General features: G+C 45.1%; 5 protein-coding genes and 3 pseudogenes across 16 annotated transcripts in view; all 8 read right to left on the bottom strand.

The window, feature by feature from the left end:
• Positions 1-15786: 15786 nt before the first annotated feature.
• On the bottom strand, positions 15787-22963 carry LOC134729427 (leucine-rich repeat-containing protein 37A-like; annotated as a pseudogene).
• Positions 15787-24974, bottom strand: LOC100990840 (leucine-rich repeat-containing protein 37A2-like; annotated as a pseudogene). The gene has a single exon (XR_008954984.2). The product of XR_008954984.2 is annotated as a leucine-rich repeat-containing protein 37A2-like (transcript).
• On the bottom strand, positions 15787-29511 carry LOC117976505 (leucine-rich repeat-containing protein 37B-like; annotated as a pseudogene).
• RDM1 (RAD52 motif containing 1) lies at positions 15787-42327 on the bottom strand. 6 transcript variants are annotated; one of them, XM_003817971.5, is made up of 7 exons: positions 42179-42327; positions 41623-41802; positions 37064-37186; positions 36150-36318; positions 34120-34218; positions 31751-31836; positions 15787-30008 (listed from the first exon to the last, which is right to left on the bottom strand). In XM_003817971.5, the coding sequence occupies exons 1-7, from the start codon at positions 42272-42274 to the stop codon at positions 29907-29909; spliced, it is 855 nt and encodes a 284-aa protein (XP_003818019.4). In that variant the 5' UTR covers positions 42275-42327; the 3' UTR covers positions 15787-29906. The 6 variants fall into 6 exon arrangements, 4 of the variants coding, with proteins under 4 accessions (XP_003818019.4, XP_003818020.4, XP_008969505.1 ...); XM_003817972.6 differs by lacking the exon at positions 34120-34218 and having other exon boundaries at positions 29642-30008; XM_008971257.6 differs by lacking the exons at positions 15787-30008; positions 31751-31836 and adding an exon at positions 32605-32888.
• Positions 42328-46084: 3757 nt separating this feature from the next.
• On the bottom strand, positions 46085-55270 carry LYZL6 (lysozyme like 6). 3 transcript variants are annotated; one of them, XM_003817969.5, is made up of 5 exons: positions 55111-55270; positions 50782-51122; positions 49322-49480; positions 48319-48397; positions 46085-46432 (listed from the first exon to the last, which is right to left on the bottom strand). In XM_003817969.5, the coding sequence occupies exons 2-5, from the start codon at positions 50918-50920 to the stop codon at positions 46363-46365; spliced, it is 447 nt and encodes a 148-aa protein (XP_003818017.1). In that variant the 5' UTR covers positions 50921-51122; positions 55111-55270; the 3' UTR covers positions 46085-46362. The 3 variants fall into 3 exon arrangements, with proteins under 3 accessions (XP_003818017.1, XP_003818018.1, XP_054958020.1); XM_003817970.6 differs by having other exon boundaries at positions 50782-51008; positions 55111-55257; XM_055102045.3 differs by having other exon boundaries at positions 46088-46432; positions 50782-54208; positions 55111-55257.
• A 30929-nt stretch (positions 55271-86199) lies between these two features.
• CCL16 (C-C motif chemokine ligand 16) lies at positions 86200-93006 on the bottom strand. Its single transcript, XM_003817968.5, has 3 exons — positions 92931-93006; positions 89744-89864; positions 86200-89332 (listed from the first exon to the last, which is right to left on the bottom strand). Exons 1-3 carry the CDS (start codon positions 93004-93006, stop codon positions 89167-89169), a joined length of 363 nt encoding a protein of 120 aa, XP_003818016.1. The 3' UTR covers positions 86200-89166.
• A 1859-nt stretch (positions 93007-94865) lies between these two features.
• The window catches only part of CCL14 (C-C motif chemokine ligand 14), an 18066-nt gene continuing 1450 nt past the window's right edge, over positions 94866-111481 (bottom strand). The window contains exons 2-7 of one of the 2 annotated variants that reach the window (XM_063599123.1): positions 110454-110513; positions 109868-109979; positions 109309-109448; positions 98151-98284; positions 95916-96030; positions 94866-95466 (exon numbers count right to left, since the gene is read on the bottom strand). In XM_063599123.1, coding sequence (XP_063455193.1) covers positions 95379-95466; positions 95916-96030; positions 98151-98229 — 282 coding nt within the window. In that variant the 5' untranslated portion in view covers positions 98230-98284; positions 109309-109448; positions 109868-109979; positions 110454-110513 and the 3' untranslated portion in view covers positions 94866-95378. Of the gene's footprint in view, positions 95467-95915; positions 96031-98150; positions 98315-109308; positions 109449-109867; positions 109980-110453; positions 110514-111481 lie in introns of those variants that run through there. The other variant, XM_003817965.7, reaches the window with a different exon arrangement.
• CCL15 (C-C motif chemokine ligand 15) overlaps positions 108120-111481 on the bottom strand; it is a 4944-nt gene continuing 1582 nt past the window's right edge. The window contains exons 2-5 of one of the 3 annotated variants that reach the window (XM_055102043.1): positions 110454-110513; positions 109868-109979; positions 109309-109448; positions 108120-108574 (exon numbers count right to left, since the gene is read on the bottom strand). In XM_055102043.1, coding sequence (XP_054958018.1) covers positions 109355-109448; positions 109868-109979; positions 110454-110513 — 266 coding nt within the window. In that variant the 3' untranslated portion in view covers positions 108120-108574; positions 109309-109354. Of the gene's footprint in view, positions 108575-109303; positions 109449-109867; positions 109980-110453; positions 110514-111481 lie in introns of those variants that run through there. The other 2 variants (XM_008971254.6, XM_063599122.1) reach the window with 2 other exon arrangements.

Genomic DNA, 111481 nt, shown 5'->3' with positions numbered 1-111481 from the left:
CACTCTGTCTCAAGAAAAAAAAAAAAAAAGCCTGATGAGGATGTGAGGGTGATCTGGCTGCAACATCTGTCACCCTATTGATCACCAGGGTTGGTTCTGTTACCGACCATAGTTTCTTGCGTTCTCCATGCAATAGAAATTGACATGAGGCCGAAAGACTTTTCCCAGACAAGACTTCATTGGAGCTTTTGCCTGGACATAAGGGAGGCAGCACAAGAGAGAATTCCCTGACTGACTCTGTGCAAAGAGCCGGTAGGGCTTTTTAATTAGGCAAAGCATGAGAATTGACATCAGGGGTGGGGTATGCAGGCTGGGCTGGGCAAAGCATGTGAGGGGTAGGGTATGCAGGTTAGCACTATTTGGTTGTAATGGTTACCTTGAGTAATGGGCTACCTGGTGGTCTAGCTGGGGCAACAAGTCTGTAAATCAGTTGTTCAGCATTCCTTCCTGAGGTGGAATACTCCACAACCTTGGTTTGATACTTGGATTTCCTAAGGCCAGTTCCTGGAATTTGTTAAGTAAAAGACATGGTTGAACATGGTGTCAGTGAGATGGTGGTGTGGGGTTTGTGATCAGTGGGAATTCATGAAAGAAAGTTCAGTGCTGGCGAGCTGCAGCCAAGCCCCACTCCCAGTCTGTCTCAATTTGGCTGATCTAGCTGGCTAGGCCCGTGTCCCCTTCTCTCTTTACCGTTCCATGTGCGTCCCTCCTAAAGCTGCGCACTTGGTTTAACCACCCAATGGGTTCTTCTTGCCCGCTGCCCAGATACAGCAAGTTTATCAAGACACAGGAATTGCAATAGAGAAAGAGTTTGATACAAGTAGAGCCAGCTAAACAGGAGACAGGGGTTTTATTATTACTCAAATCAGCCTCCCTGAAAATTTGGAGGCTAGGGTTTTTTAAAGGTAGTTTGGCGGGCAGGGGGCTCGGGAAGCGGGAATGCTGATTGGTTGGGTCGGGGATGAAATCATAAGGAGTTGAAGCTATCCTCTTGCACTGAGTTGGTTCCTGGGTGGGGGCCAGAAGACCAGATGAGCCAGTTTACTGGTCTGGGTGGTGCCAGCTGATCCATCGGAAGGCAGGGTCTGAAAAATACCTCAAACACCCATCTTAGGTTTTACAATAATAATATTATCTACAGGAGCAATTGGGGAGGTTCATGATCTCGAGACCTTTGGCTGCATGACTCCTGAGCCGTCATTTCTAATCTTGTGGCCAATGTGTTAGTTTTACAAAGGCTTTCTGGTCCCCAGGCAAGGAGTGGGTTGGTCTCAGGGAGGGGCTGTTATCATCTTTGTTTCAAAGTTAAACTACAAACTAAATTCCTCCCAAAGTTAGTGCTCCCTATGCCCAGGAATGAACAAGGGCAGCTGGGAGGTTAGAAGCAAGATGGAGTCAATTAGGTCAGATTTCTTTCACTGTCATAATTTTCTCACTGCTATAATTTTTGCAAAGGTAGTTTCAGAAGAGGACAACCTTCCCCAATACAGGAGGACTGTTCTTTGGTCAAGGGTATACGAGTAGCTGCGCTCCCCTGCTAGAACCTCCAAACAAGCTCTCAAGGTCCATTTGTAGGAGAATGTAGGGTAGTCAAACTTCCAAGACTCCAGACACATCCAAATGAGGTGTTGCATGCGGCAGTGTGCCTTTCTTAAAAATAATAATAATAATAATCTCATGAAAGCTGTGAACACTTCCACCAATCTGTAGAGACCTACACAGACAGACACATGTAATTTTGCATGTAAGGAGTTCATAGACCCTGCAGGCTCACTGATGGGCCTCTTGATCCACAGGGCTTGTTCCTATCAGTTTTCACGCCTCTGGCACCCCTTTTCCTAGCATAATCCTCTAAAGCCAGGCCCATATCCCCTCCAGCCTAGTGTAGCCCCTCTCCTCCCCTCCCTTCCTGGCACAGTCTTTTTTTTTTTTTTTCCCCCATCATTCACTCTTTTCCAAAGCTAAGCTGGCTGCTAGCCAAGGCTCACATTGTGATGTTAGGAAACCAAATGCAGGCAGAGAAAATGAAACCTTACTCCATCTGGATTCCAAAGCTTTTATCTGACATGCAGTTCCTCTCCTGACTTCAGACTGTGGGCAGCAGCTCTGGCTGTTCCAGTGCTCTTAAAAACATGCCCAAAGCAGGGACATTCCCCCCATCCTCTAGAAATCTGGGATCCCAAGAGAAGCCTGAGGCAAAGTCATTTCCTCCTGATGAAACTTAATTTTCCCCATCTGCAAATTGGAGGTTACTTCCTGGTTGTTTCTCTCCTTCTTTGCCCCTGTTCACAAGTCTAAATATTCCCCACCTGAGACTGGAAGCTATCTCACTCTTTGTTTCTAAAGGACCCTGCATGGGGTAGGTGCTTCATTGGTGCTGGTTGGAGGATCTGCCAGAGGCAATAGGGTGCAAGCCAAGACCTCGTAGCAGGCTCAGGGGATTTCCCAGGAGGAGGCAGAATTTGAACCCAAGACTCTACAACATCCTGGCCTCGATTTTTGGTCCAGCTCTGGTTGGTTCTTTCTGTGTTATTCTGTTCTGCTCCTCAATTCCTCTCCCCTCCCCTCCCCCTCCTCTCCCCACCCCTTCCCCCACCCCCCCCTCCCCTCTTCTGTCACCTTGCACTGTGCACTTTAATGCACATTGCACTATGTCAGGGTACTAACTTTGACAACTGCTCTCATAATTCCAACCACATTCAGGCTGAGGGTTGCAGCTTGGCTCCCCCTCACTCTTCTCACCTTCACCACACAGGACATTGGCTGTGCACAGCCACTTGTTTATTGCAGCTGGAGACCACATGCGGTGTGTTTGTTGATCAGAGCAGCGCTCACCTGCCTCTGGTTACTGGAGGAGCCTGTCACAAGATATCTTGGGGGTGGGGTGACCATGGGAACAAGGCCCATGGAGAAGCATCAGTTCTTCCAAAATGGCTGGGTGCCAGATGACTTCAGACTGTCCTTCTCCTGATACCTTGGGGTCTGTTTTTGTTGTTGTTGTTTTCCTCTGCATGTTGGTGGCTGGTGGCTTCCCCTCTATTGGTGTATACCCCCTCATGAAGTACTCTTCAAGAACTCTTATTGCTGGAGCACTGCTGTCCCCTGCACACCCCACCCCTGCCCTTGGCCCCACTGCCTCCAGGCCCCAGGAGAAAGCCTGGTAAAGCAGGACAAACTTGGGGTTGAAATCAGATAGCACATACTTTCTGTATGTCGTTTTTTGTTTGATTTTTCTTTAGAGATGTTGCCCAGGTGGGAATGCAGTAGCTGATCATTGCTTACTGTAACCTCAAACTCTTGTGCTCAAGCAATCCTCCTGCCTTGGCCTGCTGTGTAGCTGGGACTACAGGTGCATGCCACCATGCCTAGCTATTTTTTTAAAAAAATGTTTTCTATTGAATGTGGCTTTTGTGGCAGAATTTTTTTTTTTTCCCTAAAGAGGGGATCTCACTATGTTGCCTAGGCTGGTCTCAAACTCCTAGCCTCAAGTGATCCTCTCACTTTGGCCTCCCAAGGTGCTGGGATTACAGGTGTGAGCCACCACATCCAACCCTTTCTGTATGACTTTTTTTTTTTTTTTGAGATGGAGTCTCACTCTGTTGCCCAGGCTGGAGTGCAGTGGCACGATCTTGGCTTACTGCAACCTCCGCCTCCCAGATTCAAGTGATTTCTGGCTAATTTTTGTATTTTTAGTCGAGACGGCATTTCACCTTGTTGGCCAGGCTGGTCTTGAACTCCTGACCTCAAGTGATCCGCCCGCCTTGGCCTCCCAAAGTGCTAGGATTACAGGCGTGAGCCACCATGCCTGGCACTTTTCCGTATGTCTTTGAACAAATTATTAACTATTTTTCACCTTGGTTTGCTTTCTGGAAATGGGGCTGAGAATACCTAACTCCTAGGATACGTCAAAGGATTAAATGAGGCAATCAGTAAATTGCCCAACACCATTTCTGGCACAAAGTAGATACTTGGAAAACAATTCCTTCCCTTTCTTTCCCCAAATGTCAAGGTGCCAGCATTTCTTCCCTCAATGGCTTCCCTCCCAGTAGAGATGTTCATCTCACCGAGAGTTAGGAGGCATGGCGGTGGGGGAGGGGAAGTTGGGGATTTTCTGTGAGCTGTCAGGCACTGTGCTAGACACTACACATTATTTCACTTATTAGGAAGAAATACATAGAAAATGGTGATGACTCAGACCTGCCCTGAGCTCTCCTGCCCTCAATGCAGTGGGCTACAGACACTCAGCCCCATGCTCTGTCCTTCACTGGATTTCTGTCTCTCAGAGCCTGGCCACGGAGGGGGATGTGATCCTTCTCCCTTCTGGCTGTCCTTGCAGGCTAGCCCACATACCACTTTTCAAAGAGTTTCACAGAGAGGCTTAGGAAGGAAGCCTTAGAAAGGAAGTGACAAAGTTTCAGAATCTTACAGGATTCTGTAGTTGTAGTCTGGATCTGCTCTTTTTTAGCTTGTCCTGGGAAGCCCCTTGGCTTCTTGCCTATTACTTCCGTTCTCAGGGACGGGGGTCCCAGTCCCCTGCTTCCCCACTATGCTGCTTGCCCTGCTTTCTAGTGTTCAGGTTAGAATATTAGGGCCCTTAGAAACTTCCTAGGCATTCATTGCATTTTTGAGGCTCTCCAGCTTGCATGAAAAAGTCCCCTTGGGGAATTTCCTCAAATTAGGGTTTGGAAATTCTGCACCGTAGTCATTCCTTCTAGTGTCAGCTTTGGGTGGTGAAAAGAGCAAGGAATGGGAATTAAGAGACCTAAGCTCTAGTCCCATTGCAGCTCCAAACCCACTTGTTACATTTTGGCAAACCACTTGCCCTTTGTAGGCCTAAGTTTCCTCATCTGTGAAATGAGGGTCTGACAATGTTATTTATTTCCCTCTTAGTTAAAAGATACAAAAGTAAAGGATTTCTAGTATACTAGAGTGAGATTTGGGGGTAAGTGTCCTGTTTGCTCCTAAAATCAGTTCACATTACTTCTCCTATGGGTAAGGCTGAGGGAGTAACATACCTTCTTTCCCTCTTATCCATCAAAGGCCTAGGACTCACTTTACCATTTAGCTCATGAACTTCTGTGAGCAGCACTGTCCTCCTCCGCTTACCCACTCATTCCTACCTTTTCACACATCCTTTCACTCCATCCTGTCCAGCACGCGTCTATTCATTCACCTATTCCTTCATATCTGCATCTTGTGTCTGTTAAAATTCTTTGTATTCATGGCCAGGCACAGTGGCTCATGCCTGTTATCCCAGGACTTTTGGAGGCTGAGGTGAGAGGATCGCTTCAGAAGTTCAAAACCGGCCTGGGCAACATAGGGAGACCCTGTCTCTACAAAAAATTTAAAAATTAACTGGGTATGGTGGCACACACCTGTGGTCCCAGCTACTTGGGAGGCTGAGGTAGAAGGATCACTTGGACCTGGGAGATTGAAGCTGCAGTGAGCCATGATCACACCACTGCACCCCAGCCTGGATGACAGAGTGAGACCCTGTCTCAGGAAAAAAAAAAAAACAAAAAAACAAAAACACACACACACACATTATTTGTTCATAAGTGGAGAAAACTTTTGTGGACTGGGAGTGTGGAAAAAACAGTCAACATGCATTTCTCCTGTTCTCTTACACCATAATAATACAGAAGACTTCTGTGACAAAATATCTAGGGGTTTCTTCCCACACACCAAGTAAGCAATTAGTTCTGCAGTGGACACAGCCGGGTGTCCACCAGTTAATTCAACTGTGACACCATCTACCTGGAAATAGCCTCAGAAACCACAGGTTGAGGAATCAGTTCCACAGAACTGCTCCCTCCTTCCCACCAGTCACGAGTCTGGGCTTCCAGAATGTCTGACCAGCTGGCTTCAAGTTGGGGTTACCATGACCCACCCTCTTCGGGGTTGATTAATTTGCTGGAGGAGCTCACAGAACTCATGGAAGCACTTACTTACATTTAAAAAGGATGCAAATAAATAGGCAGATGGAAAGACACACAAGGCAAGATCTGGAGGAGCTTCCGTTCCTGTGGAGTTGGGGTGCACCACTCGCCCAGCGCGTGGATGAGTTCTCCTTCACTGTCCTGTCAGCCTCCATGCGTTCAGCTATCCGGAAGCTCTCTGAACCTTGTCTTCTTGGGCCTTTTATACACTCATTGGATAAGCATGACTAAAGCATGGACAACCATGTCGAAATGTGATTGGGCAAAAAGGGTATGATTTAATACTAACAGACCGAGGGTGGACTCCATCAGGGCCTGTCTGCTCAGATTCTTTTCGGCCTTTCTGTGCAGCATTCCTTCCTCCAGGGTATGGGGCAGGGCCCTCTCTGGAATGAGGGTCTTATGACCTACAATTAGATTAGAACCCTGCCTTGGGCAGGCGAAAGGAGGGCAGGAGAGGTCAGAGAGAGAGAAATTCTGCTTCCTGAGGCCTGTTTCTAAGGCCTAAAGTGTCCCAACATTATAACAGATGACTGTAAAAGGGCTATGGGAGTTACAAGCCAGGAACTGTGGATGAAAACTTATATACACGTAATTATATATATATATATATATACACACACACAATTATATCACACTAACTTAATCAGGAAAGTAATGTATTGGGGGTAATGTTGAGTAGCTCATAGAATGGGTAGGATATTGGAGAACTTGGCTTGGAAAAATGACAAGTGAGAAACCAGAAACACTCTGCGTGTGTGGGCAGCAGGAACTACTTGGCAGTGCCATCAGGGTGCCACTGTTGATATAGATGTATTCCAGTTAATTTTCCTATCCTCGTCTCACTCTACTAAGGATTCACAGTCCTAGGAGAGGGAGTATGACCAGCTAATCTTGTGTCATTTGCTTGCTTCTTGGCTGGGAGAAGTTAGCGTCCCTGATATGTCATACTGCTGAGACTGTATACCCTGGAAGGAAGAAGTAATTGCATAAAAAGATGTCAAGGTGATTTTGAAGGGGTAATGGATGCTAGTAGAAAAATAAAAGCAGAACAAGTAAACAAGTGAACCAATGCTCAACTCACCAGTCACCCACCCACCCACTCATCCATCCATTCATCTGTTCACCTATTCATTCATCCTGTCATCCATATATCATCCATTCTCTCAGCCAATCAAGCAACACAATTTTATTGAGTACCCATCGTGTTCCAGAGGCCATGCCAGCACTTAGATACAGTAAAAGGACACCACTCAGAAACATCCCAAGAGTATCCTCACAAAGGACGCAGCTATGAAGCTGAAAGATACAGAGAAAGGAATGCATATACGTCCATGTACTGGAGGGTTCAAAACAACATTGCTAGGGACATGGTGACTAATTCTGGATGTGGGCAGATAAGAGCTGGTTTTTATGAACATCTCATACTGCCAGGAGACTGCTTAACATGGGGCAGAAATGGGACCAGGATTAAGCACCAGAAAACCTGGGTCGGCCTCTGGTCTCTGCTTCTCTAGAAAAGGCATATTTCCTTTTCCTTATCTGCTCAACAAGAAGAATGAATATAAGAATCCGTGTTTTGTCTAATTCAGAGAACTGTGGAGGTGAAATGAGTTAATGGATGTGAAGGCATTTTCCGATACGAAGAAAGATAATTATTTCACCACGGTGACTTCTGTTTCCTGAGTGGCTGGTAGCTCTGTGGCTAATGTGCTTTGACTTCTTTCACGCCCTCGCTGCCCACTATCTGGTGGTAACTGTGCAGGGGTCTGTTGTGTTTCAGTTCCTTAGGCTGGTCGATGAATGTCCAGGGTCATCACTGCTACCTGCCTCAGAGAAGTGGACGCTTAAGGTCCTGTGGGCCCCAAGGAAGCTGGAAATAGTAGCTGTGTGAGTGTGTATGTGTGGGACTGGGGCTGGTTTCTTGTATGTGGGAATGAAATAACCAGGGGAAGTTCTGAACCATGTGGTAGGCTCAACTACTTTCAGCCCACAATAGGAAGGAGCTCCAACTTGTAGCCAAGCCAACACAGGAGACCACAGCTTGAGGTCAGAGGGTGAAGCATATACTGTCTAGAGGAATTAGCCCTGAACCTACAGCGTTCCAGGCCACAACCCTGAGTGAGGCAAGTCGGCTCTCTGAGCCCCAGTTTTCTCATCTGTGAAACGGGTGGCTTGCCTGTAGGAAACAGGTTGTTGGTGGTGCTGGCTCATCTTCTTCACTGGTCCTAGGATGAATTTCTGGGCCAGGCATGGGCCTGCCTGTTTACTTCTCAGCTAGTCTCTTCCAGCTTTTTCCTCATCTAAAAAGCACTCCCGGCAGGGCACGGTGGCTCACCCCTGTAATCCCAGCACTTTGGGAGGTCAAGGCGGGTGGATCACTTGAGGCCAGGAGTTCCAGACCAGCCTGGCCAACATGGCGAAATCCCGTCTCTACTAAAAATACAAAAAATTAGCTGCGCATGGTGGTGCGTGCCTGTAATCCCAACTACTTGGGAGGCTGAGGCAGGAGAATCACTTGAACCCAGGAAGCGGAGGTTGCAGTGAGCCAAGATGGTGCCACTGCACTTCAGCCTGGGCAACAGAGCAAGACTCCACCTCAAAAAAAAAAAGCACTCCCTTGACTGCCTTTTATTATTATCACTATTATTTTATATTATTATTATTATTATTACTATTTTGAGACAGAATTTCACTCTTGTTTCCCAGTCTGGAGTGCAATGACTCGATCTCGGCTCACTGCAGCCTCCACCTCCTGGGTTCAAGCCATTCTCCTGCCTCAGCCTCCCAACTAGCTGGGATTACAGGCCATGTGCCACCACACCCGGCTAATTTTTTCTATTTTTAGTAGAGACAGGGTTTCGCCATGTTGGCCAGGCTGGTCTTGAACTCTTGAGCTGAGGTGATTTGCCCACCTCTGCCTCCCAAAGTGTTGAGAGTACAGGCATGAGCTACTGCGCCCGGCTGTGCCTTTTATTATTGATGGGCTATCCATTGCTACATCCTCTATAAAGTTTGAAAAAATTTAAAAGTACATACTGTATTTAATAAGCACTAGTATTCCTACTTCTAGGAATTTATCTTACAGATGTAGCCACATATGTACAACTTGATCTATACAAAATATTCATGGTTTGTAATAGTGAAGATTGAAGTTTATCAACAAAGGACTAATGAAATAATTCTGGCACTTCCATATAACAGAATGCCAGGCTGCTACTAAAAAGAATGAGGAGGCCGGGCGTGGTGGCTCACGCCTGTAATCCCAGCACTTTGGGAGGCCGAGGTGGGCAGATCACGAGGTCAAGAGATCCATCCTGGCCAACAATGGTGAAACCCTGTCTCTACTAAAAATACAAAAATTAGTTGGGCGTGGTGGCGCGTGCCTGTAATCCCAGCTACTCAGGAGGCTGAGGCAGGAGAATCGCTTGAACCCAGGAGGTGGAGGTTGCAGTGAGGCGATATCGCGCCACTGCACTCCATGCACTCCAGCCTGGGTGACAGAGTGAGACTCAGTCTCAAAAAAAAAAAAAAAAAAAAAGGGCAGTCTTCATACTTGCAGAAATGAATAATCCCTAAGACACACTAGATGAAAGAAACAAGGAGGATAGAATGGCTTACATAGTATGCTACAATGTATGTGTGTTTAAAAAGAAGAGAGAGACTCATCTATGTTTGTAAATGCTTTTGGAGGCTGCATAAGAAATTGGCAACAATTCCCTTCCTGTTAGGAAGGGTAATGGGAGAGAGGCCTGGAGGACAGCGGTAGGAGGGAGACCTTCTTTTCCTTGTATACCACTTTGTATCTTTAGAATTTTGTATCATGTGCATATTTGATCTATTTCTAATAAGTCATGTGGTAGGGGGTTACCCAGGTATTGGAGGGAGAATTCCCATGGAGCTTCAGTCCGTCTTAGAGCTTCTTTTACCCCCTCAGGCCAGTAAGAGATTCAGGCTCTCTCAGCAGAGGTTGAGGTGCATGACTCACCCAGTGGCTCATTCCTGCCCCAGCCCCCTCACCCAACCCATCACCCCACCCTTTACCGCATCAGGGAAGTGGGCTTTTAGAATCATATTTTGACACCAAAAACAACCATACGTGCCCTCCCCCAAAAGAAGAAGAGTGATATTTCATCATCTCCCGGGAAGGAGTGGTAGACATTATCTCCTCTGATGGAGGGTATTTCATAGTGGAAACAGGATAGTCTTTGGAGTTGTACAAACTTTGGTTCAAATTCCAGCCTCTGCTGCTTATGCTGTAAAAGCTCAATAAACTGCTGTGCTCTTGCTGGACTGTTTCCTCATCTATAAAATGGGCTGACTTTCTACTGAGCCCACGTGACTGGTAAAGACCAGATAAGGTCATTGCATATGATGCCTGGCACATACTAGGTGCTCAGTAAATGGAAGTAGTTGTGCTCACAGTCACTGAGATCAGCTCAGCCTACTGGAGCCCTTTATCACAAAGGAAGGAGGAAACAGTAGTGGTTGGAATTGGACTCAGTTCAGCAAACACTGATGCCCTCTCTGGGCTTGGCCCCTTGCCCAGTAGAGGTAGAAAGGCACAGTGCCTCCTTGCCAGGGATGCACGTTGATCAGAACAGTCCGGGAGAGCCTCAAGTTTGCAGCTGCCTCTCTATAGTTCTGAGGTCTAGAGACAGTGTGGTCAGCCCAAAGGGGGCTGTTTCCAGGGCAGACTCAGCATTGGTGTTTGCAGTGGGGACTCTCTTGTCAGGGAACAGGCTGAGTTGGGAGTGAGAATCCTGGAGGTTGCTTCGTGAAGATGGTGTGTTGGACCAGTAGGGACCTTAGGAACAAGCTTCCCCAGCGTCGAGGGCTCCTGTCTCCTGGCTTGTCCCCTCCACAGAGGCCCCTGCAGTACAATGGCCTTTCCTGCCACTTGGGAATTGATTTTGAAGATGGGGTTTGCCTGTCAGCTGCAGACACATATCTCTTTTCTCCCCTGATGGGCAGTGGCGGAGAGCATGGGCATTTAGAGGAAGCAGACCTGGGTCTGGGTTCTTGCTTGGCTGTTGATTCACTCAGTGGCCACGCTCCCTAACTTTGCTAAGCCTCAGTTTCTTTGTGAAATGGGTATAATAATATTACCTACTGCTTCATGTGAGGATTCAAAAAAATACCCCATTACAAAAATGTTTGTAGGCATTACACAACTATTTTAGCAAAGCTGCCTAACATTGAGCTGGCTGATCTAAAACGAGGGCAAAATTCTTCTTAGGGAGGGAATTAGGATTAGGGGGAAAAATACCTTAATGGGCATGTGTGATTATAAAAAGGGAAATCCCTCCATTCCATCCCGCCCCTACCTCATATTGCCTAGAGAGGGCTAACTCTGTGTAAGAAACAGGATTGGAAGTCATTCATGGTCAGTGTGAGATGGGGTAAGGATATGCGGTGGTGAGGGAGAAGAGGGGAGATGTGCAGGGATCTAGAACACAGTGGGCCAGATCCTGGGAATAAAATCAGGCCAGGGAGAGATTAATTTATTCTGTCAGGGAATGGCCAGTGGTTTTTTAAGGCAGGGATTTTTATGGCTGGTATCCAAATTCAAGTTCTCACCTGAATTATTCTGTGCTACATTCAATACCTATCTTGTGTGCAAATCTCCAGTAAACATGTTACAACCAATAGCCTTACATCGTGGTTGTTTTGGGGGAATGAAGAAATGAGGGCCCTGACCCTCGTGGGGTGAAGCAGCATGTGAAGAAATGGAGAATTCCGTGGAAGCTGGGAATCAGAGGAAGAGGTGCCATGATGTAACAGGAGCCTTCAGTTCTTGGGGATGTAGATGGGGTGAGTCTTGACTACTTGCAGTATCTGAGATGGAGAATGGGAATGACTTTTTGGATATTCTGGTGAGGTTCCGGATGCCCACATAGCAGAGGCTGCCAAATGGGCAGTTTAAAAATGATAGAGGACATGCTGAGGCTCAGATCAGTGAGAATTGGGTGGGGCCCAGGCAGCAAGTGGCTGTGGGTTCTGGCCTCAGCAAGAGAACAGACCACAGGGTCCGCCAGCTGTGGCACTGGAGCATCAAGAGGGTCCCGGGGCAAGGTGAGATGAGCCATATGTCAACACGTCAGCTGCAGTCAGCAGAATGAGAACCATGCCCCACCCCCAACCAGGACCATGACGCCCTGCATCCTGAAGCCACCTTGGGAGGTAAGAAACAGTCCTGACAAGGAGTTTGAACTTCACATTGGCCATGAATATTTACCTGAAGTGAAACTGCTTCATTTCAGAGGAGCCCATTTTCCTTAATTACCCTTGTTTAAATGTTTCTTCCACCATTGGTGAGAGTGGGTGCTCCAGTGTGAGCTCAGTTACTGAAAAATAGACAGCAACTCTTTTCTGCACGTCCAAGTTGTAACATGTACATTTTTGACACTGCTACATGATTAATATGAAGAACTACCCCCAGGGTCACATAAACACACAGTCCTCCAGCCATAAAACTTCCCTCTCATGTTGCAGACACACAGGCTGCTTTCTAGCCCCATCGCTGCAGACACTCTAACCACCCGTTTGTCTCGTCAAAATCCTTTCAGTGCTTCTGAAAACAGGAGAGAACCACTGACAGCTCACACCCTCACTTTTCTGTCCTGCAGCTGCTTTTTGATTGCTCCAACCCCTTAAGAAGGCTTAATTTCCCTGCAGGGACCAGCCAGGATATGCTCAGAAAGTAGGACATGGAATTGTTTTGTTAAAAAAAAAAAAAAGTAGAAAAAAGAAAAGAAATGGAAAACATAGAGACAGTCTGAGTCACAGTGAGGCAGGGCGTGACCTAGACATACTGGGTATCAGGGTGGCTGGATTTTCTCTTTACTGTTCCATAGAACGTGGCCTTTCCCGTTCTGAAAAGTAAAAGATAATATTAGCTAATGTGTCCCTCGAGCCTTGTTGGGAAGATTAAAGAATTGAACGGTGTTTGGCACATTGTAAACTTTCTCTCTCATCGTCTATACTTTTGCTCTTTCTTTTTCTTTCTCCATCTCTTCCACTTTCTCCATCAGTGACAAGTTGAATGATAGTACCATTAAAAATCCCCGCTGTGGCCGGGTGTGGTGGCTCACGCCTGTAATCCCGGCACTTTGGGAGGCCGAGGCGGGTGGATTTCCTGAGGTCAGGAGTTTGAGACCAACCTGGCCAACATGGTGAGATCACTTCTCTACTAAAAATATAAAAGTTAGCTGGGCATGGTGGTGGGCACCTGTAATCCCAGCTACTTGGGAGGCTGAGACAGAAGAATCGCTTGAACCTGGGAGGCGGAGGTTGCAGTGAGCCGAGATCATGCCACTGCACTCCAGCCTGGGAGACAAAGCGAGACGCCGTCTCAAAAAAAAAAAAAAAAAATCCCCCTATGAGGAAATAGGAACTTTCCAGTTGGGAGGCGGGGCACATGGAAATAGGAGTTGTCATAACCCCACATTTTGGGCAGCCATGCCAAAAAGCAGTGTGGACTTTCTGCCTCCTTCATCTCCTGTTCTTTACAAATCAGCTCCACCACTTACTAGCTGCCTAATTCTGGGCAGCTGATTGACGTTTCCAAGGCTGTTTTCTTATCGGAGATATGAGGATGATGCTATACACTACACAATGTGGCTATGATTAGGAATTGGCCTAAAATATGTAACATGGTACTTGGCAGATACTCCATAAATGTGGCTGTTTAAGCTAAAATGATGAAGCTCAATGGGTCAGGCTAACAATCTAGGAGTTGACTTTTCTTTCTTTCCCACCTTTCTTAGGTTGTCTCCTCCAGAAGCTGAACCTGAGAAAGGATTTGAGTGCTAAGTATTTTTTTTCTCTTTCTTGAGACAGAGTCTCACTGTTACCTAGGCTGGAGTGCAGTGGTGTGATCTCAGCTCACTGTAGAGGTGTGATCTCAGCTCACTGTAACCTCTGTCTCCTGGGTTCAAGCAATTCTCGTGCCTCAGCCTTCTGAGTAGCTGGGATTATAGGCATGCACAACCATGCCCGGCTAATTTTTGTATGTTTAGTAGAGACGGGATTTCACCATGTTGGCCAGGCTGGTCTCGAACTCCCAGCCTCAGGTTATCCACCTGCCTCAGCCTCCCAAAGTGCTGGGATTACAGGCGTGAGCCACTGTGCCCGGCTGAGTGTAAGTAGTTTACTGAGAGGTGATCTCAGGAAGCTCCAGAAGGGAAATAGGGAAATGAAGTATACCTTATCTTATTTTAGCCTCAGATCAACCCTCTCTGGATATTGTTATTATTCTTTATATTCTATAGATGAATTAAGTGGTGGTTTTAAACATGTCCACAATTCTATGATATTTGTACCACCAAGTGGTGGAAAGTAGGTCCTCTGTTCTTGGATCTTTGCAACATTCTCAATAAATGGATCAGAATGATTCTCAACGCTAGATTAGAAAATGTTGCCCAGATGCTTGCTATTCTTTTTGAAATATTGGCTCAGGAAGCCTTTGAAGTGTAGCTACCCTGAGACTGCCATGCTGGAGAGACCATGTGGAGAGAGACAGAGAGAGAGAGAGAATTAATGTCTGACTGTAACTACCTGAGAGACCCCACACCAGAACCTCCCAGCCAACCCTTTCCTGCATTCCTAATCCACAAAAATTGTAAGAGATAAGAAATGGTTATTGTTTTAAGCTTAAAGTTCTGGGGTGATTTTTCTGTACAGAAGTTGATTACTGGAACATGATCTTGATGGGGTATGGAGCATGCTACCCCAAAATGTGGCACCTTGGCCTACTGATTATTTTAAGCTGAAAGAAACTGAGAAAACTACAGAAACAGGGAGGTCACTCTCTGACCTCCTCCCACCTTTCTCCCTTGAAGCAGGCTGTAAAAGAATTCTGATCTACCTCCTCTGAAAATAGGTCATAAGATCCTCATTCCAGAGAGGTCCTCCCCAACCCTGGAGGCCAAGAAGAATCTGAGCAAACAGGCCTTGATAAGTCTTCTCCTCCCTCAGTTTATTACCATTAGAATATACCCTTTTGTCTTCTAATCATACTTCTGCATGACTGTACATAAAAGTAGTTTTTCTTTAGTATTTGGATTTTCATTTCTGAAGTCTCTTGTTTTATGTAAAACTTACCATAAATAAATTTGTATGCTTTCTCTTGTTAATCTGTCTTGTTATAGGGGCCTCAGCCATGAAACTCGCGATGGGTGAGAAAAAGATATTATATTTCCTCCCCTACAATTTGTGCCCAGATTTTTCTGACTGCAGAGATCTCCTTCAATAACTCCTTATTTATTTATTTATTTATTTATTTATTATTTTTATGTTTTGTGGCAGGGCCTTGCTTGTACCCCCGGCTGGAGTACAGTGGTGCAATCACAGCTCACTGTAGCCTCAACCTCCTGGGCCCGAGTGGTCTTCCCACCTCAACTTCCTGAGTAGTTGGGACTACAGGCATGCGACACCATACCCAGCTAATTTTTGTATTTTTTATAGACACAGGGTTTCGTCATGTTGCCCAGACTGGTCTCAAACTCCTGGGCTCAAGCTGTCTGCCCACCTCAGCCTCCCAAAGTACTGGGATTACAGGTGTGAGCCACCACACCTGGCCAATAACTCCTTATTTCATAAAAACTAAAATGCAGACTCCTTTGTATGGCATTCAAGTGTTGACAATTTGGCCCCAGACTACTTTTCAACCCAAACCCCAGCCATCCCAGCCTGCGACTTCATTGTGAAACGATAGAGGGGACCAAAAAAGCATGAGCTTTGAAGAGAGTGTGGTATTGTAGAGGAGAAAAAGTAGTTATCTTTTCCTCACCCATTGTTTCATGGATGACAGACACCCTTATAACAAAAGACAGATTAACAAGAATAAAGCATAACAAATTTATTTAATTTTAAAAATCAAAGTCTTGCATGACACTGGAACCTTCAGAAATGACACAAATACCCAGGGGAAAACTGCTGTTTTTTTATGCTTAGGTTTGATGAAGAATGGGCTGTAAACCAAAAATAAAATTTGAAGCCCTTCAGCCATCTGAATGGGCACCTCCTCTCGGCCAAGGGCATTCTAAAGTTAACCTGAAAAACTAGTTCAGGTCATGATCGGAAGGGGGGAGTCAGACACACCTTGTTACCATTAACGTCAAAAAGATCTTAAGACTGATAGAACAGACTCTTGAAGTCTGATAAGAAATATTTAAAATCTACTCTCTCTGAAGCCTGATACCTGGAGGCTTCATCTGCATGATAACAGCTTGGTCTCCACAACCCCTTATGGTAACCTAGACATTCCTTTCTAATGATTCCAGGTTTTTAGGTAATAACTCAACCAATTGCCAATCAGAAAATCTTTGAATCCACCTATCTGGCCCTCCATCAAAAAAAAAAAAAAAAGTCTTCAGTTATTCAAATAGTTGTTTTCCCATATGTATTGTGCCACTTTTCTCTCCTGCTTTCAAAATTTTCTCTTTTTTTGCTTTCAGCAGTTTGACTTTGATATGCCTAAGTATAGGTTTCTCTGGATCAATCCTATATGGGGTTTGCTGACCTTGAATTTGTAAATTCAAGCCTTTCAGAAAATTTGGGAAGTTTTCTGTAATTATTTCTTTATATTTTTCCCACTTCATTCTCTTTCCTCGGCTTCTTCACTTCAAGTGTCCGTATGTCGATGAAAAGAGTTGAACTGTAAAATATTTGAAGATATTTATTCTGAGCCAAATATGAGTGACCATGGCCCATGACACAGCCCTCAGGAAGTCCTGAGAACATGTGTCCAGGGTGGTCAGGGCGTAGCTTCGTTTTACACATTTTAGAGAGGCATGAGACATCAATCACATACATTTAAGAAATACATTGGTTTGGTTCAGAAAGGTGGAACAACTCAAGGTGGAGTTGGGGGCTTTCAGGCTATAGGTGAATTTAAACATTTTCTGGTTGACAATTAAGGTTGAGTTTGTCTCAAGACCTGGGATAGATAGAAAGGGAATGTTCAGGTTACGATAAAGATTGTGGAGACCAAAGTTCTTTTGAAGTCTTATAGTGGCTGCCCTTAGAGAAATAGGTGACAAATGTTTCCTATTCAGATCTTAGTGAATCTCTTTAGGATTGGGAGGTTCTAGAAGAAAAAGATCTAGCTATGTTAATAGAGATGCTTTACAGATACAAAATTTCTCCCACAAAGAAAAGCTTTGCAGGGCCATTTAAAAATATGGAAAAATAACATGTTTTGGGGTAAAATATTTTGATTTTCTTCTTTGTCTTGTAATGTTATGACACAGTCAGGCTGGAAAGTAAATCATGATATATAGGGTTAAATAAGACCCATCTGATGAGAATTTACGATTTGTAGGGCATGACTCCTCAGACCCCTTAGATAGGAATTCAGGCAAGATAAAAAAATTAGTCCATACTTATGCTAGATCCTTTTTTTTTTTGAGATGGAGTCTCCCTCTGTCGCCCAGGCTGGAGTGCAGTGGCGCGATCTCGGCTCACTGCAAGCTCTGCCTCCCGGGTTCACACCATTCTCCTGCCTCAGCCTCCTGAGTAGCTGGGACTACAGGCGCCTGCGACAACACTTGGCTAATTTTTTGTATTTTTAGTAGAGACGGGGTTTCACCATGTTAGCCAGGATGGTCTGGATCTCCTGACCTCGTGATCTGCCTGCCTTGGCCTCCCAAAGTGCTGGGATTACAGGCGTGAGCCGCCATGCCCGGCCCATATTCACATATTTAACTGTGGTATTAGGCAAAGTTGAACTACTTCTGAATACGGAAGACACATCTAGAGATGAAAATACCATCTTACAATTAAACGAACTTACAATGTCTGAGGAGAGCTGAGTTGGAGATGGAGTCATGGGCTCTTGATAGATTTGGCGGAAGTTCATCATTTCCAGGGGTATTTAGCTGCTGAATGATAATCTTTTGCTGGTCTTTCAAATGTTTAAACTGCTCAGGGGATATTAAAGGCTGAGCTGGGGCCCTGTGTTGGGTTAAAACTTCAACCTGATAGGTGAACTCTGGAGTCATGGTAACCATGTGATCCACAGGCTTAACAACGACATGGTGAAATGTTGGAGGCTGAACTTCCTCATGACTTATAGGAGAAACTATTACTCTGTGATGCTCTGGAGGTTGAGCTACAACTTCATTAGGGAGCTCTGAAGGCTGAGCTGGGGCATCTTGCTGGGTTGGAGAAGACTCGACCTACTCAGGGGTCTGTGGATGCTCACCTGAAGCCTCCTACTGTATTGGAGAGGGGTTCTCATCTTTAGTAGGTTCTGGAGATTCAACTGAAGTCTCCTGTTGAACTGGTAAAGGTCCAGTCTCTTCCGATGACTCTGTAGGCAGAGGCGGGGCCCCATGCTGGATGTCAGAATGTTCCATGTCATTAACTGGCCCTGAGAGCTGAGCTGTAGCCTCCTGATGGACTGGAGAAGTTCCCACCTCTGCAGTAGGCTGTGTTGCTATGGTGAGCTGCGTATCTGGAGGCTTAACAGTGACACTGGGAAAATCTCAGTGTTGAACTTGATGGTGACCAGGAGGTGGAACTGTTACTTGATGTTCTGGAGGCTGGGCTGGGGTCTCCTGCAGGCTAGAGAGGACTCAACTTCCCCAGAAAACCCAGAAGGCAGACCTGGCTGCTCCTGCTCACTGGGGAACGTTCAGCATTCACATGAGGACCTGGAGGCTCAGTTGTGGCCTCCTGTTGGGTTGCAGAATGTTACACCTGCTCTGGATGCTGGTTTGGGGCCTCCTGCTGGGCTGGAGAAGAGTCAGTGTCCTTGGTAGGCTCTGAAGTTATGCTAATCTCTACATCTGCAGGTTTAACTGTAATGCTCGGCAAGGTATAATGAGCTTGATCCTCACCCTGAGTTTGAACTGTCACTTCATGATTCAGTGGAGTTTGAGCTACACTCTCTATAGAAGACTCTGGAGGCAGAGTTGGGGGTCTCCTGGGTCTGAGAAAATTCCACCTCCCCAGAAAACTCAGAAGGCTGAGCTGGCTGCTCCTGCTGACTGGGGGAAGGTTCAGCCTCCACAGGAGGACCTGGAGGCTCAGCTGGGGTCCCTTGCTGGGGGCAAAATATTTCATCTCCTCAGTGCACTCTGGTGTCTGAGCTGGGCCCTCTAATTGGGTTGAGGAAGAGTCCACCTCCCTGGGGTTCTCTGGAGGCTGAGCTGCAGCCTTGTCTACCAAATTTCGACCATACCTGTAATCATGACTTTGCCTAGACTGTACTCCCATTTGTCTTCTATTTAACAAATTATAGCTACACTTTAAGTCCCAAGTAAGTTTTAGCTTATTGATGTAGCTTTCCCTGATCTCCACACCTCAAGGATCACAGATTCTGGTGAATCCTAGCACCGATGGTCTGCATTATCTTGTAGTATTTCATTATATATACCTCCTTTTCATGCCTAGTCTCTTTCTTCCCTCCTATCATTTTCATTTCTGAAGACAGTATCATACTTGGCCAAAGGTTGACAGAAAACGACTGCTACATATAGAAAGTCAGGGACAAAGATGCGTTCTGGACATAACTAAAGGACTGAGTAATCATGTTAGCAGCCAACACTCCCACATATGCTAGGCACCGATGTAAGCAATACATGTATGCACTCACTTAAATCTCACAACAATCCTATGGCATGGTAACTAGCATAATCCCCAGTTTAAAGATGAGGAAACTGAGTCACAGAGAAGAATAACTTGCTCAGGGTAACCAAGCTAATAAATGACAGACCTGGGTTCAAACCCAGGCAGCCTGGCTACAGAATCAACTCTTAACCACTTAGAGCATCATCACTGAGATGGGAAGAGGGACAGGCTGCTGTAAAGAGGGTGAAGTGAAAATGGGAGGAGAGCCGCTGTTAAGCAATGATGTGATGGGGCTAAAGGAAAGTGGATAAGAAAAGGGTTAAGAGCAATCACAAGTAAAAGACCAGAGAAGGGGCCTAACAGTAAAGGAGAACCAGGAGAAGGAAGAATTGACAAGAAAGGTGAAAGCAGAAAGTCCGCTGTCAGTTCGGTTTGGTGAGATAAAGGAGGCCCAGGAAGGCCTCCACGAAAAGGCTGTCATGTCAGGCAGGACACAGAACAATTGAGGAAAGACGATTCTCACAAGATGGTGAAGGTGTCATTGCAGGTGCTGGGCTCTGGTACAGGCACTTGGTGGAGCCTCTGCTTTGGGCTGAGATCAATACATGAGAGTGTTTCATCTCTGCAGGTACAGAGATCACATATGTTGGTGCTTGTAGAGGCCTTCTGTTCCTCCTGTGCAGTTAAAGCCTTATTTTGGGCATAACTTTCAGACTGCACCAGTGAATTCTGAGTAGGTTCTAGTTCAGAAGGTGAAATGTGTGACTTCAGTCAGGTTTCAATGCTGAGTCTGAACTTGGTCTGGATGTGGAGCTGTAGTCTTGTCCAGGCCTGTAGAATGTTGTCTCTATGGTGAGTTCTGGAACTATGGCAAATCCCAGGTCTGAAGGCTGAGTCGAGGTCTCCTCCATGGTTGGAGAAGTTTTAACCTCTGTAGTAGGTTCTGTAGTTATGGTAAGCTCCAGGTCCAAAGATTGAACTGTGAATTGAGTCAGGTTTGGATGCTGAGCCTGGTTCTTGTCTGGAGGTGGATGTGTCACTTCAGGATGCTTTGGAGGAGGAGCTGTAGTCATCGGGGCTGTAGAAGGGCAGAGCTTGACCTTGGCTTGGTGTTGGAATGGGTATCTGATAATAATACACAGGCGGTTGAGCTACAAACTCCTTAGGTAGCTCTGGAGGCCGAGTTGGGGTCTTCTGCATGGTTGGAGAAGGTTCAATCTCCATAGAGGATTCAACCTCCATAGAGTTAAGGTAAGTTTCAGACCCAAAGGTTGAACTGTGACTTGAATCAGGTTTGAATGTAGAGTCTGAACCTGGTGTGGATGTGGAAGTGTCACCTCAGGGTGCTTTGGAGGAACTGTAGTCTTTTTCAGGGGTGTAGAATGTTCAACCTCTGTAGTGGGTTCTGGAGTTATGGTAAGTCCACCAGGTCCAGAGGTTGAACTGTAACGCTAGGTGACATTGGATGCTGAGCTTGATCCTGACCCGGTGTTGGAACACTCACCTCTTGATATACTGGAGGTTGGGGTACAAATTCCTTAGGAGGCTGAGTTGGGGTCTCCTGCATGGTTGGAGAAAGTTCAATTTCTGTAGTGGATTCTGGAGTGATGATAAACCCCAGGTCCAAAGGTTGAAGTGTGACACTGGCCAGTGTTGAAAGCTGAGCTTGATCCTGACCTTGTGTTGGAATTGTCACCTCATAATGAGGTGGAAGTTGAGCTACAACCTCCATAGGTGGTTCTGGAAGTTGATTTGAGTTCTCCATGGTTGGAGGAAATATATTCTCTGTAGTAGGTTGTGGAGTTGTGGTAAGTTTCAGATCCAAAGTTTAAACTGTGACCTCAGTTAGGTTTGTGTGCTGAGCCTGCACATGGTCTGGAGTTGGAAGAGTCACTTCAGGGTGTTTTGGAGGAACTGCAGTTTTTCTCAGGGTTGTCGAATGCTCAGCCTCCTTTGTGGATACTGGAGTTATAGTAAGCCCTAGGTCTAAAGGTTGAAATGTGACACTGGGTGACACTGGATACTGAGCCTGGTCCTGCCTTGCTGTTGAAATTATCATCTCATAATGCATTGGATGTTGAGCTGCAACCCGCTTAGGTGGCTCTGGAAGCTGACCTGGGACCATCTGCTGGCTTGAAAGTTCTATATTCCTGGGGGGCTCTGAAGCCTGAACTGTGGCCTCCTACTGGTTTGGAGAAGGCTCTGCCTCCATAGGGGGTATGGAGTCTGAGCTGGAAAGTTTTGCTGAGTTAGAGAGGGTTCCACTTCCTGAGGGAGCTCTGGAGGCAAAGATGGGCTATCTGCTGGACTGGTGAGGGTTCTACCACAATAGAGGGCTCTGAAGACTGAGCAGGGACTGCCTGCTGGACTGGAGAGCATTCTACCTTTTTAAGTGGCTCTAAAAGCTGAGTTGGGGCCTGCTGTAGGACTGGAGATAGTTCAACCTTCTCAGGTGGCTCTGATGGCTGAGCTGGTATCTCCTGCTTTGGTGGAGGATTGACCTCTTTTGTGGACTTCAGAGGATGACCTGAGGCTTCCTGCTGGGTTGCAGATGGTTCAACCTCCTTAGCAGGCTCTGTTGGCTCAGCTGGAAACTCTTGCTGGACTGGAGAAGGTTCTACCTCCTTAGGGGGATTTGGAGTCTGAGCTGTAGCCTCTTGCTGGGCTGAAGATTCACTCTCTTCAGGAGACTCCAGAGGTAGGGAAGGGGAATCAGGCTGGGCTAGAGAAAAGTCAGTCTGCTCACTGGAAATAGGAGGGTTGTCCTGCTGGACTGGAGAAGGTTCAACCTCTATAGTGACTGCTGTAGGTATGGTAAACTCTATATCCACATTTTTAACTGTGATTTTAGGCAAAGTTGAATTATTTCTGAATATTGAAGACAGATCTTCAGGTGAAAAATTCCATCTCATCATTCAATGGACTTACAATGTCTGAGGAGAGCTGAGCTGGAGACCAAGTTGTGGGCTTTTGAGCAAGTGGAGAAAGTTCATCATTTTCAGGGGTAGTTAACTGCTGAATGATAATCTCTTGCACATCTTTCAAATGGTTAAACTTCTCAGGGGACATTAAGGACTGAGCTTGATGGTGAGCTGGAGGTGAAACTGTTACCTCATAATGTTTTCAAGGCTGAGCTGGAATCTCCTGCTGGGCTGGAGAAAATTCAACCTCCCAGGAGACTCAGAAGGCTAAGCTGGCTGCTCATGCTCACCGGGAAAAGGATCAGTCTCCACAGGAGAACATGGAGGCTCAGTTGGGGCCTTCTCTTGGGTTGTGGAAGTTTCCACCTCCTCTGGAGGCTAGGTTGGGGCCTCCTGCTGGACTGGAGAAGATTCATTATCCTTGGCTCTCAAGTTATGCTAATCTCTATATCCACAGGCTTAACTGTAATGCTTGGCAAGGTATAATGAGCTCCATCCTCACCCTGACGTTAAATTGTCACCCATGATTCGGTGGAGTTTGAGCTGCACTCTCCATAGAAGACTCTGGAGGCTGAACTGGGGTCTTCTGCTGGGTCTGAGAAGGTTCAACCTCCCCAGGAAACTCAGAAGGCTGAGCTGGCTGCTGCTGCTTACTGGAGGAAGGTTCAGCTGCCACAGGAGGACCTGGAGGCTCAGCCGGAGTCCCTTGGTGGGTTGCTGAAGATTTAATCTCCTCAGGGTGCTCTGGTATCTGAGCTGGGGCCTCTAATTGGGTTGAGGAAGAGTCCACCTCCTTGGGTTTCTCTGGAGGCTGAGCTGTGGGTCGTTCTACTCAATTTCGACCATACCTGTAACCATGCCTTTGCCTAGACCGTACTCCTATTTTTTCTTATTTAACAAATTATAGCTAATTTTTAAGCCCCAGGTAAAGTGTTAGTTTACTGATGCAGCTTCCCCTGACCTCCATAATTCAAGGATCACAGATATGGTGAATTCTAGCACTGATGGTCTGCATTATGTTTTAATACTTTATTATTTACACCTCCATTTTTATGCTTATTCTTTTTCTTCTATCATTTTCATGTTCCAGAGACAGTGTCATACTTGTCCCTGGGTTGGACACAAAACGGGTGCTACATATAGAAAGTCAGGGACAAAGATGAGTTCTGAACATAACTAAAGAGCTAAGTAATCATGTTAACAGCCACCACTCTTACATACACTAGGCACTGATGCAAGTATTACAGGTATTCACTCACCTAAATTTCACAACAATCCTATGAAATGGTAACTAGAATAATCCCCAGTTTAAAGATGAGGAAATTGAGTCACAGAGAAAAATAACTTGTTCAGGGTAACCAAGCTAACAAATGACAGACCTGGGTTCAAACCCAGTAACCTGGCTTCAGAATCAACTCTTAACCACCTAGAGCACTATCACTGAGATGGAGAGACAGACTGCTGTAAAGAGGGTGAAGTGCAAATAGGAGGACAGCAGCAGTGAAGCAAATGATGTGATGGGGCTAAAGAAAAATGGATAAGAAAAGGATTAAGAGCAATCACAAGTAAAAGACCAGGGAAGGGGCCTAATAGTAAAGGAGAATGAGGAGAAGGAAGAAATGACAGGCAAAGGCAGAAGCAGAAAGTCAGTTGTCCATGTGGTTTGGTGAGATAAAGAAGGCCCAGGAAGGCCTCCAGGAAAAAGCTGCTATATCAGACAGGACACAGAGAACAATTGAGGAAAGGTGATTCTTACAAGATGGTGAAGATGCCATTGTAGGTGCTAGGCTCTGGCACAGGCACTTGGCGGAGCCTCTGCTTTGGGCTGATGTCAATACATGACAGCGTCTCATCTCCACAGGTACAGAGATCACATATGTTGGTGCTTGTGGAGGCCTTCTGTTCCTCTTGTGCAGTTAAAGCCTTATTTTGGGTGTAACTTTCAGACTGAACCAATGAATCCTGAGTAGGTTCTAGTTGAAAGGTGGACCTCTGACTTCAGTCAGGTTTTGAAGCTGAGTCTGAACCTGGTCTGGACGTGAAGCTGTAGTCTTGTCCAGGGCTGTAGAATGTTCAATGTCTGTATGGGGTCTAGAGTTATGGCAAGCCCCAGGTCTGGAGGCTGAGTTGAGGTCTCCTCTGTGGTTGGAAAAGTTTCACCCCTGTAGTAGGTTCTGTATTTATGGTAAGTTCCAAGTCCAAAAGTTGAACTGTGACTTGGGTCTGGTTTGAATACTGAGCATTGACCTTTGTCTCGTGGTGGAAGTGTCACCTTAGGGTGCTTTGGCAGAGGAGCTGTAGTCATCATGGCTCTAGAAGGTTCAACCTTTGTAGTGAATTGTGGAGTAACGGTAAGCCCCAGATCCAAAGGTTGAACTGTGACACTGGGTGAGGTTGGATGATTAGCTTGATCCTGGCCTTCTGTTGGAAGAGACATCTCATAATAATACCCAGGAGGGTGAACTACAACCTCCTTAGGTAGCTCTGGAGGCTGAGTTGGGGTCTTATGCATGGTTGAAGAAGGCTCAACCTCCATAGAGGATTCTGGAGTTAAGGTAAGTTTCAGATCCAAAGGTTGAAATGTGACTTGAGTCAGGTTTGAATGCTAAGTCTGAACCTGGTGTGGATGTGGAAGTGTCACCTCAGGGTGCTTTGGAGGAACTATAGTCTTCTTCAGGGGTGTAGAATGTTCAACCTCTGTAGTGGGTTCTGGAGTTATGGTAAGTCCCAGGTCCAGAGGTTTAACTGTAATGATGGGTGATATTCAATGCTGAGCTTGATCCTGACCTGGTGTTGAAATTGTTACCTCTTGAAATACTGAAGGTTAAGGTGTAACTTCCTGAGGATGCTGAGTTGCGGCCTCCTGCATGGCTGGAGAAAGTTCAACCTTTGTAGTGGATTCTGGAGCGATGGTAAGCCCCAGGTCCAAAGGTTGAAGTGTGACACTGGCCAGTATTGAATGCGGAGCTTGATCCTGACCTTGTATTGGAACTGTCACCTCATAATGAGCTGGAGGTTGAGTTACAACCTCCATAGGTGGCTCTGGAAGCTGAGTTGAATTCTCCATGGTTGGAGAAAATATACTCTCTGTAGTAGGTTGTTGATTCGTGGTAAATTTCAGATCCAAAGGTTGCACTGTGGCCTCAGGTTTGTGTGCTGAGCCTGCACATGGTCTGAAGGTGGAAGGGTCACCTCAGGGTGTTTTGGAGGAGCTGTAGTCATCCTCAGCATTATAGAATGCTCAGCCTCCATAGTGGGTTCTGGAGTTATGGTAAGCTCCAGGTGTAAATGTTGAAATCTGACACTGGGTGATACCGGATACTGAGCTTGGTTTTGGCCTGCTGTTAGAATTGTCATCTCATAATGCTGGATACTAAGCTTGGTCCTGGCTTGCTGTTACAATTGTCATCTCATAATGCATTAGAGGTTGAGCTGCAACCCCCTTAGGGGGCTCTGGAAGCTGAGCTGGGACCATCTGCTGACTTGAAGGTTCTGCCTCCTTAGGAGGCTCTGGAGCCTGAACTGTGGCCTCCTGCTGAGCTGGAGAAGGTTCTGTCTCCATAGGGGGCTCTGGAGTCTGAGTTGGAACCTCCTGATGAGTCAGAGATGGTTCCACCTCCTGAGGGAGATTTGGAGGCAAAGATGGGGCCATCTGCTCTGTCGAAGAGGATTCTACCACCATAGGGGGCTCTGAAGACTGAGCAGGCACTGTCTACTGGACTGGAGAGCATTCTACCTCTTCAGGTGGCTCTAAAAGCTGAGTTGAGGCCTGCTGTAGGACTGAAGATGGTTTGACCTTCTCAGGTGGCTGATGGCTGAGCTGGTATCTCCAGCTATGGTGGACTGACCTCTGCAGTGGACTTTGGAGGATGACCTGAGGCTTCCTGCTGGGTTGCAGTGGTTCAACCTCCTTAGGGAGCTCTGGTGCCTCAGCTGGGGACTCTTGCTGGACTGGAGAAAATCCACCCCTTTAGGGGAATCTGGGGTCTGAGCTGTGGCCTCTTGCTGTGATGGAGATTCAATCTTTTCTGGAGAATCCAGAGGTGGGGAAGGGGTATCATGCTGGGTTGGAGAAAAATCAGCCTACTCAGTGGGAATAGGAGGATTGTCCTGCTGGACTGGGGAAGGTTCAACCTCCATAGTGACTTCTGTAGGTATGGTGAGGTCCATATCCATATTTTTAAATGTGGTATTAGGGAAAGTTGAATTATTTCTGAATATTAAAGATAGATCTAGAGGTGAAAATACCATCTCATCATTCAATGACCTTACAAAGTCTGAGCTGGTGACTGAGTTGTGGGCTCTTGAGGGACTGGAGGAAGTTCATCATTTTCAGGGGTATTTAGCTGCTGAATAATCATTTCTTGCTGGTCTTTCAAATGCTGAAACTGCTAAGGGGACATTGAGGACTGAGCTGGGGCCCTGTGTTTGGTTAAAATTTCAACCTGTTAGGTGAACTCTGGAGTCATGGTTACCATGTGATCCACAGGTTTCACAGTGTCACTGTGCAATGTTGGAGGCTGAACTTGATCATGACTTAGAGAAACTGTTACCTCATGATGCACTGGAGATTAGCTATAACTTCAATAGGGATCTCTGAAGGCTGAGCTGGGGTCTATTGCTGTGTTGGAGAAGACTCAACCTCCTCAGGCATCTGTGGATACTCAGCAGCAGCCTTCTGCTGGGCTGGAGAGAGGTTCTCATCTTTAATAGCTGGAGATTGAACTGAAGTCTCCTGTTTAACTGGTAAAGTCATCTTCTGATGACTATGGAGGCAGAGTTGGGCCCCCGTGCTGGGTCATGGAAGGTTCCACATCATTAACTGCCCCTGAGAGCTAAGCTGTAGCCTCCTGGTGGATTGGAGAAGTTCCCACCTCTGCAGTAGGCTCTGTTGCTATGGTGAGCTGCATAACTGGAGGCTTAACAGTGACAATGGGCAAATCTGAATGCTGAGCTTTATGGTGACCTGGAGGTGAAACTTTTACTTCATGATGTTCTGGAGGCTGAGCTGGGGTCTCGTGCTGGGCTGGAGACGATTCAACCTCCCCTGAAGACTCAGAAGTCTGAGCTGTCTGTTCTTGCTCACTCGGGGGAGATTCATCCTCCACAGGACTTGGAGCCTCAGTTAAATCCTGTTGGTTTGCAGAAGTTTCCACTCCCTCTGGAGGCTGGGTTGGGACCTCCTGCTGGGCTGCAGAATATTTAGTCTCTTTGATAGGCTCTGAAGTTATGGTCATCTCTACATCCACAGGTTTAACTGTCATTTGTATAATGAGCTTGATCCTCACCCTGAGTTTGAACTGTCACCTCATAATTCAGTGCAGTTTGATATGCACTCTCCATAGAGAACTTTGGAGGCTGAGCGGTGGCCTCCTGCTGGGTCTGGGAAGGTTCAACCTCCCCAGGAAACTCAGAAGGCTGAGCTGGCTGTTCCTGCTCACTTGGAGAAGGTCTGGCCTCCAGAGGAGGAACTGGAGGCTCAGCTGGGGTCCTGTGCTGGGTTGTAGATTTCATCTCCTCAGGGCACTCTGGTGTCTAAGCTGGGTCCTCTAACTGGGTTGAGGAAGGGTCCATCTTCTCAGGGTGCTCTGGAGGCTGAGTTGTGGCCTGTTCCCGGCTTGATGTAAGTTTCTTATCTGGCTTTGGACTTATTGTAAGCTCCAAATCCACATGTTTGACTGTTACATTGGGCAAGTGTGAGTGATGAGCTTCACTCCAACTTTTTTTGTTTGTTTGAGATGGAGTCTCACTCTTTCGCCCAGGCTGGAGTGCAATGGTGCAATCTCAGCTCATTGCAACCTCCACCTCCCAGGTTCAAGCGATTCTCCTTCCTCAGCCTCCTGAGTAGCTAGGATTACAGGTGCTCACCACTACACCCAGCAAACTTTTGTATTTTTAGTAGAGACAGGGTTTCACCATGTTGGTCAGGATAGTCTCGAACTCCTGATCTCAGGTTATCCACCCTCTTTGGCCTCCCAAAGTGCTAGGACTACAGGTGTAAGCCACTGCACCTGGCCTCACTCCAACTTTTTAATGCAACATTTACCTGATGATGTATTCATAACTGAGCTACAATCTCTTCAGGGCAGGTAGCAGCTGTGTTGGGGCCTCCTGCTCTGTTGAAGAATGGACCCCCTTAAGGGACTGAGAAGGAAGAGCTGGGGCCTCCTACTGGGTTGAAGAAGTTTCTACATATTCAGGGACCTGTGGAAGCTGTGCTGGGGCTTCTTGCTGGAGTGAAGATGACTGGATCTCTTGGAGGGTCTGTGGATTTTGAGTTTCGGGCTCTAGATAGAATTGGCAAAAGTCCAACTTGCTCATGGGGCCCTGGAGGCTCATCTTTCACCTGGACTTCTGGAGGAAGGCTGCCCAGATACAGTATATCCATACCTGAATCTAAATACTAAATGCTTGTAAAGTTTGTTTCTGACACTGAGGTTTTGATACAAATCGGTGTGGAGTTCCAACAACAACCTTAGCAAGCCTCCGATGCTTAGGTAGATCTTTCTTCTTCAGGTTTTTGGGTGAAACACTAATCTTCATTGCTTTTGAATTCTGACTATCTAGAGGTGGAACAAGTATTTCATATGCCTGATGATCTGCAGCCTGATCTAGACTTACAGTTTGAACCTTACTTTTGAGGCAAAGAGGCCGAGCTACCGTCTGGTTCTGATCCCAGTCTAGCATTGGAACCAACTCTGGGAGCCTTTCTTGTGAGTCAGCTTATCATTTCGATCCTGGTGTGCAACAGCGAACTTCTCTGGCCCCAGGGGCAGCTCTCCAGCTGAATCTGTGTCCAGAAATGGAACCAAAGTCTCAGTCGGTTCCTGAGGCGAGGCTGACATCTGGGTGGCAGTAGAGGACCTCAGGTTATCAAAGCTCCCGGGTCTGTATGGGGGTGGGGGTGGATAAACGCATAGGGAGGTTCCGGGGGGAGATCGGAGGAGCGCCAAGCCCAGGGCTCAGTTGGCCTCAGGGGGTCGGAGGTCAGCTGGAGTGGGCCCTGGACCCACTCCAGAGGCTGAGCCTCCTGGACTAGTAGTCACAGTAGTTGTCACGTGAGGAGGGGCCATAGGGACCAGAGACGCAGCCGGTACTTGACAGAAGTTGGCATCCTGCACTGAGCAGAAGCCATTATGGCAGCCACCAGATGCCCGCGCCCTTAGCAACCGCGGCCCCGCCTCGTCCGTTATTTACCATATCTTTATCTAGGCAACCTTTATTAAGTTCCGTTCGAGATCCGCTCCTCGTCACCAGGGCGATCTTATCCCACAATCCTACCCAAGCCTCCCTTCCCACTCCACCAGAACACCCCTTCCCTCCCCTTCGCCAGGAAAGATTTGGGCGGCCGACCCAGGTGGTTCCAGGACTCCAGCAGCCTATAGTGGTGGGGCGGGGTGGGGTGGTAGGGGCACGGCAGAGCTTCCCAAGGAAGTTACATGACCTCGCCTTGGGATATTCAGGAATGCTAGTCAAGTTCTGGCAGCCTGAACTCTTCCTCCTCCAAGCTGAAATCCGAGAGATACTCTTCCTCCTCTTGGCCATACTGCTTCCAGGGAGAGCAAGGGACCTGCAAAATGTGCGCTAGTTAGGGTGTCAGGCAGAACGCACATTACGGTCATTCATTCCAAAATGTTGCCGTTTTTGCTAAACTTTCCATATCCTTTGTTGCATGTTTGATAATTCACCACTCTATTAGGTAGGGGCTGCCAGGGAATAAGTGAAGACTCCACATTTTCTGTAGGAGGGGTTTTGGGAGGTGGGCAATTCATTCTGGGAGAGAAGTTTGAACTGTCATCCTGCCTTGACTTAACACAGCCATTACCCTAGAAATTACAGCGCCACTCTTCAGAGGTCTACCCTGTGTGCACACATGGAGAAGAGGCTTAGGTTGTTAAAGTCAGCTGTTAAGTAATTTCCTGAAATGCGACTATAACTGGAACCCAGCTGACTTCCTCCACAGCCATTGTTACCTATTTTATTACTCATTGTCTGGCACAATCACCAGCATGTGAACTCTAAGAACGTGCTTCATCTTATGCCAGTGCCTAGCATAGATAGGTATATGGTGCAGATTAATGGTTTTACAATGGAAGGGATTCCAAGACTTGCCTCATTTAGGGATGGATCTATTGTTATAATCAGATTTCTGAAATCAGTGCTGACTTTCTCTCACATTTCACAGGAAGCTAGACTTCTTAAAGCTTGAAGTTTCCTTGAGGGGTTTTATTTAAATTGAATTAAAATAACTATTTTACAGGGAAAAACTTCAAAACGTTTTGCAACTTTGGGGTGAAAGTTAAATAAAACACTCTAGCCCCAAATTAAGTTCCTACTGAAAAAAAACACTTTTGCTACTTTTTAAAAAAACATTCCATATGTAGTAAATAATGACTGTTTTCTTTCAGAGATTAATTTAGAAACTTAATCCCTATTTAAGAGCTTTCATATACAGTCATGCGTTGCTTGCCATGTGAGGGGAAGCTTGAGAAATATGTCATTAGGTGATTTCACCCTTGTGCTAACATCATAGCATATACTTCCACAAACCTAGGTGGTATAGCCTACAGCACACCTAGGCTATATGGTATGGCCTATGGCTCCTAAGCTATAAACCTGTACTGTATGTTACTATACTGAATACTGAAGGCAATTGTAACATAACGGAAGGTATTTGTGTATGTAAAATGTAAAATGTACAGTAAAAATACTGTTTAAAAGATAAAAAATGGTATAGCTGTATAGGGATAGCTCCATTATACTCTTATGGAACCACCATCATATATGTGGTCTATTGTTGACCGAAACATCATTTTGTAGCACATGATTGTAACTGATTTACAGAAAGATCTCAGCAAAATATTCTACCCAAGATATACGGGAGATATTGAGATCCAGGTAATAAACTGTATTTGAAAGGCATTATAGTTTTCGAAAGCTGTAGTGCGATCATTCTTAAGGCCAGTTACTTTCTCCCCATATCTCTGGGATCCTGTTTGAAGAAAGTTCTAAAAAGGCCTGTGTTCAAGCAGCCTGGAATCCCTAACTCCTGGAGGAAGACTAATCCCTCTCCTGTGTCCACAACTGTAGTAATACTCTGATAGTCCTCAGTTCTCCTCTCCAAACTTCAAATAAGCGGTCAGAGCCAAAGGTCAAGACTTCAGGAAAAGCCCCAGAAATACTCTGCACTCAAAAGTAGTATCAGTTTTACATTTTCCTAAGAATGAAACAAATTATCCTCCAAATTATGCTGCTTTTTTTGAATTATGGTTACACTGGCTATGTTACCCCTGAGTTTTTATCTTCACATACTTGAATTAAACCGTGTAGTTCTTCTTCGCATCTGACATCTACGATGTCTTCACTGGGTCTGTACTCCACAGCTATTTTACCACTTTCTGAAATAAAGTTAGCGACGATCAATTCAGAATCTTTTTCATTCTAAAACTTCCTGCATATAATGGTAGCACCCCATGATGAAACATTGTTTTGGTTTCTAAAAGCAGAAAATAAGAGCATTTTCCTGGAAGTTTCCTTATCTCCTCATCTCACACTTCAGTTTTTTCTTTCTTTCTTTCTATTTTTTTTTTAGAAGACAGGGTGTCTCACTCTGTCACCCAGGCTGGAGTACAATGGCACTGTCACAGCTCACTGCAGCCTGGAATTCCTGGGATCAAGTGATCCCCCTGGCTCACCCTCCAGAGTAGCAGGGACTACAGGTACACACCACTGTGCCTGCCTAATTTTTTTTTTTAGAGACGTGGTCTTGCTTTCTTGCCCAGGCTGGTCTTGAACTCCTGGCTTTAAGTGGTCTTCCTGCCTTGGCCTCCCAAAATGCTGAGATTACAGGTGTGAGTCACCATGTCTGGACTCACACCTCAGTTTTTAACATATGTATGAAATATCAACCATATTCGGTACAAAGGACTTTATGATCTTACAGATAGGAACTAAGGAATAACATAAGAAATAAAAAATGTGGAAACCAAAATGTTCAATCATAATATGACTAAATGGTAAGGCATCAGATGGGGGTCAAAGCAAGTTCAAATTTGGAATACAGACCACTGGGCTAGTAGACACTTCACATTAGAAGCAATGGCCAGGTGTCTACTCCTTTTGAACCAAAATTCATTCCACCAGATACAATGAACAAAGCTTCTGAGAGAGAGAACATTTGAACATTTTATTGGCAGACACAGGCTCACATACCCTTATAGACAATAGAACTACCTTCAAGGCAAACTAGAGCCATCAGGCTTTTGGTCTAAGAAGTTTTCAGTGTGTGCAAGATACCTTTGTGTATTAGGGAGAGGTAAACAACACACACACTTCGTTTGGTTCTTAAATGTTGTTACTCAGACTTGACAGTTGATGACCAAGGAAGTAAGACTTTCACTAGAAGGGCTGTTGCCCAGGTTGGAAAGCTGAGAGCAGTCAGGGCCACCTCCTACAAGCAAATAAAGGTCTGTGGTAACTTAATTAGGATCTCTCAGTCTCTAAGCCTTTAGGGCTGTGAAGCAGAAGAGCAACTCTGTTCAGGGACTCTTTGCTAATCGTCAGGCTTCCTTTGGGCACAGCCTATAAGATTCGTGCCACTGTAGAATTCAATAGGGAATACAAGCAATAGGGAATACATTCAATAGCATGACCAATTCCAAGGCTCACAGCAAAGCAGCTGATTGTTGTATAAGAATCATACTTGCCCAATGTGTCAGTGCCAGAAATGAAAGCTGAAACTGAATTCTTGATTCAGGAAACATAATCTAATAAACTCTTCAGCAGAGAGCTTATTTATTCAGAGATAAATCAACAATGACAATAATAGTTAAATATGTCTGCTTATCTTGTAAGTGTAGCTCCGAGTTTTTACATTTGTCATCTCATTTACTCTTACAATGTCCTCCATAAGGCTGACTGAATTACTAACCCCAGTTTATAGATGAAGAGACTGCAGCTTAGAGATATTAAGTATTTTCAAATCTCTCTGGCTATAAGACCTAAAATTGCATTAAAAAATCTTTTTTTTTTTTTTTTTTTTTTGAGATGGAGTCTCGCTCTGTCACCCAGGCTGGAGTGCAGTGGCACAATCTTGGCTCACTGTAAGCTCCACCTCCCAGGTTCACGCCATTCTCCTGCCTCAGCCTCCCAAGTAGCTGGGACTACAGGAGCCCGCCACTACGCCCAGCTAATTTTTTTGTATTTTTAGTAGAGACGGGGTTTCATCGTGTTAGCCAGGATGGTCTCCATCTCCTGACCTCGTGATCCGCCCATCTCGGCCTCCCAAAGTGCTGGGATTACAGGCGTGAGCCACCGCACCCGGCCTAATTGCATTAAAAATCTAAGAGACAGAGTTAGGACTCAAATCCATGCATCCAAAACTTATAATCACTATTCTGTATGATAGGCAAGCAATTAAAGAAGACCTGGCTTAAACATTTTCTGTGGGAACTGAGGCAAGTCTTTTCACATCTGTAAACTGGGGACAATATTTGCTGTCATTTTTTTTCACAAATGTCACACAGAACAAATTTGAGCCTGTTGGTGTGAAATAATTTAGCAAATGAAAGCATACTATAGAGTGCTTTAGATATCAATATTTTTATTCAATTAACTTTTCAAAATGAGTTTATTTGCTTACTGAAACTGAAGTACTTCAAGGATGATCAAGACAGTCTTACCTAGAACAACAATCAACAGTTTCTGGAATGCATCTGACAAAGCCTTCTGAATAGCAAGCTTCTGGACTGTCTTCCTTTTCATAAGGAATGATAACGGTCCTAAATCCAACCAAAACAAATGGATTTAAGGTGCCTATTTGAATGATAATTGCTATATGTTTAAAAAATAAAAAAGCATCCATGATTCTTAGCTCAAAACCTTCATGACTAAGGGCAGACGGCACAAGCGTATGGTTGAATGGCTCTGTTATAGGTACATCCTGGCAGGGCCCATTTTTACTACCTCCATCTAGTAGGGAAGTTCCTGAAGTACTAGAAGGGAGATAAGAGCCAAGAACCTGGCACATGTCTCACATCACCCAGAGATTTCAAATTGATCAGTTAAGGCTACACTCCTACAGACCCTACCCTCCTATGCATCAAGGGCTGGAATCACTCATCGAAAAAGGTTTGGTTGGCTGGACCTGGTGGCCCATGCCTGTAATCCCAGCACCTGGGGAGGCTGAGGCAGGTGGAGGCCAGGGGTTCAAGAACAGCCTGGTCAATGTGGTGAAACTTGAGGCCAGGAGTTCAAAAACAGCCTGGCGGACATGGTGAAACCCTGTCTCTACTAAAAGTGCAAAAATTAGCCGGGTGTGGTGGCACACGTGTAATCCCAGCTACCTGGGAGTCTGAGGCACAAGAATAGCTTGAACTGGGAGGCGGAGGTTGCAGTGAGCCGAGATCATGCCACTGCACTCCAGCCTGGGCGACAGAGTGAGATTCTGTCTCAAAAAAAAAAAAAAAAAAAAAAAAAAGAGGCTAGGCACAGTGGCTCATGCCTGTAATCCCAGCACTTTGGGAGGCCAAGGTGGGCAGATCACTTGAGGTCAGGAGTTTGAGAGTAGCCTGGGCAACATGGTGAAACCCTGTCTCTAATAAAAATACAACCACAAGAAAATAGCCAGGTGTGGTGGTAGGCACCTGTAACCCCAGCTACTTGGGACGCTGAGGCAGGAGAATCACTTGAACCTGGGAGATGGAGGTTGCTGTGAGCCAAGATCACGCCAGTGCACTTCAGCCTGGGCGACTGAGTGAGGCTCCATCTCAAAAAAGAAAAAACTTTGGTACAGATAATCTGGCTCCTCCCTGGGCATCACCCCCAGGAGCCTACTCCACTCCATTAGCCTACAGCCCTGCCTCTGACTTCAAACCCTAAGCATGATGGCCATGAATACTAAAAAAATACTCAACATCAGTATCAACTGAGTACCCTTTCTAGGTATCTATATTAGACACTTTTTCTGCTGAAACCCTTTTATGAGTAAAAAAAGGAACTGAATGTTTACACAAAAGTTTATGTAAATCTTTAGATGATGACCTGGCATGGGGGCTCATGCCTATAACCCCAGCAACTTGGGATCCTGAGGCAAGAGGATCACTTGAGGCCAGGAGTTGGAGACCAGGTGGGACAACACAGAAAGACCCCATCTCTAAAAATAATAATAATAATAATAATTAGCCAGGTGTGGTGGTGCACGCCTGTAGTCCTCGCTACTCAAGAGGCTGAGGCAGGAGGATCCCTTGAGCCCAGAAGTTGGAGGTTACAGTGAGCTATGATCATGCTACTGCATTCTAGCCTGGGCAACAGAGCAAGATCCTATCTCTAAAAAATAATAAATAGATAAAAAAAAAATCTTTAGATGGTTTTGCTGGGATAACCGAGAGCTACAAGAGACACATATTTGAAGGACTATTTTAGTTCGAAGCAAGTTCTTAACCAAAAACTGTAAAAACATTACTTCCTTCTTCCTCCTAAGCTTCTCGGCAGGAAGTCAGCTGTACGATTTTAAATTTAAAGGTTCAATCAGGTATTGCCTACAGTAAAACCCTATATTGTAAGACAGAAAAACTCTGCCCAGGACTTCAGTAGCTCAGAGAGGGAGGGGCTTGATATGTATCTGAAAAGATGAGTTTTGGAAAGTAAGAAAAAAAGAAAGATCCTTTCCACTCCAAATCCCTACCCTCCTCCACTCCCAGTGAAAACAGACCTTCCTCCACCTTATCCATAGGCTCCTCCACCAAGCCAATGCCAGGACTCCTGCAATCATAGGATGGCAACACCACTTCTAAAGCACAGAAGAACTTCAGGCTTTGCTTCGGAAGTGGCACCATGCTATCTTCATTTTCCCTTTCTTCAAGGTCAGAAAGCTCCTGAAGCTGTAAGGATATTTAATGTAAGGTCCTTCCTGGGGTCTTAATGTAGGCTTCAAAATGTTTTGTTATTAAAAGTAAAAACTTGGCTGGGCGTGGTGGTTCACGCCTGTAATCCCAGTACTTTGGGAGGCCGAGGTGGCAAGTGGATCACGAGGTCAAGAGATTGAGACCATCCTGGCCAACATGGTGAAACCCCGTCTCTACTAAAAATACAAAAATTAGCTGGGCGTGGTGGTGGGCGCCTGTAGTCCCAGCTACTTGGGAGGCTGAGGCAGGAGAATTGCTTGTACCCAGGAGGCAGATTTTGCAGTGAGCTGAGATAGCGCCACTGCACTCCAGCCTGATGACACAGCGAGCCTCTGTCTCAAAAACAAAACACAACAAAACAAAAACCCAATAAAAAAAAGAAAACCCAAAAAACAACTACACTCCAGTCATTCAAGCTAACAGATGAGGTGTCCTATGGCTTCAAAATCAAGTTAGATTTGCAAATGAATTGCTAGATAGAGACAACCATTTTTTATTATATGCCACAAAAACAGTGGAGAAAATTACGGATACCACCATCCAATTGACTGAGATTATTAATTCTAGGTAGCAGGCCAATTCAGACATGTCAGTTTATCCTCAATGGTAGAGGCCTCTCACATCACCTCCCTACAATCCAGTTCAATACTTCTGTCTAAAATCTAGGATTTCAATGTTGAAAGGAGAGTGTGGTAAGTGAAAAAAAATCTACAAGGTTTACCTTGATGATCCTTTTGGACCACCCATTGAAACCAAAGTAGTAATTCGCCAGTTCTTGGCATTTGGAACTGTTCAGGGCAAGGGCTTGATGTTGAACTGCCTTATGTCTGGTGCCAAGACGAACCTAAAATCATAAGAGATAGACCCATAAATATCACAACCGCTAGAGATTTTATTTTGGATAGATCTGAGATTTGTCAATACCAAGTGTGCAATGAAAAATTGTTACTGTCTTCCCATTCAGTAGTTCCTGCTTGAGAATATGACCTGAATATAGATAAGATGAACCCACCACCCATCCCCCTCCCCAAGTTACTAACCCGTTAAAAGATGAAATAACACCAGGTGCAGTGGCTCACCCTTGTAATCCCAGCACTTTGGGAGGCTGAGGCAGGTGGATCACAAAGTCAGGATATCGAGACCATCCTGGCTAACATAGTGAAACCCCGTCTCTACGAAAAATACTAAAAATTAGCCAGGCATGGTGGCACGTGCCTGCAGTCCCAGTTACTCAGGAGGCTGAGGCAGGGGAATCGCTTGAACCTGGGAGGCAGAGGTTGCAGTGAGCCGAGATGGTGCCACTGCACTCCACCCTAGGTGACAGAGTGAGACTGTCTCAAAAAAAAAAAAAAGGAAATACCAATACTTCTATAAATTTTACACGCAACTGAAACAACGAGAGGTATATCTGCATTTACGTGCTTCTTTGAGAACGCAAATATCTACTGAGTGTTAATTCTTAAAACATTTTATCCATTTTTGTGGATTTCTTACATCACAAGTTTTCCTATATATTTCATTTTTTAAGTGTAGTATATTATATTCATGAAATTCAAATGATACAAATAAAGTCAAATTTATTTGTATTAGAAATTAATAAGAATTAACAGTAAAGTTCTTTTTTTTTTTTCTGAGACGGAGTCTCGCTCTGTCACCCAGGCTGGAGTGCAGTGGCGCGATCTTGGCTCACTGCAAGCTCCGCCTGCCAGGTTCACGCCATTCTCCTGCCTCAGCCTCCCGAGTAGTTGGGACTACAGGCACCTGCCACCACGCCTGGCTAATTTTTTGTATTTTTTAGTAGAGATGGGGTTTCACCGTGTTAGCCAGCATGGTCTCGATCTCCTGACCTTGTGATCTGCCTGCCTCGGCCTCCCAAAGTGCTGGGATACAGGTGTGAGCCACTGCGCCTGGCCGTAAAGTTAATTCTTTATTGATTTGTTTATGCACCTTCCTCTATCACTGGTTTATAAGTTCCTTAAGTCCCAGATGAAACCATAGCTTATTCTTTTTTCATTTCCAGAACTAAGCATAGTTCTTGGCATATAATAGAGCACAGATGATCTATCGATTGAATGAATAAAACAATGAGCAAGTAAAAAATGAAATTACTTTCTCCAACTGAAAAGAAGGAGAAATGCCTGTTGGGAAAGAAATGAAGACCAGTTTTTAAACGTTGAGTGCCACTGGCGAGACCGGCCTGTATCGTGAGTCACAGTGGAGCCTTTCCAGACAACCAGGAAGCTTCAGAAAAACTCTGAGCCTCTGGGTGGCACAGACAGCTGTCAGCTTGGATAACTTTGCAGCAACCATTTTCCTTCATTTCACCAAAAAAAAAAAAAAAAAAAAAAAAAGAACCAAAAAACCCTCTTGGCCGGGCACGGTGGCTCACACCTGTAATCCCGGCACTTTGGGAGGCCGAGGCGGCAGATCACTTGAGGTCAGGAGTTCAAGACCAGCCTGGCCAACATGGAGAACTCTTGCTTCTACCAAAAATACAAAAATTAGCTGGGCGTGGTGGTGCATGCCTGTAATCCCAGCTGCTCTGGAGGCTGAGGCAGGAGAATCAATTAAACCCGGGAGGCAGAGGCTGCAGTGAGCTGAGATCATGCCATTGCACTCCAGCCTGGGTGACAGAGCAAGACTCCATCTCAAAAAAACAAAACGAGAAAACCAAACAAAAAAACAAAAACCCAAAAAGCAAAAACAAAACCCTCTCAGGTGCCTTAGGCCTTTCCTTGATTTTACTTTAAAACATTATTCTCTTTTCTGTATTTAGAAAGGCAAAAAAGACAGGAACTAAGTGTACGTGCTAAAGTAGAAAAGAACACTTAAACTAGATTACAGTGGGGGGTGAGTAGTAACTGAAAGCTTTGAGTTTAGTAATAAATCTAGTATGAATGCCCTCTCATCTCACCTATCTATTGAGTTGTAGAACATTTCCTTCATTATTGTCTCAGTGATAGGCTTTATGCTGTGAAATTCTCAAAACCTAAAGCTTATGAAATGGTCTCAATGTCCAAAGAGCACTAAAAACTCATTACTTGCAAAATGATACCAAGTAAATGTTTCATAATCTTAGTTGTACCTTTATAATATTTGAGTGGCTATGTGAAATGGTCACAGGTTAGAAACAGACCATAGTTCAAAAGTTAAATAATATCTCACAGGTAATCATTTCAGTCACAGAAAGTGGAACCAGGATTGAAGAGGGTGTTGAACAGGCTAAGAGGGCATTGAACAGGCTACTGAAGTGGGAGTAGTATACCTAGAGTCATTACTAAGCAGAGTTCTCAGATTTGATCAAGGTTAATTCAATGAGGAATGGAATATAGAGAAGAATAGGCAGCAAGATTAGTAGGAAGCTGTCAGATCAAGTAGCCAATCAGGAATTGAAATGGTCCTTGAAAAGGGAAAGATGACTGAATTGAGGCATACAATGAGATATCATTCTGTGGCTCTGGGAAAGTATAATTGGTTGGCATGTTAATATGGAATAGGGTTTCTACAATACCGCTTAAAGAATGTTCCCATCCTCTCAGAACTGAAGGGAGTTTCAAACAGGCAGTTTATGAGCCATGGTGAGCGTGATGATGATGATGTGATAATGATGATACAGTCTCCTTTATGTAACAGCTGGCAGAAGACCTGGTCACACCCACACATTTTAAATTCACATAAAACTAAATATATAGGCTGGGCGTGGTGGCTCACGCTTGTAATCCCAGCACTTTGGGAGGCTGAGGCGGGTGGATCACCTGAGTTCAGGAGTTCGAGACCAGCCTGACCAACATGGAGAAACCCCATCTCTACCAAAAATACAAAATCAGCCAGGCGTGGTGGTGCATGCCTGTAATCCCTGCTACTTGGGAGGCTGAGGCAGGGGAATCGCTTGAACCTGGGAGGCGGAGGTTGTGGTGAGCTGAGATCGCACCATTGCACTCCAGCCTGGGCAACAAGAGCGAAACTCCGTCTTTAAAAAAAAAAAGTAAATATATAATATATGGCTGGGCGCAGTGGCTCACACCTGTAGTCCCAGCACTTTGGGAGGCTGAGGTGGGTGGATCACTTGAGGTCAGGAATTCGAGACCAGACTGGCCAACATGGCAAAACCCCATCTCTACTAAAATACAAAAATTAGCCAGGTGTGGTGGCAGGTGCCTGTAGTCCCAGCTACTCAGGAGGTTGAGGCAGGAGAATCACTTGAACCCGGAAGGCAGAGGTTGCAGTGAGCCAAGATCATGCCACTGCTCTCCAGCCTGGGTGACAAAATGAGACTCCATCTCAAAAAATAAAAATAAAAAGTAAATATAGCTGGGCATGGTGGCCTGTACCTAGCTACTTAAGAGGCCGAGGCAGGAGGACTGCTTGAGGCCAGGATTTAGAGACCAGCCTGGGCAGACAGGGATACTCTGTCTCTAAAAAAGTTAAAAAGTAAATATAAGCAGAAGTCGTCTGGCGAAGACTTCATTCATTCAGTCATTTTTTAGAGATAGGGTTCCACTCTGTGGCCCAGGCAGGAGTGCAGTGATGCAATTATTGCTCACTGCATCCTCAAACTCCTGGCCTCAAGCGATCCTCCCACCTCAGTCTCCCAAGTAGCTGGGACTACAGGTGCATGCCACATCTGGCTGATGTTTAATTTTTTATTTTTCTTTCTTTCTTTTTTTGAGATGGAGTCTCACTCTGTCACCCAGGCTAGAGTGCAGTGGCACAATCTCGGGTCACTGCAGCCTCCACCTCCTGGGTTCAAGTAATTCCCATGCTTCAGCCTCCCAAGTAGCTGGGACTACAGGCGCATGCCACCATGCCCGGCTAGTTTTTGTATTTTTAGTACAGATGGAGTTTTGCTATGTTGCCCAGGCTGGTCTCAAACTGCTGGCCTCAAGTGATCAGCCCGCCTCGATCTCCCAAAGTGCTGGGATTACAGGCATGAGCCACGGTGCCCAGCCTTATCTTTACAATGTTTTTAGAGATGGGGTCTCATTTTGTTGCCCAAGCTGAGATTTCTTAAAAAGGGACAGCATAAAATGACATGAGGTTTAGCATCAGTAGGTTTTAGTTCAATCTCGAGTTTCCATAATTCTTGTCAGGAACCTTAAACAAGTCACTCAACCACCTTGAGTTTGAGTTTCTTCATCTAAAAAACCCAGAGAACTGGAAGATTAGTGTGGCAATGCATCTGAAAATATTCTGTAAACCAGAGTGCTAGACAAATGCTAACCTATTATTGAATTCAGCACTTCATTTCAGCGGAGCTAGGAATTCCATATTTGGACCCACCTTGACTGGAGATTTCTGAAAAAGCTGCTTCCGGTCGCATGCCTTTTGGGCTCTGTGGGCAGCCCTTGCAGAATAAAACTTAATGACGGCATAGAAACCAGGATGGGCCACTGCAGCATTTGGGAAGACCCGGACTGAATACAGAAGGCCAAACTGGGAAAATGCTGTGAACAGAGAATGCTGTGGGGGTGGGACAAGTAAATGCATGAAATCTCACGCCCAGAAAACAAAACCGCACATGCCCTCATATTCCCCAAACCTCTCTTCGCGAAGGATGCGATTCAAAACACTTCCCACTTAATCAACAGGTTTTCCTCTTAAAATCCTAAACTTTAAGAAGCACTGGAAGGTAAAACGTTCTGACGGTGGAGAGATACCTCTCTGGGACTCTAAAAATCTGTTGGGGGTCGTCAGTTGTCAGTTGGGATCCCCTTTATAATTAAGAGTCCTTCAGCGGAGGCTCAGGCAGGTGAGGGTCTGAGGCAGGACTCCGGAACTCCCAGTCAGCGGGTGGGCAGCATTCTCCATCCCTCCCTCCATCCTGGCCCCGGCTCACATGCAAAGCCTCGGCCGTGGGTCCGGAGCTCAGCTCCCACACTAGCAAGGTTTTGTCACTCTCGATGGGAACCGCAAAAGGTACCAACTCCGCCATCCTCCCTTCACCGCGCCTGCGCGGCTAACCGTCGCCCCAGCATTGCGCCTGCGCAAGGCACGCCCGCGCTTTTTTAAAAAGAGACGCATGCGAGGGGCGGGGCCGGGGCTCGGATCGCTCCCTTGCCCCTCCTACCTAGGGCCGGCCTCTGAGTCTGTTCCCCTCCTCCAGTCACAGTCACAAGATCCCTGAGTTTAGAGCTTCCGTTCAATGCATGTTTAGGGTAAAGTCCCAAAATAGGCTGACAGGATGGAAGGGTAGGGACGTGTTTATAGCAGCCAGCTTCATCTTCACTCCTGAAGGAGATTAGGGTACTAAGTATTAGCACTATCTACTGAGCTTGTGGGAAATAACCACGAAAGATGCAATCTTTTGACTTAAGAGGTTTTTTTAAGAGTTTAAAATTGCAAATAAAAGTATAACTCACTAAACCATTAACAGTCTGGCATGAAATCCTTAAAAAGAATTCCCTGACTGTCCTACGTCATTCTGGTGAATCGTGTATGTGTACTTGTGGGGGTCAGATGATGTGACAGGTTGGAGGTACGAGTGAGAAGGAGAGATTAATTTTGAAAAAAGAAAAACAAACAAACAAACAAAAAAACCCACAAAGAATAAGTCCAAATAAGGCACCAACATTGGAGCTGATGGTGTCTGAGAAGGGTAGGTGTCATAATCAGCTACGTGGTGGAGGAGCGTAATCAACTGGTGGCTTCATCATACCCACTGCCCAGAAAAGCTGATTTACTGAGACAGTGTTATTGAAATAGGCAAAGAGTTTCATAAGCACAGAACCAGCTAAATAGAAGACCGGAGTTTTACTATTACTCAGCTTAGCCTCCCTGAAAATTTGGAAGCTGGTGTTTTTTAAAGGATAATTTGGCAGTCAGGGGGCCAGGGAATAGGAAATGCTGACTGGTTGGGTCAAGGATGAAATCATAGAGAGTCAGAGCTTGTGTTCTTGTGCTGAGTGAATTCCTGGTTGGGGGCCGCAAGACCAGATGAGCCAGTTTGCCCATGTGAGTGGTGCCAGCTGGTCCATCAGAATAAAGGGTCTGAAAAATACCTAGAACGCCAATATTAGGTTTTACAATAGTAATGTTGAAAGCAGTTAGTTAGCTTGGACACAAAGCAAGGGAAGGTTCCCCGGAGAGATCCCGGCTCACAAGGTCAGTGCCTTACCCCCACATAACATAAAAAGCAGCCTGGGAAAAAATTCAAGCTACCAGCACCCATAAGAGAACTAGCATAGGGTGTTGTGCCTGGAGACATGCCCACGTCTGCACAGATGGAAAAACCTCTGGCCCATTTGGATAAAAGCTTGCACAAAACTTCAGCTCACTCAGACAAAAGAACAAGGCCTGGCATAGAAATGCCTTTGTCCTTTGTATAGTCAGTGGGCTCCCAGGATGAAGTTGCTTCTACTTTTGTGGGCATGGGCATAGTGGGCTCCGGTGAGTTCCAGTGGGCACTCTACTTTCCTTTTTGGACCTGTAAGTCCAGCCTCTATGAATCATCACTTCAGCCCCTGATAGGTCTTGGGCCAAGCTAAGCAGCATCTAAGAATCATTTCAGCTCCTGATTGGTCCTGGGCCAAGGCTCCTTGCCAAGCTGAGTTCTCCAAGACAGCTGGCGGACTAAGCACATTGCTTCCCCTTCCCAGTCCATAAAGACCCCAGCTTCACAGGGGACACCCGTTCTGGCCCCCACGCTCTGCTGGCAGAGAGCTTTCTTCTTTCGCTTATTAAACGTTCGCTGTAACCCCACCTTTGTGTCCACGCTCCTTAATCATCTTGGAGGTAGGACAAAGAACTCCGGGGGTTATATCAGACAACTACAGAGTGTTATATCTTGGTGCATTGCTGAGACTACAACAGTGTTTTGTATAGGAGCAACTGGAGAGGTTAGGAATCTTGTGGCCTCTGTCTACATAATTTCTGAGCCATAATTTCTAATCTTGTGGCTAATTTGTTAGTTTTACAGAGGAGATCTGATTCCCAAGCAGGGAGGTGGTTTGTTTCAGGAAGGGACTATTATCTTTGTTTCAAAGTTAAGCAGCAAAAATTCCTCTCATAGTTAGCTTGGCCTGTGCCCAGGAATGAGCAAGGGCAGCTTGGAGGTTAGAAGCAAAATGGAATCAGTTAGGTCAGATTTGTCATAATTTTTATAAAGGCAGTTTCAGTAACACAAGAAGTAAAGTGAGTCCTACTACTGTTTATTTTAATCCTAGAATGTCAGAGCCAGAAGAGACCCTACAGGACAAGTCTCTTGTGGTTTCTGAATAATGATCCTCAGACTCATGCTGTGATAAAGTTTTCACCCCTACTCTACAAAATGAGGACCATATGGAAAATATAATCAGGTTTTTTATAATTTCATAAAATAAAATAGATTCCACTCCATTCTTCTACAAGTATGACCTCCCTATAATGTTGATACTAAAAATTTTTCTATGAAAAGATGCTAATAGAGGATAGTTGCTTTAATGCTCTTACTTGGACATTAAAATTAAAAATTAGAAACCTCGGCCGGGCCTGGTGCCTGACATCCGTAATCCCAGCACTTGGGAGGCCGAGGCAGATGGATTACTTGAGGTCAGGAGTTTGAGACCAGGCTGGCCAATGTGGTGAAACCCTGTCTCTACTAAAAATACAAAATAGCTGGGCACGGTGGCTCATGCCTGTAATTCCAGCACTTTGGGAGGCTGAGGTGGGTGGATCACCTGAGGTCAAGAGTTCGAGACCAGCCTAGCCAACACCGTGAAACCCCCTCTCTACTAAAAATACAAAAATTAGCCGGGTGTGGTCGGGGGCGCCTGTAATCCCAGCTACTGGGGAGGCTGAGGCAGGATAATTGCTTGAACCCAGGAGGCGGAGGTTGCAGTGAGTGGAGATCATGCCACTGCACTCCAGCCTGGGTGACAGAGTGAGACTCCATTTCAAAAAAAAAAAAAAAAGATTAGCTGGGTGTAGTAGCACACACTTGTAGTCCCACCTACTTGGGAGGCTGAGGTAGGAGAATTGCTTGAGCTTGGGAGTTGGAGGTTGCAGTGAGCCAAGATCCTGCCATTGCATTCCAGCCTGGGCTACGCAGTGAGACTCTGTCTCAAAAAAAAAAAAAAAAAAAAGAAAAAAGAAAGAAATCTCAGGTTTAATTATTTTTTACATTTTATCATCTGTGAAATACAAAAGTCTGGCAACTACTGAATAGTCAAATCCCTCCTTCTATAGTAGAAACAGTTAAGGCTCAGTGGTAGAGAAATAAGTGGTCCAAGATAAAACCCCAGTTTGGTCAGACACTACTGACGGTGGCTATGTGTAGGACATTCCTTCAACTGTCACTTTTCTGATTTTGCCTTTTCTTTAAGCATGTTCTACTCCACCTCAGCACCCTCCAGGCAAACCAGATCCTGTCCAGAGCACCTTTTTTAAATCATCTAGATCCTAGCTTATTCTCCTAAAGCACCCCCAAATTATTGGTATCTGCCACTATTTCTCCATCCCATCACTACTTTCTCCACATCAATACCAGACCCCACCCATTGCCTACTTCTGAGTTTTCTCTTTTACTTCAAAAATTGTTCTTTGGAAGAATTACTTGGATGCTGATACTGTTTCAAAGCAATAATAATGGATTTTACTATACATTTAATTACCTATTGTAATGTTTGTGGATGTCTCTGCTTCTCCACCTAGATTATGAACACCTAAACAACAATAGCTGTGTTTTGTCTTCCTTCTACTACCTAGTACACTCCCACTGTCTTAGGTACTCAAATATATGTAGACTAATGAATAAATGGACACAGTCTTTGCAGAGCGAGTGCTTTAATATTTCGATAAATATAAAGATTTCTTTATTGTGGTCCTCAGTTTACAAATAACAGACAGGAACCAGGGGACTGGGTCCAGATGGGAGTAAGGAGGAAGCCAAGAAAATCATTTATGCTTGGGGCTCTGGTCAGTTTTAGTTGTAAATGGGAAGGGAAGAAAATAACATGAAGTTGAGGCAGTAGGAAGAAGAAATGAAGAATCCCTGAGTGAGGACAGGAGTCTTGGAATGACTCCACGGTGCACCCGCACTCTGTTTCATCTCAGGCGGCATCCTGTCAGCCAGTAGGAGAGTGGCTGGCCTGAACAGTGCAACCTCCATTCTACCCTGCGGAGAAAAAAGACATGGTTCTTGCCTCACACTCAGTAACTCTTCCACACACATGACCCAGTTCTTGGTGAGTCTCGCATGTGGATAAACGCCCAGAATCCCCGTCATTGCTAGCCCTCTGGTCTGTCCTCCACTGTCCCCTCTGACGAATCCTGTAAAACTCTCTCATCTCTGGTGTTTGCCTGCTTCCCTGGATCAACGTTTCCACATTTTAAAATCCTCATATCTCCCTGAAGGGGTGAGCACTGTTTTACAGGGCTGAGAGTTACTTATTAAAAAAAAAAAAAGTCCCAGGTACAACCATTGATTCTCCCTCCAGAAAGGATCAGCATAATCATCGCTGTCAATTCTTTTCTGTGGTGTTTTGAGTATGCAAGGGATTTGACTCCTTCCACAGTTGCCTGTAGAGGCAGCCATTTGTGTTACTTATATATCTAGTTTGAAGCTCAGAAAAGGTGACTATCTGAATGTCCACCGTTGGTGAGCTCACAGCTATGTGGGTGTCTGCCCAGCTGATGAATGCCACATTTTTTTTGTTGTCGTTTTTTGTTTCTTTTTTTGAGACGGATTCATTCTCTGTCACCCAGGCTGGAGTGCAGTGGCGCGATCTCAGCTCACTGCAACCTCTGGCTCCCGGGTTCAAGCGATTCTCCTGCCTCAGCCTCCCATGCAGCTTGCCTTAAGGAGCAAGGACAGAAAGCAAGGGAAGGGTCCCCAGAGAGATCCCGGCCCACAGGGTCAGTGCCTCATCCCCACATAACACAAAAAGCAGCCTGGGACAGGCACCCACCACAACGCCTGGCTAATTTTTGTATTTTTTAGTAGAGACAAAGTTTCACCATATTGGCCAGGCTGGTCTCGAACTCCTGACTTTGTGACCCACCCACCTCAGCCTCCCAAAGGGCTGGGATTACAGGAGTGAGCCACTGCGCCCAGCCGCCACATTTTTTTTTTTTTTTTTAAACAGAGTCTCATTCTGCCGCCCAGGCTGGAGTGCAGTGGCGCGATCTCGGCTCACTGCAGCCTCCACCTCCCAGGTTCAAGCGATTCTTCTGCCTCAGCCTCCTGAGTAGCTGGGACTACAGGCAGGCGCCACCATGACCAGCTAATTTTTTGTATTTTTAACAGAGACTGGGCTTCACCATGTTGACCAGGCTGGTCTCGAACTCCTGACCTCAAGTGATCCACCTGCCTCAGCCTCCCAAGGTGCTGGGATTACAGGCGTGAGCCACCATGCCCGGTCCACATTTTTAAATAAAAAAATATTGTCAATTATGGCCACAGGGCCCGAGCGGCAGCCATAATTGTATTGCTTAACTCCTCCCATCCCTACAGTTGATTGGACCAAGGGGGCACACATGGTCCAAGTGGAACCAATCAGATTCTCTATCCCAGGAACTTGGACTGGGACTGAGCCTAGCCAGTCCCTATGGTTGCTTAGGACTTTAGCTTATTAACTTTGCAGCACCCTTTGTCCTTTAGACTGTGGAGCAGAGAAAGTCTGTGGAGAGAGAAGTGAAGCAAATGCACCAAGAGAAGCTGAAACCTGCCATGGACAGTGTGCTGACAATTTCCAGCCCTGGTTCCATGCTCTTCCTGAGGCCCAGCTGCAGCCCTTGAGTGGGCTCAGTGAGACATCTGGGCCTCTCAGAATAAATTTCCCCCAGCTAGCTCAAGTTGTTTTCTGTTACTGCAACCAGAAGAGTTTTGTTTAATACAATATCATAGAAGAACCAGATCTCAGAGTTCCAAGCCCGTCTGCTATCCCACATCTTTCTAGACACTGCAAGGGCGTGCCCGTGAGTCCTTGCCTACTGCCCTTTTCTCTGTCACGTCCTCCTTCGTGGGGCTCTGCCCGCTGAGTCCCACCGTGTCCTCCTCACCAGTTGTTCATCCCCCGTGCTCCGGACACAATCCTTTTTGCGCAGTGGATGCCTGCAAGAAGGTTGGGATTCAGCAGATCTGAAACGGAGGAAGAGAAAACCTGTGAGGGCACAGAAGACAGTCCCAAAGATGGAGGCAGACACCAGCCCTCCCTGGACAGCCCTATGCCACCTAGAGGCTTCCAGTTGAGGCAAAGGCTGTCTCCCAGGGGGCCCATTTAGACATCCCTACAATGGCTGCTAGAGGTTCGAGGTGAAAGGGGGTGTGGGCAGAAGGGGCAAGAGGCCTGAGATTTGGGCCTGTTCACTACTATTCTTCCTAACCAGGGTAGATAGTGGTTCACTCAAAGTTTGTGGGAGGTTTCTAGGGAGAGGAAATGCCAAAACACCACAGAGGTATGTCCCGCCTAGTGAGCGGGGGTCTTCAGGTGAGGAACCGAGGGACATCGGTCAGTGTGCGAAGGCAGAGGTGAGGGGCAGAGTCATGGGCCCTGTCGAGCCTCCTGGATCAGCTCTGAGGTAGGGAGTTTGCACTTGGTCTTTGGTCAGATCATTAGCTGAAGAGGGTACTCCGGAATGGTTAAGAGCCTGTGAGGCCACTAGTCTGACATTCAATGCTGGTTCTCTTTTTGAGCCTCAGTTTGCTGTTTTGTAAAGTAGGGATCATAAATGGTTTCTACTGCATGAAAGTTGGATGAAATAAGCCAAGTATGTAAAGCGCTTAGTGTATAATATTCTCTCAATAAACATTGGCTGCTGCAACTGTTCTACTACTACCAGCTGTATACGGAGCCTTCCTGGATCCTACTCAGGGACTCTATAGAATCTCCTAACTGGATGGGCATTAGGGACACTACTCCAGCCCTCTGCTCAGTAAAGGGATTCCCTGATTTTTTGAACCATATTTCTGGGGCCATTCCCAGGCTGTGGGTGGGAAGAGAAGTTCTGTGAGCAGAGCCTGGTTGCTGCTCTCATCTCTCCCACCCTGGGGCCCTGGCCAGACCTTGACAGTCTACGTGGCAAAGGTTTTCCGAGTAACTCTTATAATCGTTGCACCAATAGTGGCTGTTGATCTGGAAGAGGCCATAGTCAAAGCTTCCATCTGCATTTTCATTTATCTTTGATATGTTGAACTTGCTTTCCACAAAAGCCAGGCACAGCCCTTAGAGTAGGGAGCAGAAGGTCAGGATTTAGAGGGGACCAAGCTGAGTGAGAAGGGAGATGGAGGAGAAAGGGAGGCAAGGTATCAGACAAAAGGAACAAGGCCTGGGAGGCAAGATAGGACTAGAGGGCTTGAAATCTCCATTGACTTGCCCTCTTATCCTGTGGTCCATCCACCCACTCATAAGTACAATTACTCATCTGTCCATCTATTCATGTGTTTTGCACTTACTGAGCATCTACTGTGTGCCAGGAACTGTGCAAAGCCTAGTGAGGGACATTTCAGTTGGGTCAAACACAGATGCTGCCTTCAAGGGGCCTGTATTACAAGCTTAAAAATATGCACCTAAGCTTGTAATACAGGCCTTGTAATAAGCTTGTATGTACAAGCTTAAAAATATGTACAAGCTTAAAAATATGTATGCCGGGCGCGATGGCTTACGCCTGTAATCCTAGCACTTTGGGAGGCTGAGGCGGGTGGATCACGAGGTCAGGAGATCGAGACCATCCTGGCTAACACGGTGAAACCCTGTCTCTACTAAAAATACAAAAATTAGCTGGGCATGGTGGTGGGTGCCTATAGTTCCAGCTACTGGGGAGGCTGAGGCAGGAGAATGGCGTGAATCCAGGAGGCAGAGCTTGCAGTGAGCCAAGATCGCGCCACTACACTCCAGCCTGGGTGACAGAGCGAGACTCTGTCTAAAAAAAAAAAAAGGTACCTAAAAAACCCACAAAGCAAGATTAAAGGACAAAAGTACTGCAAGACAGGTGCACACAACTCCTGGGCAAAAGGGAGATATCCCTTCCATGCAGGAGGAGAAAGCCTTTGTACTAGCTGTCCCCTCTGCCTAGAGTGTTCTTCCCCCAGACATTTGGGTGACCAGGTCCTTCATTTAATTCAGTGCTGCTTAATGTCACCTCCTCAGAGAGGCCTTCCCTGACTTCCCCATCTAAAGAATTCACCATTGCTCCCCCTGCTTTATTCTTCTTCATAGCATTGGTCACCACCAGGCAGTACGTTATGAGTGTGTTTGTTGCTGCTCTCTTCCCCTAGGATGTGAACATTATAAGGGAAGGGAATTTGTTTATCTCTACAGCCCCAGCGTCTAAAACAGTTGTTGGTACATAATAAGTGCTCAGACAATAACTTGAGTGAATACAGCGTGTTGGGAAAGGCTTTTTTGAAGGGGGCTGCTTTTTGAACTTGGCTTTGAAAGATGAACAGGAGAGAAAGAAGCTGGCCATATAGGACATGACTAGCAGAGGAGGAGAAATGGCTGGGGAGGGGCGGATGGTACTCACAGTCACTCAGGGAGTAACCCTCAAACCCATCCAAGTCCTCCAGCTGCAGCACCTGGGCCAAGTCACAGCGACTGATGAGGCTGGCCTGATTTAGGGCAAGAAAGCTGCTGACCAAATAGATGAGTAGCGCCTTTGTCATCCTTGGAGGGGAGGAGGTGCAGCTGAGGGCTGACGGTTCTTAGGGTCTTGCAGACTTTCTGCTGATCTTCTCTGAGAGCCTGGGGAATCTGGAGAGGGCAGCCAGGTTTCCTTACTCACTCACTACTCCAACCTGGCTGTTTCCAATCTCTTTTCTCTTGTTTATTATTTTATAGATTTTTATTTATCATGGAAAATTAAACCTTTAAAAAAGGAAAGAGAATAGTATCATGAACCTCCATGTACCCACTTCTGAGCTTCAACATTTAAAAACCAAGGCCAATCTTTCTTTGTTGTTGTTTGCTTTTTATTTTTTTATTTTTTAGAGATGGGGGTCTCACTCTGTTGACCAGGCTGGTCTTGAACTCCTGGCCTCAAGTGATCCTCCCATCTCAGCCTCCCAAAGTGCTGGGATTACAGGTGTGAGCCACCATACCTGGCCAATCTCATTTCCTCCATAGGTCCTCTTATATGGGCACCCAGCTATGGGTAGTATTTGGGTATTGGGATGGGGAGTGAGGTTGGCAAAGGAGATTACTGAAGACTATCTTCACCAGCATATGTGTGTGTGTATCTGAGCATGTGCTTTTAGAAAGAGGGCCAGGACACTGGGTGCTAATCTCCCCACAACCCCACTCCCCCAGACACATGACACATGATTTTTCCCAAGGGCCTGGTACAATTCTTGGTGGGCTGGCTGTAGACGTAACCTTCACTTTCACATTGTGTATGTGTGTGTGCACGTGTGTGTGTGTTGAACAGCAAGGGCCCTAGATTCACACTGCCTGCTTTCAAATCCTGGGGTGCTATGTGACTTTGGGCAACATACTCAACCTTTCTGGGCCTCATTTGTAAAATGAAGATATGCTAATACCTACCTAAAAGGGTTGTTTTGATGATTAAATGAAATAATGCCCAGATCTTGGTTCACGTTCCACACAAAAGGGAACCAGGACTCTAGGAAATATGGCTGATTCCCAGGCTGGAGCAGGAAAGGGTTATGTCTGGATTATCTTGCTGTACAAGAAATTTTAAAAGTGCTCAAAATATGGATTGGGGCATGTCAAATGGACACAAGAGCTAGCTCAAAGGGGCACCGACTGGCCAGATCTGAAACAATGTTTTTTGGTAACAGCATTATTGAGATATAATTCATGTATCATACAATTAATTCAGTTAAAGTGTACAATTCAATGGTTTTCAGTATGTTTGCAGAGTTGTACAACTACTACCTCACTTGATTTTAGAATATTTTCATCAATCCAAAACAAAACCCTGCACCCATTTAGCAGTCACTGCCCATTCCCCTCCTCCCAACCCCTGGCAACCACTAATCTACTTTCTGTCTCTATGGATTTGCCTCTTCTGGACATTTCATACACATGGAGTTACATAAAATATGGCATTTTGTATCTGGCTTCTTTCACTTAGCATAATGTTTTCAAGGTTCATTCAGGTTGGAGCACGTAATGATACTTCATTCCTTTCTATGGTTGAATAATATTTCATTGTATGAATAGACCATACTTCGTCTATCCATTCATTAGTTGATGGACATTTGGGTTGTTTCTATTTTTGGCTATCATGAATAATCCTACTATGAACATTAACATACTAGTTTTTGTGTGGATATATGTTTTTATTTCTTTGGAGTAGAGTTGCTGGGTCATGGGGTAACCCTAGGCTTGAGCTTATGAGGCCTACCAGATTTCCAAAGTGGCTGCACCATTTTGCATTCCCATCAGCAGTGTATGAAGGTTCCAATTTCTCTACATCCTCACCAACACTTGTTATTATCTGTCTTCTTGACAAAAGGTATCCTAGTGGGTATGAACTGGTATCGCCCTGTTGTTTTAATTTGCGTTTCCCAGATGGCTACGGATGTTGATCATCTTTTTATGTGCTTATTGGCCACTGTATATCTTTGGGAAAATGTCTATTCAGAACCTTTGGCCAGTTTCAAATTGAGTTGTCTTTTTATTACTGAGTGGGAAGAGTTCTTTATATATTCTGTATACTAGACCAGCATCAGATATATGGCAGATATTTTTTTCCCATTCTGTGGGTTGCCTTTCACTTTCTTGGTGGTGTTCTTTGAAGCCGCAAAGTTTTTAATTTTGATGATGTGCAAGTTATCTATTTGTCCTTTTGTTGCGTGTGCTTTTGGTGTCATATCTAAGAAACCATTGCATAATGGTTTCCAACCCAATCTGGAACAATTAGACCATCAAAATAAGTGACAGTAACAGATTATACATTAAATGCAATAGGAATCCATGAGCCCATAATAATAATAAATTGACAAAAAGATACATTGTGTGGAGCTGAAGCAGAGACCTCTTCCTGACAATAAAAGGCCAACTGATAAGTGTGGAGGAAGTCATGGAGTTGAAAAATAATCACCATTTTGCAACTATCATAGATTGGTTTGAGAACAAATCATCATTGCATGCTAAACCTGAGGTGGTGGGAAGAATGCTGAAGAACTGGATATATCGTGATCTTATAGGGTCTCCCCACAGATTGCTTATTAGTTGCACAGAAAGAAAAAACAAAACAGTATACAGTGGATAACCAGACAGTATTTTGACCTTGCAATCAAAATTAACATCTCCAAAGACGGACAGAGGGACATTGTGTGCCTCCAGATGTGATTCCCAAGGAGGACACATCGCTTATGCAGTATTCCGTCCAGGGATGCATAGCCTGTGTCTAATCCTGAGGAAACATCAAAGCGAAACTCACTGAAAATCTGTAAGATAACTGGCCTGTATTTTTCAAAATGGCCAATGCCATGGAAACTGAAAGACTGGCCAGGCATGGTGGCTCATGCCTGTAATCCGAGCACTTTGGGAGGCTGAGGTGAGAGAATTGCTTAGGCTAGGAGTTTGAGACCAACCTGGGAAACAGCAAGACCTCATCTCTACACTAAAAAGAAATAATACTTCCAATAAATCTGAAAACCTGGGACTATTTCTGTCACTGAGGGAAGGTGTGTTTTTCCCCTTAACTTAGGTATATGTTGCTGAGGGGGCAGAAGCCTGAGTTCTTCCACCCGCCGCCTTCAAGTGTCAGGTGGCTTCTGCTTGGACAAGATGGCTACCCTGGTGGGCTTGTTTCTTCTCTGGTCTTGTTATAGGAGGCAGAAAGAAACTACTTAGGTAGACAGTTAGGGTAAAGTGAATCCCCAGCAGAAAACTTCCCTTTTAACACAAAGCAGCTCAAAGATAGCTCCCTTTCTAACCTCACGCAGTTCAAGGAAATCACTTTTCTTCTAACAACAACCAGCCTGAAAGAGCAAAGGGTAAAACAGATAAGAGCTCAGGCACAGAAGGATGGGGGAAGTCTCCTGGGTAATCACCAAACTTCACACTTATACAATGGGCCCCAGTAAAACAGTGGGCCTTAATAACTACATTCCTTTCTCTTTAGGCGCACTAAGATAGGGAAGCTAAAAGCAGAATCGAGGGGTATGCCTACAGCTGCAAGATGTGTGGGAATAGACACAGAAACTCTCGCTCCCAGAGAAGCAAGACAGACACAGACTAAAAGTTGATGTGGTCGGGAATGGGGTGAGAGCCTATTAAAAACTCTGCTCTATACAGATAGCACACCTGGTCCCAACTGAACCTCGGGCTCTAGGAGGATAAGACATCCCCTCCTCACGAATGCCCCCTCTCTAGCCCATTTATAAAACCCTGACTTTTTACTACCACCCGGCAATCTGCCTGGGACCTCTGTCTGTGACAGAGAGCTGTTCTTTCCTTTTGCCTATTAAACTCCTGCTCCAAACTCACTCTGTGTGCGTGTGTGTCTGCGACCTCCATCTCCTTAAACGTGAGACCACGAACCTTGGTATTTACTTCAGACAATGAGGCTGCTTCTGTCTCTTGTTCTATCTGAGACTCGTTCCACACCAGCCTGAGCTTCGGGCCATTCTTTTGCTTCTCCCATCATTCTACCCCCAGAGCTGACAGATTTGGCAAATAAAATTTACAAGATGCCCTGTTAAATTAGAATTTCAGACAAACAACCTACTCCACACTGACTCAGGAGGGTCCCTCAGAGATAGATGTCACTGAGCCTCGGGAAGCAGGAAGCTCCATCCCTGCCCATTAAGCCCCCTCTCAGGGTCCCCTCAAGGAAGACAGTGGCTCCAGAAGGTATGTTCCCACCCCTTCCACAGCTTACCTCTCTCCCATCCCTCTCTGACCCTGGGTTCCACCTGGCCCAGAGATTTCTGGGAGGATCTGTAGAACAAGGCTGTCTACAGTAGGAGCCTCTTCTTCCTCACCACGTATGCTTCAGCCCTGCCCAACTAACAGCTCTCCATGTTCTAAAGAAGGCTTCTGGAACCCCAGTTCTGTGACGTCATCCATCTCCTGGAAATACACTGGTTTTAACCAGGCAAATTGGCCAAGCATCAGGCGGAAGTAGCAGCTGGGCCTGGGAGGACAGGTGACATCTGTGAGGAAAATGGCCGGGTGGGATAGGGTGGAGAGCACTGGCTGTTTCCTTCATTTTTGGGAACAGCACCACCTTTGGGGGGACTCCTTCCCTCATGGGGTTTTAGTGGGGGCTGCCAGTCCTGGGGTCCTGCCCCCCACCATCGCCCATAAGCATAGGAATGCTTGTGTGCCAGTCACTGTATTTGTAAATGGAAGCTGGTGGAGCTGCTCAGCTTCCGACAGGAAGCCCATGTGTGCAGGGCCAGAGGACATAGCCCATCTAAGGTGCTAAGCCTCCGTGAAGAGGGAGCTGAGTCTGGACAGGATTCCAGCCCCAGGGTCCACCCTTTCTGGGACCCAAACACACCCTTCCCCTCCCTTCAATTCTGAGATTCAATAAATGCCCCACTCACAGAACAAGTTTGAGTTGGGTTTCTGTCACTTGCAGCCAAAAGAGCCAGTTGTAGTCGGCATCAGGTCAACCATCTGTGATATGGTGACCTGACACCCTGTCCCCTCCCTGTGAAGGCCACAACATCCCAACATCATTAGTCACCGAGGAAGTCTGGGAGAAATTTCTACCAACTGTAGCAAAAAAGAGGCAAGGGAGAAAACATCTTGTTACTGACGGCCCACTCTTCCCTCTGAAACAGGGAGGCAGGATCTGACAGAAAAATAGGACAAGGGGCTTCTAAGTGGGCAGTGCTGCCCCGTGCCCCTCCAGACTTCTCTTCCCAGCAGGGCAGCAGTGCATGGCACCCTGGGATAGAAGGCCTGCAGGGGCAGAGGGGAGGCTGAACATGCTGGGGGCACCACTTTATGAGAAACCATTTGTGGCCAAAAATCTACATGGGCTTCAGATGACCTGAATGAACTCATCTCTGTAGAGTGAGAGTCCTGGGCAGGAGGAAAGGTTTCCATAGCCGAGGACCACATGCTTGGAAATTTGATCTCTGAAACTTAAGATCTGAGAGAGGATGGTCTCCCAAGGAAGTTACATGAGCCTCAGTTAAATCCTGTTGGTTTGCATTAGTTTCCACTCCCTCTGGAGGCTGGGTTGGGACCTCCTGCTGGGCTGCGGAATATTTAGTCTCTTTGATAGGCTCTGAAGTTATGGTCATTCAAAGGGGGTCCAGAGGGACCTTCCACCTCCAGCCCCCTAGCTGTGGCAAACATGGGTAGATTCCCACCCATTTAAACAACTGGAAAACCCAAGCTGGGACCCATGAGTCAAGTCAGCTCAGGGCAAGAGGACAGATGGATGCCATAGGCCATCTGTCTCAATATTTGCAAGTTATAAATTAAACTAACAGACTGTTAAAGTATGTCCTACCCTCATCCTCTGACAAATATTCCTTTAAAAGGATAAAATTTTAAAATGTGTATGAAGCTATGATTTGTATTTTTTTTTTTTTTTTAGAGATGGAGTCTCACTCTGGAGTGATCTCGGCTCACTGCAACCTCTGCCTCCCGGGTTCAAGCAATTCTGCCTCAGCCTCCCGAGTAGCTGGGGCTACAGGTGCATGCCGCCATGCCTGGCTAATTTTTTTTTTGTATTTTAGTAGCGACAGGGTTTCACCTTGTTGCCCAGGCTGGTCTTGAGCTCCTGAGCTCAGGCAATCTGCCTGTCTCGGCCTCCCAAAGTGCTAGGATTACAGGTGTGAGCCACCACGCCCGGCCGATTATGTTATGTTATGTATGTTAAAGTATGTCCTATCCTCATCCTCTGACAAATATGCCTTTAAAAGGATAAAATTTTAAAATATATATGAAGCTATGATTTGTATATGACAGAAAGTTAGCAAAATGTCAAAGATCATGAAATTTCATGTTTATTGCACATGTCTGGGTGCTCTGTTGATGGGCTGACAATATTGGGATGAGTAATAAAGATATGTGAAATTTATAAATTACTGAAACTATTCCATGAAATGTATTTTTCTTATCTTTCTTTCAGCAAAATCGGTAATTATGTTATTATTATCAAGATTTGAAAATACATGTAAGGATTAAAACAATCATATTCAAAGTACAAATATCTTAATATTTTCATCAAAATTATGTTTATGTAAAAAATTTAATTTTATCAGGAATATTTTCCCAAAAGTTAGTTTTCTTTTCAAATATTGAAAAGTATCCATTAAACCAAAAGGCAACATACAAATTAGAATTAGTCAAATTTTTATGTCAAAATGATTGAAATAAATCCATTTTATTTTGATTTTTGAAAACGATTAATTTTTATTAATTTTAAATTCATAATTCTAGCATTCAGTGACCACCTCATTGCCAATGTAAAGAACAGGCATCATGGTTTGTCTGAGGGCTAGACATAGATACAAATTTTAGAGTAATGTGTAATGTGATTTGTTTAACCCTTTTTCTGTTTGCCCAGAGAATACTCACTGATGGCACCTGCAGCTGCAGTGTTTACCCCAAGATAATTTTGCCATGAAATATTTAACACAAAGGGTAAATGCTTGAGGGGATGGATACCCCATTCTCCATGATGTCTTTATTATGTATTGTATGCCTGTATCAAAACATCTCAGGTGCCCCATAAATATATACACTTACTACGTACCCACAAAAACTATAACTAAAATTTTAAAAAGTAATGAACTATTGCCACACAAAACAACATGGATAAATCTCAAAATAATTATACTGAGTGAAAGAAGCTTGACAAAAAAGAGTACACACTGTATGATTCCATTTCTAGAAAGCACTAGAAAATATAAACTAACCTATGATGATAGAAAGCAGATCAGGGCAGGATATGGTGGCTCACACCTGTAATCCCAGCACTTTAGGAGGCTGAGGTGGGCGAATCACTTGAGGTCAGGAGTTCGAGACCAGCCTGGTCAACAAAGTGAAACCCTGTCTCTACTAAAAATATAAAAATTAGCCAGGCCTGTTGGCACGCACCTGTAATCCCAGCTACTCGGGAGGCTGAGGCACAAAAATCACTCGAACCCAGGAGGTGGAGGTTGCAGTGAGCCAAGATCATGCCACTGCACTCCAGCCTGGGAGACAGAGCAAGACTCCATCTTAAAAAAAAAAAAAAAAAAAAAAAAAACGAAAGAAAAGAAAAAAAGAGAGCAGATCAGTAGTTGCTTGGGGGTGGGGAGGTAGAAAGAGCAGGAAGCAGGATCATCAAGGGCAACAAGGAAACTTTTTGTGGGAACGGATATCTTCACTATCTTGATTGTGACAATGATTTCAGGTGTATACCAAGGGTCAGATGTTACCAAATTGTAATCTCTATATATGCACAGTTTATTATATGTCAATACCTCAATACATCTGCCTAAAATGTTTAAAAATTACTGTAATTATACAAAATATATTTTATGAAAAGGAAGTTATGGGTGGGCATGGTTGAGAACCACAGCATCAGGTAGATTCAGAAGTGGGGGAAAAGCATCTCCCACTTCCCCTTCTTCAGGCCAGCGTGCTGTGCAATTTATCCAGTGGACACTAGAGGACAGCAGCGACTCAGGTAGAGGAAGTGGGCGTTTCAGGGCTTGAATGCTTAGAATTTTCTGCTCTGTGCTCCCTATCCTGGGCGGTGGGCGGTGGGCGTTAATACCCCCATAATACTCAGTTACTGCTGGGACTTGGGCCCTGGTCTGTGGCTCCTGATTCCACCTTGTTGGTCCCCCAACACCAGGAGAGCTCTCTGTGCTCCCAGATTTTTTTTTTTTTTTTTTTTTTTTGAGATGGAGTTTCGCTCTTGTTCCCTAGGCTGGAGTGCATTGGCGCGATCTCGGCTCACTGCAACTTCCGCCCCCGGGTTCAAGCGATTCTCCTGCCTCAGCCTCCTGAGTAGCTGGGATTACAGGCATGCACCACCACGCCTGGCTAATTTTGTATTTTTAGTAGAGACGGGGTTTCTCCATGTAGGTCAGGCTGGTCTCGAACTCCCGACCTCAGGTGATCCACCCACCTCGGCCTCCCAAAGTGCTGGGATTACAGGCGTGAGCCATGGCGCCTGGCACTCCCATTTCTTTTTAAAAGGATATCCTGACTCCAGTGAGACAGCAGCCATAGTTCCCTGTCTGTTATCTGCAGGGCTGATATGGAGGATTGCAGATGTCACCAAAGAGTTGTGGTTCTCAGGCTGGGCACAGTGGCTCACGCCTGTAATCCCAACACTTTGGGAGACCCAGGCCGGTGGATCACATGAGGTCAGGAGTTCGAGATCAGCCTGGCCAACATGGCAAAACCCATCTCTCCTAAGAATACAAAAAATTAGCTGGGCGTGGTGGCACACGCCCGTAGTCCCAGCTTCTCAGGAGGCTGAGGCAGGAGATTTGCTTGAGCCCAGGAGGTGAAGGTTGCAGTGAGCTGAGATTGCACCACTGCACTCCAGCCTGGGCAACAAGAGTGAGACTTGGTTTCAAAAAAAAAAAAAAAAAAGTTGTGGTTCTCAAGGGCCTTTGGAAGGCCTCCCAGCTTGCCTGAAATCCATGATTATAAAGCCCGTCAAAGTTGCATCATCAGACGCTGCAACATCACAGGTTAGCATGTCCCTGAGAAAACGACACACTGAAAGGTCATTTTTATAAGAAATAGGGAAAAGAGAGAAGGTTCAATTGAGGGGTAGGAAAATATGATGGTGGAGCCCCCTTACGGTGCTGCAATAGAAGCTTCCCCTCAAAAAGCAATAGTGGGCTGGGCGCTGTGGCTCAGTCCTGTAATCCAGCACTTTGGGAGGCTGAGGCGGATGGATCACTTGAGCTCAGGAGTTCGAGACCAGCCTGACCAACATGGCAAAACCCCGTCCCTACTGAAAATACAAAAATCAGCTGGGTGTGTTGGCGTGTGCCTGTAATCCCAGCTACTCGGGAGGCTGAGGCAGGAGAATCACTTAAACCTGGGAGGCAGAGGTTGCAGTGGGCCGAGATCATGCCACTGCACTCCAGCCTGGGTGACAGATAGAAACTCCATCTCAAAGAAAAAAAAAAAAAGAAAGAAAGAAAAAGAAAAAAAAAGCAAATTGTGAGCATACATTGAGCCATCCCAGTGTGTGAGGCGTGATGCGAAACACTCTATGCAGGCAGTCATCTCATCTTCACAGCACTCTTACTAAATAAACTGCAGAGAGGTGGCGGGGTGCAGTGGCTCACGCCTGTAGTCCCAGCACTTTGGGAGGCCGAGGCGAGTGGATCATGAGGTCAGGAGATCGAGACCATCCTGGCTAACACGGTGAAACCCCGTCTCTACTAAAAATACAAAAAATTAGCTGGGCGTGGTAGCGGGCGCCTGTAGTCCCAGCTACTCCTGAGGCTGAGGCAGGAGAATGGCGTGAACCCAGGAGACGGAGCTTGCAGTGAGCCAAGATCACGCCACTGCACTCCAGCCTGGGAGACAGAGCGAGACTCGTCTCAAAAACAAAACAAAACAAAACAAAACAAAACAAAACAAAATAAACCACAGAGAGGTTAAAAAATGCCTAAAGGTCCAGGCGCAGCTCACATCTGTAATCCCAACACTTTGGGAGGCCAAGGTGGGTGGATCACTTGAGCCCAGGAATTCAAGACCAGCCTGCGCAACATGGCGAGGCCCCATCTCTACAAAAAATTACAAAAATTAGCCAGGTGTGGTGGCCTGTAGTCGCAGCTACTCCTGAGGTTGAGGGAAGAGGATCCCTTGAGCCTGGGAGTTTGAGGCTGCAGTGAGCTATGATTGCACTACAGCCTGGGTGTGAGAGTAACACAGTCTCAAAAAAAAAAAAAAGAAAAGAAAAAGAAAAGCAGTTGTGGACACACATTGAGCCCTCCCAGTGGGTGAGGCACAATGCCAAACACTGTATGAAGGAAATAATCTCATATTCACGGCATTCTTACTGAATAAGCTGCAGAGAAGTTAAGAAACGCCCAAAGTCACAGAGCTGATAGGAGGCAGTGCAGGATTTGAATCCAGATTTGACACTAACGTATGGATCTAGCTACTGCTCTGCAGTACCCACTTAAACGGAAGTGTTTTTCTTTCTTGGTTATTTAGTTCATGTGTTAAACTGGTTGGTGTTGGTAGCAGATGGTGAGTATTATAGTTCAGCCTTCTGGAGAAAGCTTGTCAGGCTTCAAGAGAATGTTAAGCATCTATGATGGTCCTGGAGGGAGGTTCCCCTCTCCGCCCCTTCACTGCTTTACATGGAGCACTTACAATGTGTGAGGTTCTGTGTTAAGGATGATACTTTCATAATGACGGTATCTGAAAGGCAGGTGGGCAGAGGCCAGCAACAAGGAATTGAAGGGTCAGTGATGTAGCAATCCAGTGACATTGTTCATTTGCACACACATGGGTCTGTCACATGCAGCCCAACTCACCTGGAGTCCTGAGAAGGTAACCAGACCAGGATGGAGGCCCAGGGAACTCACCAGAAGTTCTCAAGCATCAGAACACGGTCAAAGCATCCTGGTGGGCAGATAACACATGCCCACGGTTTGGGAAAGAAAGTCCTCCAGCAGTTTCTCTCCTTCCCCTTGGCTTTGACCTGGCATACCTGGGATCAGGCAGTTGATTCTCCAGGCCAGGTGCCTCAGGGAGGTGACCCTTCCTGTTCTGGGTTCGGCAGAAGCCAACAGCTCTGGGCTTGTGCTCATCAAGCACTCTTCTGCCCATTTTACACTCTCGTGGATGCATGGTGGTGTTGATACAGGCCCTGAGTTAAAGGCTCCATGGCCGCCCATGACAGGAGGACAAAGCAAAAGAAAGCCAGAGTTAAACAGGCCCCTTGGGTCCCCTCCTTCACTTCATAGATGGGAAAACCAAGGTCTGGGCAGGGAAAGGGACTCAGCCAAGGCCACAGCGCACTGATGGCCACGCCAGGGTTAGGATTCCCAGCACAGTCTGTTTCTCTCCTACTCCGCAGCCTTCTCTAATAATAGATTTTGGGTTGGGTTCTTCTTTATCAAGCGTTGGTCACACATTATCTCTATCTTTCTTAAAACAATTGTTCTTTAATATCATTATATATTCAGTCAGTGTTCAAATTTTCAACTGTTTTATGTCAAAAAGCCTTTTCTAAAGTTGATTAAATCAGGATTGAAATAAGATGCACACATTATGATTAGTCGATGTCTTTTAAATCTTTTAATCCATGGATTCCTCTTTCCTCTTTCTCTTTTTCCTTTTATTCTTGAATAAGCCACATCATGCATAAACACCTGAAATCCTTCTCATTAAAGAGAAAAAAAAAACACCACAGGAAATGTTACTACATATATAAAGATGAAGATAGGAATTGCTTGTGAGTGAAGCAATGAAGTCTGAGCACAATGTGGAAACTGGAAATCAGAGGTTGCATTTTAAAAATCTCCACTCTCTTCTTTAGATAGATTGGTGATTATTTTACCTATTTCATTTTAACTATCTTAAACACAACGTAAGGAACCTAAAGAGAAAACTTGTCAGCAATTGATCTGTCCTTTCAATGAACAGTGAATGCCACGGGGTATGTCTACCTGGGTACAAATCTCCTTTGCTAATAAGCAAACAGTGAACCTCTAAATCAATGTAAACTTTCATCATGTTTCACTTCAGTTGATTCCACACGTTGAGGCTAAGCACAGCTGAGCAAATCAGCTGTAAAATCCTAAAGTAAGAAGATATCATTTTAAAGATAAAAATTGTGATATTTAGGCCAGGCACGGTGGCTCATGCCTGTAATCCCAGCACTTGGGAGGCGGAGGCGGGCGGATCACGAGGTCAGGAGATCAAGACCATCCTGGCTAACACGGTGAAACCCCATCGTCTCTACTAGAAATACAAAAAAAAAAAAAAAAAGTTAGCCGGGCGTAGTGGCAGGCACCTGTAGTCCCAGCTACTAGGGAGGCTGAGCCAGGAGAATGGCGTGAACCCGGGAGGCGGAGTTTGCAGTGAGCCTAGATCATGCCACTGCACTCCAGCCTGGGTGACAGAGCAAGACTCCATCTCAAAAAAAAAAAAAATTGTGATATTTAGACAAAGCATTCTTTTACTGATTTCATTTAAAAAACCATCTGTGCTCTTGGCTGAACGTTGTGTGAATTTGATCCTGTCATCACGATGCTAGCTGATTATTTTACACACTAGTTGATGCAGTTTCTTCATAGTGTCACTAGTCTTTATATTTTGGTGTATTTTTGCAGTGGCTGGTACTGGTTTTTCCTTTCCATATTTGGTGCTTCATTCAGGAGCTCCTGCAAGGCAGGCCTGGTGGTGATGAAACCCCTTAGCATTTGCTTGTCTGGAAAGGATTTTATTTCTCCTCTGCTTCTGAAGCTTAGTTGGGATGGATATGAAAATCTGGGTTGAAATTCTTTTCTTTAAGAATTTCTTTTTTTTTTTTTTTTTTGAGGTGGAGTCTTACTCTGTCACCCAGGCTGGAGTGCAGTGGCGCCATGTTGGCTCACTGCAACGTCTGTCTCCTGGGTTCAAGCAATTCTCATGTTTCAGCCTCCAAGTAGCTGGGACTACAGGCACAAGTCACCATGCCTGGCTAGTTTTTGTATTTTTAGTAGAGACGGGGTTTCACCATGTTGACCAGGCTGGTCTTGAACTCCTGACCTCAGGTGATCCCAAAGTGCTGGGATTACAGGTGTGAGCCACCATACCTGGCCTCTTTAAGAATGTTGAATATTGGCCCCCACTCTCTTCTGGCTTGTAGAGTTTCTGCTGAGAGATCTGCTGTGAGATCTGCTGTCAGTGTGATGGGCTTCCCTTTGTAGGTGACCTGACCTTTTTCTCTGGCTGCCCTTAACATTTTTCCTTCATTTCAACGTTGGAGAATCTGACGATTATGTGTCTTGGGGTTGCTCTTCTCAGGGAGTATCTTTGTAGTGTTCTCTGTATTTCCTGAATTTGAACGTTGGCCTGTCTTTCTAGGTTGGGGAAGTTCTCCTGGATAATATCCTGAAGTGTGTTTTCCAACTTGGTTGCATTCTCCTTGTCACTTTCAGGTACACCAATCAATTATAGGTTTGGTCTTTTCACATAGTCCCATACTTCTTGGAAGTTTTGTTCATTCCTTTTCACTCTTTTTTTCTCTAATCTTGTCTGCATGCCTTATTTCAGCAAGATGGTCTTCAATCTCTGATATCCTTTCTTCCACTTGATCACTTTGGCTATTGATACTTGTGTATGCTTCACGAAGTTCTCGTGCTATGTTTTATGTTCCTTTCTAAACTGGCTATTCTAGTTGGCAGTTCCTGTAACCGTTTATCAAGGTTCTTAGCTTCCTTGCATTGGGTTAGAACATGCTCTTTTAGCTCAGAGGAGTTTGTTATTACCCACCTTCTGAAGCCTACTTCTGTCAATTCGTCAATCTCATTCTCCATCCAGTTTTGTGCCCTTGCTGGAGCGGTGTTGCAATCATTTGGAGGAGAAGAGGCATTCTGGTTTTTGGAATTTTCAGCGTTTTTGCATTGGTTTTTCCTCATCTTTGTGGATTTATGATCTTTGAGGCTGATGACCTTTGGATGGGGTTTTGTTGGGGGGTTGTTTTTGTTGATGTTGTTGTTGTTGCCGCTTTCTCTTTGTTAGTTTTTCTTCTAACAGTCAGATCCCTCTTCTGCAGGTCTGCTGCAGTTTGCTGGATGTCCACTCCAGACCCTGTTCACCCGGGTATCACCAGTGGAGGCTGCAGAACAGCAAAGATTGCTGCCTGTTCCTTCCTCTGGAAGCTTCATCCCAGAGGGGCACCGGCCTGATACCAGCCGGAGCGCTCCTGTATGAGGTGTCTGTCAACCCCTGTTGGGAGGTCTCTCCCAGTCTGGAGGCACGGGGGTCAGGGACTCGCCTGAGGAGGCAGTCTGTCCCTTAGCAGAGTTGGTGTGCTGTGCTGGGAGAATCCTCCTTGTGAGGATCAGTCACTCTCTTTAGAGCCGTCAGGCAGGAAAGATTCAGTCCACTGAAGCTGTGACTGCAGCCGCCCCTTCCCCCAGGTACTCTGTCCCAGGGAGATGAGAGTTTTATCTGTAAGCCCCTGACTGGAGCTGCCACGTTTCCTGCAGAGATGCCCTGCCTAGTGAGGAGGAATCTAGAGAAGCAGTCTGGCCACAGCCGCTTTGCTGCACTGTGGTGAATTCCACCCAGACCAAACCTCCCAGTCTCAGCACTGTCAGGTGAAAACTGCCTACTGAAGCCTTGGTTATGGCGACCGCCCCTCCCCCCACCAAGCTCCATTGTCCCAGGTCGACTTCTGACTGCTGTGCTGGCAGTGAGAATTTCAAGCCAGTGGTTCTCATCTAGTTGGGCTCCGTGGGAGTGGGACCCGCTGAGCAACACCACTTGGCTCCCTGGCTTCAGCCCCCTTTCCAGGGGATATGTAATATTCTAAAGCCTTTATTGTTATTTTTACAATGCTCACAGCATCTTCACTAAGTATAGACTCCATCTTAAGAAGCCACTTCCTTTGCTCTTCCATAGGAAGCAACTCCACATCTATTCAAGTTTTATCATGAGATTATAACAATTCAGTCACATCTTCAGGCTCCACTTGTAATTCTAGTTCTCTTACTATTTCTGCCACATCTCCAGTTACTTCTTCCACTGAAGTCTTGAACCTCTCAAGGTCATCCATGATGGTTGAAATCAATTTCTTCCAAATTCCTAGTAATGTTGATATTGACCTCCTATGAATCACATCTTCTTAATGGCATCTAGAATGGTAAATCCTTTCCAGATGAAAATCTTGAAAATCCTTTTCAGGCCGGGCACGGTGGCTCACGCCTGTAATCTCAGCGCTTTGGGAGGCTGAGGCGGGCGGATCACGACTTCAGGAGATCGAGACCATCCTGGCTGAAATGGCGAACCCCCGTCTCTACTAAAAATACAAAAAAAAAAAATTAGCCAGAGGTGGTGGTGGGTGTCTGTGGTCCCAGCTACTTGGGAGGCTGAGGCAAGAGAATGGCGTGAACCCGGGAGGTGGAGGTTGCAGTGAGCTGAGATTGTGCCACTGCACTCCAGCCTGGGCGACAGAGCAAGACTGAGTCTCAAAAAAAAAAAAAAAAAAAAGAAAAGAAACTCCTTTTCAATTTACTTTGCCCAGATCCATCAAAACAATCACTATCTATGGCAGCTCTAGCCTTATGAAATGTGTTTCTTAAATTACAAGACTTGAAAGTAAAGTTACTCCTTGATCCATGGGCTAAAGAACGGATGTTGTGTTAGCAGGCATGACAACAACAATAATCTCCTTGCACGTCACCATCAGAGCTCTTAGGTGACTAGATGTACAGTCCATGAGGAGTAGTATTCTGAAAGTTATCTTTTTTCTGAATAGATCTCAACAGTGGGCTTAAAATACTCAGTAATCCATGCTGTAAATGGATGTGCTGTTACCCTGGCTTTGTCGTTTCATTTATAGAGCACAGGTAGAGTAGATTTAGCATCATTCTTAAGGGCCCTAGAAATTTTGGAGTGGTAAATGAACACTGGCTTTAACTGAAAGTCACCAGCTACATTAGCCCCTAACAAGAGAGTCAGCCTGTCTTTTGAAGCTTTGAAGGCAGACATTGACTTCTCTCTAGCTATAAAAGTCCTAGACGGCACCATCTTCCCATAGAAGGCTGTTTTGTCTACACTGAAAATCTATTGTTGCTCTCGAATGGCCCTGGCCAGGGAAGATGAGTTGCGTGTGTCACTTCAACTGGCCATAGTGGTGGGAATGGAGGCAGTGGGGCCTGTGTGACCACTTGGGTTTGTGAAATGGCTGCTGGCATTTCTGAATTCAGTGGGGCTGATTGCAAAGGAGACCCAAGAAACAGTGCCAAGTTAGATGCTGATTACTCACTTTGAGTCCTTTATTGTGGAGTCTGTTCATTACTAACACACACACAGACACACACACACACACACACATAACATATCCATACACATATCACATTTTAAAATTCTGTTTATTTTTTCTTTCTTCCAACTTTTATTTTAGGTTCAGGGAGTGCATGGACAGGTTTGTCACATGGATACATTGTGTGGGGTTTGGTGTACCAATGACTGTCATCCATGTAGTGAGCATAGTACCTGATAGGTAGTTTCTTTTTACCTTCTTTCTTTTTTTTTTTTTTTGAGATGGAGTCTCGCCCCATCCCTCAGGCTGGAGTGCAATGGCGCCATCTTGGCTCACTGCAACCTCTGCCTCCCAGGTTCAAGAGATTCTCCTGCCTCAACCTCCTGACTAGCTGGGATTACAGGCCCCTGCCGCCATGGCCAGCTAATTTTTGTATTTTTAGTGGAGATGGAGTTTCATCATGCTGGCTAGGCTGGTCTCAAACTCCTGACTTCAGATGATCCACCCACCTGGGCCTCCCAAAGTGCTGGGATTACAGGCATGAGCCACGGTGCCCGGCCCCTGATAGGTAGTTTCTTGATCCTCACCCTCTTCCTACTCTCCACCCTTAAGTGAGCCCCAGTGTCTGTTGTTCTCTTCTTTGTGTCCATGGGTACTCTATGTTTAGCCCCCATTTCTTAGTGAGAACATGCAATATTTAGTTTTCTGTTCCGTTTTAATTTGCTAAGGATGATGGCCTCTAGCTGCATCCATGTTGCTGCAAAGGACATGAATGATTTCATTCCTTTTTTATGGCTGCACAATATTCCATAGTGTATATATACCACATTTTCTTTATCCAGGCCACCACTGTTGGGCATCTAGGTTGATTCCATGGCTTTGCTATTGTGAAAAGTGCTGTGATGAACACGTGCACACATGTATTTATGGTAGAACAAATTATATTCCTTTGGGTATACACCCAGTAATGGGATTGCTGGGTTGAATGGTAGCTCTGTTTTAAGTTCTTTGAGAAATTTCCAAACTGCTTTTTAAAAAATAATACATTTTAAAAATCCATTCAGCTTGGTTGGTTCAAGTTGGTTCCATAGCTTGGCTACTGTGAATAATGCTGTCATGAACATGGGAGTGCAGGTATCCCTTTGACATTGATTTCCGTTTCTTTGGATATATACTTAGAAGCAGGATTACTGGATTATGTGATAGTTCTTTTTTCAGTTTTTTGAGGAATGTCCATGCTGTTTTCGATAATGGCTGCACTAATTTACATTCCCACCAACAAAGTAAAGAGTTCCCTTTTCTCCACATTCTTGCCAACACTTATCTTTCATCTTTTTGGTAAAAGTCATTCTAATTGGTGTGAGATTATATCTCGTTGTGGTTTAATTTGCATTTCCCTAATGATTAGTTATGCTAAGCATTTTTTTCGTGTACCTATTGGCCATTCGTATGCCTTCTTTTGAGAAATGTCTGTTTAGGTCATTTGCCCATTTTTTAATCAAGTTGTTTTCTTGCTGTTGAATTGTTTGAGTTCCTTTTACATTTTGGATATTAACTCCTTACTAGATGTATGGTTTGCAAATATTTTCTCCCATTCGGTGGATTGTCTCCTCACTTTGTTAATTGTTTCCTTTGCTGTGCAGAAGGTTTTTAGTTTAGATGTCATCCCATTTGTCTGTATTTCCTTTTGTTGCCTGTACTTTTGAGGTATTTTGTTAATATTTTATCTCAGTTTATCAGTTGTCTTTGTCTTTTGACTTTGTGGTATTTTTTTGGTCATGCAACATTAAAAGTTTTATTTTTTATTTTTTGAGACAGAGTCTCACTCTATCACCCAGGCTGGAGTGCAGTGGCATGATCTTGGCTCATTGCAGCCCCGACCTCTTGGGCTCAAACAATCCTTCCACCTCAGCCTCCCTAGTAGCTGGGACTATAGGCATGCACCATTACGCTTGGCTAGTTTTTTGTTGTTTTTTTTTTTGTAGAAACAGGGTCTTACTATGTTGTCCAGGCTGGTAAATTTTTTTCATGTGGCCAAATTTGTCAATCTTTTCTTCTGTTCCTCTAGATTTAGATCTTAGAAAGCCTTTCTCTTCACCAAGGTTAAATAAAAAGTTACTAAGTTTTCTTCCATTAGTTGCATGGTTTTATCTTTAGATATTTAGACCCTTTAGATCCTTAATCCATTGTGTATTCTTGAGCATGGTGTGAGATACGAGTTATCTATATGGTTACTTAGTTGTCTCAGCTCATTTAATTAAAAAGTCCACCTTTATCCCAATGATCTGAATGCCACCTTTGTCATACACTAAGTGTTGCATGCCCTTGGGTCTAATTCTGAACTTTTTGTTCTATTCCACTTGTTTATTGTCTATTTGTGTACTAGTAACACACTGTTTTGATTTAGGCTTTATAGTAAGCTTCAATGGGTGGTAGTAAGAGCCCTGTTGTTTAATTAACTATAGCAGAGTTGAGGGTAATGCTTAGCTTTGTTATAATTCTAGATCTAAATAGCTGTATCTTGTAGATTGTTACTATTCAATTATAGATTACTGATTACTTGAGCCAAAGGAGGTTAGGGCCAATACCAAATACAAATTTTAAAGAAAAGCGGCTGATTTATTTAGTTCATCTGGCATTCCTAGAGAAACAGATCTGGCACAATATAAACAGTCTACGTACATTCAATCCCCAGTTTATGAAACTCTCTCAGAGGATTGGTGGAATTCCATATTCTCTAACAAGATTCATTCCTGGGGCACATGAATCTGATTCTGATTTGACTTATACATTGGTCGAGAACCACTATTATGTATAAGCACCCAGCTGAATGCTGCAAGATTTCCTAATGGAAAATACTGGCATTTTCACTCATTTGCAAATATTAATTGAACATTGTATGCCAGGCATTGTGCTAGGTTCTGGAGCTATAATAATGAATAATATAGTTATGACCCTTGTCTACCCTCCACAGTTTAGCAGGAAACGGAGGCAATTAAACAAGTAATAATAATAGTGTGATAAGTACTAGAAGAGAGGAAATATAGTGTGCTGGGGCAACACACAGCTAGGGCACCTTAAGGTAATTTAGGAGAGTCAGAAAAAGCTTCTTAGAAGAAGCAATATTTAAGCTGAGACATGAAGGAGGACAAGGAGTGAACCAAGGTGTGGTAGTTTTCCAGGCAGAGGAAAACAGTGTGTGCAAAGGCCCTAAGGCAAGACATAGCTTTTTACTTTCAAGGAACTAAAATCAATTTCCGTGTGGTTAGAGTATAAGTGAGTGGGGAATGGTGGAAGATAGGGCATGGTAGGGGTTTTCCACTGGCACTGGTTTTGCTCCCCAGGAAACATTTGGCAATTTCTGGAGACATTTCTTGTTGTCTTAACTAGGGGTTGAGAGAGTGCTATTGGTAGTAGACAGAGATCGAGGATAGTTCTTCTAAATATCCTACAGTAGACAGGACAACATCCGCCTTGCCCTTGCCCCCCTCACCCCCGCCCCCACACACAAAGAATTATGTGGTCTAAAATATCTGGTCCTGGCGAAAGCAAAGGTCCTTTCATTACAATTCATATAATATTTTAAGAAGAGAGTTTGGATTTCATTCAAGGGCAAGGAGGAGCTATTTGCTGGCTTTAAGTAGCAAAAGCAAATGTTTTAGAAAGATTACTCAGTACAGAGAATTGACTAGAGTTTCTTCATTCAAATATTTATGTGCCATGCATTGTGTAGGAGCTGGGGATACAGTGGTGAACATTTAATCACTGACCCATTCCAGTGGAAGAGGTAGAAAATAAAAATAATATGGAAATTAACGATAAACAACAAGGCTGTTTTCCCATATTCAGTATCCCAAATGTAGATGAAATCTGGGTCTGAAAATAAAACTTCAGTATTAATTTTTAGAGAAAAGCCCTAGACAAATTTTATAAAACATCATCTATGGGGTATTTGTTGTTTAGTTTGGATCTCATTTCTCCTAAATGTAAATATTAAAAAAAAAATCGCCACAACGCAAATAAAATCTTGTTCTTCATTATTGTTCTTCATTTTCTGTGTATGTATGTGTGTGTGTTTCTGGCTTACTTTTCCACATTATGTTCAAAATGCTTAATATTATAGGATTACTGAAATGATTACTTCTTTGGCTGACAGCTTTAATAGTGACAGCAACAATTTTGGGAACCATGATCATTTGACACCCCCCAGTATAGTACAGAACTTGTCTTTTGGCAAGGATGACATTTAATTTTTTCTTACATAGGTTTCCTTGGGGGAAAAAAAAAACCTTTGCTTTTTGTATCTCTGTGACACTTCTTAAAATTAGCTATTTTCTCGAATGAGCTCATTTCGATATATTAGCTTCTTAAGCTAAGCAGTAAATCAGTGACAACTTGTTTAATGTGTTGGGAACTTCTAGTTGCATAAAAACCTTTTTAAAAGAACTTTAGGTCAGCAAAATGACTGAAAGGTACACCTTCATTATAACTTTCTTGCTTTGAAGCCACAGTCAATGATGGATGGATTTTCCAGAATAGCACTAAACAAAAATCCTTCCTGCCACACTAGAGAGGCAGCATCGCGTAGTGGTTAAAAGTATAGACTTGGAGGCTGCCTGCCTCAGTTTAAATCTTGACTCAGTCATGTACTAGTTTATGGTCTCAAGCAAGTTATTTAATCTCAGAGCCTCTGTTTCCTCATTTGTAAAATGGGGATAACAATAATATTCACCTTATAGGGGAGAATACTGACTCTGAATCCTAGCTTTGACATTTATTAACAGTATGACTTTGAAAAAATTAATCACTGAAGCCACTGTTTCTTCCCCTGTAAAATGAGATAATAATGTACCTCATAGGGTTAAGGTAAAAACGAAGAAATGATATAACAAATATAATGTAAGTAGCACTAAGCCACAATACACATTAATTCTTCCGTAGACAGAAGCCAAGTTCTCCTTGTCTTGTGAATTCTGTGTGTATTCCCACGGGGTAGCAACAGATTCAAAACCTAGAGAAACCACTCGGATCACTGCAGCCTCCGCCTCCCAGGTTCAAACGATTCTCCTGCCTCAGCCTCCTGAGTAGCTGGGACTACAGGCGCCTGCCACTGCGCCTGGCTAATTTTTTGTATTTTTTTGGAGATGGGGTTTTGCCATGTTGGTCAGGCTGCTCTCAAACTCCTGACCTCAGATGATCCACCAACCTTGGCCTCTCAAACTTCTGGGATTATAAGCATGAGCCACCGTGCCCAGCCAGAAATCTAATTTTTGACTAATACGAGTTGTAGAAGGAGAGAATAGAGGAAACGGTGGTGAGGAAATTATCATAAATAATACAAAAGCATTACTCAGAATTAAAGAATATCCTCAGGGCTTGCTAGGTACCAACAGAATAAATGAAAAAAGACCCAAGAACAATGGTGATAAAAATAAGATTCTAGGCCGGGCGTGGTGGCTCACGCCTGTAATCGCAGCACTTTGGGAGGCCGGGGGTGGGGGTGGATCACGAGGTCAGGAGATCGAGACCATCCTGGCTAACACGGTGAAACCCCGTCTCTACTAAAAATACAAAAAAATTAGCCGGGCGTGGTGGCGGGCGCCTGTAGTCCCAGCTACTTAGGAGGCTGAGGCAGGAGAATGGTGTGAACCTGGGAGGCGGAGCTTGCAGTGAGCCAAGATCGCGCCACTGCACTCCAGCCTGGGTGACGGAGCAAGACTTCGTCTCAAAATAAAAGATTGGGAATAAGAATAGTACCAGAGTATTTAATAGCAATATTGGAAGCTCAAGACAATGGAACAATGCCTTCAAAATTGAGAAAAAATAATTTTTACCCTAGTATGATATACTGTGTCAAACAAATAAGCAAGTATGAGCATAGAAAAAAGATGCTTTTAGAGACAGTAAGTCGCAAAAAACTTACGTCCTATGCATTTTTTTGTTAGGAAGCTACTGGAGGCTATGTTCCACCAAAATGAAGAATCAGATCGAGAAACAATATGACATAGATGAAACACAGAAGAGAAGTGACAGGAACTTCCAGGAGAACAAGGTGGAAAGCCCTCAGAGTGTCCTAGGCCCAGACTAAGCTCGACGGAGGGCTCTAAGACGGACGGCTCATGAAACCCCATCTCTACTAAAAAGACAAAAAAAAAAAATTAGCTGGGCGTGATAGTCCCAGCTACTTGGGAGGCTGAGGCAGGAGCATCGCTTGAACCCAGGAGGTGGAGTTTGCAGTGAGCCGAGATCGCACTACTGCATTCCAGCCTGGCGACAAAGCCAGACTCCTTGTCAAAAAAAGAAAAGAAAAGAAAAAAAAAAGATGGATGCCTGCCAGGTTAAAAAGAAAAAACGTTAACTGGTAATGTGGAAAATTGTATTGAGAGACATTTTACAAAACTACATTAGGGTTATGAAATGACTTAGCCAATGGTGTGAAGAAAAATAAGCAAATTTTAAAACGAGGCATTTCATAAACCCCTAGGAAAAACAAAGTCGTTCAAGAAGGAAATGTTACCCTTGGCTCCAGGGAGAACTATATTTGCATAGTATTAATACTGAAAATACTATAATATGGTTCAGCCAAAAATCATGAAATAATTGTGTTGGGATGGTGGTAGGAAGAAGGAAGGTAAAAGAGCTGTAATTCCCATCATCTATAATAAGAAGCAATAGTTAATATGTAAATTAATAAAAGTTTTAGCAGTATACGAGTAGAATTTAGAAATATCGAGGTGAAAATCAGAGAAACTTCCTTAAGAGTTGAAAGTGGCTGCCTTTGGGGAGAAGATGGGTGGGGTAGAGGAAGAGAATTGCTGGTTTTGAGCATTATTTGGTTTTCTATGTGCTTATGTTATTTTGAGAAAAATATGAATTTCAAACCCAAATGTATAAAAGATATTATGGACAGTGTAGTATAGCAGGAAGAGTTTTAAGTTAGGAATGAAAATTAAAAACTGTTGATTACTTATACCCTAATGTTGGGTAAAACATATCCCTTTTGGCCAGGCGCGGTGGCTCATGCCTGTAATCCCAGCACTCTGGGAGGCCGAGGCGGGCAGATCGCCTGTGGTAAGGGGTTTGAGACCACCCTGGCCGATATGGCAAAACCCCGTCTCTACTAAAAATACAAAAATTAGTCTGGGATGGGGCCGGGAGCTATGGCTCACGCCTGTAATCCCAGCATGTTGGGAGGCCGAGGCGGATAGATCACGAGGTCAGGAGATCGAGACCATCCTGGCTAACACGGTGAAACCCCGTCTCTACTAAAAAATACAAAAAAAATTAGCCGGCTGTGGTGGCAGGCGCCTGTAGTCCCAGCTACTTGGGAGGCTAAGGCAGGAGACTGGCAGGAACCCGGGAGGCGAAGCTTGCAGTGAGCCGAGATAGCGCCACTGCACTCCAGCCTGGGCAACAAAGCGAGACTCCATCTCAAAAAAAAAAAAAAAAAATTAGTCTGGCATGGTAGCACGCACCTGTAGTTCCATCTACAGCTACTCGGGAAGCTGAGGAATGAGAATCACTTGAACCTGGGAAACAGAGGTTGCAGTGAGCCGAGATTGCACCACTGCACTCCAGCCTGGGCAATAGAGCAAGACTCCGTCTCAAAACCAACCAATCCACTTCTTTGGGTCTCAACTTCTTTATTTATTCACCAGAAGATTTTATTTCTAAGGGTCTTTCCAACTCTAAGGTTCTGATCCCAACATAATATTTTTCTAGGAATAGTAAAGAAAGAGAAACTTTCCTCCACGCTTTCATGGTGTACCTTTATGTATTTTTGTTCACTTTGGCAAAGGTCTCCCTATCTTTGCTTCCTTAATGTTAAAATGGAACTACCATGTCCCCAACATGGGAATCCCATCATACTTGTGAGGCTAGTCTTCGCATAGCCTCCTGCGCATTTCCAGAGTTCCTGGGCAGCTTCCGCTGGTGATAGATGAGTGGGCTGAAGGTGGCCGTGTGAGTGGCAGCTCTCTGTTGGCATCCACATCTGGATCAAAAAGATTTAGATGGTTGCATCAGATAATCATAAAACTTTAAAGGAAAAATGACTAAATTCCATTTGTTCTATGATCCAGCAATACTGCTCCTAAGACTATACCTACGAGAAATAAAAACACGTGTCCACCCAAAAACGTGTACACAAATGTTCTTAGAAGAATGATTCATAATAGCCAAAAGTGGAAACAACCTAAATGCCCACCAACTGATGACTAGATAAAACACAGTATACCCACTCAATAACTATTACTCAGCAATAAAAAGAAATAAGATACCAATACATGCTAGAACGGGGATAACCCTTGAAAATGTTATGCTAAGTCAAAGAAGTTAGTAACAAAACAAAACAAAACAAAACATATCTTGTATGATTCTATTTATATGAAATGTCCAGAATAGGAAAATCCGTAGAGACAGAAAGTAAATTAGTGGTTACCTAGGGCTAGAAATAGAGGGTTAAGAGGAGAATGGGGATTGGCTGCTAACAGGCATGAGTTTCTTTTAGGGGGATGAAAATGGTCTAAAGCTGGATTACGGTGATTGCTGTACAACCCTGTGAGTTATACTAAAAATGCTGAATTGAATACTTTAAATGGGTGAATTACATGGTATGTGAATTATAGCTCAATAAAACTCTTGAAGATTTTTTTGAAAAAAATTCAATTTGTTCTTGTTATTTAGAAAATGTATTCTTACTAGTAGAAATTATAGACTATATTTATGAATAAGATCATACTTTAAAAATGGATACCAAAGTAAATATTAGAAGTTGTTATTTGATGGCCAATAGCTATTGAAAAGAAGGAGGAATAGGAAAAAGTAGTCTCGTTTAACTCCCTACCAGTAGGAGTGAATTTAGACTTCTTTCATTCAACTGGTACATTAAATTCCATGGTCACTGAATAGAGTTCTGGATAACTGCAGGGGGGTGGATATGGGAGATGGCAGGAAAAAAAGCCTAAAGTAATGTGTGACATTTTGAGTTGAGGTGAAGTTCAGTGATCGTATGTCATGTATTATTTCTGCTCTTCCCTTCCTCCTCCTACTGTATTCCCCTTTATCTGGTATTTGATTTTGTGGGTAATTACTGTCTTCACCTCTGAATTAATAGTCCTCACATGGGCTGGGCGCGGTGTCTCACGCCTGTAATCCCAGCACTTTGGGAGGTCGAGGCCAGCAGATCGCGAGGTCAGGAGATTGAGACCATCCTGGCTAACACAGTGAAACCCCATCTCTACTAAAAATACCAAAAAAAAAAATTAGCCAGACATGGTGGCGGGCGCCTGTAGTCCCAGCTACTCGGGAGGCTGAGGCAGGAGAATGGCGTGAACCTAGGAGGTGGAGCTTGCAGTGAGCCGAGATCACGCCACTGCACTCCAGCCTGGGCGAAAGAGCGAGACTTCGTTTCAAAAAAAAAAAAACAAAAAAAAACCAAAAAAAACCACAAAAGGTCCTCACGTGGAAGTCAGGTTTTACAGATCAGGAAATAAAAGGATGTATGACTTAATATAAATATGTCAGAAAAACTTCAGTGCCAATGAAGCAGGGAGTTATTTAAAAAGGAAATATACATTTGGGGGAGGCACGTGGGCTGTCTGAGGTGATCTGCCTCATCTTTGTACCATGGCAGCTGAGGGCCACCAGTCTGGAGATGGTGGCAGTTTTGCAGAATCCAGCGTTTCCCACAATCACTACTCCGTGGTTCACGCTGGCATTTGAACGTTGAAGTTGAGCATCTATCTCGTGGAAAACCCAATCCTGGCCGACAGACACTGACTCTGTAGTGATGCTGGTACTTCAAAGAGAAGAGGCTTCAAGGAGATATCTGGAGGCCTATGAGGTGCAAAGCGAACTGAAAGGAACAAGAGAATACAGAACTTAGGTCACACTGTCAACATTGAGAGAAATAGAGAAAAAAATGCAGTGTGGTTTAGGAGACTGAGTTATAGTATGATGGCATCCTGGGCTTATTCAGAAATAATGCAACTCTGAATGTTGATTCTATACAGATAAGTAACACAGGTGAGCTAGAGCTATTTGATACTCTAGACTGCAGAACACAAACATTGATAAGACAGTAGCGATTTACTCTATTAGTCAGAAAGTCAGGGTGATATTCAAAATTGTTACATGGAAGGGATGACCCAAGCACCAGCAATCAGTATGGATGCAAGCCTAGTGAAGAAGAAGGGTCCTAAAGGCCTCCTGCTATGCCTCGGGATAACCTTTTAATTATTGGATTGTGGGGAGGTACAGCAATGAAGTGCCTGTTGGAAAGGCGAGGCTGTGGCGGGCATGCAGAGAGCTTACAACGGCGGCTCGTTACCAACCAGTAAGAACATATTTCGGTATTTAGCAACCAATATGGCTATACCTGTATATATCAGTTGAAAATCAGTTCTGAAGAAAGCAGTATAGAGAGGCTTGTTTGTTTCTTTAAAAACACCAATGAGAATAGTAATTCCTTTAAGTTCATGGATGGTATTTTTAAAAATCTAGTAGGTGTATTGTTAAGAGAAGCAAAGACTTTAAAAGCTCGGATGGTTTAAAAGATCTTAAACATGTTAAGCAGTCGGGCAGAAAGCAGGCCTTCACTCACTGTCTTTGCACCTGTACTGCTTATATTGTTTGCAAAAGAGCATCACTAAGAAGCTTAATAAGGATTAATGACATACATGCCCCTGGACCATGGACAGAGGATAAAAATCAAGCTTTGATAGCAATGAACATAGTATCTTTTTATCTCTAAACAGACAGAAATACTATGCAGGTATCCCTTCTTTGGTAACAGGGCTGGTTACCAAGTTAGTTATTTTGTAATTAGTGAAGAGTTGGGGCATTTCTGATATGTGCTTACTTAGTGTAAACATTTCTAGCTCTACCACTTAACCATCATTTTAAACATCTGTTTTAATATAACAATTCCTGAAATGAAATCCTCAATACCAGTCTATTCTCTTGGTAGCGTTAATATTATTTATGTATTTCAGCTGCTTAATCTTCAATATTTATTTATTTATTTTATTATTATTATATTTTGCGACACAGTCTCACTCTGTTGTCCAGGCTGGAGTGCAGTGGCACGATCTTAGCTCACTACAACCTCCGCCTCCCAAATTCAAGCAATTCTCCTGCCTCAACTTCCTGAGTAGCTGGGATTATAGGCGCGCACCACCATACCTGGCTAATTTTTGTATTTTTAGTAGAGATGGGGTTTCACCATGTTGGCCAGGCTGGTCTCAAACTCTTGACCTCTGATCCACCTGCCTTGGCTCCAAAAGTGCTGGGATTATAGGCATGAGCCACTGGGACTGGCCTATTTAATATTTAAATGTTAATTTAATTCAGATTAAATTATCAAAAAATTCTGGATTAATGATGTTGAAATTAATGTGGGTGGTCTGTATTTTCTTCTCCTTTAGGCAACAATCCGGAGTTAACTTTAATTCCTTTCATTTTACTAAACCAACTTTTTCAAATCTTTTTTTGGGAAGGTCAGATAGTAAATATTTTAGGCTTTGTGGGCCACATGTGGTCTCTGTTGCTTATTTCTTTTTGTTTCTTTGCTTTTTCTATCACAGTTCTTCAAAAATGTAAAAACCATTCTTAATGGGCTATTTAAAAATAGACCATAAATTAGATTTGCTCTATTGGTTGTAGAGTGAATATAAGAAGATGGTACGTGAACACTTTTTATAAAACAAGGTTCATATGGGTGTCAGTCACTGCTCAGATCTTATTACCATGTGAAATATTTCTCCGTATTTTGTCTATATAGTTTAAAAATTGAAAATGCATAGGAGGTAGTTAATGCTAGAGATGGGTGGAGACCCTGTAGAAACTTACAGAATTGCAGAATTTTATTGCTGGAAGAAATCTTAGAGATCATTTAATATAAATCCCTTATTAATTTTACAGATCATATGACTAAAGGCCAGGCGCCGTGGCTCACGCCTGTAATCGCAGCACTTTGGGAGGCTGAGGCAGGCGGATCACGAGGTCAGAAGATCGAGACCCTGCTGACTAACATGGTGAAACCCCGTCTCTACTAAAAATACAAAAAATTAGCCAGGCGTGGTGGCGGGCGCCTGTAGTCCCAGCTACTCGGGAGGTTGAGGCAGGAGAATGGCGTGAACCTGGGAGGCGGAGCTTGTAGTGAGCTGAGATCGCGTCACTGCACTCCAGACTGGGCGACAGAGCGAGACTCCGTCTCAAAAAATAATAATAATAATAATAATAATAATAATATGACTAAAAACTTGTAAACTCGTAAATATGATTAACTAACTAACTTACAAATCCTGGAGGGATAGCAGGCCTTCAAATGAATTCTTACGTAATTCAAAGAATTTTCACTGAGAATTCTGAAAAATGAAACAGTTATGGCTAGATCAAAATGCAAACTACAACTATTTGCTACACAGGACTAACTCCTGTATGTGGAGGAAAGCCGGGTAATGGTAATTTCTGTCTTTTTTTCTTTCTTTCCTTCCTTCCGTCTTTCTTTCTCTCTCTCTCTCTCTTTCTTTTCTTTCTCTCTTTCTTTCTTTTTTTTTCTAAGACAGAGTTTCCCTCCATTGCACTCCATCACCCAGGCTGGAGTGCAATGGTGCAATCTTGGCTCACTGCAGCCTCTGCCTCCCAGGTTCAAATGATTCTCATCTCTCAGCTTCCTGGGTAGCTGGGATTGCAGGCATGCACCACCAGGCCCAATTAATTTCTGTATTTTTAGTAGAGACATCACATCTGGCTAATTTTTTCTTTTTTCTTTTTTTTTTGAGATGGAGTCTCGCTCTGTCGCCAGGCTGGAGTACAGTGGCATGATCTCCACTCACTGCAACCTCTGCCTCCTGGGTTCAAGTGATTCTCCTGCCTCAGCCTCCTGAGTAGCTGGGATTACAGGCATATGCCACCACGCCTAGCTAATTTTTGTGTTTTTTTTTTAGTAGAGACGGGGTTTCAACATGTTGGCCAGGATGGTTTCTATCTCCTGACCTCATGATCTGCCCGCCTCAGCCTTCCAAAGTGCTGGGATTACAGGCGTGAGCCACTGCGCCCGGCCTAATGTTTGTATTTTTAGTAGACACGGGGTTTTACCATATTGGCCAGACTGGTCACAAACTCCTGACCTCAGGTGATCCTCCCACCTCGGTCTTTCAAAGTGTTGGGATTTCAGGTATGAGCCACTGTGCCCAGCCCACAAACTTTCTGTTAGGTTTAGCCAACCCTTAGGCCAAGGCCACAAAAAATAGGAACTCCCTAAATGCCTGTTGCTGGTTCCAGTTTTCAGTGTGCCTCTGACATCTGTCCATTTTTGTGTAGTCACCCAAGTTCTCAGTTATATTTTAAATTTTTGTCTAGAGTTGATGGCTTTGACTTGCAGAATGGTCGGTTTGTTAAGTGTGTGAGGGGCTCAGTTTCCCATGCTGGAAGTGACAAGTTTAATATGAACTTTAATCAGATTGTTATTATTTATTTTTTTCCAGAGGGAGTCTTGTTCTGTTGCCCAGGATGGAGTGCAATGGCACGATCTCGGCTCACTGCAACCTCCGCCTCCCAGGCTCAAGCGATTCTCCTGCCTCAGCCTCCCAAGTAGCTAGGATTACAGGCACCCACCACCATGCCCAGCTAATTTTTGTATTTTTAGTGGAGACAGGGTTTCACCATGTTGTATACATGTTGGTCAGGCTGGTCTCAAACTCCTGACCTCAGATGAACCACCCACCTCTGCCTCCCAAAGAAAATTGTTCTTCTTGGTGGGTCCTATCAAACAGTACAAGGTGTTTTGTGTACTCCTCGCCATCACTTTTACTCTGCTCTATTCTTCATTATAGAACCTGATGATGTGTATGTTTGTGCGTGGTCTCTCTTCCCACTTTTAGTGAGAAGGAAAGCTCCTTGAAAGCACTGTGCCCTCACTGTGTACTGAATACCTCAGCTCTCTTCAAAAGGGGAGAATACAAGGAGAGGTGGGAAGGTGGAAGGTGTGCACACCAGGAAGGGGCTATCTCAGCAACTAGGCTTATGTATGAGCCAGCCCAATGAGCACACAGAGAGATTAGTCATTGTGGCTTTTAACCACTGGGTGGCGCTGCTCACTAATTTTCCTAAAGTCATGTCAAGACAACAATTGCTTTTCAGCAACTCAATCCAGAACTCCAAGACCTAAATCCACACTCCAGGACCCGGCTTAAACTGCCATCTCGGTGGAGACACATCCCTGCACCGATCCCCTCACTCACAGCCAAGGGGCCTCATCACATTGACTTCCAATCCCTGCCCCCATGCCTAAGTGTGAAATTCATGATTAGACATTTAGTGAGGCCCCCCAGGTGCAAAGGGCCCTGGATGGGAGCAGGGTAAATTCGAAGACGTGGCCCCTGCCCTGAGACAGGCTTTTAGAACTGGCTTAAGATAAGCAGTAGATGTAATGGGTTAACCTCCCTCCTGTGCATCCAGAGTGGTGTTGGTTATGCATCATCCTAGGAGAACTGAGAAAGCAGTCACAAGTTGTCTGTGTTCTGTGGCTCGGATGAGAAACCTCACGCATATGATCTGGAGGGGACAGGGAGGATTCCTTGTTTTTTTTTTTTGGAGACAGAGTTTCAAGTGCAGTGGTGCAATCTCGGCTCACGGCAACCTCCACCTCCTGGCTAAATAGAGATGGAGAACTTAAGAGACTTCATAGGAAGATTACATTTGCTGTAGCAAGTTGACTGAAACTGATGTTAAGAGTCCTGACCAATTAGACATTAACCATATTTATGACTACCTTCTCATGGTAATTAGTTATCTGCAGTCTCCTGGAATTCCCTGCAAAAGATAATTCTGCCAACATTGAAGAGGTGCCACATTATGAAAAAAAAATGTATCTTTGAAAACTGCAGTAAAGCAAAAAATTACTATGGTTTTTTACTATCTCCTTGAACTTTTTTTTTTTTTTTTTGAGACAGAGTTTCACTCTTGTTGCCCAGGCTGCTGGAGTGCAATGGTGCGACCGTGGCTCACCGCAACCTCCACCTCACGGGTTCAAGCAATTCTCCTGCCTCAGCCTCCTGAGTAGCTGGGATTAGAGGCATGTGCCACCATGCCTGGCTAATTTTGTATTTTTAGTAGAGAGAGGTTTTCTCCATGTTGGTCAGGCTGGTCTTGAACTCCTGCTCAGGTGATCTGCCCGCCTCGGCCTCCCAAAGCTCTGGAATTACAGGTGTGAACCACCGCGCCCGGCTAAGACTCATTTTTTGATCAGAATGCAAGGGAGGAGCGAGGGGGAAGTTCTGAGTGTGTGCTAGGGGTGGAAATAACTGTTTCTTGATTCAAGTGATTTCTTGATTCTTTTGCTCATTACATGATTCCTTTTCCATCAGCATTTGTGTTGTAGTTGTGGGAACCGATAAGTGTCACCTGACTCTGTCTTGCCTCTTCCAGCAAGAACTTGCAAGACAGAAGCAGCGTTTCTCTGGCAAGGGAACCCATAAGCACCCAATCTCTGCTGTGAGCCAGGTCCAATACTAGGCACTTTACTTATGTTAACCAGTGTAATTCTCCCAATAACCTGTAATTGTTGGCGTTTCCATCTCCATTTTTTTTTTTCCAGACGCAGTCTCGGTCTGTCACCCAGGCTGGAGTGCAGTGACATGATCTCGGCTTGCTGCAAGCTCCACCACCTGGGTTCAAGGGATTCTCCTGCCTCAGCCTCCTGAGTAGCTGGAATTACAGGCATGCACCACCACGCCCAGCTAATTTTTGTATTTTTAGTAGAGATGGGGTTTCACCATGTTGGCCAGGATGGTCTCAAGCTCCTGACCTCAGGTGATCCTCCCACCTCGGCCTCTCAAAGTGCTGGGGTTACAAACAAGAGCCACTGCGCCGGCCAGGAAGCAAAATAATTGATGGCACTTTTGAGGACTCCAGGAAGGAGGGCAGTCCTGCTGCTCATTGCACAGCCTCTATCCCCTTCTCCAGCCCTCTGTCTCCCTCCCCTCTGGCTCTCAGGGGCAAAGCTGTTTCTCCTGGTTTGCTTGGAACAACTTCAGCCCTTCCTGTGAAGTCTCAGCTCCATGTCCTGGGGGAGTGTCCTTCCTTAACCAGGGTTGCCAATTCATTTTCTTAACAAAGGTTATTTCCTCCATGATAGGAATTCCTGCTTCAGCTGCTAAGAGATTAATGCTGTTTTCCATTTTATTATGATGTTTGTTCCAGGTCCTGTACCAGAAGCTGGCAGTTGTCACAGCAGCCCTGTAAGGTATCAGCGCCATTTTGCAGAAGAGGAAACTGGGCTCAGAAAGGTTAAGGCTATTGCTCATAAATACCAGGCTCTGGAGAGATTTGAGGTCCCTTTCTGCATTTGCCCATTCCTTCTTCAAAGTCTCCTTGGCGAGAATCAAAGATACATGAATGGAGGCCAGGCTCTCCAGGGAGACCAGGTCATGCAAAATGAGGTCTCAGGCTTTGAACTATTGCTTCTTTAGTCAGATGACCCCAATCTTTCATATATTCATACCAGCCTCAGGCTTGTGTAGATCAGAGGTTTCTTCTTTTTAAAGTATAGCCTCCAGTTCTAGTGCCAGATCTTCTGTAATTTGTAGCATGACCTTTGCTAAATCGCTTTCCATCTCTGGCCTTTAATTCCCTTATCTTCATAATGACAGAAAGCTCCTTTCTGTCTTATGTTCTGTGGTCCTAGAAAAAAGTCAGATTCTGGAACAATAAGGCCTATTGAGCACTTATCTGCTAAGCACTCTCTCACATTGCCTTTTCATCCTTTCAACACTGGGGGGTAGGTATCATAATTGATCTATTTTACAGATGAGGAAACCAAGGCTTAGGAGGATTAGTAGTTACCCAAGACCTCACAGTGAGTGACAGAGTTGGGACTCAAACATAGATGGTCTGTCAGAGTCTGAGTGTGGAGATAATACTCTTTTTGTTTTTAAATAAAAGATATGGGGTCTTCTTGCTATGTCGCCCAGGCTGGAGTGCAGTGGCTATTCACAGGCATAATCATGGCACATGACAGCCTCGAACTCCTGGGCTCAAGTGATCCTCCTGCCTCAGCCTCCTGAGTTACTGGGACTATAGGCATGCACCACTGCACCTGGCTTGGAGACAGTGCTTTTAAACCATTGCATCAGCTGTGTCCCCAAGTGCCAGCTCAGGCTGCTGATGACTCTCAATAGTTGCTCTCACACGTGCAAGCACATGTATGCTCTCATGGGAAGAAAATATGTGTTCATGCGGCCCATCCGAGAAAGACTAATAATATTTCAAACAGGCCTGCTGAAACCAGCCGCAGGACATCTGGTCATCTGCTTCAAGGACTCATGGTGTCTAAGACGGCTGTGTAGAAAGAGGACATGCGAGCCGTCCTCTGTGACTCCCAGTAAAATGCTCTTTGTACTATCCAGAGTTGTTCTCTCATTTTCTTCCCTTCCTGTTCCAGTTGGTTCCCCCATGTACCCAGCTACCTGTATTCTACAAGGCAAATGGTCAGTCATACAAGCTGTTCAAGAAAAGGTTTATTTGCTTTAGGATGACCACAGCTGGAAAACTCTGTATATCAGAATGACCGAAGTCCTTTCTGTATTTGTGTGTGTTTAAGGTCAGCCATCTATCTGCCTACCTTGAAAAGACTGGGAATATCCTTCTTGAAAAGCAACTGAATGCACGTGAGAAAAGCTCTTCCAGTTCTGAACCATCAGAAGTTTCTGGCAGGCTTTTTATTATGTGCTAGGGTGGGGATTTGACTTTGTGTATATAGACTCTCGATTACTCAGGTTTTCAGACTGACACCTCAGTGCTCCTGAATTTAAAAACAAAACAAAACAAAACAAAACACAAGACAACGACATTCTGTTCCAGCTTGCCAGAACCCCGGTCCTGAGCTTCCTGTTTTCAGCCTTGTCCTGTTTTTTAGGACTTTGAACTCTGACTCCCTGGCTTTGACCCTGGTGCTGGCTAAGGACTTTGAAACTTCTTGCCGCATCTGATGTTGTCCTGACTTTTCTGTCAACCTAGGCCCTGCCGGCCTCACTCCCACCCCCATGTTTGCTTTGGCCTCTGCAAGCAAAGGTCTGGGCCTGACTACATTGTATGTTATTGATTCTGTCATCCCCAGGCTGGGAGCTCCTGTAGGAAGGAGTTTGATCATATTTAGCTGTAACCCCTGATAGCAAGGAGGGTGGAGAGAAATTCCTGGATCAAGGAGCAGGGACTCACAGTCCAGGGAGGGACCAAAGCAGGTAGCACTGCCTCTGCGGAGGAGCAAGAGCAGCAAGCACATGGGGCTCCTCTGAGTCAATGCCCGGGTGATTGATGGGTTGTTGCCCAAGTTCAGGTGCTTTTGGTGCAAGTAACAGAAACCAAGATCTGCAAACTCTGGCTAGCAAGAAAAGAGAGATACCCACACGTCCATCAGCAGATTAGTTGGATAAACGAAATGTGGCAGATACATACAATGGAATGTTAGCCTAATGACTAACAGGAATAACGTTCTGAAGCATGCTACAACTTGGATGAACCTTGACGACACTATGCTGGTGAAATAAGCCAGTCACAAAAGGACAAATGCTATGTACTTCCCCTTACATGAAATACCTAGAGCTGTCAAATTCATAGTGACAGAAAGAAGAATAGTGGTTACCAGAGGCTGGGGGAGGAGAGAATGGTGAGTTAGCATTTAATGGGTACAGAGTCTCAGGTTGGGACGATGAGAAAAGTCTGGAGATGGATAGTGGTGATGTTTGCCTAACAAAGTGAATGTAGGATTGTACACATAAAAATGTTTAGAATGGTAAATTTTGTCTATATATATATATATATACACACACACACACACACATACACACACACACACATATATATATGTATTTTTAGGCAGAGTCTTGCTCTGTCATCCAGCCTGGAGTGCAGTGGTGATATTATGGCTCACTGCAGTGCATTCTCAACCTCCTGGGCTCAAGCAATCCTCCTACCTCAGCCTTCTGAGTACCTGTGACCACGGGCACACACCACCGTGCCCAGTTAATTGTTTTGTTTCTTTGTAGAGATTAAAAAATATGTAAGATCTCACCATACTGCCCAGGCTGATCTCAAATTCCTGGACTCAAATGATCCTCCTGCTTCAGCCTCCCAAAGTGCTGGGTTTACAGGCATAAGCCACTGTGCATGGCCTTGTTATGTGTGTACACACACACACACACACACACACACGTTTTTTGAGACAGGATCTCATTCTGTCACCCAGGCTGGAGTGCAGTGGCACGATCTCAGCTGACTCCCCAGCTCAAGGGATCCTCCTGCCTCAGCCTCCTGAGCAGCTGGGACCATAGGCGCAGGCCACCATGCTCGGCTAATTTTTTTTTTTTTTTTTTTTTTTTGTATTTTTGGTAGAAGTGGGGTTTCGCCATGCTGCCCAGGCTGGTCTCGAACTCCTGGCCTCAAGTGATCCGCCCACCTCAGACTCTGGAAGTGCTGGGATTACAGGCGTTAGCCACCTTGCCCAGCCCCTGTTATGTCTATTTTAACACACATACATCCATCATCCCCCACCAAGAACTGACCTAAACCAATAAGTTATTCCTGAGGTGCTAAATTGCCACCATGGCCCTTTAGGAATTTTTTTTTAAAATTGAGATGGAGTCTCGCTCTGTTGCCCAGGCTGGAGTGTAGTGGCATGATCTCAGCTCACTGCAACCTCTGCCTCCTGGGTTCAAGCGATTCTCATGCCTCAGCCATCTGAGTGGTTGGGATTACAGGCGACCACCACCATGCTCAGCTCATTTTTGTATTTTTAGTAGAGATGGGCCATGTTGTCCAGGCTGGTCTCAAGACTTCTGGCCTCAAGTGATCTGCCCGCCTTGGCCTCCCAAAGAACTGGGATTACAAGTGTGAGCCATCGCGCCTGGCCTAGAAATTTTTTTAAAGGAAAGATGCTGGGACATCTCATGGAACTGAAAGACCAGCTGAAGCTCCCAGCCTGGAGCTGGGGCAGGAAGTGAGGCAGTTCCAGGGACCTCAGGACAGAAGTTCATAGACCTCTTTCCTTGGGACACTGCCAGAAGCTCACTTCTGCTCTAGCAGCAACCAGACTGAGTTTCTCAGGTCCAAATTTCAAATCTCTCTGAGAGTCTGATTGGCCAGCTAGATGAGATGGCCATCCTGGGAAGATGAGCTTGGGCTGGGGAGGCAGCTCGTTTTTTTTTTTATTTTTATTTTTTTTTATTTGAGACAGAGTCTCTCTCTGTCGCCCAGGCTGGAGTGCACTGGCACGAACTCGGCTCACTGCAAGCTCCGCCTCCTGGGTTCATGCCATTCTCCTGCCTCAGCCTCCCGAGTAGCTGGGACTACAGGCGCCCGCCACCACGCCCGGCTAATTTTTTTGTATTTTTAGTAGAGACGGGGTTTCACCGTGTTAGCCAGGATGGGCTCGATCTCCTGACCTCGTGATCTGCCCCCCTCGGCCTCCCAAAGTGCTGGGATTACAGGCGTGAGCCACCGCGCCGGCCAAGGGAGGAGGCTCGGGTTTTAACAACATGGCCACTGGGGGGCAGTTATGAGTCAGTTTACCAGAATCCAATTCATTGGCCCGTTTTCAGCTTGACACTTCACTGCATTTATTTGTTTCTCTTAACCATCCGGTCTTAATTACCTGTCTTAACCATCCGGTCTTAATTACCTGTCTTAACCATCCGGTCTTAATTACCTGGCTTTTGTTTTGTCTTCACAACAGCGTTTTGGGAGAATGTTGAATGCAAGGGAGCTGAGTCAGCTGTCTGCTGTTAAGCTGGAGACAGAGGGGAAGATTGAATATAAATGGCCCCCAACCTTGACAAAAGTCTCAAGAAATGTGGAGAAGCCCCTGAAAAAAACTGAGATTAAGCTTCTTTCACCCTAGCAGAAAAAAAAGCAGGAGGTTAGGAATCAAGCTGTCAAATAAGGGAGTTTTATTTATTGCATGCTTGGGTTTTGGACTAAGAGTTTACCCCTAGCCGTGTCTCATACCCTTTCTTTCCCTGTCCTGCAAAGCTTAACATGGGAGGTAGAGATTTGTGTCTCTTCTTCTTCTCTCTCTCTCTCTTTTTTTTTTTTTTTTCCAATCAGGCACTCTCTGTACCCCTGCCACCCTGAGGAAGACAAAATATGAGAGGATCTAGCAAAGCCTCTGCAAAAATGATTAATGTGAATATTCCCATCCGGACTTCCTATGAAAAAGTTGTATTATAAAATGAAAGAATAATTGAAGAAAATATAGATCCAGAAAAATCCATAAAGATGGACAGGAAAAATCAAGAGTTCTATGGGGCTCTTAATGGGTCAAGACCCAGAGGGCAAAGATCATCTGGAAGGCTGGAAACTGGCTAAGTATTTACTTAGTAAATACTTAGTAAATACTTAGAATGGCTTGTGTACTGGTGTGAAGTGAGGAATTGAAAGAGAGCAGGAGAAGGATGTGAAATATATTTTTCTGTGTACTAAGAGTGCACTGGGCGGATGTGGTGGCTCACGCCTGTAATCCCAGCACTTTTGGAAGGCTGAGGCAGGTGGATTGCTTGGGCACAGGAGTTTGAGACCAGCCTGGGCAACATCGTAGAATCCCGTCTCTACCAAAAATACAAAAATTAGCCAGGTGTGGTGGCGCAAGCCTGTAGTCCCAGCTACTCGGGAGGCTGGGGTGGGAGGATCACTTGAGCCTGGGAGGTGGAGGTTACAGTGAGCCAAGATCAAGTAAGCCAAGATCACACCACTGCACTCCAGCCTGGGTGACAGAGTAAGACCCTATCTCAAAAAAATAAAAATAAAAATATAAAAATAAAAGAGCGTACCTCTGCCCACGTCCCTTAACTTTGGTATTTCCTCCTAAGATTGAGAAAATATTCGAAATACTTCTCCTTTATTTTGATCATTGTTCTGCTTCTCTCAATGTGACTGGCTAGTTTCAGCCTAATAAGGCTTCCCCTGTTTTCATAGGTTTACCCCTCTCTTCTGTAAACAAGGGCTTCCACTAAAGCCTGGTCATCACTGGGAGTTGAGGAGCTGGGGTTGACCATTCTTTGCTGTAATAATTTTAACCGTGGACAAGTTCCTGGTAGGCAGCAAAGGTAGGTTGGGATCTTTGATGTACTCTTGGACCCAGTCGTCATTGGGGTTGGTGCAGACTTCTCGGTTCCTCTTGGTGACGAAGCTGCAGAGGCAGAATTAGACCGTCATGGGCTGCAGACTCGGGCAGGAGTCCGGTGCCCACCCCCACCTCTGGTTCACATGGAGCTCACCTTATGTTCTTTAAAGCTTCCCTGGGCCTGTCCTGGCTGGGTTCCCTCAGACAGCCTCTCTCTCTGGCCTCAGAACCTTACCATCCCTTCTCTCAGTCCCTTCTCCACTCAGCCTAGACCCTCAAGCTTGGGTTTCATAATGGACCACATAGCTAAAAGTGGCAAAATTAGGAATTAATCCCAGGCCCCTGAGAGCCAAAGGCCAAACCCTTAGCTACTGCTCCACTGCTTCTAGCATGGAGACCTCTTGATCCCATGTATCTCATTCCTGCCCCTGGGCTCCCTGTCCCTCTCCACAGAAATATCTACAAGGACGTGCTTACATGATTGCTGGCAGGTGACAGTTGAGGGCCTTTCTGTATCCCACCACTAGTCTCCTTGGCAACACTTTCTCATAGTACTTCAGGCAGCAGGTGGATGGGGTGTTCACCCACTCAGGAACTTCTGAAGGAATCACATTGCAAGCTGAGCCAGGGAAGCAGAGGGGAGACCACAGCTGCCCACCTCTGTCTCCCACCATTTGTGTTTCACTCCTCTGATAGCAAAGCCGTCTGTTAGAGGAGACCAATGATAGCTTGACTGGTAATGAAGTGCATAAGATGAATCCCTTTGGGGGACATACATTTAGAACCTTCAGCCTCTGAGCTGAGTGTCAACTACAAATGACTTGGTTATTCACACTTGCCAAGGAACCGGGAGGAAGCTGGCTCATTCTTTTGTTTATTGGTGACTTGATCTGGCAAACATGTGTTGAGCTAGTATTATATGCTGGGCTCTATGGGGGTAAAAACATGAGGAAGATACAGTCACTACCCTTAAGTAACTTACAGACTAGTCAGGGTTGAAAGAGAAATTGAAAAGTTAAACAAACACTACCATAGAATGTGGTCCAGGATAGAACAGACTTTGGCATAAGGTGCTATGGGAACAGAATGAAGGGCCCCTAACCCATCCTTGGTGGTTGAGGAAGAAGTCTCAAAGCAAGTGAGGCCTGCATTGATTCGTAAAGGATGAGTAGGATTTAGACACACGGCTGGGTGTGGTGGCTCATGCCTGTAATCCCAGCACTTTGGGAGGCCGAGGCGGGCGGATCACCTGAGGTCAGAAGTTTGAGACCAGCCTGGCCAACATGGTGAAACCCCGTCTCTACTAACAAAAATTAGCCAGGCATGGTGGCACATGCCTGTAATCCCAGCTATTCGGGAGGCTGAGGCAGGAGAATCACTTAAACCCAGGAGTCAGAGGTTGCGGTGAGCCAAGATTGCACCACTGCACCCCAGCCTGGGCGAAAGAGTGACTCCATCTCAAAAGAAAAAAAAAAGGATTTAGACACACAAAGGACTTGTAGAATCTGGAAGAAAGAAATGCAGGAAAGCCTGAAGGTAGGGGAAGCTCAGTGTGTCTTGGGAGTGCTGGGCAGTTTGGGTGGCTGGCATGCAAGGTAGGAAGAAATGAATGGGCAGAGATGAAACTGGAGAGAGGAGGAGGGTCTGGTCACACACCTGCTGAGCTACTGAGGAATTTGGACTCTATCTTAGAGGTATTGGAGAGGCGGAGGTTAGGGGGAAGGGTGAGAGAGTAGAGCCATTAGAGATAGAAGTTAGAGCAGGAGGAAAAAGTATATGATTTAGGCTTTGGGGTCAGACAGCTTTGGGTTGGAATTTTGACTTGATTTGAATTTCGACTTGAATCATGGGCAAATTTCTTAATCTCCCTAGGTTTCAGTTTCCTCATCTATTAAGTGGGGGTAAATGATACTTACTTGTATCCTAGGATCATGGTTAGAATTCGGTAAGAAAATGATTGGAAAGCCCTTAACTCAGACAGCCTGGCACACAGAAAGGCTCAATCAGTGCTTATTATAATTAAGAGCCAATGGTAGTAATGACTGCTCTTCTTGCCTTGGAAATGGCGCTTTCCCCCATCTCTTTGATGTATGCAGGATACTAGACTTGATTGGTTATTGTCACTGTGTTTCCTTTGAGCTGTCCTGACTACCCATCAATTGGGGATACTACACAAGAGGTCAGTCCAGAGATCTCTCCTAGCCCCCAAACCTTCAGAGTGCAAATCTTTTTGTAGCTTGACCCCTTTGCCTCCAGTGAGTGGCAAAGCTTGGGACATCTTGAGAGCACCATCTTGCTGATCCATGCTTTGGGTGGGCCATTTTCTCTTTCTTGAAGCCTGAACCCACTGCACTGGCCTGATTGACTCTCCCAAAGAGCACTGTTCCCCCCTCCCACACAGTCCCTCTGTAAGTGATGCTCGTATCACTGGTTCTCAAAGCAAAGTTTACAAAGACCAGGGTCATCCTGAGAGTATGTGGGCAGATTACATGGTGCACTTGACCCTTGCTCCTTTGTGTTTACACAGGCAGAGTCAGGCCAGACTACATGCCAGGGTGACCTTAAGAGAGAAAAGAGGCCAGGCATGGTGGCTCATACCTGTAATCCTAGCACTTTGGGAGGCCGAGGTGGGCAGATCACGAGGTCAGGAGTTCAAGACCAGCCTGACCAACATGGTGAAACCCCGTCTCTACTAAAAATACAAAAATTAGCTGGGCGTGGTGGTGTGTGCCTGTGATCCCAGCTACTCAGGAGGCTGAGGCAGGAGAATCACTTGAACCCGGGAGGCGGAGGTTGTGGTGAGACAAGATCGCGACACTGTGCTCCAGCCTGGGCAACAAGAGCGAAACTCCATCACAAACAAAACAAAACAAAACAACAAGCAAACAAACAAAAGAGAAAAGAATGGCTGGGGCAGCCTAGGGCAGGTACACGTCCTTGTCCTCCCCACCCCCGTCACCAGGTCCTCGTAAACGATGATAGAGGGAGGAGATACGGAGGGGCAAAACAAACCCCCTCCTCCATAGGCCCCAATTCTCCCTTTCCCCACGCTCCAAAACCTTTCAACCCCTTTCCTCTTTTCTGCAGATTTTATTTAGTCATAGGCTGGGGGATGGAGAAGGGGACCATAGATTCCCAAGCAGCCATTCCACTGGGACTCATTTTGGTTGTCTGATAGTCCCAGCAACCTGTGCCAGCCATGTTGAGGAAGGGCTGTCTCGGTTCAGACTCCCAATTCCTGGGCTTAGACCCACATGATTGTTTGAACCTTCCTTCCTCTCGCCACTCATTCTTCCAGGGCACCTGCCACTCTTCTTTCTCATCCGCGTGCCTCCCCCTCCCTTTCATTGCATGCACTTCTTGTTGCATTTTCTGCTGCTTTCTTGGCCTCTCCTCCTGAATGATCATTCCTGCTCACCACGCTTGGGACTCCTGAGGAAATGGTGACCCAGTTTCCTGGAACTACTTACCCCAGAAAGATCCGGACCAACCCCAGCTCTACTTACAAAGGGGAGAATTGGAGGTCAGAAGCTATGCATGAAGGTGGGGAGAGCCCACAGGGTCTTATGAGGCCAGAGACCCGACAGCGCCCTTGGCACCACCTCCCTGCCAGCTGCTCCATCCCCCTTTCTCGTTCCTGCCCTACAGAGACAAGTGGACTCACTTGGCTGGCTGCAAGAAGCCGAAGTAATGATAAGGATGAGGACAAGGAGAGACAGGGCAGCCTCGGAGACCTTCATCCTCTCAGCGGGGCAGTACAGCTTCAGGGAGAGCCAAATGAAGATGTTGTCTGTTGCTGGTGGTCCGCTTGCCAACTACTCAGCTCTCTGGACCTTGACCGCATCAGAGCCGGTAGAGGAGGAGAAACAACAGGCCTCAGTGTTTGCTGAAACAGGGCAGCAGAGGATGGGACTTGGTGCAGAGCTGAATTCAGTAGAATCTGAATTCACGTGAAGAAATGGGCGAATGTGTGTCAGCTATCTTACATGCCCTATCTTATATAATCCTTAAAATAGTGAAGTAGCGATTATTACTTCCCTGGGACTACTGAGGCTTAGAGGCTAAATAAATTGTCCAAGGTCACCTGGGTGGATAGGCGGATGAAAAACCAGATCTGTTTGATTTCACCATGTTACCTGCCACCATCTGTATGTTGGGGAAGGGCAGGCAGGGTTGAACCACCCCAGCTTCCCCCAGGTGATCAGTCTTGGGGAGATGAGCACAAAGCAGGATTACAGAGCCCAGACTGAGGCAAAGGTAGGGCTTAGTTGCCTCTGAGAAGGAAATGCCCTCTCCCAGTCCAAGGCCACATGATTGAGCTCACACTCTTTCATGTCACAGCGTATGCTAATACTCCAAAAAAGAAACACAATGTGCCTGATCCTTGGGTCCCCATTTGTTGCTGGACCGTTTGACTTATTTGTCAATGTTTTTATTTATCTCTTTGGACCTCGGACTTTGGACTGATTTTTAGGTGTAGCCAGCTCGCTGATCCCTCCTGGGTGCCCCCATGGCCAACCATGACCAGCAGGGGACCCTCCAACTCTGTGCACCTGACAACCTGCGTCTGTGCTCCAGGACTCCAGCTTCCGCCCCTCTGGCCTGGGCTCTGGCTGGACCTGTCCCACAGCTTCCTCTCTCTTCAGGTGCCTCAGGACCCTTTTCCATGTTGAAAGCTGCATTTAGAGAAGAGATCAAAGATATAAGGGATTTTGCTGTTGATGGACAGCAAGCTTTAGAGGCATAGGTGATGTGTTTCAGGTGTTGAGGGCAGTGGGAGGCAGGGGCAGAAACAGGGACTGTGCAGATCCTTATGGGGCTTTCTGCTTGGCATGACTGCTCATAGATAGGTAAACCATATAATGCAGTTACTCCTGGTGGGTTCAAGGCTTCACCTGGTGGTGAAGCTGTGGCTTTTTGTGAGGGCATGGAGGGTACGTATGTGGGGCATCCTCTTGACCTCTGTTTATGGAGGTGACAAGGCCTGAGAAGCCTGGTTGTGACTTTGGCATGCAGGCCCCCATATGGCCCTTAATGTGGCCCACAAGCCCTTATCTGTGGAAGGCTGGAGACCAGGAAAGGGTGGTCATAATCCCTACTCTGGGCAAGCTCTTATTCCAAGTACTCAGAGCTCCTCCTTGGGCCCTGAAGATAGGTTTGAGAGCTTATTCTTGGAGCATAGTCCTCCTCTTGATTTCTGTCTTATTCCATCTGTCCCTCTATCCCTCCCTCCCTCTTTCTCTCCATCCATCCATCCCTCCCTCCCTTCCTCCCTCCCTTCATCCCTCCCTGCTTCCCTCCCTCCATCCCTCCCTCTCTCCATCCCTCCATCCATTCCTCCTTCCCTTCATCCTTCCATCCACCCATTCTTCCTTTCCTTCATTCATCCATCCATCCATCCATTTCCTGAACACCTGGTATGGGCTAGGCTTTCTGCTAAGCCTTCTAGGGGATAAAAAAGTTAGTAAAACAATATGGTATAATCTGATGTATGTAAGCGAAGGGGAGGGGTTGGATAAAATGTCTTCATGAATCATTCCTATTCCAGACAGCAGTGAAGAAAGGCCTTGAAAACAGCACAGAAAAAAGGACTATGGAGTTTGACTGCTATAGAGAGACCTTTATGAAGTGTTACTTAAAAAATCAAATGATGATTTGTAGCTTTTACACTTGTCATGAAGCTTAAATAAGATAATGCATACAGACTGCCTAGCAGAGTGCTTGGAGTATAGAAAGCATTAAGAAAATGGGGTCTGCTACTGTTGTTGCTGAGGAGGAGACGGTCTTTACACTGCTTTTCTTTCTCACTTTCTGCTTCTCACTACCTGCATTGCAGGCCTGACCTATTTTTTGTACCAGGCTCCAGCAAAACTTCTGCAGAGCGAGGCTTGATGCCGAGGGTGCCACACCCTGGTGTCCTCAGTTCATGGCCAATGAGTAAATCCAGTAGAAAGGAATGAGGCCAGGGAAGAGCATGAGTGGTCTTTAATTCAAGGCAGGGAAGCTCCAAGAGGGTGACTGGGGCTGAGAGTTAGGGGTGGGTGGAGGAGGGGGCCTCGGCATCTTCTCTTTATGTCTCTGAGCTGTGCCTTCGCCACCCCTTCTGGGTCACTCAGTTCTCCTCCATGTCCTTGATATAGTCCTGGACCCACTTGTCACTGGGGTTGGTACAGATGGAATGGCCCCTTTTGGTGATGAAGCTGTGGAGCAAGAGGGAGAAGGATCACAAACCGAGGGGCCCAGTGGCCGGAAGAGACAGCCCATCTTCCCTCCCTCCTAAATTCCCCGCCTGACCTAGACTGCTTTTCCTTTCTTCCATAGAGGCAGCTTAGAGCCAGTCTCCTCTCTGAGACATACTCTTCGGTTCCTAGGACCCCTAGACCCATCTAGTCTCTGTGTCCCCCTGAGGAAGTGCCCTCTTGCCTTCTTCTCCCTTCTCTGTCATCTCCTCATCCATGGGGTCAGTTTCCCCATGGCTCCTGCAGGCTCCAGCCAGAAAGCACTCAGATTGCCCCTCAGCTGCCTCTCCCCATGTAGTCACACCTGGGAGGTACGCTGGGGGTCCCCATTCCACCACCACTCCCTGCCTCCCTCCAGGAGGCCCTGCTGGCTCCCTCTCCCCCCAGTGTGATGTGTGTGTACCACCTACACAATTCCGGGCTTGGAGCACTGGCTGTTGGTCTCATAGTAATCCATAATCCGCTGACGCGGGATCTTGTAGGTAGTGTAGGTGAAGCAGCACTCTGAGGGGTGGTAAGGTCCCCCTGAGGAGAGAGCATCAGATGCTGAGGAGGGGCCCCTTGTTAAAGGCCATACCGTTGGCTGCTCCTGCAAGCTGAGGGCATGGAGGAGGGAAGGAAGGAGGAGACAGCCCCACAGAACTTGGAGAGGAGAGTAGGCTTTCCTCATCTTCTCTTTTCCTTCTCCATGGTACTCCTGGGCTCTTCTTTTTCTCCTCCCTCATCATCAATCACCCTTCCTCCTTCTCTTCAACCCCTCTTGGAAAGACTGGTGGATGACTTTCAACTCCAGGGTTGAAGAGCAGCACACTCAGATCTTCTTACACCATCTCTGGGGGCCGACTGGCAGAGAAGGCTAGGGACTTGGCCAATATCATGCAGCCTTCATGCCTTATTCGGGAAAGGTGCTCCAAATAGGAGGAATATTTGGAAGAAATCCCAATAGGGATTTGGAGACATGCCATTTGGGAATGCAAACCCAGCCCCTCCTAGTGCTCCACCCTGCCCATGTCCCCATTGAACCGACAACCTGCAGAGAGAGCAGGATGCCCACAACAAGCTCCAAGGACAAAGGCCACAGAGTCAGGGCACCCAAATCCTAACCTAACCTTGCCTGTGCTTCCTGTGTACTATGGCCATTTTACTTTCCCCCTGTTCCCTCCTCTGTAAATGAGGCCCTTGGACTGCATCAGTGGTTTTTACACTGAGCTCCCTGGAGCTCTGGGGGCCTCAGGGACTATTGTGGAGGCCCTGCTGCATTTGAGAGTGGTGTCTTGTACCCTATTCAACCCATTTTTTCTGTTTTACATATTGGGCCTCTGTGGAAGATATTGCTTGAAGAAAAGGTTTTGTGGCCTAAAAAGTTTTAAAAATCACTGGATTAGGTGATTTTTCATCTATTTTCTGATTGAGAAGTTTCATGGCTCTTATAGGAGAAGCAAGGAGGTGACAGCAGTCACCCCAAGCTTGAATTATAGAGGTAGCAGGAAGGACATTGTAGGCCAAGAGCCCTGTACAAACAGGCACATGTTGTGGTTATGGAGTGGAGAAATCAGGTGTGTGCATGTTATGTGACCCTGCTTCATAGAATCATGGGTGTGCATCACAATGGCCTCAGAGGTCACTGAGGGTGGCCAGATGTCTGGGTGGAAGGGTCTCATCCTGTTTTCCAGCTCCATTCCAGGCAGCATCCTCACGAACCAAAGAACGGCATAAGGGGCCCCTGTTTCCTGAGACCCAGTCAGAGCTCCTATACTCTCCCACCTTGTTCCTCTGAGCTGACAAATGACATTGGAGAGGGCAAGTCAAACTGTGCACATACCCACCAACTTTAGCTGTATTTTAACAACCTTCTGTTTCCCCCCAGTTTCTGAAAAGGAGAGTAGGTAAAATGGAAGAGTGATAAATAGTTTTGGTTATCTCTAAAGGCAGCTTATTCTAAGAAATCAGCTGAGAAAAGGGGGCCTAGGATGGACCCCACACTGTCGTGTTTCCCCCCAGCCCATACCCAAGCAATGCTGCACTCACTGGGCACAGGTGACGCTGGAAGCAGGCTGGGCCCAAACCTCAGGAGGCCAATAGAAAAATGCCCTTGAGGGGCTCAAGACACTGCTCCTAATCTCCCTGAGGAAATATACCCCAAATGGGGTGGGCCACTCTTTTGCTTAGCGGCAAAGAGAGAGAAATTGAGGGAGTAGAGAGGCAGGCTGGTCTCACTCCATGTCCTTGAGGGCAAGGGGGGACTGGTCCTGGGGGGCAATGATAAGAGATCAAGGCCATGTGAGGCCTGGAGATTCAGGATCTGTTTATCTGGAGACTAGAGGGCATTTGGGGTAGTGGAATGAAGCCTGGAGTCTCCCAAGTCAAGTCTCATTGGTCAAGGCTGGAAGATCCCAACTTAAACTCTTAAGCAGAACCTGCAGTCCTAAGTCTCATCTCCATCCTGCTCACCACACCATGGGGTGAAGTGCTGTGGTGCTCAGTAGATAATTCATTTATATAATGTTGCTATACACACAGTTTCAAGAAGATACCAGCCCTCCTTTCTGAGTCCCTGCTCCTGGTCTTCCCCTGAGCCCCAACCTCACTCCTGCTTATTTCCCTGCAGGGACTAGGTTGGAAGGAAGACAAGGCATTGCACTCACGCGAGGAGGATTCAGTCTTGGTCCCTAGGGCGATGGTGATGAGGAGGAAGAAGGGAATGGCAGCCACGGAGATCTTCATGCTGTGGGAAGCTGTTGCGGGAGGAGAGCTGGCCTGGTGGGAGCTTCAGAGGCTCCTGCGGTGAGGAATTGTTGAGAAATGATCATTGAGGCCAAATATTTTTTAAAATAAGGGAGCTGAGACTTGGAAGGGAAGTAGGAAAGCAGTGATGCCTCAGCAATGTCATATCCTGCACTTGTGTTGTTGGTGGCCTGAAGGAAGCAGGGAGAGCCAAGGTTTAAGGGAGGAAATGGTCTTCCATCCCCAGTGGGAAGAAGTTCAACTCTTTTGATAGAAGCCTTTCCCTAGGCATGAACATGAGCACAGGGCTGGGGGCACTGTCTCACACTTAGCAAAAGATCTCAAGGCTGGATGTGTCCTGTATCCAATTCCATCTCAGGCTTTAGAACAGGCCACGTGGGGCCTGGACATTCAGGATCTGTTCATCTGGAGACTAGAGGGTGTTTGGGGTAATGGAATGAGGCCAGGACTCCCCCAAGTCAGGTCTCATTGGTCAAGGGAAATCCTAACTTAAACTCGAAGCAGAACCCGCAGTTCTCAGTCTCATCTCCATTCTGGTCACCACACCATGGAGTGAAGAAGTGCTGTGGTGCTCAGTAGATAATTCACTTATATAATGGTTGCTATACACACAAGCCACTGTCCCAGATGCCTTATTAATATTAGCCTATTTAATCTTTAGAACAGCAGTTGAGGAAACAGGCTCAGAATCAAAGCCTAAGCTTTTGACAGTTGGTAAATGGAACTGGGGTTCAAATTCAGGTGGTTTGGCTTCCAAGTCTGTGTTCTCACCCATTATGCCATAAAGAAACGTGGGACTCCCCAACGGAGCTCTGTAAAAGCTTATGGGTTTTCTATAAAGCCTTTAGTCTTAGTCCTTTCTGAAATCAGATAGTGGATCTCTTTGGGACCTTCTCCTGGTTTCTCTGGCTTTTGCTGCAAAGAAGCTTGGTGGGAACCCTAGAAAATGTCTAATTCAGGGATAGCTAGTAGGTTTCATTGATTAGTGGTGGACTGGTGCTCTGTGTTGGAAATGATTCTGAGGCCATATCCAGGCACATTGGGAAGATACGCTGTGACCAACGTGCAGTTTCTGTTGCAGTGCAGCTTGCATGCTATGTATTTGCCATTTGATTTGTCTAAACTGGCCATTTACTGAATGGAAGCTGGGAATCAGAAAGGACCAGTGACTTTCTCATGTTCACACAGTGATTTGGATGCAGGACAGATCTCATCTCTGCAGGCTCTCAGCTTAGTGCCCTCACCATGCTGTTCTTGGAGGTACATCCCCCATTCTGCTTGCTGATGTGGTTAGATGGTTATTTAATCTCCTCTCCTCATCTGAATCATCAGGATGGAGAACATCTATTATTTATCTTTGCCCATTCACGCAGAACCTAGTGTATACCAGGTGCTTTATGAATATACATTTTAAAAGAAGGATGAATAAACAAATTGAGCCAGGTCTACATATGTGTATCTTATAGGAAATGGCTGAAATCTCATGGTTAGTTGTGGAGACAGTCATCAATTAAAAATTTTCTATATTTCTTATCATCAATAACAACATTATGTAAACCCTTCAAGTTAAATGATAATAATTATTATCAGGAACAATCTCAGGAAACAAGTTGTTTATAGGAAAAGTGAGTTGGAAAGAAATGATGCTTACTTCTTGTTTTTGTGGAAACTAGCCAACCTGCCAAGTTGTTTCTAGGAGACTTACAGGAAGTTCCTGTACTTTTCCAGCAAGTATTGAGTTCCTACCTACATTAGTCTGTGTGTGCCAACTGCTATCATAAACAATCCAGCAGACTAATTAAATAAAAGTTTATTTCTTGCTCATGTTACAGTCCAGTGTGGGTCAGTAGTGGGATGATGGTGTGTGTGTTGGGATCCTCCATGTACTCATTCAGGAACCAGGCCTTTTTCTACCTTGGATGCCACCATTTTCAGCACAAGGCCTCCAAGCTTGATACAAAAAGGGAGAGGCAGAGGCGGATTGGGAGATTTTTGTGGATCAGTTCTGAAAATGGTACAAATTACTTTCACCCACATTCCATGGCCAGCATCAAGTAACCTGGCTCCAACATAATGACAAAGGGATGGAAAATATACATCATCTGTATGCTTAGGAAGAAAAAGGAATAGGTTTTGTGACCACATCACTTCTTTGACACAGTATCATATGCCAAGTCCTGGGCTAGGCTTGGAGGGAGGGAATGAAGATGACCCTGATCCCAGAGGTCTCAGAACTCAAAGAGGGACTAAAAAAAGTAAAGGAGAATTGCAATACAACCAGATGAATGAAATTTGATGGCAACATAATTAGAGACCTTAAATGTCCTCCTGTTGCCCCCTGTTGAGTATGAAGAGCCTATTTTAAAAATATTTAAAATGTTTTTCAAAGCAACACATACATATATTGGTTTAAAAAATTGAATAGTACAGGAAGGATCTGTAGGACATAAACCTTCTGAGTTCACACTTGCCTGAAGAAGTCATTATTTAGCCTTCATACTTGATTGATATTTTTGTTGGGTATAGAATTCTACAATGGAATATAAGAATATGTTTCTTCTGAAACTCATTTGTGGTGATCTGGTGTTTCCCCTCTCTAGAAAATTTTAGGGTTTATTCTTTAATCTTGTTTTCTTACTTTTTGGCACAAATAGATGTTCCAGACTCATCTTGTACTTTCCTTGGCCCAGCTCTGGAATTAGCCATTTCTTCCATGAGTCTCAGTTTCTTTTACTGAAAAATGATTTTGAGAAACCAAAATCTGAGTGCTTGGTGTGTTCATTGCTATGGGAATGGCATCACTTTTAGATCTGAGCTTTTAGTGGCTAGAACTTGGAAATATATGTAAGCATATGTGTATAAGTATGTATTTAAATTTATGTCTATTTCAAGTATATCTATTTCATATATTATTAGCAATTTCTTTTTGTTTTTGTTTTTGTTTTTGAGATGGAGTCTCACTCTGTCACCCAGGAGTGAGGTGGTGCATTCTCAGCTCACTGAAACCTCTACCTCCGGGGTTCAAGTGATCCTCCTGCCTCACCCTCTGGAGTAGCTGGGACTGCAGGTACAGGTCACCTTGCCCAGGTAATTTTTGTATTTTTAGAGATGGGGTTTCGCCGTGTTGGCCAGGCTGGTCTTGAACTTCTGACCTCAGGTGATCCACCCGCCTTGGCCTCCCAAAGTGCTGGGATTACAGGCGTGAGCCACTGCGCTCGTCCTATTATTAGCAATTTCTATGTCCTCTTTCTAGCTATATGAAAAAACAAAAGTTTATACCACTATGTCCAATTCCAAGTAAACACCACAGAGTTATTTCAGTCTTTCCTGTTTCTATGTTTCCCTCCCTCCTCTAACAATGGGGACTCCTGCTCCCATTAACCTCAATGTATGTACTTATTTGCTGAGTTCCCTGTATGTAACAAATCTCCTGGCCACACTGGCTGTATTCTGGCCTCTGGTCCCACTGGCCTCAACCATGTGCATCATCTTCTCTGCCCTGGCCCTGGTTGAGCCCTCAGTTGAGGGGATGAGTTATATTACTTTTAAATCTTGTCTCTGGTTCTAAAAAGAATAAAAATATGAATGTTTCTATTTCCTATTTTATGTCTTGATGATTTCTGTGAAGCTCTGTTTAGATTTTTTTTTTTCTTTGAGACGGAGTTTTGCTTTGTTGCCCAGACTGGAGTACAGTGGTATGATCTCAGCTCACCGCAACCTCCGCCTTCCATGTTCAAGTGATTCTTCTGCCTCAGCCTCCCGAGTAGCTGGGATTACAGGCGCCTGCCACCACACCTGGCTAATTTTTGTATTTTAGTAGAGACGGGGTTTCACCCTGTTGGCCAGGCTGGTCTTGAACTCCTGGCTTCCCAAACTGCTGGGATTACAGGCATGAGCCACTGTGCCCAGCCCTCTATTTAGATTTTTAAGGTGACTTTTATGCACTTTTTTTTCCTAGCTATTTTGTACAATTTCCAATTTTTTTTTTTTTTTTTTGAGACAGGGTCTCACTCTGTCACTGTCACTTCAGGCTGGAGTACAGTGGTGCGATCTTGCCTCACTGCAGCCTTGACCTCTCGGGCTCAAGTGATCCTTCCACCTCAGCCTTCCAAGTAACTGGGACTACAGGTGCGCACCATCACACCTGGCTTATTTTTGTATTTTTAGTAGAGAGGAGGTTTTTGCCACGTTGGCCAGGCTGGTCTCAAACTCCTGACCTCAAGGGATCTGCCCACTTTGGCCTCCCAAAGTGCTGGGATTATAGGCATGAGCCACTGCACCCAGCTCAAGATTTTTACTTTTAAAAATTCCAAATTGATTGTCAGACTATTTAACCATGTTTAAAACTTTTTCCAACTCCATATTTCTTTTATAATTAAACAGCTTTGATGAGCTTCATCATAAAAAAATCAAATATCAACACAAGTGAAGAGCTGGCCCATTTTGTTACACATCCTTGAAAAGACAATTAAGACACATTTTTCAACTCTTTCATTTTTTGATTACTAAAGAAATATGTGCCTTTCAGAATACTGCAAACAATGGTGAAGTTACAAAGTCCTCTTCAAATTTCCACTGCATTCTGCAGCATCAGCGTTACCTGGAAACTTGTTAAACATGCTGATACTTTGGCCCTACCCCTGTCCTACTGAACCAGATTTCTAGGGGTGGGAGCCCACAATCTGTGTTTTCACAAGCCTTCCTGGTGGCTTTTATGCATGCTAAAGTTTCAGAAGCCCTATCTATCACACAGCTTTCTAAATGCTGTGGTTCAATCTTATGTTGGTCCCTTCAGTCACTGGCCAGTCCACCTAGGGCCTGGGGATACTTGAGTCCCAGGTTGGTTGCCTCTAGTATAAATGTCCTCCTCTTTTTGCTCCGATGTTGCATAAAAATGTGGAGACTTAGCAATGAATTAGATATGACTTTTTGCACCCAAGCATCATTCTTATTCCTATTTTCAGTCTTCTCTATAAACTGACATATTCTTTTGTATTTTTATTTTTTTTGAGACAGAGTCTCACTCTGTCACCCAGGCTGGAGTGCAGTGGCATGATCTCGGCTCACTGCAACCTCTGCCTTCCAGTTTCAAGCAAGTTTCCTGCCTCAGCCTCCCGAGTAGCTGGGATTACAGGTGCACACCACCACGTCTGGCTAATTTTTGTGTTTTTAGTACAGACGGCGTTTCACCATGTTGGCCAGGCTGGTCTTGAACTCCTGACCTCAGGTGATCTGCCCACCTCGGCCTCCCAAAGTGCTGGGATTACAGGCGTGAGCTACCGTGCCCGGCCCTGGACTGACATATTCTTGAAGGGCAATAGTCTACTTTGTTTGGTTTTCATGGTTTTCCTAATGCCTAGCACAATGCATAACCTAAAGCAGCCACTCAATAAAAATCTTTTTGAGTGGCAATAAATATATGTTTCAAGATTCCAGAGAAATGGAGGTGGGTCCTCCTGGCTGGGATGAAGGGGGAAGGTTTTATGGTAGCATTTAATCTAAGCCATTGAGGTTGGGTTGAGTTTTGCTGGGCAGAGTTGAGAAGAGGGCATGCCTGGCAGAGGGCACCACACAAAGCAAGGAAGCAAAAAAGAACATGCTGTTTCTGAGGAACTGTGAGAACAGAGTATGTATTATGCAATTAACCTGCACATAACATATTTTTTTCCCCTTCAAGACCTCAAAGACCTTCTTTGAGTGGCTAGATGCTTGGTTAGAATAGAAAATCTTGGGCCAGGTCTGGTGGGTGGCTCACGCCTATAATCCCAGAACTTTGGGAGGCTGAGGCAGGCAGATTATTTGAGGCCAGGAGTTTGAGACCAGCCCAGCCAACATGGAAAAACCCCGTCTCTACTAAAAATACAAAAATCTGCTGGGCGTGGTGGTGGGTCCCTGTAATCCCAGCTACTCAGGAGGCTGAGGCAGGAGAATCACTTGAACCCAGGAGGTGGAGGTTGTAGTGAGCCAAGATGGCACCCCTGCACTCCAGCCTGGGTGACAGAGTGAGACTCCATCTAAAAAAAAAAAAAAAAAAAAAAAGAAAAAAAAAAAGAATGGAAAGTCTTGGTTTTCATCCCTCATTTCTGTTGAGTTGCCATGACCCAACACCTTCATAAGTGGCCCTTTGGCATCCACACTGCCCAGACGCTCTCCCTTCTCATTTCATCCTTCTAAGCTAAAAACCTGACCTGTCAGAGAGAACCCAGTGAAACCACATGAATCCTACTTAGGTCTAGGACAATTTTAATTGAATAACCATTTAAATTTTTTTCTAAGGCTCTGAGACAAAATCTCCATGGAGAATCCAGAAGCTTCTGGATTGCCATCCCCTAGTCATATATTTAGGTACCAGTGAGCTGCTTTCAACTCAAAGCTTCTGAATTCAACAGCATTCAGTGGAGCAGTGAGAGAGACATAAAAGGTCATAACTGGATCAAAATGTATGCCAGAGGCCAGGTATGGTGGCTCACACCTGTAATCTCAACACTTTGGGAAGCCGAGGCAGGAGGATTACTTGAGCCCAGGAGTTCAAGACCAGCCTGGGCAACAAGTGAGACCATGTCTCTAAAAAAATAAACAAAATTAGCTGGGTGTGGAGTGGTGCATGCCTGTAGTCCCAGCTACTCAAGGGGCTGAGGTGGGAGAATCACTTGAGCCCAGGAGGTTGAGCCAAGGTGAATGAGCCAAGATTGTGCCACTGCACTCCAGACTGGGTGACAGAGTGACAGCCTGTCTCAATAAACAAAACAAAGTAAGCCAGAACTCTGAGCATCTGTGTTTGTCTTTTTCATCTCTATAAATCTTGTTGAAATGACAGAAGAAATATAAAAATAAACAGAACTCATAGTAGCAGTAAGGAGTCAGAAAATATGACATTGGTCTACCATAAGGTGAGACATTTCTGTTTTATATAAAGAACATGGGGCCGGGTGCAGTGACTCACGCCTGTAATCCCAGAACTTTGGGAGGCCGAGGCAGGTAGATCACTTGAGGTCGGGAGTTTGAGACCAGACTGGCCAACATGGTGAAACCCCATCTCTATAAAAACTACAGAAATTAACCGGGCATGGTGGCAGGCACCTGTAATCCCAGCTACTCAGGAGGCTGAGGCGGGAGAATTGCTTGAACCCGGGAGGTGGAGGTTACAGTGAACCAAGATCACGCCACTACACTTCAGCCTGGGCAACAGAGCAAGACTCCATCTCAAAAAAAAGAAAGAACAAAAAAAAGAACATGGGTCAGCTTGATGGCAGATCACAAGAAGGCTGAAAAAACATGTATCCTCATATAGGTGAAGGAGAAGATCATAGAAAAAGAGGATTTTCCCAGCAGAACCCTGGATAATGTGAAGATCAGAGTCAGTGGGTACTGGGAGAAGACATTTGCATTGAGTGAATAAGCTATGACCTTGCTAGTTCCCATTCAGGATAGTCAGGTAGGGCATTTGCCCCAGGATAAAGCTACAAGCACAGTTTTCAAAATAAAAAAGGATATTTGCTGTGGGAACCTCTTGGAGGGGACAGTGGGCCAGAGAGAGAATTGGGCAGTGCCCTGGATAACTTCTGGTCAAGGACAAGAAAACTACTCCCATCCCTATCCCCTTACTCTGTCTGCCAGACATTAAGCTGACAACCTCACCAATGATATGAAAATCCTAAAGCCTCTGCCAAAAGTCTCCTGGAACTGATAAACAACTTCAGTAAAGTTTCAGGACACAAAATCAATGTGCAAAAACCAGTAGCATTTTTATACACCAATAGCATTCAAGCTGAGTGCCAAATCAAGAATGCAATCTCATTTACAATAGCCACACACACACACACACACACACAAACGTAGTAATACATGTAACCAAGGAGGTGAAAGATCTCTACAATGAAAATTACAAAACACTGCTGAAAGAAATCATAGATGACATGAACAAATGGAAAAACATTCCATGCTCATGGACTGGAAGAATCAATATCATTATAATGGCTGTATTGTCCAGGCAATCTACAGATTCAATGCTGTTTCTATCAAACTACCAATGTCATTTTTCATAGAACTAGAAAAACTATTCTAAAATTCATATGGAACCAATAAAAAGAGTCCAAATGGTCAAATCAATCCTAAACAAAAAGCAAAGCTAGAGGAATCATATTACCAGACTTCAAAGTATACTATAAGGCTACAGTAAACAAAACAGCATGGTATTGGTACAAAAACAGATACATAGACCAGTAGAACAGAATAGAAAATCCAGAAATAAAGCTGCACACCTACAGTCATCTGATCTTTGACAGAGTCAACAAAAATAAGCAAAGGGGTAAGGATTCCCTGTTCAATAAATGGTGCTGGGATAGCTGGCTAGCCATGTGCATAAGAATGAAACTGGACCCCTATTTTTCACCATATACATAAAATAACTCAAGATGGATTCAAAATTCAAATATAAGACCTTAAACTATAAGAACCTTAGAAGAAAACCTAGGAAACACCATTCTGGACATTGGCCTTGGCAAATAATTTATGACTAAATCCCCAAAAGCAATTGCAATAAAAACAAAAATTGACAAGTGCTCAAGTAGACTCAAGAGCTTCTGTACAGCAAAAGAAACTCATCAACAGAGTAAACAGAAAACCTACAGAATGGGAAAAAATATTTGCAAACTATGCATCCAGCAAAGGTCTAATATCCAGAATCTGTAAGTGCCTTAAACAGTTGAACAGCCAAAAACAACCCCATTAAAAAATAGGCAAAAGACATGAACATACGTTCCTCAAAAGAAGACATATAAGCAGCCAACAAACACATGAAAAAATGCTCAACATCACTAATCATCAGAGAAATGCAAATCAAACCCAAAATGAGTTACTGTCTCACACCAGTCAGAATGGCTATTAGTAAAAAGTCAAAAAAATAACATGCTGGTGACGCTGTAGAGAAAAAGGGAACAGATATACACTGTTGGTGGGAATGTAAATTAATTCAGCCACTGTGAAAAGCAGTTTGGTGATTTCTCAAATAACTTAAAACAGAACTACCATTCAACCCAGCAATCCCATTACTGGATATATATTAATAAAAATCATTGTACGGAAAAAGACACAAGCCCTCGTATGTTCATCAGAGCACTATTCACAATAGCAAAGACATGGAATCAACCTAGGCGCCCATCAGTGTTGACTGGATAAGAAAATGTGGTACAGATACACCATGAGCTACTTCTTACGTAGCCATAAAAAGAATGAAATCATGTCCTTTGGAGCAACATGGATAAAGTTGGAGGCCATTATCTTAACTGAATTAATGCAGGAACAGAAAACCAAATACCACATGTTTTCACTTATAAGTGGGAGCTAAACATTGGTTACACATGGACATAAAGATGGCAACAATAGGCACTGGGGACTACTACAGGAGGGAGGGAGGGAAGGGGGCAAGGGTTGAAAAACTATTGGGTACTATGCTCAGTACCTGGGTGATGGGATCAGTTGTACCCCAAACTTCATGCAATATGCCCAGGCAACAAACCTGCACATGTAACCCCTGAATCCAAAATAAAAGTTGAAATTATAAAAATAAAGACAATAGAAAAAGAAAAAAATTCTAAAAATTCCCAGAGGGTCTAAAATTTTTTTTTCTTACTAAGGAATAAGAAATCAATTGGCTTTGGAATTTTGGCCCTGTCTGAGATGCTAGAAGACAATTGAAGAATGTCTACATTATTCTGAGAGAAAATTATTTTCAACATGAACTTTCATATTCAGTTGAACCATTTTCACACTTAAAGACCAAAGTTTTTAGACCTTCAAAGTCCCAGAAAGTTTATTGTTCATATCAGTTGGAGTTTTTTGTTGGAAAGCTATACAAACTGACTCTGGTTGATTAAGCAAAAAGGACTTTACTGCAAAGATTTTAGGTAGTATCAGGAAGGCTTGAAAAGTAGGTAGAGGCTGAGTGCAGTGGCTCATGCCGGTAATTCCAGTGCTTTGGGAGGCCGAGGTGGGTGGATCATCTGAGGTTAGGAGTTTGAGACCAGCCTGACCAACAAGGCAAAACCCTGTCTCTACTAAAAATACAGAAATTAGTCAGGTCTGGTGGCAGGCACGTAATCCCAGCTAGTAGGGAGGCTGAGGCAGGAGAATTGCTTGAACCTGGGAGGCCGAGGTAGAATCCTAGAGAGACCAGCTCCAATGCTACATCCAAAATCATGCCACAAGAGTCAACTGGTGTGAGTCCTCTCTTTTTCTGCTTCTCTGCAACACTTGTTCCAGGCTCAGATCTCTGAAAGGGAGCATAGGTTGGCCAAGCCTGAGTTGGGGATGCCTGCCCTGGCACCTATGGAGCAAAGGAGAGTGTTTGCTTTTGTCATCTTTTAAAGCAGAAGGCAGTTCAAAGATATTCTAGCAAAATGAAAAATAAACCCTTTTAGGAAGGAAGGAAGAGGAAGAGGAAGTTTTGGGCTACGTGTCATGGTGGAATGAACTTAGGTGTGTGATGAGAAGAAATCCCAGTATGACTTATTATTATTATTATTATTATTTTGGCAGGTCCAGAAAGCATTTCTGCAAGTTGGAATAGGAAGTTAGAAGGTCCTTGAAGACTGTCTTGAAGAATGAAGTAGTTACCATGAAACCGATGGTGTAAATATGCAAGTGCAAATGTGGAACGATAAGGAAACAAAAAGTATTTCTCTTTGGGTTAATAGAAAAATATCAAAAGGAAATTATGAGAAAAATAAGAATTGTTATGGGATTATAATGGATCAAATGTTAAGTAAAGTAGAAAATGGTGTGAACTGGGTAAATGATGGAGTAAAAGAAACTTTCTTGAAATTGTAGCCAACCCTTTGAAGATTAGCTATTTCAGTAGAAGGGAGAAGATGAGATATAAGGTGAATTTGTATTTAATCATGTTGGGGCTCAGCAGTTGCTTCAGTTTTATATTAGTTTATTTCCTCTTAAAACTCAAGCAAAGTTTAAAAATTGAATACTCTTTATTAGATGCATTACTTTCATTACCAGACACAACAATATATATATTTTTAAAGTATTTCAGGCCAAGAAACTCACAGGAGGTGTTGGAGGTGGGTGGCTGGCCTCTTTTGTCTCTTTATTATTATATTGAGTAGGGCTTCAGCTTTTTCATGCAATCCTGAACTCCCGGACCACTGGGTTTGGCACAGACTTGCCGCCCCTTCTTGGTGAGGAATCTGGGGAACAAGGGAGAGAAAGATTACAAACTGAGGTGTGGGCAGATGGAGACAGGGGGCCCCATCCTCCCTGCTCCTCAGATTTCCCAGTCAACACAGCCTGTTTTTTCCTTTCTCTGCTGATGGCAGCTCAGGGACAGTGTCCTTTTGAGACCCTCTCAGCCTGTGGGACTCCTTAATGACTCATGGAAGTGTCCTTGGGAAGCCTTGTGCTTGCTTTCTTCTTCCTTCCCTATCTCCTCTCCACTGGGAGTGTCTCATCCCTGATGCCCTGCAGAATCCTCGTAAGGACGCAGCTGCCCTGTATCTGGCAGGATCCAGAGGGTGGAACCCGATGGACGCCCATCCGTCGTGTCCTCCCTGCAAGATGCTGTGGGCTGCTTCTTCCCCAACACATGGTTGGTGAGCTTGGCACTTACATGACACCTGGCTTGGAGCACTCGCTGCTTGTTTCAAAATAACTTTTCATGAGTGAACACGGGATGCTTTGTGAGATGTAGGAGGTGCAGCAGTCAGCAGCAAAGTGAAAGCCTGCAGCAAGAGAAAGCGTCATCTGAGGGCAAATCTTTCTCCTCGAAAGCACAGTGGAGGGTGAGAAGGCACAAGCCTCTGAAGACATGTTTCTCCTCCTCGGCCAGCACTTGCTGGCCTCTCCCTGCTTCAGACCCTCCCCAGGGTTTTGCCATGTGTCTGAGGGCACTCAGGGTGGGCCACAGCAGGACCAGGAAAATTTCCCCCAGAAGGGGAAGGCATCTGCAGACACCTGCAGGCATCAGAGAGCACCTTCTTCTCCAAAGGAGCAGGCTCTTGGGGCAGCCAGAGGGGAACAGAGAAGGCATCTATGGAGGGGGTCCCCCTACCCTGTCCTGATCTTCCTTGGAGATATTCACCACCCTCAGGACCCTCTCATTCTCCTCCCATTCTGTAAACAGGGACAATGGATCCCATAGTGCAGACCTGCACCTGCTGGCTGCTTTTAAATGTATGCTGTATCTGATCACTTACTGTTCAGAACTACTGGATTTTCCAGTGGAAGCTTTGACATCATTAACTCTGTCTCTGCATCTGAAAGAAACAGGACAGGGAAGGAAATCACTGGGCGGCAGCAGTATGTTTCAGCATCTCCACCCACCCCATTGCTCATCCTCCTCCTGAAGCAGAGAGGCTCTGAAGCTGGACCACCACCACCTGTCTGGGTTCTAGGCCTGCCTCCTGGCCCATTTATTCCATTAGGGCCCTGAGACTTTTCAGAGACCTTTTGAAAATGTAGACATGAAAACTTTGTATTGACTCTGAAATACTAAAAGCAACTGAACCTAACACGGTTCAGTTAATGGAATGTCTACATGATGTGACACAGTCTACAAGTTTTTCTACACATTTCTGGAATAATTTTTTATTATAGGGCTCTGGAAACAGAGAGGTTTTATCAGCGCTTATGGTGGCACAGTATCCCCTTAAGTGAAGTGAGTCTATTATGGTCTTTATTCATCCCAGTTAGCAGAAATATTCATGTGTTTGCTACAGAAAAATTGCTGTGTTTGATTGAAATAGTCTTCCTTGGCCCCACCAAGAATAAGTACCATCTAGGTATGTATTACTTTTTTTTTTTTTAATTGAGACAGGGTCTTTTTCTGTCACCCAGGCTGGGGCACAGTGGTATGATCATAACTCACTGCAGCCTCGAGGTCCTGGGCTCAAGTGATCCTCCTGCCTCAGCCTCCTGAGAAGCTGGAACTACAGGTGTGAGCCACAATGCCTAGCTAATAGTTTACCTTTTTGTAGTGATGAGGTCTTGCTATGATGCCCACGCTGGTCTTGAACTCCTGCGGTCAAGCAATTCTCCTAGCTCAGCCTCCCAAAGTGCTGGGATTATAGGTGAGCCACCATGCCTAGCGTGTATTACCTTTTAAAAACCAGAGAAATTCTGTATTCCAAAATACATCTAGCCTGATAGGATTTTGATAAGGGATTGCATACCTGTATTATGCTAAATAGAAAAATGCGGCCAGGCGTGGTGGCTCAGGCCTGTA

This window comes from Pan paniscus, chromosome 19 (genome assembly GCF_029289425.2).
Source record: "Pan paniscus chromosome 19, NHGRI_mPanPan1-v2.0_pri, whole genome shotgun sequence".
Taxonomy (NCBI): domain Eukaryota; kingdom Metazoa; phylum Chordata; class Mammalia; order Primates; family Hominidae; genus Pan; species Pan paniscus.
The sequence above is the reverse complement of the archived record's forward strand: the minus strand, read 5'-3'. Positions and strand labels throughout refer to the sequence as shown.

Bases quoted from the DNA above. Each gene is read 5' to 3' on its own strand.
- LYZL6 (XM_003817969.5), bottom strand. From the start codon at position 50,920: ATGACAAAGGCGCTACTCATCTATTTGGTCAGCAGCTTTCTTGCCCTA. The intron at 49,481-50,781 runs GTGAGTACCATC...CCCTACTCTAAG, and splicing joins GGGTTACTCCCTGAGTGACT to GGCTGTGCCTGGCTTTTGTG. The intron at 46,433-48,318 runs GTGAGGAGGACA...TTTTCTCCGCAG, and splicing joins GCACGGGGGATGAACAACTG to GGTAGAATGGAGGTTGCACT.
- CCL16 (XM_003817968.5), bottom strand. From the start codon at position 93,006: ATGAAGGTCTCCGAGGCTGCCCTGTCTCTCCTTGTCCTCATCCTTATC. The intron at 89,865-92,930 runs GTGAGTCCACTT...TGATTCCTTCAG, and splicing joins GGCTTCTTGCAGCCAGCCAA to AAGTTCCTGAGTGGGTGAAC. The intron at 89,333-89,743 runs GTAAGCACGTCC...CTGCCTCTGCAG, and splicing joins TGTCACCTGCCAGCAATCAT to CTTCGTCACCAAGAGGAACC.
- RDM1 (XM_003817971.5), bottom strand. From the start codon at position 42,274: ATGGCGGAGTTGGTACCTTTTGCGGTTCCCATCGAGAGTGACAAAACC. The intron at 41,803-42,178 runs GTGAGCCGGGGC...CCACCCCCACAG, and splicing joins CCACGGCCGAGGCTTTGCAT to CATTCTCTGTTCACAGCATT. The intron at 37,187-41,622 runs GTGGGTCCAAAT...TTATGATTTTAG, and splicing joins TTCAGAAATCTCCAGTCAAG to GTTCGTCTTGGCACCAGACA.